At 41.2% G+C, this 144179-nt stretch overlaps 2 protein-coding genes and 1 long non-coding RNA gene across 6 annotated transcripts; all 3 read left to right on the top strand.

Moving 5' to 3' along the window:
- Positions 1 to 11781: 11781 nt before the first annotated feature.
- On the top strand, positions 11782 to 47425 carry MTMR12 (myotubularin related protein 12). Of its 2 annotated transcripts, XM_030469836.1 has the most exons (16): positions 11782 to 11955; positions 20629 to 20683; positions 21973 to 22109; positions 23850 to 23922; positions 25150 to 25280; positions 25911 to 26004; positions 28565 to 28688; positions 29833 to 29908; positions 33138 to 33244; positions 35420 to 35544; positions 38677 to 38755; positions 40374 to 40444; positions 41495 to 41667; positions 42436 to 42603; positions 43455 to 43616; positions 44630 to 47425. In XM_030469836.1, the coding sequence occupies exons 1-16, from the start codon at positions 11896 to 11898 to the stop codon at positions 45212 to 45214; spliced, it is 2220 nt and encodes a 739-aa protein (XP_030325696.1). In that variant the 5' UTR covers positions 11782 to 11895; the 3' UTR covers positions 45215 to 47425. The 2 variants fall into 2 exon arrangements, with proteins under 2 accessions (XP_030325696.1, XP_030325697.1); XM_030469837.1 differs by lacking the exon at positions 42436 to 42603.
- A 15894-nt stretch (positions 47426 to 63319) lies between these two features.
- On the top strand, positions 63320 to 95965 carry GOLPH3 (golgi phosphoprotein 3). The gene is made up of 4 exons (XM_030512768.1): positions 63320 to 63829; positions 82546 to 82677; positions 88742 to 88856; positions 92107 to 95965. The coding sequence occupies exons 1-4, from the start codon at positions 63617 to 63619 to the stop codon at positions 92529 to 92531; spliced, it is 885 nt and encodes a 294-aa protein (XP_030368628.1). The 5' UTR covers positions 63320 to 63616; the 3' UTR covers positions 92532 to 95965.
- LOC115619859 lies at positions 64485 to 70068 on the top strand. Of its 3 annotated transcripts, none has more exons than XR_003995139.1 (3): positions 64485 to 65007; positions 65181 to 65399; positions 68516 to 70068. It is a non-coding gene; the product is annotated as an uncharacterized LOC115619859 (long non-coding RNA). The 3 variants fall into 3 exon arrangements; XR_003995140.1 differs by having other exon boundaries at positions 65333 to 65399; XR_003995141.1 differs by lacking the exon at positions 65181 to 65399.
- Positions 95966 to 144179: the final 48214 nt, after the last annotated feature.

Raw genomic sequence — 144179 nt, forward strand, 5'->3', positions numbered from 1 at the left:
TCTTGATGCTGGTTGAATATCCACTGATCGTTAGTCTGTTAAGTATTCACACAAAGCCAAATTCATTTCTTTGTTAAAAAATTAAGACTTGTTTGGACTACCCAAGTGGATTTTAATAGCATAGCATTAATAATAGAAGGGGAAAATAAAGTAGCAGACACAATTTGCAATCTGGTTTTTTTCCAGTTATGTTGTAGGTTTACAAAGTACGGTGATACATACATTTGACAAAAACAGATGTTTTCCTCCTGTTTGTTGTGGTTTAGTTTTTTTTATTCTTTGACAGCTGTAGGCCAAAGAGCTTTCTAGCCAAAGGCTAGCAGATTAAATTTCTCCTGAGAAATTTCTCTTACAAATCTTCTCAAGAGCTCTTTTTCCCTTCACTGTAGTATTTCTCAGTCTTTTTAAAATGAAACGGATACCTGGTCTTTTGGGGAGGAAAAAGAATCCCAGGAGTGTCATCTACAGGATTGTCACAATGATTTTATGTCCAATTGAAAATCAGGTTTCATTCTGTAAATATATGTTAATTTGAATTCTCACACTTTGTTCCGCTTTCTCATATGGATTATGAAAATGGCCATAGATAGTACTGAGAGAAGTTTGATGTTCTTTATTGAACTGCTTCCTGATGTTTTACAATTTGCATTTTAAGAAATGCTGCCCTAATATTGCTTGGCAAGTGTAAAGCTCCCGGTAGGGTGAGGGTCATTGTCTGTCACGGGTGCACGATGCTGTTGCTGCGGATCTTTAGCCTGCACAGTGCACCCTTTAACATTTAACACAGCCTTAACACATCTGTGTTAGCAAGGGTCATTGTTAAGAGTCGTCTTCTTTAATTAATACATGTGTTTTCATGAACTGTTTTGCAAAGCCATGGCCATTAGTATTTATTCTGAGGCCAGTGATTCGTTTATTGCAGGGTAGTTGAAAGCCTATCATCTTTTAGAGGCTCAGCCTAGCTTAAATACTTACATGTATATTCTACATCAATCCTGTTTCAGGCTGATAACCTAAATCCAAAGAAACACAGAATGGATTTTTGAAGTTTCCTGTATTTAAAAATCTAAGATTGCAGAATTCAGTAGCTGACAAAGAGAAATCACCTTTTCTACAGTAAAAGGTTACTCTAGCATTTGAAGAGAGACAAAAAGCCTCTTGTTTCTACATGAGAGTGACAAACCTTGCACCTTACAGAAGCTTTTTTCTGCATGCTGCATCATGTTTGTATTAATTGTATGCATAAACGATTAGGAAGTTCTGTCCAGAGTATATAAGACATCCTTATAACAGACTTAACTTCTGGCACACATGTAAATTTGCCAGTAATTTGCTGGTTATACAAGTTAATGTTTTTTTACTGAGACATTAAGCTGAGCTGCATTGCTAACAATGCAAGTCAGAACACTGTGGAGAGATGCAAGTGCCTGAGGTGAAGGGGTTTATTGTCATTTTTCATGCTTCTAGGGTATGTGCTGCTCCAAAACAGAACGGTAACTTCAGTGTGTTTTGTAAGCGGAGAGGGAATAGAATAGAGCTCAGCACCTCCCTCTCCACTTCCCCTCCTCAGGAAGCTGTAGGAGATCAAGGAGGCCACCCCTCAGCCTCCTCTCCAAACTAGACAAGCCCAGAGCCCTCAGCCGCTCCTCACAGGATGTTCCTTCCATCCCTGTCACCAGCTCTGTTGCCTCCTCTGGGCACATGCAAGGACCTTCACATCCTTCTTAAATGGTGGGTCCCAGCACTGCCCACAGTGCTCCAGGTGAGGCTGCACCAACGCTGAACACAGCGGCAGAATCACCTCTGCTGACCGGCTGGTGATGCTGTGTCTGATGCACCCCAGGACGGGGTTTGCCCCCTTGGGGCGCGCTGCTGGCTCACACAGAGCACCCCAGATCCCGTTCTGCAGGGCTGCTCTCCAGACGCTCCTCTCCTAATCCATGCTTATGCCTGGCATTATTCCACCCTAGATGCAAAATCCAGCACTTGGACTTGTTAGATTTCATTCCATTAATGATTGCCCATTGCTCCAATCTATCTAGATCCCTCTGGAAGGCATCTTGTTCCTCAAGTCAACAGCACCTCCCCCATTTGGTATCTTCACCAAATTTGCTAATGGTGCGTTCAACTCATACATCCAGGTTGATGGCAAATATATTGAACAGCAAATGTGTATGTGACTTTCCCCTTATTTCTCATATTGAGGAACCATCTTTCTATGGTATTAAGAATGTCACCAAACACATTTTCATTTCCAAATGCAATGTTTCCAATAATGCATCCTGTTTGAAGTGCAAGGACACATATGTTTTAGCAGGACAGCATCTGCTCTTCCCAGCCTTTTCTCCTTTGATAGTCAATCACCTCAACAGCTGCATTTTTCCAGTGAAAATAAGTAGTCTTTCTTTGAGCAAATTATGACCTTGAGAAGATAGAAGAAATGCAAAAAAAAAAATAACAAAAACCAAGAATAATGGTATCAGAAGAACAGAACTGATTAAATGGGTCCAACTGAAAAAATAAAACGAGGAATGCCATTAGAGATCTAAAAACCAAAGCTAAATTAAAAATTGAAGAAAAGGTACATCATGTAGTAATACTGTCAACTACAAACTACAAGAACAGTGTGCGAAAATTAAGAGAAAGGCTCCAGTTGATGCAGAGAGAAGACCCATTCCACTACGTGCTTTGCCACACATGCAGCAACTGCAGTGCTCCACAAAAACATAGAAGAAATAAAGCAGTGATGGAGGGGGTTGGGACTGAAATGGTTAAAGGCAGATGGGCTGAGGTGTTAATAAATGTTACGTGAAATGTCACTGCAAAAGGGCTCAGAGGAAAGGTGAAGGGAAAGATTAAGAGAACAGACTAACCTTTCATGTGTCTATCCTACTTCACAGACAAAACTGTGCATCTAGTGTCCGTGCCTTGCTCCCGTACGTGTGCTCCATCCCTGGCAGTGTTCAAGGCCAGGCTGGGCAGAGTCTTGGGCGACATGGTTTAGTGTGACATGTCCCTGCCCATGGCAGGGGGTTGGAACTAGATAATCTTAAGGTCCTTTCCAACCCAAACCATTCTATGATTCTATGATTCTATGTGAATGAAGAGAAGGGTGTTGGACAGGGTGTGAGGGCACTTCTCCAAACACCTGGAAACCAAAATGAGTGCTTCACGGGCAATAAAATGTGCCATTTTATGCAGAAAATCAACAAGCCCATCTGGGCTGATACTTGTATCTCAGTGTGCTCACAGCAGAAGAGTGTGCTGTGTCATCAGCAGCAGCTCCCATTTGGAAAGGCAGAGTTCACTTTCACCTTGCTGTGACAAGCACGAAGCGAAAATTGTGATGTTTCAGCCACTCCAGCTTTCCTCTCTATTGCCAAAGAATGCATTTTAAGATAATTTTAAAATAAATAAATACATAAGATGCAGCAAAGTTGCCATGGCAGCAAAATCCAGTATAATATCTCTGCTACTGTATAAGAGAGCAGTGGTTAGAAACACAATCAGGACTATCTCATGAATAAATTAGAAGTAAATACTTCTGGGGGTAAAGAAATGGAATGTTTCAGAGTAGGCACAGGAGAAGGGCGAAGAGAGATTCAATTTGTCCCGAGCCACTGGGGGGCTGTAAAGAAGAAATGAGCTATGGAAGTTCTCTGAGATAAGGATTCCTGCTGAGGAAGGCAACTTGAGAAGGAGGTTGTAAAGGAAGACCTGGTAAGATGTGTGTCAGAAGAGTGTATGTGGGTAATCTTGAGAACAGGAGGAGAGGAACATTTCAGATGTGATTTTTGTGTGAGGAGATAGTGTGCCTTCTTGCTTTCTTGCATCCATTTCTTAGGAATCTTCTTGCAGCTGCTGCCAAGGGTGATTTCAGGACAACAGAATCAGGATAAGCATTCCTCATATGGCAGTGGTAAATCATAAACCAGGATTCTGGATGCTTGAAATAATGTCCCCAGCATGTTCTCCAGCGTATCCAAAAGCATAAGATGTGCCAATTTAAGAACAATGTGACCAGTTCAGAGCTCCTATTACCAGAGTAGCTAGGGCTCAAGAGTTTCCCAAGGAGCAGTGAAGCAGAGTGAGAGAAAACAGACCTGAAAGCCAAGGGCTTGGAACAAAGTCTGCACAAAAAACATCCACCAACCCCCTGCTGGTTTATATATTGCCCCTGAGGAATAATCCCTCTACAAATGTCACCCACGCACCAGAAAAGAATAGAAGATTTAAAATAACTTATTTCCTTGGAAAAGCCTCCTAGAGTTCTGGAAGTGTAGGCGAGTTCTGGAGCCCCCGAGATAAATGCTTCCAAATACCCATCCGACACCCAGGCATGCCAAATTCCCATGCACACATCAGCGTGAATACATTTTAATTCTAGAAAGTTTGGTCAAGAAACTTTTCAAAGGCCTGTAGCTGAAAACCACAGCAATTCTGGAGAAAACTGTTCTAGCAAATCAAAGGCAGTTGCTAACAGGGAAGAATATGTGGGTTTCTGAGATTTCCTTTACAAGAGCTGCTGCTTTCCTGAAGTTTGCTGCTTCAAAGATTCCTTTGTCTTAGCCAAATAAAGGTTTACCTTGCTTAGACAAAGGCCTTTTTGGAGTCATGTTTATGTTTTACTGTTAGTTTCTGCTAAAGACCATGTAGCTTTCCTTAAAGGGTAGTTCTGTGCCTGTTTCTTGAATTATCTGGGCTGGATTTTTTAGTTACAGCAGCTGTATGGGAGCTGGGGACAACAGCGTGAGCATTAAGCTGGATGGCTTCTCTCAACACCCGACATCCATGATCCGCGACTCACACATGCATTTTTCATTAGGAAATCAAAGCCAAGAGTATGTCAAGGCCTGGTAGGCAAAGTAAAACAAGCACATTTTTTACTGCAGTCATGTGCTAGATAAAATTTTCACTGCTAAAGCAAAGAATAAAAGCAACAGCACAACACTAAAAAAACCTTCAAGTCGCTATATGTACTTCACAAAGAGAAGAGGCTACTGTTTAGTCCTAGCACTGAGTGTTCCTCACTATGGATATGCTGGGACCTGCCTGTCCTGTACCCTGTGACTCGGATGCTGGATGGTTCTCCTAACTTCTCCCAGAGCAGGAGCCCTCATGCCCAGTAGGAAGGAACAGCTATCTAACCAGATGGACCAGATTCCCAGTTGGTGATGGATAGCCCAAGGACTTTCCAACTGCACTGTTTGTAGACGTTACTTGGGCAGAAAGAATCAGGGCTGCCCAGTAACTCCAGCAAGGACCCCTTGGCAGATTTTTCCACCATCAGCTTAGGGACTGGCACCCAAGCTGGGAGACAAATGTTGCTCTTTTCTTCCTGGGGGTTCATTCCCAGACAGAAGAGCCAACTCGAGCTCTTTAATATCAGGAGGACCATACAGCTATTCATTTTTTTTGTTTCGTAAGAGCTCATGACCCTTAGCACCCCCATTTGGACTGCAGGTTGAGAAGAATTGTGGCTGAGAGGTGAGCTGTGGTTTAATTTTGCCTCACATCCAGCCATGGTGTAAGCTTTATCCTGATAGTGATGGGCTTTGGCTCACACTTTGGGTACTGTTAAGGAGAAGTCTCCAGCCTGAAGTAATTTGGATTCACAGCCTTTTGGAGAATAAAAGAAAGAGGTTCACCACACAACAAAGAAGTCTGTGTGTGCCCATGAACAAGTAACTGTGTTTGCTTCAAGAGAGCTAAAAAAATGTGGGGAATTTCCTCATCTCTTGTGTTCTTTTTTCTGACACCTATGCTTCCTTGGGTGAGTAGTGTTAGTTACTCACTTCCTCTTCTCCCACTTGTAGCTAAGAAAAGGAGGTGCTATTATTTGCTGTTAGATGTGAGGTGCCTTGTTCCCTCAATTTTCACAGCTCTCCTAGCAATAGTTTGTTTTCCATCCTCAGGTTTAAAATATGTAATTTCCAACTGCACCTCTAAAGTAAACACCCTGTTTTGGGGTGTGTTCTCAGCAGTTAATGCCTCTGTCCTACTCATCATTATGTACTCGTTAATTTAGTCTTGAACTCTTCTGCATTCACGTTTTGGCACTATATGCCCCAAATGGCAGATGCACCTTCTTGATAAGTCGCGGGATGCCCCATGACCTCTCTCTACAGCCTTTTACTATCTACATTATCACTTGACCAAGATGTAAGATTTCAGTTCGCTCGTTTTAGCTCCAGAAGGCCCTTGTAGAACAAAATCATTTAGTACTTAGCAGGTGGAAACAAAATTGCAGGGGTCTGCATTGCTACCACTGAAGGAACTGCTGTTTGCCATCTGAGTCATTGAACTGGTCACGTGGGACCTCCCAGATGGCTTTATTTAAGAAATAAAATGCATCTCTTCATCCACCTTCAGGGAGGAATTGGGCGCATTGTGGCCCAGGACTGAGACACAGGATGGCGCAGGAGTCAAAGCCAGAGGTTTCAGCTAAGGACAGCTAGTATAGAGCTGCTTCCACTTTACCTGGGGAGATTCACACAAAACCTCCACAAAGAAACTAGGTTCTCACAATAATGAATTGAAAACTCTGCTTAAAAAACCCAAACACAATACAGTCAGTAAAGAAAGAATACTGCAACAAAGATAAAAGATAAAGAATTCAGACAGAATGGCATTACACAATCTCAGACCATATACTTAGTAAATGAGAATTAGAACAAATGGTTATGTTCCACAGCTCTGAATATTACCCTGTTGTTCACTATGAAGGTGCCACACTGTAAAGGATGAAATCCAAACGAGGTTTGGAAATTAACTCCCAAAAGGACACCTGAAAGTACTGACAGATGAAAATATCAATGTGAATCCAGTGCTAAAAGCATCATTTTAGAGCCCTTCTTTTATGTTCTCTTTTTTTTTTTTTTCTTAATAGAATAGTCTTAATTTGCATAAAGCTAACATACATGACTTTTAGTAAGAAACTACCTTCACCTGTGTAAACCAGAGATAGCCGCTGGCTGTTTATAGGCAGACTGATTTGCGAACCTTTCCCCAAAGGACACCACAGTACATTCCTAATTTCCAATGTTTTTCTTTAGTACATTTCAGTAACCTGACTTCCAGCTTCATCTTCAGTCTTCTACATTTCTTGCATGCTGATTTCAGCTACTTTAATGTGGTCCTGTGTTGTTTAATATACTAAGCCCCAAAGTCAACAGTAGAAATAGGGAGTATCAGACCCCGCATGTGTGGCCAATTTCTGTATACTTGGGCTAAATACAAGACTTTTGGGACACCTCCTACCTTTGGAGCATGCATGGCGAATTGTGATGCTCTAGGAAGTGTCAGACTAATTATGCATATGCTACAGAAATACTCAGATTTCTACACTTAAAGGCAATTGTTATGGTAATGCCCAGACAAGTGTATATGAAAAAGAATAATCTTCAAAATATGTCCAGGAAGCTTTTCTGAATAAAAGAAGAGGAAACCTTGACAAATGGTAACTTTGTGGGTTTCTCTTTCCAGCTGCCTCTTCAAAAGCTTTACCTGTGTCACCATTGGAAGTGCATTTACTAAAAGCAGCCCCCAAACCTAGATCCAGCCATGGTGAGAGGTTGAAGGAGGAGCACAGACACATTCCTGCCAGTGATTTTCCACCCTGGAATGGAAGCTCTGCACACATCAGTGCCTTCACAGGTCTACAGCATGTCAAAGACTCCCTTTATTTCCTTCAAAAAGAGGAAATAGGGAGTAGAAATTCAAATGTAGTCATGCAGGTTTGCTCAACACTCAGGAATGGCTTTTAATGCTTAACTCTTTACTCCTACCCAACCTACACCAAAGCTCCCACAACACACAGTGACCTGTGCCCACCCAAGCACCCCCAGGACTCTCCAAGGCACTAAGGTTTACAAAGCCCCAGGCTCAGAATAGCTGAAATGTGGTATAAAGCTGTGTTTAGTGACGTTTGCCAACCACGCTGCAGATATTGCCTGGGATAATGCCTTATCCAGGCTACTCGCTTCCCAGAGCCAAAGCAAGCCTGATGAGTAGGACTGCCACAAAGTAAAATATGAGGTACAACTTGTATTTAAGAGGATCCCTGAAAGAGAACTGATAGGAAAGCTGCAAGCAGCTCCTTTGTGGCTCCCCTGCACAGGTTCCCACAGAGCCTGGGCACAGCTGAGAATTCAGCCCAGAGAATTACTCAAATTAGTGGCATGTAGGTTTTTAAACAAAGCAATCTCTGTTCATGGGAACAGTAGAGCTGGTCTGTGAGTTCCCCTCCTGCGATGGCTTTAAAGGTAAAATACTGTAATTACATTTTTAGAAAAAAATGCAAAACATCAGGATAAAATGGGGGCAGTGAAACGCCATGTTCTTTACCCACCACAGACAAGCTAGAACTTAACTTTTAAAAAGTTTTACTTTTTTACATTTGCATGACTGTCATTGACATACATCTAAAACTGAAAAAATGAAATTACATTATTTTATAAGCTTGCTTTTTTTTTTTTCTTTTTAATGGGCACAAAGTCATTGACAGCAAGGAACAAGGCTTCCCATTTGAAGTAACATGGAAAGACAAATCCTGTTACTGCACCATCCCAGGAACTTCAGTTTGCTGCAGAAATGGTTTTTTAGATAGTTTTTATTAGTGAAGAGAACAATCCTGAATGATACAGCATTGAACCACCATATTTCCTCATGGGGATGGGACAATTCAAAGAACACGACAAAGTAAACATGCTGGAGAGAGGGAGCACATGAAAATGACAGAGAAGTTAATATATAGATTGAAAAATGGGAGGTAGTGAGTGGCCACATGGGAAGTGTAAAGAGAAGGGAGGGAAGTAGGACACTCAGAAAGGCCAACTCCAGCCCTGACAAGCCGATTTCCTGAGTGCCCTGAGCACTGGGCAGCCTCTTGAGGCTGTTTCTGAACATGGAGTTTATTTGGGTACCCTCTGACCTTCATCATATCCCTATTTCTGCAGGGGGATCCACATGGGTTGCGTGGCTGGGCTGAAGTTGGCTTTTGTGAGTACTCCTCGCAGGCACTCCAGATGTTAAAAGAGAAAGGGAGAAGGGTGTGCAGGGGTATTTCTGGGGAAAGGGCAGGTTACCAAAGCCCCCAGTGCTCTGTAATGTGTTGGGGCACAGTGTCTGGGTTGCAGCTGCCCTTTTCAGATGCAAATGTACTTTTCTGAGGTAACTTAACTTGCATGTGTGATAACTTTATTTCGTCCCTTCCAGGAAAGATGAACACACTGACAAAGTGAAGATCTGAATCCGGCCCTCAAATTCCAGGAAAAAGGCTTCAAATCCCTGCAGCAATGGGTTCAACCCAGCACATTTGGCAGCTTAGGGAGCAAACCCAGGAAGGAGCACTCCCTGTTCATTACATGGGACAGGACATGGGACTATGCAGACATTCTGCTGATGCAGAATAGCAGTTTCATTCCAATTTTTTTGGATTTAGAGCTTTTTTTTGATGAGATGTTGAAGAATGAATTCCCATGTGCTATGTGGGAATTAAAGCTCCTTTTGCACTTTCCACTGGAGTCAAGATTCTGGCTTGGAGCCAAAACATCCTTTCCTCTTTGACACATGCTGTGCCAGTAAGTAGCTGATTTTTGCTTTAGTCTGCTGTAAACTTCGGAGTGCGCTTAGAGGTAATGCTGCTATTGCCACTGTAAATTCAGACACTTAAAAAGGTGGGGTTTTTTAATAGTGCTATTCTCTTCTTCTGTGTATTTTTACTACACTAGAGCTCACAGCAATGCCGCCCCAGTTTCCCCCGCACCCTACATTTACCTTTGACCCATGCAGCTGAGGCCAGATGCTGTGTTAGGGGGATGATGAAGCAGCTGTGGGGTGAAACATGAGAGCTCTTCTGCGTGGGATCCCACACCAGGGCTGCCTTTGTTGTAAAACTACGGATGAAACCTAATCTCTGAGTTTTCCCTCAGGCTGAAGGTGGTTCGTTCTGCAAGACGTCTCTTTCCTTGAGTTTGAGACTGAAAATAGGGAAATCGATTTATTCCTGAATCAAAACAGTCACTCCATTTTACTTTTATAAATGCTGTCTTATGACTTCATACACCTCTTTTTCTTTGTCCTTTAGTTTTCCTCAGTCTGGGTTTGGAGCAAGGTAAATAAAGTGAAGTATTACAACAAAAAAGGGGGGAGGAGGGTAATATGAAATGTGCTTATCATTAATATTTGAAGGAGCTATTGATTTCCACCTCCTAGGGTGTACTGATGTTTGTAAAGTATGTGTTATTTTTGTAAAAGTATTTGCATAAGGTCTACCCTGTAAGCAAATTGTCTCCTGGGCTACCATTCGTCATTCAAATTGCTGGGTAGCCCTGCTGCAGTGCTGCAGGCAGTTCACAATATTTGCATTGTTCTGTATCCACATAAAAATTAAGCTTTCAAAAGTAACCTAGATACCTGGTAAACCTGGTGTTTATTTACAGCTCTGATTATACAGTGTCCAAAAACCACATTCCAGGGAGGTCACGTCTGTAACACTTTAATAGACATCAGGCAGAGGACTTCTTGGGGTGTACCAGCAGGCAGGTTTTAGAGAATTATTTCCCAAAGAGCTTGCTTTATGTCATTTTCCTCACACCTCTCCTAAGATAGGTATAACTCAGCATTTCAATGCTTTATGTGGATTTTACTTAACACTGAATTTTCGTATGAGCATGTGTGGGTACACAACAGGCATTTTGCAGATGAGTAAGAATCATCAGATCACAGAATGGTTTGGGTTGGAAAGGACCTTAAAGATCATTTGATTCCAACCCCCTGCCACGGGCAGGGACACCTTCCACTAGAGCAGGTTGCTCCAAGCCCCTGTGTCCAACCTGGCCTTGAACACTGCCAGGGATGGGGCAGCCACAGCTTCTCTGGCCACCCTGTGTCAGCGCCTCAGCACCCTCACAAGGAAGAACTTCTTCCTAAAATTTAACTTAAACTCTTTCAGCTTAATTCCCCTTTATTCTTTTCCTACACACCCATGCAAAAAGCCCCTCTCCAGGTTTCCTGTAGCCCCTTTAGGCACTGGAGCTGCTCTAAGGTCTCCCCTTAAGGAGCCTTCTCTTCTCCAGGTTGAACCAGCCCAGCTCTCTCAGCCTGGCTCCAGAGCAGAGCTGCTCCAGCCTTCGCAGCATCTCTGTGGCCTCCTCTGGACCCCCTCTCCTGTGCAGGGACATGAACCTCCTGTGTCCCAGAGCTGAACACAACACTCCAGATGGGGTCTTACAAGAGTAGAGCAGAGAGGCAGAATCCCATCCTCGACCTGCTGGTCATTCTCCTTTTGATGCAGCCCAGCACATAGTTGGTTTCCGGGCTGCACGTACCCACTGCAGGGTCATGTTCCAACCCCCTGACACGGACACGGGCACCTTCCCCTGGACCAGGTTGCCGGAAGCCCCAGGTGACAGGGGGACACCTCCTCAGGGGCTCCCTGGAGCGCACGGATCCACCGGGAACGCGGCGCAGGACACGGGAGGACAGGAAGGGACGGGACGGGACGGGACGGGACGGGACGGCACAGGACACCCCGCCACGGCGGGGGAACGGGGAACAGCGCCCCCCGACGGCTGGGGCCGCGCCCCTGCTGGCATCCCTCTCCTCCGGCCACCGCCCCGCCTCCTCCAGGCACGCCCTCTCTAGGCCAATAAGAGGAGAGCGCGCTTATGACTGACAGCTGCTCTGCCCAATGAGAATGGGCACGGAGGGGAGGCGGTGCCTAGAAATGGCCGGCGGCCGCGGTGGAGCGGGCAGGCACCGGGCTGTGGGCGGGGTCGGTTACGTGCGCCGGATACCGCCGCCCGCGCTGCTGCGGACCCCTGAGGAGGAGCCCCGGGAAGCGGTGCCGGTGCCGCCGCGGGCTCCAGAGGCGAACGTGAGGCGACCGGAGCCATGTTGGGCAGCGGTGCCAGGGCGGCCAAGCCCTCCTTCGTGTCCTACATCAGCCCGGAGGTGCGGGGTTGGCGGGGCGGGCGCGGCCGCCGCCTCTGAGGGGTGTCGAGAGCGAAGGGGCCGCGGGTGGAGGAGAGGCGGGCGCGGGGCTGTCAGGCTGCCGCAGCCCCGGGGGGCCCTCCGCGCCCCGGCGGGGGTTCCATCAGGGCCGCAGGAGCCGCCGTGAGCGGCCGGGCCGGGCGGGGGGGAGCTGCCGGGTGTGCAGCGGGAGTTTTCTCTGGGGAGTTGTGGCGCGCTTCGTGGGATGGGGCCGGGAATGTGGTTAGTGCGAGCGTTGTTCGGTGTGCTGCTTCCCCGGGAACCAGGGGGAAGCGTCTTGCTTGTTGCTTCTCCAGAAAGCTTTAAAGATGTAGTTGGCAAGTCATGTGTTAGCTGGTTGTTTTTGTGGTACTTCACTCGAATAGTTTTGGTAAGCAGCGACCGCATGTCATCGTGACTGTTCATCTTGTAAGGTGGCACTCTCCAACCTGTTTTTCTTAATGTCCCGTAACATCACTTCACGCCCAGTGTGTGCTCGCTCTGTGTAAAGTCTTCGTTTTCGCTAAAGCCCTGCGTGACTTTAACAGCTCGATGTTGGACTCTTGGCTGTTCATATCTTTCACACTGTTCTTCCTGTTGTCCTTTCACTTATTTATTGAAACTTACATTGGCAGTTTGACTAAAGTGGTTTTGGACTCGATTTACTGAGGTCATGTTGTTAGCAGATGGTATTAGATCAGTATTGTTACTCAGTATTCCTTCATCCTTATTCCTGACAAACAGCTGTTTTCTAGGAAGACAAATCTGCATGAAAACTTGCCATTTGTGGGGTTGTTTTATCCCTTTCCTAGTTCTTTGTAGTCTGTGTTAAACTGGTTCTTCTTAGTAGTTCAATTCCCTTGACAGCTTCTTAAGCAAGAGATTTTTGTCTATCTTGTTAATTGGTACAGTTTGTCACTGATAGGACCTTGGAGAACGTGAGACTTTTGTTTTTCACTGAGTCTGAAATAACAATGTAGAGTTGTTATGGCTGGAGTCAGCTATGTTGTTCAAAACTTATGTCCTTTGATAGCAACTCTGGTTTTATATGTTGTTCAGCCTTGGTGACGTGTTTCAGTAGTTTACTTTAAAAGTTCTCTATTCCTTGTATTTCCCAGTGAAAATGGACGTAAATGATAGGTATGAGTATTTCTGGAGTCAGCAAATATATTTCTGTGTGCAATCAGTCTTTCACCTTAAGAAAGTACATTGCACAAATATACAAAAACCTGTGTGCTCAAGGAACTGAATTTTGTGAAAGTAAGAACTTCTCTTGTTGGCCTTACTGAAAGAGACTTCACCGTTTAAACAGGCTGAATGATTAAAGCTTGCTGCAAAAAAATGGCCAGTGGGAAAAGTACAAGTCAAATACATATGTAGTGCAGTAAGATACTGAATAATGGAGTACCTTAACTTGATTGTAACTACTGTAATGTGTCTCTTCAAATATGATCCTAGTGGCTGCTGGAAGAATAACAAAGGTATTTAGTATTGGAAGATGAGGCTTTTAATGAAATATCCTGATGCACTGGAGCTTGTAGTCATTCACTCTATATGTATTCATGCTGCTTTTAACAGTCTCCTTTATACGCTTAAATTTAAGAATTTCATGGGCTCTTGCAGTAGAAGCTTTGAAATATAGACCTGACTTCTACCACAGAATTGGTGTCTGTCTCACTCCTTCAGAAGCTCTGAAACTGAGGTCTGATGCCAGTAGCAAGTAAAGCAAGTTTAACTCTTTCCTCTGTTGGGTGGTGTTCTCTTTTTGACAGCCTGTGACTGCCTTAATGGAGTGGTTACACGGGAAGCTGAAGGCTTTAGTGGTTTTTATGAGGATTAAAAATAAAGCTTTAAATGTATGATGAAACCTGTGAGGCTACTTGGGGATCTGGAAGAAGCATGTTTATTAGATATCCTAAAATAAACAGAAGTGAGCATCTCTCAAGGAACCGTATTCTGTAGGCGCCTGAGAAAAATAACTTTCTGAACACAAATTTCCTGTACATGTTAACTTTTGTGTAGTTAAGTATTAAAATTTCAGCTAGACTGATAGAACAGTGGAAATACTTTATGTCTCTTATGTGGAATATAGTTTGGTCAACCAGGAACTTTCCTTTCATCAAGATAGGGTAACTGCCAGGTACTTGTGGAAGATCATAGGTGACAGGTATGTTCAGTGCGATGCTTCCTCTTATTAGACCAGGTTAAAAGGTGGGAAACAGCAGTTCAGGGACTCCATGAACTCGAGGCTCGAGCATCTGAGTTAATGGTCAGTAAAATTATGGAGGCTTACGTCAAATCTGTTTATACTTCTGACTTAGAGCAAGTTTTTCTGCCAACCACTATGCAGTATGGGGCAGTATTCCACCGTTACACTGTAGTCCCCCTTGCTTGCAATTTCCAAATTCTTTGGGTTTGTCCTTGTTCACTTGGAAAGTTGTTTGAGACCTTAAACTGCTGCTTCTAGGTTAGAGGAGCCCTAGAATAAGAAGGTGTAAAGGCAGAGCTGAGTTTTGTTCTAGCCCCATCTTCAGTCCATCCTCTGGTACCTAAGGACACACTGGGTAATGCTTGTAAAAATAAAACCAAGTTAGCTTCAAGCTGCTGTTGGGGTTTATTTGAGTATGAGAAGAAACAGGAACTCTATTCATGTTAGTATAGGCAAGATGGAAGTAAGGAGTGAATGGAAAATGCTGTTTGTTAAAGGAACAGAAGTAATTTCTGCTGTGAAACACCAGAATGTCTGGAAAAGCAGTGTTTTTGACATCTCACTAAATATAACGTAGTTATGCTCTGCTGTATGGAACCACAGATCAATCAGTGGTCTGTTGAGAGCAAGACCGTAGGATGTTGATATTAATGACACACTTCCGCTCAGGACAGACTTGGCTACCCTGCAGGAAGTGGGGTGAATGCTAGGGTATAAAGTCAATGTTTTGACATGTCTGATCACAGACTAGGAATATTTGTCTGTGGAGACATAGAAACAAGAACCAGTAAATTACTTCATGATTTCTAACTCTTAATATTTCAAAACTGAAAGCATTTACAAGGTTCATATTTTCTTTAAAAATTTTGATTTGAATAAAATACAGATATTAAACTTGGTTTGAAAAGTAATGCTACTTTGTACATGCATTCTTAAAAGTTAGATCCTTCATGTTACTTACAGGATATTAGTTCTTGTATTAGCCCTTAATAAGCTTGTTCTGCTTCATGCTGCTTCTCCTTGAAATTTGGAGTATACCTCAGGCTGCTGAGTTGTGAGGGTAACCCTCATACCTCTTGCGCTTTGTCTCTTAAACTAGGCATTGCTGTTGGCTCATAACCACTGTAAATTCTGCTTGCTTATAAATCTTGGTATTGGGTGTTGTGTGTTCTGTAGTGATCACTTTTAAAATGGGATGATGCCCCTCCTAAACTGGAGTGGTGGAACTGAAGGGTGATGTAAGGAATAGGAGTTACCAGAGCAGACAGCTGGGCTCAGGACTGGCATGGGGGAAGCTGGGCATTGATGTCAGGGGAGATGGACAGTACAATGTAAGGAAAGAGGAAAAGGTAAAAGATGAAACAAACATGGAAAACATGCTCTATGATCTTTTGGGCTGTTGGATAATGGAGCTGTGAAAGGAAGGAAAACAAGCAGTTAGAGATTATTTTTAGTACTTTAATAAAAGTGTAGTAAGTATATCCTCTGGATTGTATGACACACAGCATGGAATTAGGCTTGTTTAACCAAGACATAATCCTTCAGAAAATAGGAAGAACATATCGTGGTTCATTTCTGAATACAAACTATATGCTAGGCATACACACAGGTATTTCCTCTTTTGCATGAAATTTCAGTGAGTGGAACTGTTAGCAGAAGTTTGATTTATTTTACTCAGCAATACTTTATTTGCTTGTAGGAGCAACCAACTTGCAGATACTTCAGTCTACAGTTTTACTTTTACAAAAGATGGAGATAAATGGATGATGATAAATGGATTTAAGAAAAAATGGATGTTCACAGCAAGCCTCACCATGGTGTAGAGCTTCCCAGTGGAGAAATCACTTGTGGAAAACTGTATAACAACATTAAAATAGCCTGTGTTCTCATAGCACTGCTGTTTGCTGTCAGCCTTGAAAGAATGTGTTTCAGACAGTGCTCTTGATATGAAGAAGAGATAACTTGTTCCTTCATTACTTGAATTTAATAAATAATGGGTTTTGGTTTTTTTTCCCAGTATGTTTACTAAAAATCTGGTTTTTATTGTTGGAATTACCTCTAGCACAAATGTCCAGCTATGACTAAATGGTGAGGTGGGTTCAGAGTTTACAGCATATAATTTGCTGCAGCAGACTGTATGCACGGTCTCCCTGATGGGAGTGGTGAGCAACATCCAGCATCAGTAGACCTATATACATATTCTGCAATACTGATTTAAAAAAAAAAAAATCCTCTGGAAAGATCTGGATTCTGGCATCTGGGGAATGTTTTTCACTTTTTATTTATTTTCTGGCCACAGTTGTTTACCTCTCTGTAGAGTGGGAGGTAAGAAATTGCTCTCAATTGTGGTAAGGCTTTAGGACTAAAAGCAGGAATCATTTGGGATCCCTCTCCTGCCCTAACTTTCAGGACCCTATCAATATAGCATAACTGCTACTTGACTTTGCTGCATTTAACTTGATGATGTCTCACACATGGTGGCTCTCTAAGGCTTCAGCACTTGCGGAAGACAAGTCTCCCTAGATAGACTTGGGGAATATATTTTAGCCACTTTAAATATATTTTTGGGGCAGAGCTGAATGTAGTCGCTGGGTATTGCAAACTCTGTAGTTCCCTATACTCAGGTAAAAGCCAAGAAGAAGAGGTTTTCCTTTAGAAAAACAGTGTCTTTATTGTTTTGTCTCCCCTTTATTGAACCAGAGATCTGTAAGAAGCATGGTGTCTCCTTTCCCTGGCAATTGCAGGTTTCATAGTGCTATCAGCTGACGTTTAAAGAATCATAGAATGGTTTGGGTTGGAAGGGACCTTAAAGCTCATCCAGTTCCAACCCCCTGCCATGGGCAGGGACACCTTCCACTAGACCAGGTTGTTCAAAGCCCTGTCCAGCCTGACTTTGAACACTGCAGGGATGGGGCAGCCACAGCTTCTCTGGGCACCCTGTGCCAGTGCCTCAGCACCCTTCACAGTAAAGGACTTCCTAATATTTAACCTGAATCTCCCCTCTTTCAGTTCAAAGCCGTCCTCTTCCTACATGCCCTTGTAAAAAGCCTCTCTCCAGATTTCTTGTAGCCCTTTTAGGCGCTGGAGCTGCTCTAAGGTCTCCCCAGAGCCTTCTCTTCTCCAGGCTGAAGAGAGCCCAGTTCTCTGTCTGTCTCCGTAGCAGAAGTGCTCCAGCCCTCACAGCATCTTCATGGCCTCTTCTGGACTCACTTGAGCAGGTCCACATCTTTCTTGTCTTGGGTCCCCAGAGCTGAATGTAGTATTCCGGATGAGGTGTCATGAGAGCAGAGTAGAGCTGGTTTGAACTAACAAGAAGGATGATGCATTATGAAATAGTATGGTGTGACATCTCGTCAGCCTGCAGTTTTGGTATGATTTGGTACTCTGTACTGTTACAATTGATAATGATGGGGTGTTGCTGTATCGCCTACCACTGTTTGATAGCCTGGAAAAAGGAATGTAGAATAAGTGCACAGCTGAGAATCATTTCTGAGAGAGAAGTTTTATAAAACCTTCAGCAAAGGTGAGGTCTTTCTTTCTGTAACTTCTAAGGCAATCCAAATTTTCCTCATTTGTGTCATGTCATATTGGTATTTGCTTTTAGCTGTTGCTGGTAGTGGTGCTTCCTGTGTTGTATCTTCAGTAAGAAGTGCCAAGATGCTGCTTGAGGCATTCAGAACAGGGAAACTACAGATGAAGAAGTATCTAGAGGTGTGTGTGGATTTCAGTGGTCATATATGGAAAGTGTTTGCATGCTTAACTTCAACAAATGGTCAGAGGGTGAAGTTTCTTGAGGTCTGAGTAGATTTAATAGCTTGTGAAAAGGGACAGACTTGCTTCTGCTGCTTCCCTTTCTTTTGTTCCTGTGCTCATCTGACCTGTTGATGAGCCAGTTCTGCTAACAATAGGCAGTAACAACAAAACCAAATGTGGCACAAGGACAGACTTTCCAGCTGATCTTACAAACGGAATTACCTCACCATGTAGTCAGACAAACCCAGGGATCAAAGGGGTGGGTGAGTATGAACTGTGTGGCTGAGTTGTTGAGGAGGATGCATTTTAGTGTCTGCAGGCTCTTAAATTAATCCTAAAATCTGTGTTGCCCCCAAACTGAAATCTATTAGAACAATAAGGTTGAAACACGGGTGGAGATGTTAGCTAAGCTTATGGGTTTCCACACAGCTTGCACTGACTCAGGGTGAGTTAACAACTTTTCTTCATAAAGATCTGTGCCTTCTTTTTTAAAAGAACAAATGCAAAATGTGACATTAGTGACATTAGTAGAATTTAATGTATTGCAATATCTTCCTTTGGAAAATGAGCAGCATGGATTCTTTAGCAATATTCATGGCTCACATTCTAGCTATTCAAAGTGCATATTTATGAATCATATTTAAAATATGGTTTCATTACAGGAACATAAATTCTGACTTTCAAACAGAAGTATTCTGGAGTCTTGGCTTTTGGAAGCTGTTGTATGTTATAGGAATTATGCCTATAGTAAGCACTTCAAGGTCTGTGGGGTTTTGTCAACAAAGAGTGAAACTGGATATTACAAGCTGATCTCAGTGTTTGACTGAGGTCTCTATTCTGCTGCTATGCTATTTAATTAAACTTCTAATTCCTTTCAGTAGATAACCAGTTTAACTTGTAACCAAAACCCAAACCACTTGTTCAGAATTATTTGCCTCTGTGATATCTGCTATAAAAGGTTCATTGTATTTTAACAAATACACCATGTAAGCTCAAAGAACTTACTTGGGGTCAATTTTTTTTCCTTAGGTCTTATCTACCAACACTGCATAAACTCGTGCTCATGGCAATAAGTACAAGCATTCAGGCAGTATGTACACATAAGCAGTAGTTATTACATGCCTTGTGGTATCTTCCAAAGTAAAAGTTACTGGGAAAATACCTACTTAGTGTACTGCTTTACTGTTCTATAGCAGTGATTGTTGGCATACAGTTTTTGAGCAGATAGTGTTGCATTTAGTTGCACAGAAATAGTCTTACAAGAATAGAAGGCATAGTCATAAAGGCGCTAGTAAACCCGAAGTTTAGTTTAGAGCTTTGGTTTTACTTTGAGCTACCGGTGGTGAAGAGGCACATTGGTAAACCTGTATGTATTTCTTTGAAGGCAGCAGTGTTCAGCTTGAGCCATGTTTGCATAGTAAATTATTTAGCTAACAAGCATGAACTTTGATTAAAATTTACAACATCCACACTTAGAAGTCCAAGGCAGCAAACTGTGTTGGTTTCTGCACTAGCTGCCAGCTGTAGTTACAGATTTCTTTCTTCACACCACTCCCTCTTTAATTTTATAATCTTTGCCTGTTTTCAACCTGTCTTGAATGTTTCTACTGTTCTCATAGCATGGTTTCCTGGTGGTTTCAGTTTTGCTGTGCAGCCTGCAAGCTTTGTTTTGGGTCTTCTGAGTGATGAGAGCAAGTGTTTATATGAATGGGAAAGGGGGATTATTTTTATGCTCAGAAGAGCCTTTGTTTCTTTGTATATAATCCAGCAAACCTGTTATTGCTTATGTCTCCTTTCTTGCCTTGATTTGCAATATTTGACTGTCAATGTTGATGACAAACTAAAATTACTGTGCTTACTGCTGTGGCCCCAGGGGGGCTTCCAGTTAACTAATAGTTTTCCAGAAAGACTTCAATGCATGTAAAGTCATCTGGTCTTGGAGAAGGAAGTTCTGAACTGGCTGAGCAGGAAAGGTGTAGCATGTCCTCTAGTTTAATAATCTTTCAGCTGGAGATTTTAGCTCAACTATCAGTGCTTTAAGACTAGAATAAGTGGTGCTGAGAACTTAAGTTTGTTTTGTGGAATTAGTGTCCGAACTAAAGGATATCCTGTGGCTGGTTTTTACCTCTTGACTCTGAGATTCTGAAATACCTTTTCCTATAATCTTGGTAACTTCCCTATAATCTAGTAACTTTTGTACTTTGGCTGCAATAATACGTGTCAGAAAATAAAAAAATAGATAATGAAAGATGAAGCTTGAAAAACTGTGAAGGGTACCTTAGAAACAAATAGTAAGTGTGGAAAAGCTTATGAATGAACTCTGGGAGATGGTGTTGTAATACTAAGTTTATGCTTATTTACATGTACTGAGAGAACTTAAGAATTATTGGAAATGCTTTATTTCTGTCAGTTAGTTACACACATAATGCATTTCCTTTTTTTTATGTTCGCAGCTGCATGTAACTGACACTGTGGGTGTCAAACCACTGACTTAATTATTTAGCTAGCAGTCTACTGACCTGTAGTCGAAGGAGCACATTGCAAAATTATTTCCTTAAATTAGGAAGTTTTTCCTTTGTTTTAGTTTGCTTATTTGCTACAATGTGAGGAATTTAAGCGGGAAGGTGCTTTATTTACAGCATGTGTTGAAGGTACAATCTTCGCAAAGTAATAATTACTTTTTCTCTCTTTAGGAAATACACATAAAGGAACCCATAGAAAAAGAAGTAAATCCTCACTTATTACCAGGTAACTGCTGTATATTGTATTATTAGAATTAAAGAATAAAATTAATCATGTAAACAGTATTTAAATATTTCAATGTCTGTAACAAACACCTAAGTGACATCAGTGTCTCAAGCAGTAAAATAGAAGGTTTGGTGTAACATAGGTTACACCATGGGGTGGTGTTTCAACATGGGTTGAAACACGTGGATTGAAATGTTTTAAATGTCTGTATCTACATGGATGTTGAAAAACTCCATAGATTTGAATTTTTGAGTACAGTATTTTCAAGTAAGCTGCATGTGGAGAACTGTCTATACTTCAGTTAGCCTTATTTCTGAGAAGGTTAATTTGGGTGGTTTTGTGTTTTGTTTTTGTTGGGGTTTTTTGGGGAACCAAAGGCCAATAACTAGCAGAAACTTACTTTCTAGTTGCTTTGCTTCTACGAGTTACTTAGGCTTTTTGATGCCTCATTCACTGTTCAGTTTTTTTGTATTTTTGGTTTTTTGGTTGGTTTTTTTTTTTCTAATTTACAATTCTTTCTTTTAAAAAATGTTTTCCAAGATCAGGAAAGATGATCTTACTAAGATAAATATGAGTAAAAGTTTAGAACAAGCTAGTATTGTTCTGTTTGGTTTTGGTGGTTTTTTGGTTTTTTTGGTTGTTTGTTTTTTTTTTTTAATAGAAAAGACCGAGAAAATCTGTCTGATTATATCTACTAAAATCTGGTTTTAATTTCTTAAAATTGAAGTTCACTTCCTGTTAACTTGAAGATTAGAACTGTAAACTTGTGTTTAAGAAATTTAAAATAGCCGTGGGACCTGTAAAATACGCAGTATCTCCAGTCAAAGCTATGGAAAATTAACTATGATAAAGTTGTAATAATCAAATCAAATGTTTCAGCATTCTTAGAGTTTAACAGTAAGGAAAATTGGAACAGTTCTAGATTTGTTTGACTGTATAAACTACTTTTGGTGGGGTTTGGGTTTTTTTTGAGTACACACTCATATGGTTGGTCTTTGCAACTCCACATGTTGGTCTCCTACCACTTAGAGCAGACCACGGTAGGGGTATTTCTGGTTACAGAACTAAGTGTGTGCAGTTGAACAGTGTTCAGTCCATCTCGTGTAATACTAATAACCTGGAAGGCTTTCAATGTACGGATTCCAAGAGCTGTCTCTTTGTGTAACAGTGATGAAATATCTCCTCATATGAGAAGCTGTGAGGAAGTTAGTGCTGAATTTAGGATAACAGTTTAAATAATTCAATTATAAATGTCAGTTATGTTTCAAATCAGTGTTTCTTTTGTACAGGTGAACTGCTGCTTTGCGAGGCAAGCACAGTATACAAATACATACAAGAAGATGGCTCAAACCGTGGCACTTATGGGAAACTTGTGTGCACAAACTTCAAGATTGCTTTCCTTGATGATTCCGCTTCAGATGATAATGTAGGAAGACAAGTCTTCTAATTATGACAAAACAGGCTCTGAAGACATGTAGTATCTCTGACTATCCCTTATATAAGGATACAGAATGCATATAGCTTTCTAAAACAGTCTTAATTGGTGCAGATTAATTTTAACAGTCTGTATCTGCTTGGTCTGTGCAGATCCTTCCTCAAACTATAATGACTATCTAAGTAAAAACAGTGGAAGCCTGTATTAGAGATAGCTTATATAACTCTTTATATCTTATGCTTTGGTAATTTTGTGAAGATTAAGTTAAAAGAGTGACTTGTTTTGAAGAGTAACAGTTTGTTTAAACCTGATTTCTGACTGCTTGTCTAGTACAAATTGCAGAAGTGTGACTGTCAATGTTGTACAGTTGTGTCTGACTTTAGGCTACATGTGCAGAACCATCTCAGGGCTACACAAGACTCAGTGAACTCTTACTCAGTGGAAATGCTCTATTTAACTGTTAGTGTGGCTCAGTAAAGCTCTGAATTATTCCATCCAAAGTCAGATGCTGACTGCAAAGATTTAAAAATCTGATACTATTGAGCTGTCAAACATTACAAAAGCTAAAAAGTTGCCAAATCTTAGAAGTGAGTTGAATGTTGTTTGGTTTGGGTGCTCAGAGAGAGCTGTCAAAGGGGGCTGGTAATGCCACACCTTTTTTTGATGTACTTAAGTATCTGAAACAGTCTGGTCCATTTAGGTGATAAAAGTGAAGGAGAGCCTAGTGTATGGCTCTCAAGTGCAAGGTGATCTTGACAGTGAAGAAGAATGTGATTTGATTGTAGTCGGTAGTTTCTTGAGGTAAAGTTTCAGGGAGATAAAATGTTACACTAACGCTTCTGCAGCCAAATACAGATTTTTTGGACCTGCAGAGCCCTTTGCACAGATCACATGAGATTTGTGCTAAAGTCAGTAGTGACCGTGGTAATTTCTGTTCTATCACTAACTTTAAATCTTGGGTTTATAGCATGTGAAGTCAACTATATTTCACTTAACAGAAGTTCAGTATTAGTCACCAGATTCAGAGTACTATGGGTGTGGAAATATCTTGAATGAGGTTAACTCTGCTCACAGCTGTCTTCATGTAAAATGTAATTTGCTGATGTAGTGTACATCAGCCTTCTGGTAATAATGCATACATAACAATAATAGATAACAACAATGTTTAATTGTGGCATCACGCAAGTACAATTTTTACACTCTGAACTCATGGAATTCTAAGAGTGAATGGAGCCCCAAATCACTTAGTTTGCCAAAATAGTAGATAAAATAATTTACCCAGTCATAAATCTGGCTGTTGTGGTATAATATTCTTGGGATACTTGTTCTTTGAAGAGATTTTCTATTTTCTGCCAGGTTCCCATATCAGGAAACTTGTCATAAAAGGGCTTGGATTACATTAAGTTACTGTATTTCCTGTTTACTGCAGTGATTCTAGTTTGAAAAGTGACTCTCAGTAGAAATTCATGCTTTGAAGCTATTTGAAAAATAAAAACTCCATCTATGTTTCAGCATGGCTGAGACAAATAAAACTGGATCTGCGGTTTATAAACTATGCCTATGTAACCTGCATCTGTCAGTATTTTAATAACTGTTCTTCAGTATTCTGCCTTAAACAGCTTATAAAATAAGTAGTTCTGACATTAAAATACATTCTGAACACATCATTCACTTGTGTTAAGGTGCTACTGCTTAGTATGATATTTCTAATAACTTTTTTTCATGTTCTAGGAGCCACAATTTAAGAATAAGATTGTAGGAGAAAATGACATAACCCTGCAATGTGTAGATCAAATCTATGGAGGTAAGTCAGCTTTCCCATCCTGTTTTACCATGCCTCCAACTTCTAAGTGTCTTGTAGTCTTGTGCTCTTTGTGCATGTACGTCCTTATTGGAAAACTGATAGAGTGGACACTGTGGAGACCAGGAATGGGTAGTCTAGTAAAAACAGATGCAGATATATTTAATGACAAAATGACAGATAAGAGATATAGAAGAACTGAGTCTTATCCCTAAAGCTTGTTAAAGCTACATTTTTGTCTTGTTGGGATAGACAAAACAATTCCTTCAAAATCCCATGCTTCAAAGAAGAGTGTACCTTGAAAAGTCTCTGATTAAGATTGGTACACAAGGATCTTCCAGTGTGTTGACTACTCCTATAAGTATGGAGATGTTCACTTCATTTGAGCAATAGCACTGCAGAGCAGTGCAGATAGCAAATTCCCAAACAATGTTTTGTTTGTCTAAGGGAGCTTTGTTTTATGAGATTCATGGTGTCTTCAAAATAGCAAATAAGGTAGAAAATGAGGTTTTAATTTACAATTAAATCAGTGAGTGTTCTGCAGCAGGGCTTACAGGTATGCCTGTATTGCTAAAAAAGCTAAATAAGAATGGGGCTGGTCACTTGTAAATAGTAGGAAAGGCTTTATTGAGAAGCCTGATCTTGGACAGGTGTTAGAGTATTTAGAGTGTGTATGAATGGTGGTGTGGATTTGTGAAGGAGCGGACTAGGGGGAGACTAGTGAAAGCTGGTTATAAGACACTGTTTAGTCTCATATACAACGGCCTAGCTGGCAGCACTTGAAGTACTGAAAATATATATCCTCAAACAGAAGTGAACAAAGGGCTCTCCTGGGGACTTTGTGGTGGTTTAAAAGAAATAAGTAGTTTTTAGGAACATGGAATTATCTCAGTTTGACTTTCCTTTGGGCAAAACTACTAAAATATGCTCTTTGAGCATCTTAGAACTTTGAACTTACTATGCAGTCAGAATGCGAACAGAAATAATCACTCAGCAGCTGGCTTTCTGCAAGTTTGTTTTCTACCTTGCAGGAAGTACCTTGAGTTGGTTTAAGAAAAATGAATTTGAGTATATTAGCACAGGAGCTTGCCAGTCTGTGTTATGACTTGTGTTTTGACTTGTTAAAACTTGGGCTTGAATTAGTTTCTTTCAGATTTTGAAGAGTCAAGCAGGGGTAGCTTTATCAACAGACATCTTTCTGATATTTACTTAGACTTTTTAATTTTGCAGTTTATGATGAGAAAAAGAAACTTCTAACTGGACAACTGAGAAAATACCCAGAAAAGTTAATTATCTACTGTAAAGACCTTAGGGTATTTAATTTCTGTCTGAGATACACAAAAGAAGAGGAAGTGAAAAGAGTAAGTGTAGTAACTTTATTTTTCTTTATTAAGCTTAGTGTCGAGTGTTTAGTTGTGGGGGTGAGGGAGGGATGAAATTCACTGAGAGATTCCTTAAACTTGAAGTGTTTTCTGATCATTCCCAATTGAGAGAGAAAATAAAAGTCTGGTTTGTAGCTCACCTTCTTCATTAAACATGGTTATGTATAGCAGTTGAAGATCGGATGCACTGGCTTTTTGAAGAAAATGGGAGTACTATATGAAATCAGCTCAGGCAAACTTGTGAAGCTGTTCTGTTTGTGATATATAACCTTATTATTTTAGACTTCAGCCTTTTCCATGTGAAAACAGTTAGTTTCCTGATAACTAAAGTTCTTTTGACAGATTAATTTGAACTCCAAACTAGGAGTCTACTGCCTGTATTTAAATAATAAGGATCATTTTGGAAGTTGAACATGTGTAATACTTGTTGTTAAGCCAAGTAGAAACAGTATCTTGCAGACAACGGAGAAAGCTTTCTAACAATCAGTTTTCAGCTGTTGGGGATGGAACCCATTGAACAGTTTTGTTTAAAACTGGGCTGGTAAAAATGTTTTTTTGTGTTGACAGTCTTGCTCTGTGTTGGGGTGTTAACTTTTGGTCCTTTCCTAGATCGTCAGTGGTATACTTCACCATAGCCAGACTCCTAAGCTGCTTAAACGCTTGTTTCTGTTCTCTTATGCATCAGCTGCCCCAAACAACACAGGTAAATAGTTTTTCTGTTTTTGATTTGTCTTTGTTGCATACTGTTAGTTCCTTAAGCAGTCTGGGATGCTTGGTAGCTGAGTTTGTGCTTGGGTTATGACTCTGCTCTGCTGGCAGATGGCCTCAGAAGATTAATTTTTCTGTTGCTATACATTGTTAGACTTGTTGCTAAAAAATTTCTAAATTTCTACTGTTGCTTTCTGTGTCCTTCAACATAGTTACATAGGAACTTTCCAAGCAAGAGTAGCATCACTGGATTGAAAGCTTACATATGTGCAAATACTTTTCATGTGCCTCTGACTAGAGTCAGAGCTTCTTTCTCATCTCGAAAATATTTTGCTTATTTTATCAGTGTGTTTTTTCCATACTGCTGAAGTGAACCAAATATCTTGCTCTTAATTCTTAAATTGTTACATTTTCAGTGACATCTCACAAAGTATTTCCCTTTCTGCTCTTATTTGCAAGTGATCTGCTTCTCCTAGGCAACTGCAAAAAAAGCACATAGGTTTGCATAGCAAGATTTCAGTAGACATTTGACTTCCTCTTATAGCTAACTTATTACATAATCTTCCCACTTGATCAAACTTGGCTGAGTTATATAGTAAGCTGCAAAATTCAAGATAAAAAGTTGTCAGTGCACTTTTTAGCATTTCAAAGTTCAGACTTCAACTGAAGTAATAGCAATATGTTGAATTAAGAACCCGATCCTTAGTGCACTAGGAACACCTATTCCTTTCACAAGGGGAAGTTTTGATGTACCCAAGTTATTAATCAGACACTTATCAAAATATATCAAGAAATTACAGAACCTTTGAGGTTAAAATAAATCTATGGAGATCATCTAGTCATGTTCCTGTTCATCTGCCCCTCTTTAGAGTAGGCTTAACTACAGCAAGCTTACCAAGTCATTTCAGTTGGGTTTTGAATGCCTCCAAGGACAGAGTCCACAACCTCTCTGGACAGCCTGTTTCATTATTTGGCTGTCCTCATAGTGAAAAAGCTTATTATCATGTTTAAATGGGATTTGCTGTGCTTCAGGTTGTGCACAATGCCTTGTGTCATGTCACTGAATGCAACTGAGTCTAAATCCATCTTCTTTACTCTCCTCCCCTGCTTACACCCCCAGTCAGGTGTTTATCACACTGGAAAGATTTCTTGCCCCTCTGTGCCCTTGCTCTGCCTTCTCTTCTCCAGGCTGAATGATCCTAGGTCTCAATCTTTCCTCATATCAGGTCCTTCCAGCCCTTTAATGATGTTAGTAGGCCTTCTCTGGACTTGGTCGAGCAAGCCTGTGCTTGTCTTGTACTGGGGAGCCCAGCCCTGGACAACAGCACTTCAGGCAAGGTCCCACCAGTGCTAAGCTGAGAACAACATTCACCTCATTCAACCTATAGGCAATGGTTTTCCTAATGCAGCCCCTGAATTCATTGTCTGCCTTTGCATGGGCATATTGCTGGCTCAGGTAGTTCCTTCAGGCTCCCTCTGTGGCTGGTGTTCAGTTTGAACTATAGACATCAGAAAGACTATCAGCTTTTCCAGGTATAGATGAAGTAAATGTGGGAATGGCCTAGTTTTTATAGCATTGAAGAGTTGTGCCAGAATTCTTTCATATTTTAGTAACTATTTTCAATAATGCCTAGGTTTTGCTCTTTATGAAGTTGTTACGGGACAAACCAAGTAGAATTTAGAAATAGGGGTTTATTATTAGGCCTCTTAAGGTCTGATACTCTTAAAAATCTTAAGTTGTCCCTTAGAGCTCATTAGTAATACTCTGTTTCCAGCTATAAATTTTTCATCTACTGTATCTTCTTAAGGTGGAAAGTTTCAACTTGCCATTGTACCTTCCATGGAAATTCTAGCTGTGTTTGGTATTTCAGTGTTAGCTGATGTTGCAGGAAACTTAATTATGATGGATGTCTAAAACAATTGGATTTACTCCATAAATTATATGGTTATTATACAAGATCTGAGGCTAAATCAACCTGCTGTTGTAACTCTTGCTGAGGTCGCTAAATAGAAATACAAAAGTTCTCAGCTGAAATGATTGAGACTGAATTGCTGTAATCAATTTTCTTCTCTTACCAAGTGCCTAAAATTTTCTATTCCGTGCAAAATTCCTATCTGTGATGAAAGAATAAACTTTAAATGAAATGCAATGCCTGAATTGCAGAAAGGCTTTTGGTATGATTACTAATTCTACATTTAAGTCTATATTGTTAGATGCCAGTCAGCTGCGCTAGTATACAGTGGCATTTGCTGCTCGGCATCCTGGGTTTTGGCCTGGAAGTGAGGACAACCTCAACTGTATCAAAGTTCTGTAAGAACTGTAGGAGAAACTATTCCTGAATTGTTTAGTTAAAGCAGTATTTGACAGAAAGATGTGCTGTTAAAGATCAGACAGGAGCAGTGTGTTATACAAAGGCATTTTATCTTTGACTTGGATTTCTGTGCGTAAGAGTTCTTCCTTGCTTACCTTAATGAAAACTAACTACTTGATTTAGGAATGCTTTCATGTTAGAGTTCATGATGGTCTGCAAAGTTAACATTATTATGTCTGATAGATGGAAGAAACCAAACTGTGATGTTTGATACTCTTGAGGACTGGCGTGATGAATTGGAGCGGACCAAAGGGAATGTGAAATACAAAGCAGTGACTACCAATGAAGGCTACAAAGTCTCTGAAAAGTAAGCTTGCCCTGGTTAATAGTGAGCTTTGGATATAAGTGTCATTAAGATTTGCAAAAATCAGTGCTACCTTTGAGCATTATACGATTGTTTAGGGGTCTTTGGGTGGTTTTTTGGGGTGGTTTTTTTTGGTTTTTTTTAAGATCTGGTTTCCATTTTGATTTATGGGATACTTTTGATTTGGGACCTCAGGAGATGATCTTACACAACCCCTCCTCTGGCAGGGTTAACTTCAACATCAGGTCAGGCTACTCAGGAATAGAAAATATGTAGGTCTGGTACCTACACTTCTGTCATACTTACTGGTTAGGATGGCATTTTCTCAGTCATGTACCTTTACTCAGCTAAAATTTTAAGTTACATGCATGAGATTTTCTGTTTAGCTGTGGGACTGAGTGGGGAAAAAATAACTGGTTTAAAGCATGTCTGCAGAATGTGCTGATGGAAGTTAAGTTGTGTTGTCTTTAGTAGAAGGTTAGAGATGTGTGCTTCTACCAGTTTAGCTAAGTAGCATCTGTTGGTGAACGTCTTAGGATGTATACAAGGCTTTGTGTACTCCTGCTTAATAGTCAGATCCTGAAAGGCTACAAAGACCTTGGATATAAAGATCAATTTTCAATGGAGTCCAAAATATTTATTCTAGAACTGTCTTGAGAGACCCAAGCTGAGGTTACGTACTTATCTTTGTTTCTTCTTTGGGCCTTGAACATTGACAGTGTTGGCTGATACTGGAAATTCATAATAAAATTACATTCTTTAATTGTGATGTGAATGGCTTAGAAGGCATGGAAACAGAACTAGTTCTCTAATAGTAAAAAGGAATCTTTTGAAACAAGAAGTGAGAGAACCGAGGTGGTAGTAACAAGTGATGTTACAATTAAATGTAGGACTTAATTGCAGCCTTGGAAAGACAGGGTAATGTAGCAGTGAAAATAATGAAGAGCTCCAGATTGGAAGAAACCTTATTCAGCTGAAAGTAAAGGGAGGGTGTTGAGGACAGTATAATTATACTGTAGGAAAGATTATTGTAGCAGTAAGGTGAATATATAATTAACATGTGGGCTAGAACACTCATCAGTGAAATGAACTTGGAGGTTGTTCTTTGTTCAGTTCTTAAGTGCAAAAATCTTCTCTCTTATCTTAGGCTACCTTTGTATTTTGTTGTTCCCATATGTGTTTCTGAAGAGAGTATCTTGAAGTATGAAGGCAGAGGCATTCCTGTAAGTATATATGTGTGGCTGAGGGTAAGAAATCTTATTGAGAAGGCAAAATTCCAACTAGCATTTTGGATATTAGTGCATATTATTTTCAAAACTTTTTTTTTATAGCTCACACATATACCTAGTCATCTATAGAAGGGGGAACAGATGTTGAAAGAAGTGCTCAAAGTAGTCTATATTCTCTTAAACAGTACAAAGCAAAATATATATGTATGGTTGACAGCATCCATTTACTTGTCAGATCTCTAATGTCCTATAGTCTACTTATAATACTAGTCTGTGTAGCCATCAGCCTGCTTTTCATTAGACTGATTACTGATTGGCATCTGTCTGGAGCAGGATGTAGGGCTTCAAATGCTATTTGGATACTGAGGTGAAGACCATGCATGTACAGGTAGAGCTGAATAGTTCTAGTTACCTAGCTTGGGTAGTGGTAAGTACTGTGGCTTTGATGATGCATCACTTTTACAAAGCCAGGTAGCCTAATTGAAAAACTAGCTCTACCAGTTTCAACAGAAAATGAAGTTGAATGTATTTGCACCTCATAGCAAACTGGCTTTGCCTTTCTGCCTTATACCAGAGTTTAAGAACCAGTAAAGCAGAGTAGATAGCAACAAGGAGCAAAGTAACTTCATTTATGAAGGCTTACATTAGTTGTGGTATGTCTGTCAAATTTGCCAAGGAAAATGATGTTCACTTCATGCTTTTAAATTAATTGGTTGGTGGAGAAGATAGTGCTGTGCTGTTCTGCCTAAGTTGTCCTTTCAGATAGTGAAACTCAAAATAGCTTGGTTCACTTGTTCTCAGTAGTTGACCAGGCAAATTATAGTGGCTGTTACACAGAAATGGAAGTGAGTTTTGAATGCATCTTGCGTTCCTAGAATCATAGAACAGTTTGGTTGGAAGGGACCTTTAAAGGATGTCTAGTAATACCTGTAACTATGCAATCTTATTCAGTTGTGAAAAGTTCAATATCTTATTTCCTGTGCCTGGATGACCCTTTATGTGTGAGTCATGTGGAAAAGCACGACAGTGTAGCTGTTATGAGTTATCTCAAGGCTGAACTGTAAGAAAAATACAACTATATCTATGTGGAGAAACTGATCGCTAATATGAGTTTCTTCCAAAAGCCATCTTGCTGTGGCGTATCTTTCAAAGTAATTTGGCCATAGATGTTTTGGGGTTTTTTTTGGTTTTTTTGGTTTTTTTGTTTAATGAGAGCAGTAGTGGAATCATAGAATCACAGCATGGTTTGGGTTGGAAAGGACCTTAAGATCATCTAGTTCCAACCCCCCTGCCATGGGCAGGGACACCTCACACTAAACCATGTCGCCCAATACTCTGTCCAACCTGGCCTTGAACACTGCCAGGGATGGAGCATTTACCACTTCTCTGGGCAACCTGTTCCAGTGCCTCACCACCCTCACAGTAAAGAACTTCTTCCTTGTATCTAATCTGAACTTCCCCTGTTTAAGTTTGAAGCCATTACCCCCTTGTCCTGCCACTACAGTCTCTAATGAAGAGTCCCTCCCCAGTATCCTTATAGGCCCCCTTCAGATACTGGAAGGCTGCTCTGATGTCTCCACGCAGCTTCTCTTCTCCAGGCTGAAAAGCCCCAACTCTCTCAGCCTGTCTTCATATGGGAGGTGCTCCAACCCCCTGATCATCCTCATGGCCCTCCTCTAGACAGCTCCAAGAGCTCCATGTCCTTCTTATGTTGAGGACATCAGAACTGCAGACAGTGCTCCAAGTGGGGTCTCACAAGAGCAGAGTAGAGGGGCAGGATCACCTCCTGCTGGTCATGCTTCTTTTGATGCAGCCCAGGATACGGTTGGTTTCTGGGCTGCAAGCACACACTGAAGCTGGCTCATGTTGGGTTTCTCATCAACCAACACCCCCAAGTCCTTTTCTGCATGGCTGCTCTGAATCTCTTCTCTGCCCAGCCTGAGGCTGTGCCTGGGATTGCCCCGACCCAGGTGTAGGACCTTGCACTTGACTTGGTTGAACTTCATGAGGTTGGCATCGGCCCATCTCATAAGCGTGTCAAGGTCCCTCTGGATGGCATCCCTTCCCTCCAGTGTATCAACCGAACCACACAGCTCGGTGTCGTCGGCAAACTTGCTGAGGGCGCATCAATCCCACTGTCCATGTCGCCGACAAAGATGTTGAACAGGACCGGTCCCAACACCGATCCCTGAGGGACACCACTCGTTACTGGTCTCCAACTGGACTTTGAGCCGTGGACCACAACTCCTTGTGTGCGGCCATCAAGCCAGTTCTTTATCCACTGAGTGGTCCATCTGTCAAATTGATGTCTCTCCAATTTAGAGACAAGGATGTCGTGCGGGACAGTGTTGAACGCTTTGCACAAGTCCAGGTAGATGATGCCAACTGCTCTGCCCCTGTCCATCAGTTCCATGGCTCCATCATAGAAGGCCACTAAATTGGTCAGGCAGGATTTCCCCTTAGTGAAGCCATGTTGGCTGTCACCAACCACCTCATTGTTTTTCATGCGCCTTAGCATGCTTTCCAGGAGAATCTGCCCCAAGATTTTGCCCGGCACAGAGGTGAGGCTGACTGGTCTGTAGTTCCCTGGGTCTTCCACCTTCCCCTTCTTGAAAATGGGGGTTATATTATCCTTTTTCCAGTCATCAGGAACTTCACCTGACTGCCAGGATTTTTCAAATATGATGGGCAGTGGCTTAGCAACTTCATTCACCAGCTCCTTCAGGACCCGCAGGTGGATTTCATCAGGTCCCATGGACTTGTGCACGTTCAGGTTCTTAAGATGATCTCGGACCTGATCCTCTCCTACAGTGGGCCTAAGGTCTTCATTCTCGCAATCCCTGCATCTGCCTTCCAAGACTTAGGTGGTGTGGTCAGAGCATTTGCCAGTGAAGACTGGGGCAAAGAAGTCATTTGAGAACCTCAGCCTTCTCCAAATCTAGGGTAGAAGTAATGTTCTGCTATAATCTGACATTTTATATTTCCCTGTGCCTGTATAAAGCTTAACTTAAAACTTGCAAGTGATAACACTGTGTTGAGGCATGCCTGTATTGAGGCATGCTGCAGATGTAAAAGTTTGCTTCTATTGATGAGTTCACTGAATATACCAAAAATTCAATGAAGCACAGCATAGAGAAATTTCTTGTAATCACTTGTTACTTAAGAAATACTTTGTACTGAACAGTTTACCAATTTATATCACCTGGTCAATGTTTTTGTGCAGATTTGGTGTTGGTCTTGCCATAATGGTGCTGCTCTTCTCAAAATGTCTGCATTTCCCAAAGAACAGGATGACATCGCTTCACAAACACAAAAAGCCTTCTTGGATGGGTCAGTAATAGCTATTCTGTCCACAACACTTTGCTTGGTATGGACCTTGCTTCTCTTTTTCCATATATGCTTTATCTTTAAGCTTGCACGCATCAGGAAACAAGTTCTAGATCTAAAAGTAGTTTTCTGTAGTGGAATGGGTTTAATCCCTTGGCCTAACAGCATCTATCAATTGTGCGGGACTGTAACATCACTGAAGGCTTTGTGGAAATACACGCACGTGTCGGATGAACGTGTACAAACTGTGGTGTATTATTAGGTAAAGCAGCACCAAAGCCTGTATTTAAGTACAGCTAGTGTAACATTAGCTGGTGGGCTTAATTGTGTTTGCAAGTAAGAGAAGTGTGGACTCCATCTCTAAACATGGATTTTTCAAGCTGAGATTTAAGTTTCTCTGAACTCTGCTGTCTTATGAGAACTAGATTCATGTTCTTAAATAACTTTAAAGTGACCTAAAATGACTGAGACAATCTAGCAGTTCACTACTGCTACTTTCATATGTGATGACAGACAGCAATTTGACTCAGCTGAGGTAGTGAGCTGAATTAACTCAGCAGTTTGAGAAATGACAAAGTTAACATAAGGGCAGGAGCAAAGCTGCCTGGCTGAGAGTTACTGCAAGAACAAAAGATGGCTCTTTTTCTCCTCCGCTTTCGCTAACCTGTTGGGTGTCCTTGAGAAAACTTCTCTCCTTGCAGCAAGCTATTAGATCAGGCTGGTATGTATGGTTTTTATTGCTTCACTGCTAGCTCCTTTATCTTCATAGGTGAAGAACCCATGAATTACATAGAACTAACAGAAAATAGCTTGATTAGCCTCTTAAAACCTTTCATTTATAAAATTAATCATACTTGGATGGGAAACCTTTTGACCCTTCCTGCATTTGCTCTTACGTTTCTCCCCTGAAATGGAGAAGTTTACATGAGTTATAACTCTTCTTAATGCTATTTCATAATGTGAAAGTAAGTAAAACTAGCAGTAAGCTGTAACAAGGCATCAGTTGGTATTTTGATCCCTTGTCTGGGGTCATCTGAACTTGAGATAGTATTGGTGGTTTTCTTTGCTATGCAGTACTGGTGGTTAACCACTAATGCTTAAAAATGTATCTACAAATTGTCTGTAAGGGTGTGTTAACATGCCATTGTAATAGTGGTCTGAACTCAAGCACACAGCAGATGTTTACAATTAATGGCTTTTTATTGAAAAAGCTGTTCAGAGCCAGATCTTCCAGCACAAATTGTTTACTTCATCTTGGAACAAGTATTGTAATTGACAAATGATTGCTTTCCCTCCATTATCTTATCTGATGCAACTTCCAGTAGGTCTAGTAACCTGCATTTCTGATGTGGAACATGTAGTTCTCACTTAAAGCAGGTTACTGTGCTACAACGTACAGGAAACAAAGTACTCTGTCCTGTCATAGCAATGCCTGCAAGGCGTTCCTTCTGAACTATGAGTTAGAGCAGCTTCTCCCAAATCTTGACAATAGAAAGCCAGCATGACAACAGAGGTATTTACTAAGCTGATGTTCATCTGAGCTCTGGAGAGTGAATGGGAGATGTTCTGGGTCCAAACCAAAGCTTCATCTAGCCTGGTATTTTTTCATCTCCTTCCAGGGGAAAAAAAATAGCAGCTATGTAGGAAAGTACAAGGCAGGTATGCCATCTTGTTTGAGTCCAAATTGTTTCTTCTTTCTTTTACTCCTGTGTTTCGGTAGCAGACCTAGCAGCTAGGTATCATAATGTAAGTGGTCGGTAATAGTCTAGAAAAATAGTGTCTGCTAGATGGTTTGGGTTTTTCTTTCCATCTCTTCTTTCTGAATTCATCTCTAAATCTGTTAGTAAAGTAATTTTTGTGTTGTTTAGTGAAGACAATACTAAAGAAGCAGTAGTAAAAAACAAGTAATGTTCGTAATATTCATAACTGCACAAATATACACAAATACCATTTTATCGGTGGAACAGTTAAGAGCAGCAACACTTGTCAAAAGCTTGTAGACAAGCTTCCAGTCAGTATTTAAAAGTGCTCGAAGGCCATTAGCATTCCAGGTGTATATCCTTTGTTATTCAGCTTTTTCCCAAACCATGCCTATTAACTTTGTCTTCAGTAATAATAGTTGGTGCATTATTTGGCTTGTGAAGCAGGTGGCTTTAATCTCTTGATGATTTGATTTAGAATCTATAAGACAATTAGCAAACCTCCCTATGAACTCCTGAAGATGGATGACTTGTCAAGCAGCCTTCCCTCTCTGCAAGATATCCAGACAGCATACACAAGATTTAAACAACTGTTTTTGATAGGTAAGTCAAACTTTGAAGTAGTCTTTTGTCTCTAAAGTGACTTAGCTGCAAAGCATAACAATCATGTTTTATGTCTCATGAATGCAGTCCTTGTCTTGATTGGTGTCTTGATTTTAATGGTGGTTAAAAGCAGATTTTTAAATATAGCTGAAGTCTATTTTTAAATATAGCTGAAGTCACAACATGCTTGTGACTGGCATGTTAAAAGAGATTTGTAGTTCTTAGACTCACTACCTCTGGCTAAGCAGTCACAGTATCTGCAAGAGTGACTGGAGTTTAAATGGTAGTTGTAATATACCAGCTGGATCAAAATTTGTGGGAGAGCTTTTTCAGTCTTGTGGGATGCATTGAAATTGAATGTTAAGTGTTAACCTTTTAAGCCTTTGTGCCATGTCAAGAGATGAGTCTAAATACCAATTTATTTTTGCACTAGCTTTTGTTACAAACTAGTCACATCACAAAACATGTGAAGCAGAGCTTGCTTAAAATTGTCACTGGCTGTAGGACTAAAACATGGCTACTGTAAATAGTAAGTCTACTTGAAAGAAGTAAAAGTGAGAGTTATGTGAAAGTATAAGCTAGGCTTTTGGACATTATGAGATTAACTATATACTGCTGTCATGAAACAGTGCTTTGACTTCACGTCTTGGCATGAAAAAAGCTCCATGCCACATTGCAACTGTGCAGTGTGCCACTGGGCTATTTTGGGCAGTGGGCCCTCTACAAGATAATGAGGGTCAATATTGCAATAGCCTCTAGTGGCATGCAGAACACTGGGGCAGTTCACCTGCGGCTGTTGATGTGGGATGTAACTGAAGATCATTGAGAAATTGAGTATTTGTAGCATAGCCTATAGACAGTAACTAAGTCCTACTGGTTTTATACATGGAATTTAGCTGGTAAGTTGATATTGATTGCAAATGAATGGTTTCTGGCAAATATGTATTGAAGCTCTGGGTGTTCAGCTCTGGGCACCCCAATATAAGAAGGACGTGGAGCTGTTGGAGCGAGTCCAGAGGAGGCCACGAAGATGCTTTGAGGGCTGGAGCACCTCTCCTATGAAGATATGCTGGGAGAGTTGGGCTTCTTCAACATGGAGAAGGGGTGGCTCTGCAGAGACCTTTGAGCAGCTTCCAGTACCTAAAAGGGGTCACCAAGAAATCTGGAGAGGGGCTTTTTACAAGGGCATGTAGTGATAGGACACGGGGGGATGACTTTAAACTGAAACAGGGTAGATTTAGATTAGATACTAGGAAGATTAGGAAAAAGTTCTTTACAGTGAGGCACTGGCACAGGTTGCCCAGAGAAGCTGTGGCTGCCCCATCCCTGGCAGTGTTCAAGGCCAGGTTGGACACAGGGGCTTGGAGCAACCTGCTCTAGTGGAAGGTGTCCCTGCCTGTGACACGGGGAGTTGGAACTAGATGATACGCTCAAAGTCCCTTCCAACCCAAACCATTCTATTTCTCTGTGAACTTCCAGTATAGCTTAACTTTCCTAAACACATGTCTAAACTGAAGTTTCAGTTATAAAAATTCTCATTAAGCAAAGCAGAAACCACAGTAGTGTAGCTGCTTTCAAGAGGATTTTGATGGGAACAGCTTGGATCCTCTTAAATTGATCCTTTTATTTGAAATGTGGTAAAAGCAGATGCTGGCTTTGCTAGAGTGCTCAGAAGTCTCAGTGTATGCCACTTGCCCACATACTTAGAGACTTTGAACACTTCAATTCTCAAATCCTTGTGAAGTATTTCTTTATTATCCTACAAGATAGGAAGGAAGGGAAAGCTTGCTCTCTATTGTGATCTTATTAAGCAATATACCTTGAGTAAGAGGTAAAACAAGCTGCAAGTATTTTGTTGTGTCTTTAAAAAGAAGTTCCTGTTTTGTCTTAGAGATAACTTTGTCGGAGGGAGAATTGCCAGACCAAGCAGTTGTTTCTACAGGCCTGCATGCATGTTGTTGAGTCTAGTTGTGGTTGAATGTGACAGAACAAAATGAACAGCCAGCCACACCTAATCTGATGCTATTGTGGAGAGCTAGTTTCTATGGTCAGGGTGAAATGAATCAGGGAAAGAGATTTTATTTTTTTTTTTTCTCCTTTAAATGCATAATGAGCAGAAGCATGAGCAGGCATGGGGGCAGAACAGCTACAGGAACAAAATAGATATATGCCTGTGCACTTGAGGATCAAAGATGCAAGTTGCAGAAACAGCAGAAATGAGTGTGTGTTGGAATTAAACATTGAAAGGATACAGAGACACTGGGAAGTGAAAAGTTATACAGAAACATGCAGAACTGAAACTATCAGGAAGAGGATAGGGAAGGAGGGGAGTGTGGTGTACCTCAATTGTTCCTCAATAGCAGAACTGTCTTGACCTTGGGCTTCAGGGTTTGTGCCTTATGCAGGAAAGGTAATCTGTTCTGGTTTTAATTGACCATATCAGTTTGAGAGCTTTCCAGTTTCTGCATACTGGCTTTGATTCAGGGGAGGAGGGGAAGGCAATAGAGATTTAGGTTGCATTTAAAAAGCTACAAAAAAGCTATTTAAGTTCATAAGAGTTTAATGATTTTGTGGTATTGTATTTGGCCTCCTGGTTTATTTTAGCTATTCCCTTTTTGATGCATTTCAATGCCTCTTCAGCTGTAGTGAAAACTGTTTAAAACCTTTTACGGATAGTCTTGCATGCTGTAAATTTGTGTAACCGAAAACACATTTGTGTTTCTGACTCTAATGGTAATGACTTTCAAAATCCAGCCTCCTTATGTTAAGCTTTACACAGATCATGCTTGATTGAGAGTCAATGCAACTGGAACGTGGAAGAACCATCACTTCCTATTAAACTTCTTTTCCTTTCCGATTTTGTCAGCAGATTTATTTACTTGGTTTGGTTGCTGTGAGCCTACAGCATACTTTTCCTAAAAGTCTATGGTGCTATAAAAACTTTACTGGTGTTTGTAGGACTACTTCACTTCCTCATTTAGTTATAAGGTGTTTACTTACCAGTGATCAGAATTTACTGACTCCTTAGTATTGATTGGTTTATAGCAGTTCATAATGGAAGAGTAATGGATGGCTGTTAATTAGCACTACACATGTGAACAAGCCAATTTTTTTTGTGGGTTTTTCTTTCAGATAACAGTACAGACTTCTGGGCAACTGATGTGAAATGGTTTTCGTTACTGGAGAGCACAAACTGGCTAGAGATAATCAGGTTTGCTATATCTCTAACTTTCTGTGTTTCAAATTAAGTACACTTCTGGGTTTTCTAGCTAATTTCTTGAAATATGATGACACTCTTCACCTCCAGTAGGAATGAAATTTAGGACAGGTTTATAATCCCATTTACGTACCTTATTTTTACAATTTGAGACAGTATTTTTACAGTGCAGGCTTGTGTTAAGCCTCCACACTAAAATAACTTGAAGCAGCAGATCATTCCAATTACAACTCTTCCAGCATACCCATTAAAACTATAGGTCCAGTAATTTCCCTCCTGCATTTAGTCACCTTCTTTTCAAACTGAAGAATACTACTTGTTTCTTGCATGAAACCTAATCTGTGTCTCTGACTAGCCTTGCCATTCTGCTCTGTACTCTCTACTTCTGTAATATCCTTTAGGACAGGATGAACTGCAGTATTCAAGATGTTAGCCCACCAAATATTTATAAAATGACAGTTGTTCTCACTTTTGTCCCCTTCCTCTTCTAATCATTCCTCAAGTTCTTTTTTAATTCTCTCAGCAGTCCACAGTGAGTAAGTATTGGAATGGTGTTGGCTAACTTACAGCTTGTTATAGTGGAATGTTGAGGGGCTTTGTTTTCAGTGTTATTTTGTGCTAGCTCTATTGTCTGCCAGTTTATTCTGTGGTAGGCTTGTTAGCATGAAGTGCTTCTGCAGTCAGCTTCAGTTCTTTCTAGTCTTAATAACAGTCAATACTGATAGTTATTCATTCCTTTATCCAAAATTTAAATGTATGTTGAATGAGAGGTTCCAGTGAAGATCTTAGGTGGAGAAATGCATTGACATAACCAAGATTAAAAGTAGTTTAAAGTGAATACCAGCACAAGTTCCTATCCTTACATTGTTTTGGAACTGGTCATTTTCATACTTAGACCCAGTTGCTTCCTGGATCAGGCTGTTCTTGGCTCTTGTAGTTAGTAGGAATGCCTTCTCAGCTATTCTGGATGCTAGAATAAGGAATCTGACAACTCCACACTCAGGAAATAAACTGTCCCCTTCTACTAGTGACCTAAGCAGTTGCAAGAATCCTAACTTGTGTGCAAACTTTTGCTGAAAATAACCAATTTTATGAAGAATTAGGTCTAGAAACCTAGACCTATTATATCTGGTGATCTTTAACTCCACTTGGTCTTCCATGTGTAATGGTAATCTCTGAACAAATTCTTTCTGCATGTTTACAAGATCTGATTGCTGATACTTCCCTCTGCATCTTAAAACCATACTGTGGGAGAAATGTAGTATGTAGTAGATTACAACATAAGTGTGGTGATGTTGACTCTTTCTAGGATAGAGATTTGGCTCTTGGCAATGGTAGTACTTTAGTGTGTGTGTAATGGCTGCTATTGATCCAGAAGAAAGTATTGTATTACAAACGTGCAATTGGAAATGCATGACCAATGGCCAAACAAAGATACTTCTTGAACTGTTAAGTCTCAAGAGCAAACTTTCTTCATTTGCAGAAGTTGAGAATGGTCTTGTTGTTTTAAAGTCAAGTTTCAGTAGTATGACATTCTAACTCCTTTTAGGAGAAACTAATGTAAGAAACCTAAAATGCCATGAAAATATTCACTTTATCTGTACCACAACAGGCGAGTTTTGAAGAAAGCAATAGAAGTTGCGGAATGTCTGGAAAGACAGCAGACAAATGTTCTCCTTATAGGTAAGAATTCACTAAGATTATCCTATATATATATTTTAATTTCTTTTGAATTTCTTTAGATACAGCTTAAGCTGTAAGCTTACAATTATGGTAAAGGCTGGTAAAATTCATAGAGTACTCAAAGTATTAGACACTTAAATCTTTCACCCTCCTGGAAATGCTTTCTGTAGTTAAAAAAAGCATGGTAAGCTTAGTTACAGGCTAAGAGAAATATACTGTGAACAAGAAGGCTGCTGATAAACTGGTAGTAGAGTCACACTACCTCTTTTTTATGCATTCCTGTTTCCTAACTTCTGTTAAATGTCTCCTAGACCCTTTTGCTGTACACTAAGGTAGGGGGGACACACATACACGAAGAACATGGAGCATGAAAACGTTCTAAAAGGATTTTTTTATGTTCTAGATACACACTGAATACTATGTAGTTTCTTTATTAAAAAATCATGGAAGAATACACTTATTGTAGACATCTTGAGCAGTTTGTTTTCTTAGATTGAGTAATCACATGGAAAAACAAAGTCAATGTTTAACCATTAAGCGGGTTTTGGATTAGTAACATAGTAATTTTTTTCCCCACACACTGCCATTTGAGAAACCTAGCATGGGGAAGAGATATTTCTGGAAGACATCAGAAGGGTGAAGAATGCATGATGCATGAGGAGGCAGTTTCACACCTTGTGCAAAGATGCATGCAGGGTAGGAAGGGTAAGGGCAGATAGCTGGCCTGGTAGCATAGAAGGGGCAGTATGTGCTTTATGGCAGACTGGAGGGTGTAGGCATCAAAGTTATAGTAGTAAACCCTTGGGTTTGCAAGTTTTATTGTTGAAGTATTACCCTAGTGTAAATGTACAAGAAACCTTACACTTCTGCAAAGGGGAGTATTAGAAACATGGATTAACTTCTCTCTGATGATGTAACACTTGCAATAAATTGTGTGTTTCTCTGATCTTGAAATACAATTGTGTTTATGTGAAGCTAGCAATACTTGCTTTCTTACCCTAGTTTTAGGAATGGCTTAGTAGACAATGTGGTTTCTGTTGTCTTCTGTAGAAGAGAGCGCTACTGATCTGTGCTGTGTAATCTCTAGTCTGGTTCAAGTGATGATGGATTCATACAGCAGAACAAAGTCAGGGTTTCAGAGCCTTATTCAGAAGGAGTGGGTAATTGGAGGACATGGCTTTTTGGATCGTTGTAACCACTTACATAAAAGTGACAAAGAGGAGGTATGATTTTTTTATTATTCTCCTTACTATTTAAACATTTACTCAGAATAAGGAGGTATTTAGATGTCAGTCCAGAACTTCCAGTTACACTGAGGATCTTTAATTTTGTTTTGGTTTATGGGTTGATATTTTGTACAGTGTCACTATTTTTGCCTTTTAGAGTTCAGCAATGTCTCTGTATCTAACGAGAACAAATGTAAGAATTCCCATTCAATCTTGGAGTCTTTTGAAAGACATGTATCTCATGTCCTTTTAAACCATTAAATGATACTGGTGTCCATAGAAATAACTCAAAAGTGTTTTGCCTATTCCTGTCACATCTAGAGTTTAACATTACACTGTCTTGCTAAATGTTGCAGTCTCACATCTCCATTTTTGTTTATGTTTTGGGAATACATCAGATTGCTATATGGAATGGACATCTTAAGTGTAAACTGGCTGATAGTTCTGATCAAGAATTGCTATAAACTAGTTTTGCTTTGCCAACTTTAAAAGGCTGCATAGCAGCAGCTTTCATAGCAATTTAGTGTGTGCAAATTCAGGTTAGAAAGTGTCTTTTCTGTCAACAATTGGCCAAGTGTAGCTCAGATGATACTTCTGCACAGTTCAGCCAAAGTTATATGCAGCAGTTCTGTAGTTAACCAGATTGCTTCCCCTAAGATTTGTGTTTGGAGACACTGAATACTATAAAATAAATAGTCTGTGTGGTGGAACATAGGGTTGGTTGATTATTTTTTCTGAAACTGATGTACCATTTGCTTTATTTAGGCTCCTGTTTTTCTACTCCTGCTAAATTGTGTTTGGCAGTTGGTACAACAGTATCCTCCAGCATTTGAGTTCACGGAAACTTACTTAACTGTCTTGTCAGACAGCCTCTATGTGCCTATTTTTAGCACTTTCTTCTTCAACTCACAACATCAAAAAGACGCTAGTATGGTAAGAGTTTGTTATTTTATGGATGCAGTGTGTTGGAGAACAGGTTTAACCCAACAAGCAGGGAACACTCAAAATCCCTAGTAGCATGTTTTTCCATCCTTTCCTTTCTTTGAAAGGTAAGGAGTCAGGTTTGGGACTTGCGAGTTTACGATGACAAAAGGAAAATAACTCAGGGATATATTACTTCTAATGTGTAGGTATATTTATTTATTGCTATTCAGTGAAAATGGAGCTCCCTAACCTAAGAGGAATATCTTGTCCTGCAGAGTAAGTTATCTACAAAATTCTTGTATAGTACATTCTGTTGTATTCCAGAATCAGCATTTCTGAAATGTTGATATACATTTGGTCCATGTCTGTCTTTAGCCTAAGAAGCTGGAAGCAATAGGAGTATTCTCTAAAAAAAAAAAAAAAACAGTGCTGGCTTGCATATAAATAAATCGTTGATCATAAAATTTTAACTGGTAGCACTGCATAACTGCAGTTAACTTGTGAAGTTTGGGGAGGTTTATTCCACAATCAAGTTTCTGTCCTCTGCCCAGTTTTCAAAACTTCTTTTTTCCCTTAAGATTATTTATTCTTTCTTTCAACTGTGAAAGGTGTTCTTGGTGCTGTCTAATTGCACCGTTGAAATGAAATACCATCTAAAGTTAGAGAATAATATATAGATAAACTCTGTGTCTGTATTCACTTCCATCCTCTAATGTTGTTCAGCTATTGAATATATAGAAATCATGAGTGGTGTTGCAACTCTGCAACCTCTTCTGTAAAAAGCCTGTTTCTTAATTTCACCTTGACTTGGTCAGAATTCCTCTCCAGCAGTGTTAATTGTGACCTGTTTGTTTTGGCAGAGTGGTGAAAGCTTCAAGACACAAAGCGGTCCTTTCAGATTTCTTACTGTGTGGGACTGGTCTGTGCAGTTTGACCCTAAGGCCCAGGCTTTCCTGAACAACCCTTTTTATGCAGAGAAGCCAAAACCAGATAAAAGTCAACGGAAAACTGCACGATTCAAAGTAAGATATGTGCTGCTTAACTATTTTTTAAAATTATAAAAATATTTTGCACAACTAGTACTTTAAATGTACTCATAGTGGAAGTATTGGTGCAAAGTTCTTCTTAATTGGCAAAATACATGTACACCTCACTCACCTGGATCTTAAGAATACAGTTTGCACCCACCTCAGTTATAAATCACTGCTTTACAGTTAGTGCACATAGCTGTGAAGTCGGGGGTTCTTCATCCTTTTGTGCAAGTGTAGTGATAACTCATGGGACTTAACAGCCAGTTGCACTGACACGTTTGAAGTGAGTTTATTTTGTTCCATGGAGTACCTAACTGAATTACATAGCAGGTCTGTAACTGCCTCCCTGATTTTTTGAGTCTAACTGGAGCATGTGTGCACTTGAAGGGGGACCACCACCACCAACAAAACTGTCCAGGGTATGGATGATTATGGGTGAGCCACCTCATTGCTGGAAACTAGCACAAATTCAGTAAGAAAAGTTTGTTCAGAGTGGCCTCTTCTGATTGTAATATCCCTGTTGGTTAAATTCTGTTCTGTAACAGCATTCTCAAGTGAGACACTGTCAGTATTAATCAGAGAACAGTGTTAATCAGAACTCTTACACTGTGGGATGCAATGAGGAACCACTGGATAAAACCTAAATCAAGTGCTCTTTCATTTGCGTGGCTAGCTTAAACTAAATATGGAAGCCTGTAATACTTGAATGTATGCAAAGAATTCTTCTTTTTCACAGAAAAACACTTTATTCAGTGTTAGTTCATTGCCATAGTTGCAATGCAGGGAAAGTATCTGGGAATACTAAGTATGCTCTGAGGTATTTGGCATACCAGCCATTGAAGAGTATGAGTTTTAGACTATATAGCAAAGCAGTGGCTCTGTTTAAGTGACTTTGCTGCTTGTAACTATTTTTGAATACAAGTTATGCTTTCCTTCCTCTTAAGATGTTTTCTAAAGTCCCATCAGTATTTATTTCAGTATACTTTTTTTCTTTCCTCTTAAAGCATCAGCGACAACTTTCTTTGCCATTAACGCAAGCAAAATCTTCCATGAAGAGAGGATTTTTCAGGGAGGAAACGGATCATTTAATTAAAAACATTCTGGGTAAAAGAATTGGCAAGTTCATAAATTCTTCAGATGAACTTCCTAATAGTTTCAGGGAATTTTATGATAGCTGGCATAGCAAACCTGTTGACTATCATGGTCTTCTGTTACCTCGCATCGATGGCCCTGAAATCAAAGTCTGGGCACAACGGTATTTGCGATGGATTCCTGAAGCCCAGCTTCATGGTGGTGGTACAATAGCTACAGCTGCCAAGATTTTGGACTTGATGGAGGAAGTGCAAAGCTTGCAGGAGAAAATGGATGAAGAACGTAGTCAAGCTGTTTCTGGAGATGTACATTCTGTACCAATGCTGAGAAATTCTGCCCGTCTGTCATCCTTGTTTCCATTTGCTTTACTTCAGAGACAGTCTATCAAACCAGCTCTACCCACCAGCACCTGGAAAGACTTGGAAGATGAAGATGACTTGGTCAAGAGGGATGATGAATTTGTTGATCTAAGCAGTGATATGTCATCAAGTGCATAGAAATTGAAGCTGAATTTATGTGGCTAAGCTCTAAATTTTAAATGTTGTGCTGTATCTTCCTATAAGGAACTCACTCAAGCGTCTGCAGCCTGGTTTTGGGGTTAAAAAAAACATCTGGGTTGGAAAGAACTAGTTGCCGTAATTAGCTGAGCATATTTTGGACTTCCATTTCACTCCAACAGTATTTATTGCAGAAACACATTTTTAGAGTTAAGTGTGATAAAACCAGAAGTCTAGGGTGAAGTAGCCATATGGCCACTTGGTTTAAAAACAAAAAACAAACAAAACCCCATTATTCTCTGATGTAAAGGTGGAATACTAAATACATACAGCAACAATCGCTATCTTAACATAAAACCTCTTCCCTTATGCCAAGAGTACTAGGGCTGGAAGTACTGTGACTAGGAATGTAACGCATCTGCATTTCCCCACATGTAGAATAAATGGGGAAAGTGCAGCTAAAAGTGCATTCACAAATAAGGTTTTTACAGCTGAGGTTTTTACATAAACTTGTGGTCACCTGGGGTTTTTCATCTATTGTGGCATCAGCTGAAGTCCTGTGCCTGCCAACATCACCTTTTCTGACAGCATTCATCTTTGGCTTGCAGCACTTCGCCTTGTGTGGTATTATAACAGCAGCTTGGCTGCTCTAAGCCTGTGCATGCACTTAGCTTAAGGATCAAATGCAAGAGTTTAACTACTCATTTCAAGTCTTACTGTGTGGCTGCTGAGCTATATGCCCTTGCTGCCTTGGAATATTATGTCCCAAATGTTTGCTGTTAATTGTTAGAAGTGGCCTGACTGTGAGAATCTAATTTGCTATGAGTATTTTTCCCTCCTTCTAATAGAGTGAGACTTCCATTTTGATTTTCCCCGTTTATGCCAGTTGCCTTTGAGGCTTTCTGTAGCTTGCACTGAGACCCTTCACGTAGCAGGGAAGACTCTTTTTTTTTTTCCTGTGATCCTGCAGTGAAGCTGGATTTGCAGCCTGTTGCCACTTGTCATGAGTTGGTGGCATTATGAATGTGGTGTTCATACCATATGAACACTTGTATCCTGTTGCTGGATGTTATAACAGTACCTCAGTGAAAAAAGCCATAAAGAAATGCCTGTTGACTTCTTTCTACTGTGTATATGTCTATAGATAAAGTATTTTTACTGCAAATAATCATCCTTTGTAAAGCTGAATATTAGTTGACTGTTGTTTCTATTTTGAACCCTTAAAGTCTAGAATACCCCAAGAATGGATGCAAGTCATAAAATCAGTTACACTGAGAAGCTAGTCATTGAATACTTTTAGAATCTATGCTGGAAAACTTAGCTGGTAGAGAAACTTGCTTAAGTTGGATCAGCTCAGTGTGATTGGGGATATTAAACTATGTTACTGCTTAATCATTTCACACTGAGTTGTATCAATATGTACAGCAAAAATGTATCAGCAGGCCTGTAAAAGTGAATTTTAAAGTGTTAAAATAAATGTATTAATGGGGAAAGGGGGAGAGCTTAATGCAACTATGCCAAACTGAAGCTTCTGAACTCTTGATTGCCTTAAGTCTTAGTAGAGTGAGGACAATACTTGAGTTTGTAGCATTTTATTTAAACATACACTAGTACTTACTCTTTGTTCTGTGATACACATGATCTTACAGCTAGCATTTGCTAGAATGGGCTGTCCAGCACATGTCCTTCAGACTTTATTATTGTAGTTCCACTGACTCATGTATGCAATAACACTTTGCATGTTGAATGAGCAATGCATTTTTATGGTGAAGAAATACTTATCATTCTAAGTTCATTTGGGTTCAAGGTTTAAACACTGCCATTAGAAAAAAAAATTAAATGGATTTTTCTATACTTTTGATCAAACTGTTGTAATGTTTCAGTCATGAAGATTACATATTTATATTAAAAAGCAGATGTTGGACATCTTATTTGTACATAAGTTATCAGAATTTTATATAGAAGAGAAACATATATGTGGAACTAAACATGGGAACCGTTCTAATGTAGAGTAAATACCATTGTTACTGTTTTTATGCACTGTGGGATTGGAAATGTACTTAATATTTTTACTCCAGGCTTCTGTTTATACCTCCAAGTTTTCACACTGAATGCAAGCTAGAAGCTTTACAGTTTTGGTTTTTTCAATACTGTCATTTCTCTCTTACAGGCTGTTTGGAGAGTATCAATAAAATATACTTTGTCCTGAAATGATAATGTGTCTAAGGTCATATTTTGCAAATGATGATTTAAACCATAGCAAACTGGATAATCTGCAGTGACAAGGCTTTTCTAATTAGGTGCTGGGTTTTTGCAGACTGCTACAGGGAGGAAACTGTGTAGTTTTGACCTGGTCATGCTACTGTAGAAGTGCTGTTAGCTCAGGAAAGAGGAAAGTACGGTGTAGTAGGATGAAGGTTACTAAGGTTGTCTAGAAAGTGCCTGTGGAATGTCAGTAATTGAGACTTTATTAAACTCTATATCAGTTTTCTCAGTGTACATCTTCCCCATTTCAGGGGGAACATTGTGCTGCCTTGGGTTCTTTTCTAAAGAGAATGTTACAAAACACTCACACATTTGTTCTTGAAGACTCGCGCAGCAACAGTCTGTGCAGTGGCTGCAAAGTGCTGTAACACAAGGTGTGCCTCTGCCTCACCCACGTCTGGAGATCAGAGTGTACTTTGGCCACTTGGCTTTGATTTAAGACTGCATTCACTAGTGAAAATGCTCAGCTATTGATTTACACCATATTGCGGAGCAAATATGTACTTTATAGAGGTACTCAGAGCCGACTTGGCCTCCTGATTTCTTGCTGCAGTTAAAACTTTTTCCATTCTTCTCAAAGGACACAAGTGTAACTTCAGGAGGTGGTAAAATACTTTCTGCTGTGTATGTCTACTGATGGATTTAGTTTTATCACAGCAGAGGTTACCTTCATTCTGATCTTTAGCTGTAAACTTCATATGCAGTACTTACTGCCTGGTACTGTCTTGAGAAGAGCTAGGCTTTACATAAAACTATTTGGAAATTATGTGGGATGGACTCTGTTTTCTGGGACAGAGAGGAGATGGATTAGTGAACTCTTAAGTCTGAAAAAAGCATTCTATATACAGACCCTTGTGCTCTTCCAGGACTAATTTACTGGTGTGGGGTGGGAGGGGCAAACCCCTTATTCTGATGGACTCAGGTCCTTTATCTTGGTTTATAGTAAAGTTAACTTGTGACAGGCTTTTTGGCAGGATTGGCAGAAGTCTTAGCTGGTGGAGTTATCTTGGAAAAGAGTGGACAGAGAAGGTGAGGATAGCTGATATTTCAGCTGGATAAACATTTTTGTGGGGAGAGCACTTCCACATTGAATACAAAGGGAGTTGAAGTTGGGTTGTCCACGCTGTGTTAGAAGAAAGTAGTAGAGACTGCAAATAGTTGTGAGTCCTGGGGATGCTGGCTTGAGATGTAAGTTTGACTTAAAGAGTATTAGCTTTAACTTCTTACAAAGGCTGAGAAGAGGCTAATAGGATGGATAACATCTGGACAAGCACATGTATATGCTTGATGCTGCCACATTTTGGACTACTGTGAAGCCTTGTTCTCACATGGAAACCCTATGGAGCAGTAAACGCTGCTGCTCTATTGCAGCACAGTGCTCCACTGTCAGCAAGCATTTGGTTTCTCAGGTTTTTTATTTTATCACTGCAGTAAAATGAAATAGGTACTTGCCTTAATGTTACGCCTGGATGCTCAAAGCAGGCAGATAACACGTACCTATGAAGTGCATCTGTTAGTTTGTGAACAGCAGAACTGGGATTTCCCACAGCATTGCCCTGTCTGGCCATACCACATTTCCCTCAACTTCATCCTTTCTTCTGGCATTTCCTGCCCTTACTCATACCATAGCATCTTCCATTCTTGCTCCATCCACCTCCTCTCTGTCCTTAAATCATATGCCCTATCAGCAGTTAATAGGTTTGTCATTGCTACTAACTTGCTGGACAAGCCAAATTCAGTATCTTGGTTCCTGGGGGACCAAGTAAATGGAGGTGACTTGGTGTGGCCAAGCCATATCATCTCCAGACTTCCTGTTGGAATTGAGTAACTTTCCAAATCTGTCAGATACAATCAGAATTATCTCTTGGTTTCCAAGGCTTTGGTGGAAGCTGTGTGGTTACTAAAGAAATCAGGGTGGGACAATGAGACTAAAATGCCTGTACCTGCAGCTCAGGCATAATTCTTATCTGCAGTTTCCAGGCTAAAAGCAATGCTACTCCCAAACAGGGAAATCTGCTGCTTTACAGTCAGATCAGGTATTCCAGTTTTCTCTTAATGCAACAGTTTTCTTCATCTTGGATAATGTCTCATTTTGAATTTTGAAATAAACTTTTCATTTTACTATAGGGAACTGATGAGTTTCCTGGAAATCAACTGACATTTCAATGACTTCTAAAAGGTCACTTATAATCCTTATTGTTATTATTTTTTTCCCATCAGAAGAAAATTCCCAATTAAGAACAGCTAACACAGCTGGAATTAATCTAGTTTTGCTAATTAAGTGTAAATCTTCAAATATTTTATAAATACTAGTAAGCTTTTAAATGTCAGAGCATTGTGGGCTTGCTAGCTAGCTCAATTTGCAGTCAGTGGGATTCACTTCCTTTTGTGTATCTACAGGCATTGATTTACAGTATGTTTATACATGAAGGTGATGACAGAGAAGCAAATTTTATGCAGAGGGTGTAAGTGTCATTGCTTCATGTTTTGGTGATGATGCAAGAATATATTTCAACTTCCACTATGACTCCAATTCAGAAATTAGAACAGCATGCTCCTCGCCAAGCTCCTTAAGCTCCCAACACAGATAAACCCAGTTTGTTTCCTATGAGTCACTTGGTGCATTTTCCACCCAGTTTCCCATCCCAAAATTTCCACCGTGGGTTCACTCGTAAGAAATCTTTCTTGACATGTTTTTGTGATGGCTGTTCATTTACCTTTGGAAAAGATTGGTTTTATACCTGCCATCTATACTTAGTTTTTTCCTGTCGTGTTCTTCTGAGATGGTGGGAATAGCTGAAAGCCAAAAAGTAAGTACTGCAGGTGACTTAACCAGTCTTTTCCAAGTATAGGGTCCTTTGCTTCCCTGCCAATAAAGAGCATGGCATTTCTGGAAGTTGTCGTGTATTAATAATTATTTGGAATAAGTAAAATCCTACCGCGTAGCACTTCTCACAAACAAAACCTGCATCAGGGAAAAAGCAGGGTGATAATCCCAAGCTATGTTTTCTACTATAGCATGTCTCTTATGGCTTTCAGTAGTTTGCTGTGCTGCTGCCTGCAGTGGAGCGTCATGAGCAACCAAAGAACAATGATGGTCTGTTCTCCCAGCAGGGTTTGGGTTTGGGTTACACCAGACGAGGAGCACCCGCAGACGGCTGCCAACGGGGGTCAGTCCTGCTGTGCACTGCTCTCACCACCTTTGCTGTTAGTGTCATGCCGCTGCCAGCTGATTTGATGGAAATACATATTTTGCTTTCATGGATTGGTTTTCAGATCGCTTCATTGATCCAAATCACAGCATGTTCCCCCTGCAAGGGGACACAACAATAGCAGATTGTTTGAGGGTGCCCTTTTCAATAGACAACCCCCAGCTAGAGCAGACGAGGTGGAAGGTGGAACCACAAAGTGCAGTAAATCCAGCTCTCACGCTGCTGTGTTGTTGAAAGAGGTAAATCCTGGGAACCACATCTAATGCGCAGCTAGCTGAAACGTAAATTACATGCACGGCTAACTCCAGCTATTTAACACTTGTGAGAAAAGAAAAAAACAAACCAAAAACCACAACCAAGACCAGCTTTGCTTTGTTTGAGGCTGGCTGTAGAAACCTGAAAGTGATTTAAAGTGTAGCTGCAGTGGATCTGACCTGTTTCCTGCAGAAGGAAGGTAATGTAAACAAAACCAGGTAATTCAATCTATAGCTGCACTGTGAAGCTCTTCAGGCCTACAGGTCCTTAGGCTGTGCTTTGGCTTGGACTGGCAGAGTTTTCAAACACCATCATGCTGCCTGAGCTGTGATGAAGCAGTGATGGAGTACAGATGTTGAAAAGCAAAAATCATGTTCTGACTTGTAATCTGAAAACAACCATTGCTCAGAGAGTGATTTTGGATTCCTGATGCATTCCTAATTTTCTAAGCTTCAGACATGCATAGCTGAGCTGATTGGTTACTCCGCCCCCTTTTTAGCATCTTTTACTTACCTACTTCTTGGTTTTATTTAGGTTTGATGCAGGTGATGTGCTTTGCCCATATGCAGCCCATTGTCTCAAGTGTAGGATGGAGCTCTCTCCATTCTGATTGAGAGACTCTTCATTTCCCAGTGAAAATTACCTGCCTGGCATCATTACTAAGTGACCCTTTTTATGATTCAAATTGGGCCTGAATAGCTATCTGGCAGAGATGATGATAAAAATGGCTAGTTACTGAAATACAGTAATAGTAAACCCATTACTTAAGTAATGGTGTTGAGTAGAGGCTGCATGAATATGTAAAGCCTCTGGAGTTCTGCAGGTAATAATGGATGCTGGAAGCAGCTGAAATACAATTACCAGGGACCCAGACTCATTTAGGCAGCAGGAAATGACAGAACATAAATGTTTCTTCATCATCTTTGGATCTTATTAAAGTAATAATGGCTCAACTGGTGCTGGCTGCTGACAATGTTCCATCTAGACTGGTAGACTATTTTCCCCTCTCAATTATCAATATACAACCTGCTGCCTACCAGCTCCACTCTCACAAGGCAAACATCTCCCTGCTGCAATGCACACTTAGAGGGAAAAGTTGACTTAAATCTTTGCATCTGTATGAGGAACATCGCATATGGTGGTTCCCCCACCAAGAAATTACTTTTGAAAAGTTACATTCAGTTAGTTAAATAATATCTGAGTGTACCAAAGAGGAGCTGAAAAGGTAAACTTAATCACAGGAGTGACTGAAAAGGAATTCAATCCAGCTGAACTCTTGTAAGTGAGTAAAGAAGAATTAGCTCATCTTTCCATGAATGTGGGGAGAAAAGAAAACACTGTATTGGGTCTGGCAGGTCCAAAGGAGGCTGTGACCCATGTAAGCCCAGGTTGGAGCAGGCTCCTGCCGGGACCTGTGGCCCCTGGAAAGAGGAGCCCACGCTGGAGAAGGTTTGCTGCAGGAGCTGTGACCCATGGGGGACCCACACTGGAGCTGCCTGTTCCTGAAGGATGTACTCCATGAAAAGGACCCACACTGGAGCAGCCTGTTCCTGAAGGATGCACCCCATGAAGGGACCCACACTGGAGCAGCGTGTTCCTGAAGGATGCACTCCATGGAAGGGACCCACACTGGAGCAGTCTGTAGAGAACTGCAGCCCATGGGAAGGGCTCACAGTGAAAAAGTTCTTGGAGGACTGTCTCCTGTGGGAAGGACCCCACAGGAGAGCAGGGGATGAGAGTGAGGAGGACAGAGCAGCAGAACGTGTGTGATGTGATGGACTGACCACAGTCCCCATTCCTCATCCCTTGTGCTGCTCAGGGGGGAGGAGGTAGAGAAATGTGAGTGAAGTCGAGCCCGGGGAAGAAGTGAGGGGTGGGAGGAAGGTGTTTTTTAAGATTTGCTCTTATTTCTCATTATCCTACTCTGATGCTAACTGGCAATAAATTAAATTGTCCCAAGCTGAGCCTGTTTTTCCTATGACAGTAATTAGTGAGTGAACTATCCCTGTCCTTTTCTTGACCTGTGAGTCTTTTATCTTATTCTCGCCCCCCCCCCTTGAGGAGGAGCAGTGATAGAGCAGTTTGGTGGGCACCTGACATCCAGACAAGGCCAACCCACCACAAACAAGTAGTTGCACCCTTTAACAGCATCTGTTCGGCCATGTGAATTTTTGAAAAGCTTTTACAGTGGGATTTTGAGTCCCTTTAAGTATGGCTGATTTTAAAGGTGTAGAAAATGTATTTTATGCATCTATATTAGCTTTCGTTTACTTCGTTTAACTGTTGGTTTGCAAGTAGGTACCACCCAGACACTAAACCTGCAGGAAGATCTTGCTCAGTTAAAATCACCCACTGAAGGCCCCCTTGGGCCTGCTGTGAGACGGTACAAATTGCATTAATAAACGAGTAATCTCAGCGAAGCTATCACTGAGTTGTCACTGCTGAGTTATGGAAGTCTACGCAGCCTGTCCCACACTGGGGCAGGCCATAGATGTGCCACTGCTCATCAGTAAGCTTGGTGTGTCAATTTTCAGATGTATCTGGTGGTGGTGAGAAGCAAGAAATGCATTGCTCTACGGAAAACTGTTAGGAGAAGTCTTGCAAAAGGACTCTTGGGTGAGGTGCAGGCTTCAAGAGCTGTGTTTAAAGAAACTGTCTCCAGCTGTTTGATTTATACTGTGCTCAGAGGTAGGGCTGTATATTTTTGTAAATAACCAAACTGCATCAAAGATGCTTTATTCCTAACTGGGGTAACCTATTGGGCTCTGAGCTGGCCAACCGCCCAGGTCAAGAAGGGTCCCTTCCTGTGGAAGGGAAACTGGCAGATGGAGCAGAATTAGGAATCTTGATTGTTTTTTAATTTTTGTCAGCTGTGCTGAAGAGACATAGTAAAAAGTCTACTTTGAAGCAGCTTTATCTATGTATTTTCAAATTTCAGAATTATTTCTGTGCAACAGTATCTTTCCAGTATAGTCTTGCCAATGGAAAGTGGTAAAAATGGCATCTTCTTCAAACAGTTTTGGTCCTCCTACTTATTCCAATCCACATTTCTTGATGTTAATGGCAAAAATAAAGTCCCTGCTACTGCCAGCTTGTAGTACACCTTCATAAAAATTATTTGCTGAAGTTTTTGGCTCCATTGCAGTAACATAGCTGAGAGCAACGTGGCCTTGTGCAGTGCCAAAACTAGTTCCTGTTGTGGACCAGGATGTTAGAAACACTTAGCACCTTGTATTAACCTTATATTAACAATGGCTAGTGAACACGTATTCAAACATGACACTTGTATCTGAGGCCAATTTACAGTCCTGGGATTGTGCAGATATAAGTAACGCTTTGGTTTTGGCTGCAAGATGTTTATCACTGACGGCAAAGTGCCAAGCTGGTTCCCCAGTTCCAGGCTGAGTTTACAGCCAGGAAAGCAGAGCCCATTTGATTTAAAGAAGAGGGAAAGTCCTGAATTTGCTTGTCAGAGTGGGACCATGCTTCCAGGATAGGGAGTGCTTTCTTTGCTTTGGCAGAATGCCTGGTCCTACTACCCTGCTGTAACCAGTGAGAAATCATCTCACTGGATTTCAGCCACAGATGCATTATGATGCTTAAGGCCAGTAAAAGGTTCTTCAGCTCATGCATTCATGCGTTCGTTCTGGAGAAACACAAGAGTTGCATTTGCTGCTCCACTTCTAAGGCTATGAACAATGAGGTTAGTTTTAGTTTGGGGGGATTTTTAAAGGATTTTTTTTTTCTCCTCTCTGAAGGACTTAACTGTGTAACAAATAGTTGCTAAGTAAAATCATTGGTTTACCCTTTGGCAAATTAAGCTGGTGCATAGATAAACCTTAGGCAAAATATTTGGTGAGAGAAGACCATGCATACCAAAGCTGGACACCTCGATACAGATGGCTGACTCATCAGTGTGACCTGGAGGTATTTAGAAGACATACGGAAGTGGCATTTAGGGACATGGTTTAGTGGTGGACTTGGTGGTGTTGGGTGAACAGTCGGACTCGATAATCCTAAAGGTCTTTTCCAACCTACATGATTCCATGAAACCTAAACTGAATCTATGAAATATGGAAAGCTCAGACATCATTTGTTGTATCTCTGCAAGAGCAGAAAGACATTTATTTTTGCTTCCAAAGATGATTTATACTTGACTCACTGTCTGTGAAGGTGAAAGTACTGATACACTGAGCAGCTTCTCTCACTCCCCACTGCACTAAGGTGCATCTGTGGTGTTTGGAGATTCCTGGACATACGAGGGCCAAGCTCTTAGGCTGCTGGATGTATTCCTATTACCAGTCATCAGATGGGGTTCTCCACTAAGATTTAGTTTCAAACTTCTGTCTTAATTTGTAACCAGGATAATTTAGCTGCTGATCCATTTTATTCTCTCCTCTCTGGGGAAGCTACTGGAGCCCTGAAGGTCTAATCCTGGCTTTGGTGACATAGCTTATTGCTCTGAGCATCACACCATCTCCCGCAGCTGTGGGAGGCAGATTCTGGGGAGGCCCAAAAGGTAGGGTATGTTTTGTAGCTATTCCTGCAACTGGCTGCATCAGCATGGGAAAGTGACCTGACGGCCACTTGCCGCACACTGCTGTCATTTCTAGCATGAGGCTTTGAGGCAGACAGGTATCAATGTCCCAGCTTGAAGCTTTAATTTAATGGTAACTGGATTCAGGAGAAAAGGAAAGCTTCTTCTGCCCTGTTACAAGCTAAACTTTCAACAACTTAGTGCCTTTAAAAAAACAAAAATATGATAATGCAAAACTAAGTGGCCATCGGCAAGACAGCAGTTCATAAATCTGAATAAGCTATGCAAGCACTTTTTGAAACTTTATTTCCTTTTCCTCCCAGGTATAGAAAAGTATTCTGGAGAACTTTTCTCATGCCAAGTTTTTTGACTCTATTCTTGTCAGGCTCATTGGCTCTCTAATGGTGCTGCTACATGTCTGGGCATGCAGAGGAATGTACTCAGCTGCTGGTTCACTCTGGAGTCAGTGAGGCATTTGTCGAGCCCCGCTTCCCCATTCAGGGTCCCTAGGAAAAAAAAACCACATAACTCTTCCAGCTATACTGTGTATTTCTGGTGCTGTTTTAGCTGTTTTTAGTTTCAACAGTGAATCCCCAAATTCCAAATCCTCTATCTACTTTTTAGGGAGAAAAAAATCCACCAAAAGGCAGAAACATGAGCATGCTATAGATGTACAAAGCTGATTGTAAAATTATTGCTTTATCATGAGTTTTCTGATATTTCCTGACTACTTGTCAGTTTTCCGCTCTGTTTGCACCCACTGTGATTGCTACAAATACTAGTATTAAAAACCAGGAGACATTCTAGAATCACCCCCCCTGTGTCTCATGGTTAGATATTGTATATCATCTTTACTTAAGTCATGTGCAGTTAGTCCTGTGTTTGGTGCTACAGGAGTACATAGCAGGAGTTCTTACATATTTATAAATCATTAATGAACTCTTAAATGCAATCAGTACTTACAAAAATGTACTTATTCCACTGAAGAGCAACAAGTTTATGTTTGAATAATAGCACTTTTGCACCAAATCTGTTAATAAATGTTTGCATGGATGGAAAAGTATTAGCCAGTGAAATCTCTTTAAAAGCCATCACATAGAAATAATCTAGCAATAATATTATTTTATAATTCCTAAGGTAGATGTTGTTGCACAGATATAATCCAGTGCAGAATTAACCCCCCCAAAATCAGTCCACACATTTGGCTTGTCTTAACCCTATGGAAAAATGGGGATAATACTCTCAAGCTTTCTGTCTTGCAGTAATGGAGGCAGCCAGAATGCAGGTTAAAACAAAAGCAGCAGTGCTGGTGGAGTGCTGTGCTGCTGAGTGAGCAGTCTTGCTTCTGAACTTACCCAGTTAAAAGCAAGTGTGTCCCCTACAAAAAACATCTTCTGGAATTTTCTCCCTCTGTCATAATCAAATCCATATTTGGTCTCTAGCGGCTCGTGATGGCAACAACTGTGCAAGGAAGTTTACAGCAGGATAGTAAGACATAATGCTAAGACTTGCACAAGGTTTTATTGTTCTGTATTTTCAAAACCAACTTTAAATGTAACATACTAATTAGACATGCTTCCATTCTCGTTTGATTCATGAATTAATTTGCCTAACCCAGAGATGTCTGCATGTTTAATCTAAAAATGTTTATCAGTGGTTTTGCACCCTGGATAGAAGGTATTATGGAAGGTATTATGATCTGTCAGACTTAAAAACCTTCTGGCCCTCACTGCGATGACCACCTCCTGGCTGCCACCAGAAGTACAAGCCATCCAGCACGAGCAGGGTGTGCAATCTCTGCCAGAGCAGAACAGACATTGCAATGTGCTTAGCTGATTTCTTGGGAACAAGGTGAGACAAAAATGCAGCTTTATCTCCTTTACCACAGTCCTTATAAAGGTTCAGAGATGGCTGCTGCTATCCCAGCTGCTCACACACCTTTGCTGAGTTGATATGACCGCTAGTTCCTGGAATCCTTATTCTTCCTGATTGACCCTGTGGCTCTGTCTCACAATTACTGTTCTAAAATTACAACTCGTTACTGGATTCTCTTTGTGTGGGTCTTTGGTCATAACAAGAGTGTGTAAACCTACCAAAAGTTAATTGACATTTATTCTACACACATTTCTGCATGACACAAGCACTCTCTATTTATACAAGAATACTGTCCTAATCACTATTTATCTTGTAAATTACAACTCTATGGAACAATTTTCTTTGCACCATCTGGCTTCATGTACTTTTTTAATGAGTTGATGAGTATTTATACACTTTACAAGGAACAGATAGTAAAGCATTTATTACATTAGGAGGTGAAATAAAGATTTTTCAAAACTGAATTTGTATAAAATTCACTGCATTAAACATTGTTAATTTTGCCCAAATACCAATGATGGTTTTGGTGGAGGCATCATGGGACTCAGTTTTATTCAATGAAAGGTAAGAAATGTGTGTGCACATTTTTCCTAGTGATGCTGGTTGAACTGCTTCAGTGTAGAAATGAAAGCACATCTTCATTACAAATAGCACCTTCACTAATACTTTTGCCCTTATGATTTCAGTACTATAATTGTAATATTAAAACACCAGTACAGATTCCTGATACTGAACAGTATCGCTCAGATACAAGGAGGAAGATGCTATTACAATACACAGATTTCAGGAAGTAGCAATCATTTGAACTCCACAGCAGATGAGAAAATGAAAGCATCTGGAAATCCCTGAAGTAAAAAACCCCTTTCTGAAATAGACAAATGTGAATAACACCTTTGCATGTCCGCCTTTGGTTTTTCTAAGATATCTGCCACTCTGTCTCTAAAAACCACAATTTACTGGTTTTGTACATACAAAAACTAAAAGCAGCATTAAATTTTTAACTCAAAGTCCCTTGAAGTTAAATCTTATTACTGACTTAATGACTGCATCTAATTTTATATGAGCTAGGCGTTAACAGCTGGTGCTATGCCACTAAAAGTAATAATGCTTAATATTTTTGAGAAGCCTAAAACATCCTTAAATCACCCCAAGAGGGAAGCTTAAAGGGTCTCACGGGAAAAAGATATATTGGCAAATTTTGATTTTGTAAACTTATAATTTAAATGATGTCTAACTATTGGGCATTAAAAGCTGTCAAAGCAAGGGTTTGTTGTATGGATAGAAAAAGCCGTATCAGTAAGTGCTTAGAAAAATTTGCTGCTAGTGTTGAAAATTTCATTCCTAAAACCAACAAGAAAATCCCAGCTGGTCTGCACAGGCTAGTGAAGGACTTATTTAGCAACCAGAACAACAGTACTAGTGAAACAGGTTAAGCTGAAACCAAAAGAAAGAATAGTGAGAATAAACAAATTTTTAAAAAGAGGGAAAAGCCATTCCCCTTCTCCTATCACTTCATGCCCTTTTTACAAAGGCATGTAGTGATAGGATAAGGGAAATTACTTTTTTACTGGAAGAGATTACATTAGACATCAGGAAGAAGCTCTTCCCTGTGAGGGTGCTGAGGCGCTGGCACAGGGTGCCCAGAGGAGCTGTGGCTGCCCCATCCCTGGCAGTGTTCAAGGCCAGGTTGGACACAGGGGCTTGGAGCAACCTGCTCTAGTGGAAGGTGTCCCTGGCCATGGCAGGGGGTTGGACCTGGATGAGCTTTAAGGTCTCTTCCAACCCAAACCATTCTGTGACTCTGTATTACAAGACCCCTGTGTACTATGCACAATTTCCACAATCAGTTGATCATTGACTCTAGTTTCTTTCCACTTACACTGCCACACATTCTCCTCCCCCATTTCTTCGAGCTCCTCCTTCTGTCGTCACTCTGTAACTTTCAGCATCTGGATTCTTACTGGAAGTGAAAATCCTGTCCTTGGAGATAATATTGGATAGAACAAATCTCAAGATAGTTTGTTCCTTACAGTTGCTTTCTGGCATTAATGCCTACTGTAGCTGTCAAGCAGCATGTTTTTAATCAGTATGGTTTTAAAGACACTTTGACCTTAGGGAATCATGTTTCCCTTTGCTTCTGGCCATTGGGTTTCCATATTTTGCGCTCCAGCGCAGTGCTCCTTCAGTAATGATACAGTGCCCACTTGTGAGGCTGCCCTGCCAATAGATCCCTGAAATGATATAGGTAGATATGACCTTTTTTTGACTGTTGTTTTTATGTCAGATCCTTAGTCAGATTTTCGGCCACAGCTCCACCTGACACTTGTTTTTTGTGGCATAACTGGGAGTGTTGAACTTTCACTGGGAGGGAATGGAAGACACAAGCAGGAATGTGAACAAGCTTGACTGGTGAAACCACTGGAAGGTGAAGCCGTACGAGAGTCAGCAGCTGTCTTCTAGAAAACAACTGCTGCCTTCTTGCTGTCAACTTCAAAACATGCATGTGCTATTAAGCTAATCACCCTGCAAGACCAAAGTCTGCCTAGCAGTATCTTGTTATGATGCTGCGACAGTAGTACTACGATTTGCCCTCTACATCTTACATTTCAGAGCCTTGCACACCTGTTAGCTTAAGAATTGGTACAACTACTTGCTTTAACCAGCTGTGTGTCATGCTTGGGATGTTCAAGTCGCAAAACAATTGTGGCTAGTTAATAGCATGTGACCTCCTGTTCAATAAAGTTATTCTTTGCTTGACTCGCTGTCCCGACAGGCATTTGCAACCAGTTTGTCAATCACTTTTTCTGCTGACATCACTGAGGTAAGCCCTGCTCCCATGGTGAAGTAAATCATGGCAACTGCACCTAGCACAATATAAAATAAGAGCCCAGAATTCACACCTTTCCTATTTTCCTTTTCATTTCAACTTCCCAGTGGGCTAGCAATAGTTCAAAAAACCTAACTACTTTGAAGACTACTGCATTTAGTAAAGATAACCTAGATTCATCAGCAACTGTTAGTAGAAATTCTGCCAGATACGGGCTTAAGAATAAACAAGGATGTGTTACAAGCTGAATTTACTGCAAGCCAAACAAAATTATTTACAGATTACAGCCTATGCTTCTGCAACATTACTTCTCCACAGAATGTTTAAAGAATTTAGTGCCTCAGCTCTCAGGCCGGATGCCACTGGCACTGGGATGGAGGGAGGAAAGGGAGTCTGTACCCAGTGACAACCCAAATGACATGACCCACATGCTGCACTGGCCAGTGCCAAACACAGTGTGGGGGTTACAGCCTTCTGAACTCCTGATAGAGCCACATCTGACTCTGTAATACTTTTCAAGTACAGCTTGGTACTGTAAAATAAATTGCAGCGAAGAAGGTTGTGATATGGTATATTAGGATCTCCTAGGTGGAGATCCAACAAGCTGAGCGGTCCCTGCTAACATACCAGCTCTCAGTCGTGTAGAAGGGATCAATGCAAATGAAATCACATGCTGAAATGTGTCTTTTTTTGTGATCCTCTTCATTCAAATTTTGATTTTGTGTATCAGCATTGTATGGGTGTTAAAAAAATATTTAATTGGCTAAAAATTCAATTATATGCATTCTTAATTCGATTCACACTGAACTTAGTTTACGTTCATTAGACTAAGAATCAGAACTGAAATCAATAATGAAAAAATATATTAGTTTGAAATAACACCATTTAATTTGTGCAAACAGCTGAATTTCTAAGCCAGAAAAGTGACTGTCAAATACAAGGAACTTCATAGTGCACCTTATCCTGATAAAAATTAAATCGATCAACAAAACTAAGAATTCTTATTAACCAACAAGTGATTACATTTTGGTCACTTTAGTAGTGAAACCCAGAAAAGCAGGCAAATAGGTAACTTAATCAGCTACTTTTAAAAAAGTGATTTTCAAAAAATGAAAATAATGATGAGTATTTTGTGGCCCTTGAGGAAAGGACCCAAACAAAGAAAGTAGAAAAGAGGAGTTCCTAATGAACATTCCATGAGTTAAGCCTTAAATTGCAATCAGGAAAAAAGCCAAATGTAGTTAAAATGCCATACTTGTGTGGTGGGAACGTGAAAATAATAGTAACAGCCCAAATTAGTAAATCTATTGGTAACAAAGGTGAAGATAATATTGCTTTGTTAAATAACCTAGGAATTAAAGAAAATATAAGTGGTGATGTGAAATTTTTGCCAACAAAAAGAAACAGGGAATTGAATGTAGATACAAGGCAAATTCTAACAATGATATTATTAGAGTGAAATGTAAGAATTTTTAACAGTGCTTTAAAAATGTGTTTGATAAATAGACTTGTATTCTTGGATAATAGGTAAATATTACAATAGAGGACAATGATTAAACACTTTTGTCTAACAGTATAATTGAAGAAAAAATTAAACAGCAGTAGTGAAGCTAGGTAATTTGCATCATTAAGCCAGGATAACTTGTATATGGGTTTTGAAAAGAGCTTTCTAGAACCTCTTTCTGATCTCAATTGTGATTATGATTCTCAGTAAATCTGGGAGTCCTAAAGAACAGAAGAAAGCTAATATGTGCTAGGAGAAGATAAAAGGGATGACCCAGGTTAATTACATGCCTATCATCTTAATTGTGATCCTCAGCAAAATATCCAAGTGGCTCATACAGGACTAAATTAATGAATATTTGAGCATAATTACTACTCAGAAAAGATATTTCCAGAAAACAGATCTTGTAATGCAATTTCAGTACCTCTTCTTTAGGCAAATGTTCATCTGATGAAAGAAACAGTGACGTTATATCCCTAAGCTTCAGACTGGCATTTGACTTGGTACAGCAAATCAGTTTAATTAAAAATTCTAGGAATATAAAACCCCCAGATTGTCATACAGTAAATTGAACTGTGAATAATTAGCAGGTCTCAAAACACAGAAGAGGAACAATCAGTGAACACTTGTGTGAGTGATTCAGTTCCTCTGGGGATCAATTTTGTCCATCTGCTATGCTTTCTCACCAGCGATCTTGAAGAAGGTACACTGAATTATCACGAAGCCACAATGGCTTGGTGACAGAATTGAGGATGTGGGAAACAATGGAAGCTAAAGTCACTCACAAAGTGACTTGGAGCTCTTGCTAAACAGGGTGCGCCTAAAAAACCCCCTAAAGATAATTCTGTATTTATATACATATTTTATTTGTATCTTAGATATACAGAATCACAGACTGGTTTGGTTGGAAGGGACCTTGAAGCTCACCCACTTCCAACCCCCTGCCACGGGCAGGGACACCTTCCACTAGAGCAGGTTGCTCCAAGCCCCTGTGTCCAACCTGGCCTTGAACACTGCCAGGGATGGGGCAGCCACAGCTTCTCTGGGCACCCTGGCCAGTGCCTCAGCACCCTCAAAATAAAGTACACTATATGGAAACATATACAGGATCTACCCTTGCTAAGTAGTTCTTTTGAGCTTTTGGTGTGCCACATTCAAAAGAGCTAAAGGTTTGAACAGATGCTCATTGACAGCAGAGCAGGGGGAGCCAAATCTCCACAGTTTGAAGTCAAGACTGTTGAGAGCTCACCTTAGCTTAGCCAGGAAGTATATGTACACACACACATATATATACACACACATATATATATATACATGGAGATTCCTGCGGGGCATTGTGCTAGCAATCGGACACGGTCTTGTGGCTAAAAATTATATCAAGCAGGCTTAAGGCTGTAAATAAGGCACTTTTTAAAGAAGAAACCCCGCTAATTTAAGAGAGAGCAGTAGCCCGCTCCCGGCTTATGGCACCGGCCGGTCCCTCTCCCGGAGCGTTGGAACGGCCGTTCTCCACAGCCCCGAGTAACCGTCACTAACGGTCAGAAACGGTCAGAAAAGGACCCTCCAGCCCCCGCTTCACGGCCCCTTGCGCCCCGCCCCCGCCACGCGGAGCTCCTCCCGCCCGCGGCCTTTTCCGGTGCCCCCCCCGCCGCTCCGCCTGGCGCTGCCACATCCTCCGCTGACATCAGCCCGCGGCGCCATATTGGAGGAGAAGCCGCCTCCGCCACCTCGGCCGCCGCAGGGGGGGACGCCGGCCCCCGCTGCCTCCGCCTCCCCCCTACGCCGCTCCCCATGACTCTCCGCGGCCAGCCGCTGTCCCGGTGCGGATAGGGCGGAGGCGGCTGCGGCTCCCGTCTCTTCTCCTCTCCCGTTCCCGAGCTGTCGCCTCTCCCCGCCGCGGGCCTCTGCCCTCCCGCAGCCTCCAGCCATGACTTCCCTGACCCAGCGGAGCTCCGGCCTGGTGCAGCGCCGGACCGAGGCCTCCCGCAGCGCCGCCGCCGACAAGGAGCGAGGAGCGGGGGGCGGTTCGGAGGATGAAGGCCGCCGGGACGAGTCCGGCGACGACGAGAAGGGCGACTCCAAGGAAACGCGGCTCACCCTCATGGAGGAGGTGCTGCTTCTGGGCCTCAAGGACCGTGAGGTGCGGCTGGGGCCGTGGCGGCGGAGCTGGGGCGGGACGAGGTGCGGGACGCTGGGCAGTCGCTGGCTGAGGAGGCCCGGTGGTGCTGTGGGGAAGGGGACGGGAACGGAGTGCCTGAGGGGACACCGGTAATTTGGGCGCTTATGGAGAGCGTTGATAAGAAAGGGGAGCCCAAGAGGTGCGAGGGTATGGGTGGGATGGCGGCAAGGGGGCTGGTAGGTGGGTGCTGCTGCGGGTTTGGGGCAGAGGCGTGGTGTTGCTGGGGGTAGGGGTGGATACTGGAACAGGCTCAGTGTTTTGGGGGAGATGTGGAAGGTGCTTGGATTTTGAGGGAGGAGGACCCTGGCCAAGAGTTTGGATCGCCCTTTGGATGCAGGGTTTGCAGAGGAGTTCTCGTATTTGTAATGTCTCAGGGAAGGCAGCAGAGGGGTTGGGGCAGGAGAGGACGCTGGAGGTGAGGGCCAGGGCCTCTTGTCAGCGTTGGGGGGGAGGCCTGGGTAGATCTGTGATGTTTACACTCCTTCTCCTACAACTTACCCATGGCTCTAATGTCTTGTCTTCTCCTGTCTATTCTGTCAGACACAATTCTGTGGTAGTTATGGGGTTCGCAGGTGCTTTAGGATGCGTAGGAGCCCTTTCTACTGAGGGCTCTAACGCTGCATTCTACTAAGACTTTCTAGTCTAATGCATGTGAACAGTGCCTGAAAATTGAGGGAGATGTATATGGCAAAAATGGGTCTTGAGTAATGAGAAGTGTGTCAAAATGGGGAAATGGCATTATTATATAATTCTGTGGTTTTACTGAATTTATAGGTTAATTGTTATGATACTGTGAATAACAGTAATTGAGGAAGGCTTACTTCTGCCAGTGTGTTGGATTTTTGTTTCCTTTGAAAAGGTAATCAATATAAAAAGCATGCACACTGACCTGTTGGGGGAACAGTTTAATCTGAAGTGGTGTATTGTGAAGCATAATATGTCTCTATTTTAGTTGCGAGTTACAATGAATTTGATTAGCAACCTATTTGCCTGCCTTTTTTTTTTTTTTTTTTTTTTTTGTGTGTGTGTGTGTGTGTGTGTGTGGTAAGTACATTAATGAAGCCAGTTCATTGATTTGGGTGGAAGTCTCTTAAAACTGTGCATGTTCATGAGGACAGAATACTGGAGGAGGGAAGCTGGTAAATTATATGTTCTCTGGCAGTGTGTTGCATCTAAAATAAATTTGCTGGTTTGATAGTGAATAAAGAGTAGTCCTGGCAACATTTGGTTTTTTTTAATGTGTGTGGTTGTATCTGTATACGTACCTGCTGCAGTAGCATATATTATTTCTCTCACTGATCATGTATTTTAGGCCATATTCTTGTAATCTCATTTTTTCGCATGGACCTTGCCATGACATCCTGATAAACTCTGTAGGTGTTCAGTGATGTGTACTTTCAGCAGTTGAATTGAGGACTTGTGCATATGCATGTTTCTCTTTTCTACGCACCTGAATAGTTGCAGGAAAGTAAGTTAAACGTGACAAGACAGATACCTGGCAGATTGCCTAGGTGGTCTTGCCTTGAGGAAGGTGGAATAAACTCGGTGATCTTTCGGCTATTTTTTTTTTTCATGGATTGAGTGCTAAATCTGCTGAATTTGTGGGCCTTAGGCTCTAAAGATTTCCAGGTAGGGAGCATTCTGTCTGCCTAGAAAGACTATATGGTGCAAGTCTTCATCATATGTCAAAAGTTAATATTGGGCCTAAAAATCCAGATTTGCACTGGTGTGCATCAAAATTACAAATTACAAAATTACAAATCATCTAACTTTGGCGCACACTGCAGATGATCAAGTACTTGTTTGTATGGCAAAAGAAACGGAGAGGTTACAGTGGCACAGACACCCCTAAATCCATTGGGATTTTGCAGTTGAAACATCAGACAAAAAGAATGATAATATCATCTCTAGGTTAGGGAGCTTATATGCAGAAACTGTAGCATGCACTGTTTTGGAATGCATCATGAATGCATTCATAATCATTAGGGTTTGTATTTTTTGGGTCTGCTTGTACCGCTGTGTACAAGCTGCACTATGTAAAAACACTTTGTTCCAGTTTTTTCGTTTTAAAACTGGAAATAAGACTATAGACTTATTTTAAAAGGTGATTTTTTTGTTGTTATTGTTCTTTATTGTTCTAATGATAAGTAAGCAAAATTTACTTACTTTATGCATCTGGAAATGCTTTTTACAGAATTTTTACTTCCAATAGGATTGATTTCCTGTGACATCTGTGCGAGACTTTCTCATGGCAGCCAGCAGAGAAAAGCAGTATAGAGTCTGTAAAGTAAAACACTAAAACTATACAAAAGTCTAAGGGAAAGGCGAAGGCAAGTGTGTGAGCTATAAGCTCAACTGAAAGCCAGTAGATTTAAAGCTGATCACATCCTTCCTGTTCATTCCAACAAGGTACAATAATTTAATGTTGAGTTTAAAATAAATAAAAAATAGATAAGAAAAAAGTCAGAGTTAGTCAAAGAACATATTTCCCTAAAAATATCTTCTCTCAGAAGTCACTGGTATAGGCGTTGAACTTAGCTTTCAGGGTTTGATGTATTTTTTTTCTGAAGTTAAACACTGGTGAATATGGCTTAGCATCATGTAAATCGTATACAAAATGCCTCGTGTATGGAGTGACCACTTATAATTTGTTAGTGTAGGTGGCAGAGTCTTTACTCTTAGGAGAGAGTGTTTCAGGCAGTGACGGACTGACGTGTTCAATGTTTCTAGGAGTTTGTCAGGTATTTATGTGAAACCTGCTTTCAGGATTGCAGACAACCACAGCAAAACTTGTGAGTTGTTGCCTGATTGCTGCTGCAGTATGAGCTTGGTGGTGAGAATGTCTGGCTGCCCTAAAACACAGCACACCTCAGTTCCGTTCCATTCAGTGCTTGAACACAATTAACTGTGTTTGCACATGGTTCTGGACATGGCCTTTTTTGTTGTTGTTTTCCTTTTCTTTTTGTTTGTTGCTGGTGGGTTGTTTTTTTGGGGGTTTTTTTTTGTTTGTTTGTTTGGGTTTTTTTGTTTGGGTTTTTTTTGTTGTTCTTTTGTTTTCCCTGTTTGGCCTAATTAAATTGTACTTGATATATGTGTACTGGTTGCACTTTTCCACCAATGATTTCTCGTCCGTTTGTATATTCTGTGTATGCATAACTACATCTGTATTCCAAGGTCAAGATAGGTTATAAGGGATATGTGCTGAAATATGCGCATGCTTGCATAACATGACAGATGCGGTGTCCTTGGAGGAGCAGGTAATATAGTGGAACAAAATACATTGCTAGAATTCCTCAGGGAGCATCACAAGAACACCTACACTTATTTGGAAACCCTTCGGAAACATGTCTGGGAAAGGGAGTTGTGTTCATCCATTTAGAGTAGAGCAATAGCCGGTTGCTATAAGAATAAAAAATACTCACTGAAATAAAATACTTTGCTGTATAAAGTATTGTGGTAGGATAGGTCAAAGCCACAACAGGTTATTCTGTAGAAATACTCAAGCATCTGAGGTCATCCTTCCCAAAAGAAGGGAGTAATAAATGTTAAAAGTTAGCTTATTTAAAAATGACAAATGAGAGATGAATACAGGCCAGTTTGTTCATTACAGCTCTTTCAGACATCTCGTAACTCAGTCCCGTAGTAAACTGAGAGGTTTCTAAGTGGCTGTGCTCTCTTAACTGTTTTTCCATTTAAGTTCTTTGTACTTGTAAGGTTTTTTTTTGCTTGGGGTTTGGGTTTGGTTTTTTTTCCCCCCCACTCCTTTTTGGAGTTCTCTCTTGGTACATGTTAGGAATCTGTTCAAATCCAGCAATGTACACAGCTGCTTCTACAGTCTGTACAATGTGCCTCAATGAAACGAATTGAAGCAGCTGTTGAGACCTGGTACCTAGTAAGATAAAATATTTATTTGGTCTGTAACTAATTCCTTACTTGCTGAAAGAAAACCTAGTTATAGTGTGCTGAAATAATCATCATGTACTATGGTCTACTGCTATAGTAAATATTTCTGGGCTTATTTACCCTTTCTTTGGTGAAGACTAAAATGTCATTTGTGAGAGTGAAGTAATGTTAAATCACCTTTTAGGGTGCATGAATTATCTTGTATCTTTGCTACTTATCTTTGGCCTTCAGAAACTTCCATTTATTGTTGAAGATGTAGTGTTACTGCATAGCTTTTTGTCCAAATAGGTATTGTGAAGGTGTCCAGTTTATATTTTTTGTCGTATTGACATAAGATGTTAGGGAGCTAGTTTGCCTGCTTCAGATGTGCTGTTTTGTGTGGATCAGATTAGTCCTGAAATGTAGTTTCTTTATTCTTATTAGAAATACGAGTGTCTGGATTTGTTACTGAACCCTGTATTTTAATCCTAAAGAGATTTTTCTGAAAGGTGAAATAAGAATTTTGAAAACATTCAGGGTGTGTGGCATTTTCGCTGATCTGAAGATTAGGGAAATTGATATTATGAGGAAGTTGTTGGAGCTTTTTTTGCCTGTGTAACAAATAAGTTTTGAAAAGTCTTCAAAGTATCTTTTTAGGTTTTGGTGGTTGGTTTTTTTTTGTTTTGTTGTTTTTTTTTTTTTTTTTTTTTTTGTCTGGTTTGTTTTTTGTTTGGGTTTTTTTCTCTTTTTTTCTTATTAAAAAAGTTTCAGCAACAGCCTGAATGTCAACTCAAAAGCTCCCAAGTTTTGCTGGAAAATGAGACAAATGAGTGAAACATGAAGAGGCGTCTGCTGGGAATTTGCATTTCAGTTGGAAGAATGATGTATGAATGTGTTGAAACCTTGACAAAGACATGCTCTTTCTCAAATGTTCAGGGACTAATAACAACAAAGTGTGTAATGTCTGTGGTGAAAAATTATTTCTTTCACAGTTTTCTGTCTTTTTGGTCTTGTTTTTTATTTTAATTTCATATCCATACATAAATTACAGGGTAGGAGAAGATAGGAGATGTGGGAGAAGGAGTATACCCCAGTTCTGTGCGCTGCACGATGCAGTGCCTCTTTGCTGCAGAGTAAATCCTGCTTTTGGGCTCTTTGGAGGACATGCTGATTTGAAAGCAGCATTTTGGATGCAAGTTGGCTTTGTGTAAAAATGGTGTTTGTATTTCCTGGTTTTGCATGCAGCTAGTGTGGTTATCCCCACTCTATAGCATGGCTAATCTGTAATGTGTTTAATAAATAATTCATAATTATTTATTCACGGATAACTTCCAGAGCAGTGTAGTCCCTTCTTTCATGTCAAGCTGTCTAGAGCAGGGCAAAGACAAACGTTGTCAGAGCCCTTCTAGTGATGCATCTCAGTTTTTTCAGAGTGCTCTTAAAAACCCAAAGCTGTAGCTCACCTTCGTCTCCCTATAGCAAGCTGCTTTTATTAAAAAAAAAAAAAAAAAAAAAAAAAGTATGAATTGTATATACAAAAGTATTGCTGCTAATTGCTGGAATGGAAGTAATCATGGAACTGAAGACTAACTGGTGTTATTTCAGGTGTTCTTTGATCCTCAAGTAGTGCAGGTACTGCATCATTTATCTCAATTAGTTAAGCTACATGTAGTGAGTCGTCTTTGCAAGGCTGAATTGAACAGGCTAAGTGTTGCAGCCAGTATATTCAAGAACGACTCCTACTCCCAGAGTAAATTATTACTACAACACATAGTCATCCTGTGTTGCATTACTGAGAGAAAAGGAAGGTAGTCTGGGGTACATGTGTGGCTTTGTTTCCTCTTCTTAGACAACATTCTCAATTTGTTTTCTCATAACTTTAAGTAAAGAAAGAAAAAAATAATGGTCAACGTATGTGTCACTTTTAACTGGGTTTTTATCGGCTTGCAGACAGGTTTTAGATCAATTTCAGTAATCGATTTTTCTTCCAGAAATATTCATAACACATTATTGCAGAATGATTTCCCATACGCTTTTCAGATATAAAAATTAAAGGTTACACATAACATAGTGCACTACTGTTGTCTTCCTCTAAATGCACTGTATATAAGCCTGGAAGCACACAGGTGTGTGGTACTATGACTGAGCTGTTAGTCTGCGTGCAAACCAGTATTATGCATGCCAAGTCTTTCCCACCTCCCCCCTATATGCTGTACTAAGCTATTGAATTTCAACCCTTTTTTATTTCTTTTTTTCTTCTGTCTTACCCTCCCATCCCCCTTATTTGTGATGGACCATTAAGATAGTAACATAGTATGCCCTATAAGCTGGATCTCTGTAATTGGAGAGGTGTTACACTCATAGCTGCATAGCTGTTTTATTATTTGTGGATGTTACAGGATTCATTCATCACACTGGGAAACTAGTCTGTTGAGCTTTTTGCATATCTTTCTGTTGCTGATATTCTTCTGAGCACTTGTAAGCTGGTTACTGCTATATTCTTCATAGTCATCTGCCTTTATGGTCTTACTAGATAGTATCATGTGATTGTATTATTTACAAAGTCCTTAACTGCTAGGTGAGGTTTCTATTTAGCCAGTCATTCTTGTACAACACAGCATATCGCACTCCAGTTTTTACTTCAGTAGGTGCTTGATTTCACATGGGCACTTCCACATTCAACCACGTCGAGTCTCTATCGCAAGAGGAGCATTCCATATGTATTGTGTTGCCATTTCAGTATGTCTTCTGCGTTGAACACTGGAGAAGGCTGGGTTGAGGTAAATGCCAGGTAGATATTCAATCCTAATCAATACCGATCACTTAGCCTTAATTAAACTACTTTGTGGCTGCTGGATATTTGAATGGGACTTCCGCTTTAGCAGCACCTGCAGTCTGTGGCTGACATTTTCAGTTTACATATTAAGTAATAAATGGAAGAACTTATACCTTTTAATGTGAGAACAGTGCAATGAGTGGATTTTTTTTTTTTTTTATCTCACTGAAAACGTTGACGTGGCATTATTACAAGATAGTCTGTTTCTTGAAAGTTGTTTGCACCTGTATAAGTGAAACAAGTGAGAGGCCTGTTCTGAAAAGAACAAACTGAAAGAAAACTAGGGGAAGTTTAAACACCTAAAACATGACCCTGGAAATCCATCCACATTAATGACCAGATGCAAATCCCTCAAAATGAAACATTGTACAGCTCCGCAGTTTGAAATGACAGAGTGCTTTACATAGTGTTTTAGATTGCGGCTGCTCTAGAATTAAAAGTAGAAGAGAAGGATAGCTGTTGTGTTTGGGGCGGATACAGTATTTTTATAAGCCTAGAGGAGGGAATTGTAGTCTTAGTGTTGCCTGGTTAAACTTCCACCTATTGTTTAGTCAGCCATTGTACCTGCTTTGTCTGTATTAGAAGGGCATACCAGATTTAGTTTTTTCTTACTGTTTTTGAAAGAAGTGTACTGAACCTGGCTGGGATAGAGTTAATTTTCTTCATAGCAGCTAGTATAGTACTATGTCTTCAATTTTTGACCAGAATAGTGTTGATAACACACCCTTGTTTTATGTCTTGCTGAACAGTGTTTGTGCAGCATCAGGACCATGTTTGTTTCTCACTCTGCGAGTGGGTTGATGTGCGCAAGAGGGTGGCAGGGGGACAGCCAGGACAGCTGACCCCGACTGGCCAGAGGGATATCCCATGCTGTACAGTGTCATGGTCAGCATTAAAAAGGGAGAGGAAGGCTGGCATGGGTAGCCGGTCATTGCTTGTGGACTGGCTGGGCACCAGTTTGCTTGTGGGAGGTGGTGAGTCAGTGTTTTGCATCATTTAGTTTTGTTTTGGCTATTTCACTTTTCCTAGTCTTTCCTCCCATCCTGCTGGGGGGAGATTGGAGGAGCAGTTATGTGGGACTCAGCTGCCAGTCAGGGTCAGCCCACCATTAGGAGATGCTAAATACGTGCATGGCTTGTGTTGTAAGCTTCTGGTTGTTAGATCTAGGCAGGATGCAAGCTATATTTGCTTACTGCTGTGGGAAGACTTGGGAGTTTTTAAACTGAAATATCTGATGTGGAGGATTTAAGCTCTGGTTCTAATTAAACACTTTCAAATAAATGTCAGATTCTATACTCGGAGACAATAGCTGGTAGTGTGTAAATCAATTTGCAGGTTATGGAATAAATGAATTTCATCTTTATTTTGCACCAAGTATGGAGAATAGAGAATGGACACTGGTGGAAGGTGGCTTTGCAAGAGCCATGCAAATATTTGAAGTCATTATCTGCATGTGTGGACACTTAATCATGCTGAAAGTTAGGCTCCTAAGTTTGTCTTTTCATTCCTAAACGAACAGTCAGACTCTCAAGTGTTGATTTGTTCAGGGGTCTTATAAGGGTTCAGCAGTGTGCCTGTGTTAGTTCCTCCTCTTCAGCAAAGTTATGTTTTTTAATTATCTTCATTTTAGTAAAGAGATGTGTCTACGTAATATATACCTATGCATATGCTTGAAAAGCTGGGTAATAGCATTTGGCTTTAGTGTTTCCAGTAGTCAACAGCAGTTGCTGTTTGTTATTTATTCTTAAGTGCAGTGGCAGGTTAATCAAATACCTGACAAGTTTCTTATCAACAGTACTGCACTTTGTAGAATATGTATGCTTGCTTTCCTAAAGTATTTCTAGTGCTTGGAGGTTAGACACTTCAGAGATTTTCCTCACTAACTTATCTTCTGTTTAAAACTAGACTGCAGCTTATGTTCCAGTAAAATGGCTAATGATTTCGGTTGCATCAAAAGAGGAAATCAAGAGGGACTGCAGTCAGACATCAAAGTATTCCAATTAGAAACACTTCCGCACTCTGCTTTGCCTTTCCTTCTTAAACAGATACTAATTTTCAAAAGTTGTGTACATTAGGATGTTACAATGATTACAATTAGATATTACAACCTTTTGGGTTGAGAAGGTGATGACTTACTTTAAAGGTGAGATTTGCAGCAAAGAGCTACCTAGGTATAAGTTGGCATGGACCCTTAATCTAGTGTGAAGAGGAGGAAGAGGGGTCCAGTTTGTTTTCATTGCAAATGACTTGAAAAAAGGGAAACCTTTGACAGGTGAGATAATCCAGGGTACTCCTCTAGCAACTGTTGTACTTGACTATTTTGAATATTGACAATTTCTGGGCATATTGTTTTTATCTTTTTATTACTATTTTTGAGGGGCTAACTGGTAAAAGGGATGAAGTCTCCTAAAAAAAAGTCTTCTAAAATTTTGTCTTCAGAAATTCATTTTTATTTTTTCCAATTATATAGGTAGACAGAACTGTTATTTCTTGACTGGATCTCAAATTCCTTTGTAGCTATTTAAGGGGTACCTGAAAAAACCAAATCTCTTAGTTTTGATTATTACAAATATGCCTATATAATATATACAACATATACATTCTCTGAATGCATTCCTGTCAGGTGAAGTTGGGTCTTGTCTTTAAGCAGATATGTCTTGAAACAGGTTGGTCTACAGAAGCATTGAAAATCTTTTGTAATCTGGCAGATAGTAGATGTGAAAACCATTCTATAAGAAAAGTGGAGGGTTTGTCTTTTTATAATTTTCTAGATAATAATAAATTTTACTGAATCTTATTGCCATCATACCAAAAATCAGTTTTGCATTTTGAGGTTCCTTGTTGTCTTAGAACCTAAACATGAGAAAAAACTTTTTGAGAGAGTTCTCAGCATCGTTTTTGTATTCCAGAATTGTGGAGGCTTTTCTTCTTCTCTCTTCTCTTATAGGTCCATACTGGAGGGAAGAGATTGAAACTATTATTGAAGACTTACTTAAGCAAGACCCTAACCTTGAACATTATATTTTCAGCTGAGTATGAATAGGTTAGGGTAAGACCATGCAGTTCCTCGCCAAAGGAAATTGATTTGTGTCTTGACAGAGGATGCTGCCAGAGTAGCCGAATGTGGTTTGCTTGGTTTTATATTGAGAAGTTTCTCGCAACAGTATGCTGGAAGAAAAAAACTGAGATAAACTTTTTCTGAAGTGTACTGTATTTCTGATATAAGAATTTCCTGCTCTGAAAAAGGATGTGATTGAAGTTTTTAGGTTTGATTGAAAAAGTCAGGTATCAGATTTATTGGGCAAATACTTTATGAAATATGCTTAATATTAAATTAGGCATATGTGGCATCAATCTTACTGACTTCCACACCTTTCAAGAGATTCGGAAGTTGCATTAGTTGTTCCTTATAGAGAGATGTTCCTAAATAAAATTCTGATTTTTAAGAGCTTTTCATATCTAAAGAATCCACAAACTTGTTACAGTAACTCAGTTACTGACTTTGATCTGCCTGAGATTTCTGCTAATATTTACATTATCACAAAGAAGAGATTTACTTACCCTTAACAATAGCAGGTAATTTTTCTTTCTTTCTAATTAGCAATTTTACTTCCAGCTAAAGGGATAGAAACCGCAGAATCACGTACAGATGCCAGAAGCTGACGTTCACTTACTCTTCTTCGTCCTCTCCTATCACTGTCTGCTGGTATCTCCATTTAATTATGTGACTTTACATGACTATCCAAGAGAATTTAGTATTTCTGTTGCAGAAGAATACTGATGATACATTTGGAATTCATAAAATAAAGCTTTTGGGTCAACAGAAAGGATTGAAATTCGATGCTAAAACATAATTTATAATAAACTTTCATTATCCTTTCTATATAAACACTGCTTATATTTTATGTTTTCCCTCTTTGCATTTGGGAACAGTTTTAAGGACGTGTCTTAGAAGTTCTTCAGGTGATTCCAATTGCTTTCAAAAAGTCAAAGTAGTATTAGTAATTGTAGAGAGAGACCACATAAAGGAAACAGTCTGTTAAGCTGGTTCTTGTCTTTGTGTGGAATATGATAGTCTTATGCTTCTCAGTGTGCTACTACTCTTCATTAAAATCAAAATACTTATAACAGTGTTTGTCATCAACAGTCATAGCTGTGAAGCAGATTAAAGGTGTAAAGTTGCTTGCAGCAGATTCTTATGTTGGAAATAGGGTGCAAGAAAGAAGCAGCCATCTTTAAAATGAAAACTGGTGGATCAAAATTCCTATTAACTTTAAAACCTGCTGCAGTGCACCTGGACACCGTATGCTATTATTTCTTTCCCCCCTGCCCCTCTCTAGCTGTCTGTCTATAGATCCCAAAATGACTACTTCAGAGAGGAACTCCTTGACTAAAAAAGTGAGAGTTTTGCCGCAATTGTCATTAAGTCCATTATGAAATACAACTCACCACAGCCCATATTTCAAGATGAATTGTCTCTGCCGGCCTTTTTCTGTAGGTTTCAAATGGGTGACAGATGGTAATTTTGGATTATTATGTCCTGTCTGTGCTTTGTGTTGGCTAATAATAGGCTAGTAGGCACCTCTGAAAAAATTTGCTATTGCCTCAGAGGATTGGAAAGGGACACTATTGATGTCTTGTCATATTTGAAAAGTATACTTCACATTCATGATGATCAGGGTAATCATTGCTGAGGTCCAAAATGGGGACCTGAAGGTAGAGATGAATATAATACCTGATACCTTAAGCTGTAGGCATTTTATATTTTCTGAGCAGACTGTGCTCATGAGTAGTTTTAGTACAGGTAGCCCAACAATGTGTGAATGTGTGAGATTTTTTTTTTTTTTTCCCCATCTCTTTATCCCAAAGTCTAAATGGGATAGTTCTAGCTGTAACTATTAAGCTTGTGAAACTATTCAGGTTTTGAGAGCAGTTTGTCCCTTGAAGTGTGGGTTGTCACTAAAGAGAATGCTCTTGCCTTTTGCTGTTTGTCCTAACCATGTACCTTCTCTTTCTGGTGGTGTCTCTGAACACCTGCTTGGTGAATTATATGAGGAGAGTGACCATTAGCTTTCAGACAGACCACTTTCTCATCTAGCTGGCTGCTGTGGGCTCAAGAGAAAGAACAGCAATGGGATGGAAAAAACAGTTTTGTCTTCAGAAGTTCAGGCTTTGTTCGACTGCATTCTTGGGTTTCTTGCATTCAAGTGGCTAAAAATTAAGACGGGGGGAGGATGTACCTTCTCCAGTTACATGGTCTTGTTCGAGGTTAAAGCGGAGTGCTGTAACACTGATTTGAAAGTTAAGTAAAACTGAAATGAATCTCTCAAAGGAAAAATAATTGGAATGGTGTGCATAAAGTAGTGGTTTGAAAAAGATGCATATGCTGGGAAAGTAATTAAACACTGTGATTTCATTTTTTCCTCAGGTTCTTTTCCTGTGTTTTCCTCCAGCTTTTCTCTCTGCCACTTTTGTTACCTCTAACAAAAAAAACCCACCTGAATTTATGTTTATACAAAACATGGGTCTCTTTCTCAGTATTGAGGTGCCTACTCAAAGTGAGCATGCAGATGTATGCTTTGTGACATATGCTGTGTAAATATTAGAAATAGGATCTTTGCTAATTGTGTTAAGCAACATGAAAATCAGTCCCACATATTACATTTATACCAGCAGACTACTCATTTGTTTTGCCCAATGCTTCAAATGACCTAAACTGACTTTCAAAGTTGTTTGTGTGGGTTTGTATTGTTTTGCTTTCTTCTCCCAAGTTCTACATTTGCTTTAGTTAGTCCATCTCAGGCTGTACATCTGTTGACAAGTGTTTCTTCTTATTCCCATCTTATTAGTAGAACTGAACTTTGTATTTTCTATAGGTCTCCAAAATGTATTTTTATTATGCTGGCAGGTAAATTTGATGAGGGTGACTAAATGGACCTGGGTATAATTGCCCTGCGTAACTTTCTGTGATGCCAGCAAGCACAGAATATTTTCCAGCATGTTTGTCATCTGTGATTTCTGAGAACATAATGTAAAAATAGTCTGCCACATATTGGAAAGTATAGATGGCAAGGAAGAAACCTGTGTTTGGGAAAGCGAGACACTTGTTTGTTTATAAACAAAACAGTAGTTTTATGCCTCAGAACTTTTATACTTGTTGCTACTACCAACACAGTATTTGTATGCCATCCCTGCAGAAGTAATAAAAGTAATACCAAACTCCCATCAGAATTCAGGAAGTATATTTTTTTATATCTTTCACCATCCAAGTAGATCTGGTTGAATTTTTTTCCTCTGAAATATTCTTCTAATGGAAAACAGCCTACCTGTAAATTCAGAATTTACTGTTTGCTAAAATGAAAGCTTTCTTTAACCTATATTGTGCCTTCTGGTTGAGAAACCCTGAAGTTAGGGGTTTTATGTCTTCTTGATAGACTATTAGATCAAAGCTAATACTTTCAAAACCTGGAGAAGCTGTAATTGGTGTTGATCTTGGCTGTTACTTCCCAAGTTGGCCATCTCCCCTTCTGATGGGGCTACCCATCAGAAAGGGATTAAACCAACATTTTCTCTCTGCTGTCTCTACATGAAGTTTCAGAAATTGCGTTCTTTAATAAATTTTGAAGTCTTTTTGTTAGTGTCTTTTGTAAATGAAGAACTTGGAATTTCCTGAGAACAGGAATTAGGGGTTTGGGTAGCTTTAGTGATTTTTCTCTTTCAGAAGGTTTAGTTTATTTCCATTTGGTTACCATAGATCTTTTATTTTGCTTCTAAGTAGAGGGTGCTAGGTGAGGGTTTAAGGGGTATTATTAAGTCTGAATGTAAAATGAAAAGGCTTTTAGTAAGAGAAGTATAGACTGGGTAGTGTTACATCCATTATCCCAGGGAAACTCTGCTGTTATGGTTCTTCATAAGTGTAAATTGAGTCTGAGTCAGGGCCAAAACTTTGACCTAACACTGACCTCTAATACTCAATATGAGTCTGTGTGAATCTCAGGATAGGCCTGAGGGGCTTGTTGTTACTAAAATAAAGACATACTTTATTTTTTGGTGAGCAGACTGTTGTAACCCTCAGTTATCTATTATGCCTTCATAATGTTTTTTTAAAAGACTTAAAAAGCTCATTTCCATTAGCTATGGCTCTGTGGTCTACAAAGTAATCTGTAATAGCTTGAGACTCGCTGGGTTATATCAGGGAGTGCATTGGCAGCTACAGCCTGCAGAATGTTGTACAGCACAATGTAAACAGGTGGCCTTAACCAAGTAAGTTAAACACAGAATTTTTATTTCTCTTATGTGTGTATCTTGAAGACTCAGGCTTGGAACTCTGCAAGTGCTTCTTTTATTTTCCTTTCTTTTGAATCTGAGAGATTCTAATGGATTTTTCACACTTTCTTTTCTAGTCTGTGCCAGGTATAGTGCAGCTGGCACTCACCTGTTCTGAGTTAACTGAAGAATCAGAGAGAATGTATATTTCTGTAGTGGGGAGAGATTTTTAGTAACTCTTACATTGTAAAACAAAGTATTCTAACTAAGATTACCTGGTCTTGTGTGAGTCTTTTTTTAGTCACTCTAATCCATTAAAGATTTGTTCTTCAATAATATTTTGAGGTAATGTCCATAAATGTAAAATGGCATCAGTTATATAGAGCGCTTCAATAAAATATTTGAATATCCACCAAATTCTGAATGCTTTTGTATTATGTATGTGTTTTCTCTCTGTAGTTTGCCCATCTACCTATGGCTTTATTATAGCATACACAGATGATACCAGTAGGTTTTTCATAGGGGGGTGGTAATTTTTGAGTTGCTGAATGGCATTATGTATTTGTCTGTGTAGGAGTTTTCATAGTTTTCAGCAGTCCTTAGACACACTTTTTGCAAGTCCTAGGACCCCATTCCATTATAATTATAGCTTTGTGAAGTTTGAGAATCAGGGACCTGGAGGCAAACTGGGAAAGGATGTTGTTAGGGAATAATGTGAATTAAAGTTTACACTGTTTTGTATGCAGATATGAGCTGGGGTCTTCCTACAGTAAGTAGAAAGAAGCTGTAAGAGCTTGTGCTTTGCTTAGCAGAGCTAGAGCCAGCGTATCGGTAAGGTTTATTTGTTTGTGCATCTGTATATCATACGCCTTTGTCCCTCTTGGAGCAGAGACAAGAGTAAGATGGCTGCTCACTGTATGTAGTATAAATACTTTGCTATCTTGTCTGCACCATCTGTGTGAACAGATCTAAGAAAATCCATGAGGGTCACAAATTCAAGTCCTTATAAATCTGGAAATGATAAGTTACTGTATTGCATGTCACAGTAAGATGAGGTGGGGAAGGGGGCTGCTGTAGGAGGGAGGGTGTCACAGTTTGACAGAGAAGTGCAGCTAAAGAGGCAAGGAAAAAGCAGGGAGTGGAAGATAAGGTAGGTTGGGTAACACCGAGGTACAGGGCCATCATTAGGAGATGGACTATATAGTAAGTGAGAATTTCAAGTGAATAATGGCTAACTGAACAGGAAGACCTGTGTGAGCTGGAAATAAGAAAAAGGGGATGGGAAGAGGAGAAAGCAAGTAAATGCTGCTGGAGGTGGTGGGAGAGAAATGGGCTAATGAACATAGATTTTGGATAACTTAGTCTAAGCAGAAAGAGGATCTTAGTCGTAGCTCTGTGCTTTGCCATACCTGGGTGGAAAGTCTGAGCTTTCAAAGTTAATATGGTAACAAGTTTCTGTTACAAACTTTATTCTCATTTCCCTTTATGCTTGTCTAGCAAATTAGTTTTTACCTGAAAATTTCTAGGTCAGCTCTGACATAAAATGCTTTTGTGCTGTGTTAGTGTGAATAAATATGTCAGTTGTAAATATTCTTTTGATCTTTGAATCAATGTACTGGTAAAATTCTGTCTTGCAAGCTATTCATAGCTTGAAGTGCTATTGTAGTGCGATCGCTATCAGATAAAAATAATTCCCTGCCTTGTGAGATCTTTTTTTTCTTTTCCGGCTTTGATGTATTTCATTGAGGTAGGATGTTTATATAATTATAAAAGATTTGTAGGAAGGGGAGTAAAGTAAAATTATTTGCTGTTGTATTTGTGAGAAAACTAGTGCTGTTTGAGAGCATTAAATAGTGGAATGACTTGCATCTATAAATAGTGTTCTTTGATCTTTGGTCTTCAATCTAAGTGTTCTGAGGCTGTTAGGTATTTGGAATAACAGTGAGAACAGTGTTAAAAGGTCAAGCTAAATCCCTATCTTGTTCCATAACCTGTAATGAGCAATGAGGTAACCTGTTCAGGGAATGGTGTGCACAGAATGACAAATCCTCCATCAGTGTACACTGACTTCAGCTGTATGGGAACTTCCAAAGCCATGTGTGGTTTACAGATCCATTGCTGTCTGTCAGACTTTGTTATCAATCTCCTATGAGGTTAACTTTTTTTTAACAGATATTTTAAAACACTTTTGCCTACATGTTAAAACAGTTGAATAGAAACAGAGAAAAGAAGTTGGCCTCTTACTTTTCTAACCTGTGAGCTAGGTTCATTTAGCACACTTTATTCCTTGTCTGTGGGAAAAGAAAAAGTGTTTCCTCTTCAGATAGTATGTTATTTATGCTTCCTCTCTGTGTAGTATTATTCTCTCTACTCCTTTCACTCATTTTCTGCACTATCTATAACCTCCTTAATAGGCATATATATATACTAATATATATATAGTATATAGTACTATATACTATATAGTATATATACTATAATGCTGAGTGTTACTGTTTCTCTTGTGCACTTTTTTATAGTTACACTGTACGCCATTAAAATTGGGTGTCAAGAAGCTGTTTGCAGTGTTGAAGATAGATAAATGTCTGCTGCTACTCATTTTCAGTCACACCAAGAAGTTTGAGTTAATTTAAAGGATGATTTACTTAGACTGTTGTGTGCTTAACTGGCCTTCTGTGAAGGTTCCTTCAGTTGTCTGAAGTCTTTGCAGTAAGTGCCAAAAACAATTGGTCCATCTGCCTGAATTATCTGGAAAGATCAGTTTAATGGATTGAAAAATGTTCAGGATGACACCAACTGCTCTAAAGTATCTCCTTTCTCACTGTGTTTATAGTAGTATAATTGAAATACGATGTTCTTTCTCTAATGGATCACCTGCAAACTCCTTACCTGCTGGGGGGGAAAAACATATACATTCTCATGACTTTAATGTCATCTAACCCACTAGAACAAGCAGTTCCATTTATGAAAAATATAATCATTTTGAGCTGCCTTTCAGGATCACTTAATTAAAAACTGTTGGTTGGCTGTGCAGTCTCCATCGCTGGAAGTTTTCAAGACTACTTGAACAGAACCCTGAGCAACTTGACCTGACTTAATAGCTGAACCTACTTGCAGCAGGAGGTTGGACTAGAGATCTCCTGTGGTCCTTTCCAACCTGAATTATTCTGTCATCCTCTATTTGGACTAGAGATCTCCTGTGGTCCTTTCCAACCTGAATTATTCTGTCATTCTCTATTTGGACTAGAGATCTCCTGTGGTCCTTTCCAACCTGAATTATTCTGTCATCCTCTATTTCTCTGCAACTCACTTGAAAAATAAATTCAGTTTTCATTACCAAAGGGAAAAAATAGCACTTTGTTTGCATAATTCTAAAACATTTTTTGTGAATAGAAAGAACAGAAAGAAGTGGATATTGTGCCACAGCTGTAACTTTGTGCAGTAGATTTTTAGTTTGTATGTTTTGTCTGGTTTTAAAAATTATTACTTAAATAGACCATTTGGTTAGAAATAGTGGGATGTAGGAGTCATCTTTTTGTTGTTGTTTTTGGCTTTTTCCTTTCCCCTCCCCATCAAGCAAATACTGCCTCCTTATCTTGCATGGATTTTGGCAAAGAAATGTCTGGTGCTAACCGAAATCTTAATTTACAGGAGGGCTTACTTACGAGAGTAGCTGGTACTTGCAAAGTATCAGCTCTGATTAGAAGGCTGATTAGTTAACTTCTCAAATGTCTTTCCAACCTTTTATTTATGGCCTTTTAAGTAAATACCTGTGGCATATTTCAGTAGTTACTTTCAAGATTCAGAACTTTTTTGTAGACTTTTCAGAAGTATTGGTCATCTATGTAATACAGCTCTTGAAAATAGCTAAGTAAGTGCTATATAGAAATAAGTATTTTCATGTTCCTGGAAATCTGTATTTAATGGCATGCATTAGTTAGGGACTGATTTGTAAGTTCAGTGGACTTCAGATGTGTGCGTCTTGTGTATCTATATTGGCAGAATAGAATAAAACTGAATTGCTGGATGTCGTATGGTTCATAGCATAAATGTGCTTTACATTTTTGTGGTCTGTATAAGAACAGTGGATATTAAGCTTTAAAAATGCACGTTTGCAAAGGATTTAAATAACAAAATAGCTTTTCCAAATACTTGCTTGAAGACTTTTGTCTTTGGTTTACTATATTCAAGCTAAAAAATATGTTCTCTGGTTTGTACTGTTTGCCACATTTGTGTTTCCAGTATACTCCACTTACTTAATAGCAATTTTCAGCTGCTTATTACTGTATCAAAGCCATATTTTTTGTGGATGTGATATCATATTAATATCTCTCAGGAAACTCAGGTAAGCGTGTGTGATGTAGATAATGCCGAATGCTTGATGTCTTAAAGGTAGTAAGGTTAGTTTGTCTATGTGTAAACTACACTTTGTATGCCACAGTTCTTCATGTTTTGCTGTTTCATTTTGTATCGCTTCCCTGAGGTTTCCCTGTTTTTTCAAAGAGCAGAAAACTTAAGTGTCAAAACTAACAGGGAGTTAAGTCTATATTTCTCTTTCAGGAGCGGTGGTTGACTAGTGATGCTACTTCAAACCTGTATAAAGGCAGGAAAACTGCTTAGAGAATGCAGTAAACCTCGTTTTCTGTTTGCGTTGTGGAGATGGAGGTATCTTACTGTCTTTCATTCTTCACAGGGTTACACATCATTCTGGAATGACTGTATCTCCTCAGGATTGCGTGGTTGTATGTTAATTGAATTGGCACTGCGAGGGCGTCTTCAGCTAGAGGCTTGTGGGATGAGGCGCAAAAGTCTACTAACAAGAAAAGTAAGTGGAAGAAAATGATCACAATTACTTTTGTATCATGCTCCAGGCAGTATAGGACCTGTAAATTACACTGGTTATAAGAAAAAGACTTCTTATTTTCTTTACGTGGGCATAGGGATCCTGAAGTGACGTAAGTTAGAGGCACAGAGTTAAGTGTCTCAGTGGTGAGCAGTGGTGAGCTGACGTGCCTTCAGTACTTGTTCTCTGCTTCCGTTTGTTCTCTTGACGTGTTCCTGCTACTGTTGGGAATCTTGCACAAATATTTGGCATTGGCTTCGGCCAGGGTGCGGTGGCAGCCATTACTGCTGAGAGCCAGTACCACTGGTTGTAACCTGCTGAAGGAACTGGCATGTGCAAGGTTGGTGAGATGTGGGCTGGAGCTGAAAAGAATGGCTGACAGCCTGCCAGGTATATCCTGCAAGCCACCAATTTACACGATGTTGCAGTTTGTGCATGGGAACAGAAGGAAACCATCCTTGTACCTTGGGCCCCCAGAACATTAAATTCTATCTAGTTTGAGCATGAGTGGTGTGTTAAATTTATTGTACCACTCACTGACCTTTTAAGATAGCCAAATTTTTAAGGTCCTTTATTAAATTAAGCTGAAGATTTGAGGCCTTAATTTATTTCTTTTGCTGCTGGATTTTTGCTTTGTACAAAATGTGCAAAGTCACAGTGTCAGAAGAATTTTTACTTCTTCAGTGTTAAAGGATACTTCCTTTACAAGATCATTGAAAACGTGGTCAAATGTTGTCTATCCACCACAGATAAATTCTCTTCTATGGCACTTTTCCCTGTCAATATTATCTTTTGCTAGTTTTTTTAAAGTAAAGCTTACAAATTCCCCAACCTTCTCCCAGCTTCATCCTCTTGAAGAGTCAAGCCTCTGTTCAGACAAACAGCTCCTACTTCTTTTAGCTCCGTTTAAAGCATACTTAGCATTGATTAGTTTGCGTATTTTTTTTTTCCTCCAAAACTTTTGGCTCCTTAGGCATTTAGGAATGTTTCTAGTAGTTAGTTTCTTTCTTTGTAAACACTGTCAGCTCTATCTACCTGAAATTTTAATTATGAGGTGTTTTTTGCTTGTTTGTTTCGAAAATGGGAAATTAACCTGTGCCTATCTAAAGGAAAGAATACAAGCAAGTTATTGTCCTTTTTTGTTTTTTTTTTTTTTTTTTCAAGTTTTATTTTGTGTGTTTTTGTTGGTTTGGAGGTGGGTGGTGTGGTTTGGGGTTTTTTTCTTCCTTTTTTTTTTTCCTTTGTCGGTTTTGGTTTTTTTTTTTTTTTTTTTTTGGTGAGTTTTTTGTTTTGTTTTTGTTTTAATTTTAATTTTTGTTAAATTTTATCATGTTGTTTTGGGGTGGGTGAGTGTGTTTGTTTCCTCCTCCCCTTTCCTTACCTAAGCTACCCAATATTAACGGTTTTGTTATTTCTTCTGCTGTAAGGCAATTGAGATTTCTTTTTGCAGGCAGGAAGATTCTGTGAAAAATACTTCAGTTTAAAATTTAAATGAAGATTGGTTTCTGCTTAAGTAATTTCTTGCAAATAAAATCCCTAACTGGTGATATATTTGAGATTTCTTCTCCTCCTGCACAAGCTCTCAGTTTAGAAATTATTCTCATGAATTACTTGTGTTGTTTTGTACCTTATTTTAAGTTTTGTTTGAACATAAAATTTCAGTCTTGTTTCTGTGTTGGCTAGATCTAAATGTCTCAACTCTATCAAGTGTCTTCCTTGCCTCCCTTTTGCAGGCTTTGCTCCCCTTGCCCTCAGCTTAGGCTGCGGATTAAACACTGTGCTTAGTGAGTGGAATGAGCTGTCTAGTTGCATCCAAGGTTGTGATTCATGGCAATACCATTTTCTATACCTTGTGTCTTCCAGATTAGCCCTTCTTCCTCCTCACACCAGGTCCATCTTTCAATTTTGTGGGAAGGTAAAACCTCCTAAAAACTCAAAACTTTGATTTGTGAATTAAAACCCTATAACTTCAAGCCATGATCTGAAGAGAGGAGTTTAGGCTTCAATCACTTTAGCCTGTGTTGCAGATGAGAATGGTAGTCCTGTCTTTGCAAAGAGGCTTATTGGAGTCTCTCTTTGGTTGTTACTAGCATTTGTGCAGCCTTGTCATGTAACCCCTCTGGCTGAAAACTAATTCACTTCTTCTATCAGCTTATTTTTACTTGAGTCACTTTCTCGATCTTGTTGTCAGGTGTGGCACAAGTGAGACTGCTGGCACAAGCAATAAGGTGAGAACAAGAAGAGGGCAGAACTAGTTCTTTGGGCAGTAGTATGGATTTATGACCAGCTAACTGTGGCCTTGTTCATACAGCTGACTTAAAAGATTGCTAGCTACAATGACTTCCACTTCAAGCCCTAAATCAGGTGGATCTTTGATAATTTTTTTGCAGTTTCTAAGACACAACTTCAGAATGGATCAGGCTGAATTAAATTCATGCTTTAATGCCATAGAGAGATAAATGAGACTTGAAAAACTGGCAGACAATACGACATACCTCATGTTACAGCATTCTCTTAAATTTGGGTTAAGAGTATGTAATCACTGTATCATTTTGGAGTTCTCTCTACTGGTATCAATTTTAGAAATATTTCAATATTGAGGTTTATGTATAAATAAAGTAATTTCTAGGACTAGTGATTATTGAAGATAGAAAATAGTACTCTGTGCTGCCCTACAACCTTAGAAAGCAAACCAAGCCATTAGAGTTCTTAAAAACAAATCCTTGGCAGATTAACTTCAGTATTTTACAGCTAACAATTCTGAGTTATTAATTTATGAGTGAATTCTTGTATTTAAATTATGAAGTTTACTTAAAAATCAACACAAGAAGTGCTTAATCTTTAACATTGCTTAATTGTAAAGCTGCATTGGGGAAAATGCAAATTAAATATTCTGTATAATTGAAATTTCTGCAGCAGTTGGATACAAGGCAAATCTAGTACCAAATACATCACTGAGAAAATGGAATAAAGACTTTTTGCAGTAAGGCTAAGACCACCATCTCTGAAGAGCCAGGATCTTAGGTTCTTTCTCTACCTTACCTCTTCTGTTAGAGATAGAAGAACATCCACAAGGGGGGATGTTTAAAACTTCTCTGGTGATTCAATTCACAAGATCCCTAACTCACTTGATTTCCCACTGCTCTTGTACTGTTATGACTCTGAAGAGTTAGCCAAGAAGAATTCAGCAATAAATCCCTCAAGAAAGAGCAGATCCATGAAGACAGGACAGATGTGACTGATTTTCCATGGTTGCTTGACTCCATGTGTTGGGAAGGGGAGGGGAAGAGAAATACATGGAAGCGTGAACCAAAATACTTCTGTTGGAGGAAAAAGAATTTGTGCTGTGAATAGTCAATGTAACAGAGAAGTGAGAAGAATCATTGAATCACAGACTGGTTTGGATTGGAATGGATCTTAAAGCTCATCTACTTCCAACCCCCTGCCATGGGCAGGGGCACCTTCCACTAGAGCAGGTTGCTCCAAGCCCTGTCCAACCTGGCCTTGAACGGTGCCAGGGATGGGGCAGCCACAGCTTCTCTGAGCAACCTGTGCCAGTGTCTCATCACCCTCACAGGGAAGAACTTCTGCCTAATGTCTAATCTAAATCTCCCCTCTGTCACGTTAAAGCCATTCCCCCTTGTCCTGTCCCTATAGGCTCTTGTAAAAAGCCCCTCTCCAGATTTCTTGTAGCCCCCTTTAGGCACTGGAAGCTGCTCTAACGTTTCCCTGGAGCCTTCTCTTCTCCAGGCTGAGCAACCCCAGTTCTCTCAGACTGTGTTCAGAGGAGAGGTGCTCCAACCCTCAGAGCATCTTCATGGCCTCCTCTGGACTTGCTTAAGCAGGGAAGAAACAGTGCCATATGCCTGGCTGCAGAGAACTGTAAACTTGGAAACAAAATTGATGTGCGTTGTAGCTTCTCAAGAGCTAATGGAGTCCTGGCTGAGTTTTGCTCCTTACAGCTCTTTCCTTTAAATGTCTATATGTTTTGGCTCGTATTGTTGCAGAGCATTATATTCAGGCTAGCTTTTTAAACTTCTTTGCAGTGGTAGCAAAAAGTATCTTAACCCCAAATAAGGCTGTTTTCTAAACTTTTTTTAAAAAAACCTTATGTATATTCTAAACTTAAAAGCATTTTTTTCTTTCTTTAGTGAGGTTTGTTTTGGGTGGGTGGGTGATTTTGTTTTTTGGGGGTTTGTTTTGGTTTATTTTTTGTTTTTAATAATGAAGGAGGTAAAAAAGATGATTTCACATCTTGCCTGTTAGTGTGAGATGGTGAGTAGTAGGTTACCAGCTACTTGAAAAACTGGCAGACTGGAGCAATCCAGTGTAATGAAGACTACTTTGAAACTAATTGTATAAGACACTTCAAAGAAACTAAAATACTGCTGCAAAGTCAGTTTTATAAAGAAGAAATGATAAATAAGTTGGGTGGGTTTAGGCTAATTTTTTAGGCTAATTATTGAAGGAATATCTGAAAGGTGGCTATTAATAGCCACAATCTAGCAGCTCAGAACCTCAACTTGAAGTATACTCCTGTATAATTAAAACCCAGACACGTAAAAAAAAAAAAAAAAAAAAAAAAAAAATCAGAATCATGATATACAACTGCAAGACATGTGATACCATTATATGTACTTAATAGAGGTTTTGAGTGATGTTGTGGTGCAAGCTTGTAAATCAGAAAGACAAACATGCATTGTTTTGTGTTTTTTAAAAAAGGAGTTGCCTGAATTAAAATGTAGTTGTGTTCTTAAAACCAAACATCCAAGGTTTATGGTTTAAGTGATCTCAAGCTCCCCAAAATGGAGGCCTGGACAGTATCTCAGGAGGCCATTTAATCTTGATGCAGTAAGAGATAATAAGGTTTCTCTGCTTCCTCCCTGGCAGATGTTTAGTCTTAAAATTCTCCATTGAATGCAATTGAGCAGCTCCCTGGCTGTTTAATTTGCCTGTTGAAGCTTTTGACAGTACATTTTGCTCTTCTGTATTTCCAGAAAAAGCTGGTGTCTTCTATTTTTTTCCCAAAGTAGGCATCATAAAATACTCTGATACCCTTTTTGTAAAAATATCTTACGTGTTTTTGTTTTAGATCTAAACAAACTTTGCCCTTTGTTGCCATCATTGTGGACTGGTTCGTTCTTGCTGACTTTTAATAAAAATCTTAGTTTCTCTGCTTTATATATACCATCTACATTGGAAATAATTTTCCAGCTATGACCTCTTAGGTATTCACAAAGATCTCTCCAGCAATTTTCATTTCATCTCTGTGACTTTTCACACCTCTCAGTTTGGGATCATCTTGCCAGTATTAAAGCTGTCTTGGTATTGTAGCTCATTTCAGCGTCATCTCAGACCATATGAGAATGTACTGTACTCTACTGTTTGTAGTAAGGATGACTAGAACTACAGAACAGAACTAATGGGATGTGTTTCTAAAGGACACTTCAAGCTTTTCCAGGACACCTGACACTGTGAAGTGTTTAAAAAAAAAAAAAAAGGCAAAAGCTTTCTCTTGCTTCTTCTCTTATATATTGTTATTTTTTCTGTCAGTTGCCTGTTACCTTTTTACCTTATGCTTGTAATTGTTTAAATGCTAACTTGTAATTGTTTAACTGCAGTATTTTGAATAAATTGACTTGAAGCAGTAAAATAGACTGCTATCAGAGAGTAATTTAACACTATAGTAACTTTGTTTTGGGGAGGAAGTGAAGGACCTGTCTGTGTTAGTGGAGTAACTTGCTTAAGAATAAGGCATCAGGCATGCTATTAATGCTATAAGGTTAGGGTTAATTTAAGTTATAGATAACCTATAAATAAAGCTGTGTTAAGACATAGCTTTCTAAGTAAATTCCTAGGTAGGTTTGGGGTTCTTTTTTTCAACAAATGGGGTTTTTATTTTTTTGAAGTTGCTTATCCTTAGATATGGTTCCTTATTTTTTTAATATTTCTTTAGTTTTGATGGCAGGGAGATTTTTTCCAGGTTTTATTGGTGAATGTTTGTAGTATATGAGTGAAGTCAAAATACTGTTTTATTCTATCCTAGGTGATTTGCAAGTCAGATGCTCCTACAGGGGATGTTCTGCTTGACGAAGCTCTGAAACACATAAAAGAGACGCAACCTCCTGAAACAGTACAAAATTGGATTGAACTGCTTAGTGGTAAGCCTTGGACATAATGTATTTGCTTTTTTCCCCCCAATAAAGGTAATTATCTAGCATCACTAGAGATTATACTATAAGGTTTTGGGGGAGAAAGTATGCAAAAAAGTTAATTAGTCTGTTCTCTAGGGTAGTCTCTTGTTGATTGTAGCCTGTAATCAAATATAAGTAACTGTTGCTTTTGACTTGGTACAGAAAGGATCTATATGGAAGTGTCAGAGGACATATCAACTCTATGGAAGAGGTGCCTTCTGCTGTTTCTGAAGTAAATCGGGACTGCACCCTGGAGATATAACTGCCTTTCTCTATAATTGGAAATCAGGGTTAGTGGAAGTTTGGAGTATAGGTGTATGGATTTGGTATTCAGATCTTTTTGATAAAGAAAGGAGATAAGGAGCTTGCCACTCAGATGTGAAAACTGATGATTATTTGGCCAGTAATCATGAAGAAACAAAGAGTCAGGAGCTCTATTTTTTCATTAAGCGGACAAATTTAATAAATATTTTCAAGTGTTAGATGTTTCCTGTTGTTCAAAACAAAGTCTTCAAGATGAGTACTTCACAGGCAGCTCTTCCTGCACAGCTAGCAAGTTGTGGAAAAAACCCAACAAAACAGATGAAATGTCAATTAGATTTAATTTTTACTATTACAGTTAACATTTTTTTCATATATGTTGCCAACAGCTGAATCCTCAGGATGCATAAATTAAAGCATAAATTAATGATGACCATCTTCTAACATGCAGTGCTTTTACTTGGTTCTGAGGGGTTTTCTTGTTTCTGTAGCCTGAATTCGTCACCAGGGTTTGTCTGTTTTTACAAAATACAGCAGCTTCCTTGGAGTACATCAGAACTGCACTTCAGTTGTGCCAACACTGCAGGAGAAAAACATGCTGTTTTGTCAACATCATGACTCTGGGAGGTTGGGGTGGGGTGTGGGTAATGACACTTGAAGTTGTCTGTCTGAATCTGTTACTTGCAACAACTGATAAGAGTTTCAAAAATGAACAAATTTCTCCACCTTTCTCTGCTTGCTTGTTTTCATCCTGTACCACCTTAAACAGCCTTCCTTGCACATCATCCACTTCATACTCCTGTCCTTGTCATCCCTCCCCTCTTGCTCACTGACTGTCAGGCAGAGAGGGGAGACAGGAGAACAAAGCAGCCCTTGTCAGTAGGGGGCATGGCTGCTGCACAGCCTGGCAGTTCAGTTCTTGCTCAGCTCTCTCACTTTAACAGCCTGCAAAACCAATTCATTTTTCTTGTCCCAAATACATAATTTGTGCTGACATTTCACCTTCTCTTCCAGTGCAGAGCACATCAAGTTAGTAGTGATTTAAAAAAGGTCAACTAATGAATGAACAATGTTGTATGTTTTCTTTGAGCTAAGCTGTTTCCCTGACCCTGCTGAGCATTGGCTCTGGGAAAATAGTTATTTTCAGTGCAGTGACCAAGACTTGGATCAATCATTTTTACTTACATACAGTTATTAATTACTAGTTCTTGGATGGCATTAGAGTTCTTTGTATTTCCTATGGTTTAGAGGACTGCCCTTTGAAGAAAAGTATTTTTGTGTTTTGTTAGGGTTTATTTTATTATGAACTCTTTGCTTTAGGGCCTGATCCTAGAAAATAGCTACTCCTGTGGTAATTACCAGCAATGTGAAGAATGCAGCTTGAAGTTACAGTACATATGAGTTCAAAGCCGTCATGGAAATATTGATGTGGACGTGTAAGGTCATGTTTGCCAGGCTGATGTTGTTTTTAAGGTATCCTCTAAGGGAAGGAAGTGTAGAGCATACAGAAGCCTGGATCAAAATGTCGGGTCTTCTCTAGATGTAACAAACATCTGCCTGGACAGGCAAGTGTCGGTGTAATTGAGGAGATTAGTCACAAGATGTCAGCACAGTACTGTTTTTTGTTGCTGTACAGCCACATCCACCTAAGAAATGTAGAAAAGTCTAGGAAATAGCCTTTGCCCTGTGAAACGCTATAAGGAAACTACTGTTTAGTGCGTGTGTGATAGTTTAATTCATGGTCAAGCTGGAGAATCACATTCAATGAGTGTGGGACCTACAGGGACTTGTATAGTTCAGGTGTGGGTGGGTTTTCTGCCTTTCACTATGCAGTTGGTATCACCTCATTTGTTTACTTAACTGGTTGTTACTTGGATACAGCATATGTCACCCTCCATCACAGCAGGAGAAACCTTAAAGTAATCTGTGGGTAGTATTATTATTATACCAATGAATTTTTTAAAAGCTTTCTGATACAGAAACAAGTTGATACAGAAATTCTTATCTCATTTATGGAAAACTCCCATTTGTGTAAGAAATGCATACTGCTGTTTCTTCTCTCACCACTTTATATGCATAGACTCTTTTATATCAGGAAGAGATTTTAATACTTATGATGAATACTTTATTAGGCTGGACTTAAATTTTTTAGCTTGTTAAGTAAACTCTTAAGCAAAGGTGAATTTCTCAGTGCTTAACAGTTCTAGCTTTATCGGAAGCTGTTGGTGCTGATTTTGTGCTTTTTAAATTCCCTGCTCTATCCACACACAGTCATGCACTCTGAAGGACCCAGTTCGCCTGAACAAAAAGCATTAGAAATAATTTTTATAGAAATATTAAATTTCCTGCCTAACATGTGCTTGTATGTACAAACCCCTCACACACACACAGTGCATGGTTACCATTTCACCTGGTGGGGGCAGGAACTGAGAGAATGAAACCCTGAAGAAATAGAGAAATGCACCGGGTAGGTATGTATTAGCTTGCCTCTGTGGCAGTAAGAAAGGCAATGATACTTTCTCCAGTCTCTGAAATGGTAAAGGGGTCGAAGCAGACAAATGTAAAAGATTGGAGAAACCATTTATTTTTATTATTAAACTCTTTCTTCATGTCTGGTTTGAGTTTTGTTTTGGGGTTGTTTCTTTTCTTCGGTACAAGACCTCTTATTTGTCATATTTTTAATCAAGAAGTGGCTTAGCTAGCATTTCATCCAAACTTTAAATGTACACTGAAGTTCTTTCAAGGAGGCTCTTACATTTTCTGTCTCTGTGTCCGTAGCTGGGTAGGTCAGATACTGGAGAAATGCTGACATTAGCAGAGTATTTTAGTGTAATAGTCAGCTATATAAATTTAACAGCTCAGTGTGCACCACGGTGAGGGGGGGAGGTGGGGAATTCACTGTAACAGTACAGCTTAGACTTTGCCTGACCATTGTGTATTTTGCTTGTCTTTTCAGGTGAAACATGGAACCCACTGAAGTTGCACTACCAACTACGAAATGTCCGTGAACGGTTAGCTAAAAATCTAGTGGAAAAAGGTGTACTGACAACAGAGAAACAGAACTTCCTTCTTTTTGACATGACTACGCACCCTCTCACCAACAACAATATCAAACAGCGCCTCATCAAGAAGGTTCAAGAAGCAGTTCTTGACAAATGGGTGAATGACCCTCACCGCATGGACAAGCGCTTGCTGGCACTTGTTTACTTAGCCCATGCTTCAGATGTTCTGGAGAACGCTTTTGCCCCCCTTTTGGATGAGCAGTATGATTTAGCCACAAAGAGAGTGCGACAGCTTCTGGATTTAGACCCTGAGGTTGAATGTATGAAAGCCAACACGAATGAGGTTCTCTGGGCTGTTGTAGCAGCTTTCACTAAGTAACTGCATTCAGACTGAAGTGTTCTCTCTCCTTTCATGTAAACCAGTTGTTTAGTCTTCTATTGACTATTCATGTTTTCTGTAATTTGTACCTTCTCACATGATGAATCGGCTTTTGTTTAATGGGAATTTTAAGTGGTGTATTCCCTCTTTCTCTCTGTATCTGTATGCAGGATTCTGCTGGTACAAGAGAATCTCCTGTTTAAAAACAACAGAAAAAGGTTCTACTGCCATATTGGCATTCCATTTCCTATTCAGTTTGAGTTATCTGAAATACTTTGCTTAATCTATTTTTCATCTTATTGTTACTGAAGTGGTTTAAATCACCAAAGCTCCATGTTGAAGTGTCTTTCAGGACATTTTCTACACAGATGTCGTTTCAATTATATCTAACAAAATTACTTTAAAAGCAGAAATGCCATTAAGCAGCTTTGTCAATAGTTCCTGTAAAATGCCCCATTAATTTTACTTTTTATGTAAGTCTCTTGTGTGCTTTTATTTTAATTAGAACGATAGCTGAGTCATAAGGCTAGTATGGAAAGGTCCAGCTGTTTCATAAACCAGTTTTGGGATGGTATACATTCCATTATATTGTATATATAGTTCAAATTGTATATTAACAACTCCCCATCTTAGTATTTTGCAAGATCTACTTAGTTGTACACCTGGTGCCCCTTATTTGCTGTCAGCCACTGCCATGCGATGGAAAGAGAGGCCTCCTGTAAAGAGCATGTATGTGAAAGCTGTTTGTTTCCAATGTCTGCAGAGTTTGCCATCCAGGTATTCTCAGTCTATGCATTGTCTTTGATAACTGGTGTGTGGAAAGAGACTGCTTTCTATCATTTTTGTACTTTGTTTTGGTTTTTTTTTTCTTCTCCCTCCTGTATGGAAGAGGTGACCAGTACAATTCTTGAGTGCAGTTTTTTATTTCATACACAAATTAATGTTTGTCTGTTAAACTTCATAATCTATTTTACACTTTAAAAGCAAAAATTCAGTCCTAGCAGGTCTTGCATGTAAACGGTTAGCAAATAATGACTGCAGTTCAGACAATTAAGATTTCTGTAATGGGACGCTCTGCTATACTTTGATTTTTATTTTTCTTTTATATACAATTATGCTGATTAGCACACTATTGTAAAAAAAAATATAAAACTCTGGCTTTTTAAAATTTATTGCCTCTTTGCTACTCCTTGTTATCTTCCATTGGTTTTACAGTGTAAATATTGCGCATTGAAAAAAATTAAGCAACAATTTACATTTTTTTCTCTCATAACAATGCAGATTTATAGTGGGGCTTACAGGTGTTTAGAAACTTTTTTGCTTAATATTCAGAGCAAGAATACTAGATGGTGTATAACTGTAGAGTAGAAATTTAAGGGTTCCCTTAATCTGTATACTAGCTTTTTACCAACAGTAAATAAACTATGATCTTGAAAGTGCCTGAAACAGAGCAAGCATGTCACTTTTATTTTTTTGTTGCTAATTAGAAAGGTTTTATTGCTTAACTGAAAGCTTTAGTTAATATCCTTCTTATTAGAAAGGGAGAGTTTATATTAAGTAGATCAAGCTGACCTAATCGGTGGTGTCACTCGGATCTGCAGGATTCATGGCTGAGGCAGACCGAGTTAGCTTGTGAGTGTGCAGCTGTGCCTGCCATAGGTAGACCTCATCTGTCTTAAGCACAACTCTACAGCCTCACCTGTGACTGGAATTCCAATTTTGCACTTCATTTTCAATCATTTAGATGCTTAAGTAGTTGACTTTAAAATACAACTTAAATTCATCATACCATTAAATTCATATATAACCTTTTTTAATAAAGGTTTTTAAAATATGGTCCTTAACATTTAATGGCACACTGTTCTTTCAGTTCTTAAATGCTGTTTCCTTAGAAAAATGAAGTTAAAAATACATTGTAAGATATTTCAAACTCTGGTTTACAAATAAAAAGACAAGTGTTCTCTCAGTTGTAAGATGCTGTGTTTAACTTTGAGGAGCTTGGGCATGAACTTTGGTTGTTTTCTTTTAAACATTTTAAAATGCGATTGCTTTAAGTGGAGGAGAAAGTTGCCATGTTGCTCTTACATTTGACAGCATAGAGAATACTTTCTGTACTTGATAGTATATGCTAACTCACTGCTTTCATTGTCTCTCCTGTGATCTGTTTTCTCATTTTCTGTTGCTCTTTGAAAGGAGAGAAAAATAATTAGGTGGAAAGGTCAGAAAAATAGTGGAGTTTTCAGGAGCAAGTTAAGTGCACAGAACTTCTAAAATGACTTTGAAAATCTAAGCTAATTGAAACATGCTTCAGAGTGAAACTATCTTTTTCATAGTCCCTTTTCTGTCTTCTCATCTTCATTCTGTGAGTCTTTTCCATATTCTGTCTGTTTCATGTTAGGTTGTAGAGGATGTTAGTGTTTTGTCACTCTTACAACCAACGTGGTTTAAAATAAGTTACCTTTTAATGCCCCCCATAAAGAAGATTCGGGGATTTTTATTTTTTTCATGTAGAAGATAACTGCCTACAGTATTTATCAGCTTTATTTTACTTTAAGACAGAACCTCTGTCTGTGATGGGGATAGTTTGTACTGGGTGTTATCAAATAACTGATGTAAGTAATAAAGATTTTTGTGAACAGCAACAGTGTCTTTTGCTAGACCACCTGGTATAAGCCTGGTTGTGCAGGGGGGATAGATGAGCTTTTCCAGTCTGAAGTCCTATGATGTACTTCAAAAAACCCAAAGCCTCACGAGCATTACCAGACCATATGTCTAACAAGGAAGGTAAGTTTGGTAGGTTAACAGGAAATGGTTTAGCTACCATCCTTGCCTTCATTGGTATTTCAGGTTCTAATTACGTGGTTAAACATGCAAGACTGCTTTGTTCTGCTGAGATTCAGGTACCCTTCTTCCTATTAGCTGCTATTGCAGCTCACTGAGAGCTGGTTTTAAGACAGTTTTGTCTGCTCAGTCCTCAGCTCTCAAAGGCTGCTTGAAATGAAGACTGCTATCCAAAGCCTGAACTTGAACGTGTGCCTCGAGGAAGAACATACATTATTCAGGGACACATTCTTTTAAAACAAACTTTCAAGTTAATGTCAAGAACAGGATTTTGAAAGTTAAATCCCCAAGCAGTGTGTGTGTGTATATATATATATATGCAGTTTTACGGTCCTTGAGATTTACATCCTGCTCTCCTGTGTTTTTAGGGTGATGTTACAGTGGTCCTATATGGGATGCTGGTGAAACCTGTGTGCCATACATGATGCTTGTGAGGCAAAAATGGCGTAAATTGGCTATCAAAGGCTGGTGACTGAGTGCTCGTGTGTTGATGTCCATTTCTCCTACAAACTGAAGATATGTATAAACTAACGTGTTCTCTGTGAACTGGACTGAATCTGTACTGAAACAAAATAAAGCACCCTTTGAAGCTATGAAGGTGGTTACTGCGTATCGCATGTGTGCAATCCCTAAAGGATAGGGTTTTTTTCTTTTTTAATTTGCTAAGTAATTTCCAGTTTTTCATGAGGCTTTGGTGTTCACCAGTTTGGGAAATGGAACTTCAAGATTTCCACCAAAGCATCAGTTCTGCCTCAGCTGGGCTTTAGGCACTTCAGGTAGTCAAAGCCTGTTGTGTCCTACTTTCCCCTATTGTCCATCTATCTATTTATATGGAAGAGGGTTTCCAGCTTCAGAGAAATACAAATTTATTAAGAAAGTAATTAATTCTATGGCAATTCTTAATGTATAAAACAGTTTAATTAGTAATGAGACACTGTCCAGTGCTTTGTGTTAAATACAAAGTGTGATTTCAGGTGTGTGTAGGAGGTGGCCTTGGGTAAGAGGATCTTTGGATGGGGAAGAAACATGGTCAGAGCTGCTGCCCATGCTAATCTCTGAATAAGGTCTGGAGTTTCCTCCCATTGGCTCTTGTTTTCTCCTGCCTACAAAGCAGCAGCATGAAGCCCGTGGAAAGCTTACAGTAAGAAATGCCTTCTGACTCTGGAGGAGAGCTTCTGTAGAAACAGTGAGAAGAAAAGCTAGTTTGTAAGCTGGCAGAAAAGAACGGAATGGAATCCTGATGACTGGCCTTTGGCTTTCCCCCCCCCCTTCTGTGCTTCCAAACAATTTGCTTTTCAGCTTTTTTTCGTTCTTTCTTGACTTTGGCCCTTGGACTTCTCTGTTTCTTCTCTTTTCCCTGTTGCTTGGTGACTTCCTCCTTCATGCTTGTGAATGAGTTGTACAGATTTCCAATCTTAGATGTTTCCACTTTTGCCTTTTTTATTACTAACCTTTTTTTGCTCTCAGTTTTACTGTCAACTCGAGCTTGACTCTCCATTACTCTGTCCTTGGAGTCGCTTTCCCGTCTGCTTTCATTCCCTGCTGATGCCTCAAGGAACCTTCCCTTCTTCAACAAATAGGTTTGTCAATACTATCTGCCTTGGTGGCTGAACTGAAACAGCTGGCCACTGCTACAGCTTTTAACAGATGGTTTGTTAAGGTGAGCAAAATGTGATGCTAATTTACCTTGAAGCTGCTTTTTGCTTGCTTCAAAAACAAGCTGTTGTCCATGCAGCAGCAAGACTTGTAGCTGAGGATCATGATGTTACCAGTTCTCTCATGTAAGTAGATCTTGTTCCTGAGACAGCGCTCTAAGGACTTGCTACCACTTACTCAAGCTCTTCCTAGAGGGAGAGCGTTGTGTACAAGAGTAATTTCCCCTTTTGGGCTCTCTGCTGCTTAAGAAAGAGTTGAGTTTGTGTTGCAGCTCAAAAAGGCATCTTCTCTATTTGGCTATTTATTTTTATGGAAGTTGTAAATTAAATTCTTTGGAAGGTTACTTCCATTTAATTTGATTAAAAGTGACACCTGGGGGGAGAAAGAGGCATGGATATACTTACGATGTGATCATATAAGCTGTTTTTCCTGGCAAAATAGACTGAAATATTTCAGGTTTTTGTTTTTGCTTTCTTGACTCCCAATACATCAGGCAGTGCCTTCCCATCTAGTGCATCTGATGTCTGTTCAGAAAGGATTTACCATCGCCTAATGCACTAGTCTTTCAGGATTTATCATCTGTTGCCCCTTCCTTTTGTATGTTTATTCAAATCTTGGATTTTTTTCTTCCCTTTTCCCTGGAATTGATCTTGAAGTGAGGTGCTGGGAGAATACTTTGGTGGTTGTAAAGTGAAATGACAGGCGGTTCATAAGGTTTTTTTTGCCACTGCCAAGGTGTCTTTGTAGGTCCTTCTTTGTTTCCTGTCCAAATGAAACCAGATCATGTCTCAACCAGCTTTTAAAATCCTGTCCTGACTCCTTAAGCTCCTGAGGACCTCAGTAACTTCTGAAAATAAGATTTAGCTAAGTCATGTGTAAGTTTTGCAATGCTAAACAGAACAACGCCTACAGACCATTAAACATCTCAGACCTTGTATTCAGAGGACTTGCAGAAGGGATTTAGCAAAAATAGATTGTTTCTCCAAACAGCAGTATCACAGTAACCCACCTCAGCTGTGACTGTAAGCAGAGCCCTTGATGGAGAAGTCACAATGGTGCCTGAACAAAAGATGGATACAAGGGAGCTTCCTCTCCTGGAAAGGTCTGGGCCTCCTAAGGCCGTTCATCTTACGCAATGTTCTTAATGATATTTTGAAAAGATCTTGTATGGCACATACTTCATTACCCTTTCCCCTGCCTGGTGAAATGAGTTGGCCATGTGGCAGAGGCTAGGAGGGCTTGCTGCCTCTCAGGCATGGTAGGAGCTGCTTTCCACCCAGGCAAGCCGTGAACCGTCACAGCCATGACAGACCTGAGCACCTTCCCCTGGATGTTCCTCTCCCAGTTGGTCTCACCCTGTGTGTGCCAAGGAGACCTTTGGGATCTACAGCTTTCCTTGAGCACAGGAGAGGAGACTGGAGAGCTGTGTGCTGAGGGGTCTGGCTCAAGCCCACCAGTCAATATGCTGCAGATGTGTCTGGGGCTGTGTGGGAGAGCAACAGCCGGCTGTTCACAAAGGTTTCAGTCATCCAGGAAAACACCACGTCATGCGGGTGAGCGGTTGTACTCGAAACAAGGGAGTGCGTGTGACCTTCCTTAGGCTGGAATAAGTACAAATAAAACAGGCCTGAAATAAGATGCAATTATAAACACATTTGGAATAACAACTGAGGTCTGTTAGTTGGATATACTGCAAACAGGAAATGGAGCTACATTCACTACATTAATAAATGCCTTGCTGCAAATACATTTCCTGATGCTAGGCCCTAGCTCTTGAGAGCTTCCTTCTGAGATCCAGCTGAAGATTTACATGCATTTTAATATATCCAAATCTGAGACGCTTAGCCAAAGGCATACAGAGTCCCTTCTGTACCAGCAGCACTGACATGCAGGGGAATTTGTACACAGTATTTACAGACATTTAAACAAAGGTCTTACATTTTCCTTTAAGAGGAAGCAAAGTTGTCTTTTGATTGTACTAAAGTATCCTCTTTCTTTTCTTCTTTCCTCTGCAGAGAATGGACAAGACCTGCTGCCAAGATCGCATATGGCTGACAGTCAGCACAAGGGTTAAGGATTTGTGAGCCACGAACAGCAGAAATGTCTGGCACATTTTCATCTACTCTGCATTGGAATAGAGTGAAGCGACCATTACTGCAGCCTTAATTGAAGTGTATCTTCAGAAGGTAATTGCTTAGATGATAACTAGAGGCATGAGCAGGTTGGTGACTATCCTGTTCTTAGCATGTCTTGCAGGTTATGTTCATCAATGGCACAGAAAGGAGTTCAGAAAGCTGAGAGTTCACCCTGTGGGTTTTCAGTAATGAACAGGGCTTGAGCCTGCTTGGTTCTCAGCTCTTTGGTTGTACAGTCAAATGAACCCCAGCTCTCCCACACTGATGTCTCTGAGCTGCTCAAGGCTTTGCAGATTTGCCACTGGCTGGTTTCAGATGTGCAGCCAGCTGTCAAGGCTGCTCTCTCTTCCCAGGCTTGTCTCTTCTCCAAAGGCTAGGAGCCCTGCGCCTGTAGGCTTCCCACGCTCAGTGCTGGAGCTCTAGAGGGTTCTCAGGGGAGCTCCAAGTATACTGTTTCCAGATGAGGCAGCCCACAGTGAACACTGTGGGTCCACCAATAAGTGAAGGATACAACCAAGTGACATGAAATATGGGAAAAGGCTGATGTACTCTTCTCTGCATGCACCAGAGCTCCATGTGTGTCCCAACAGCTTGGGATGGAAGGGGGTGCCCAGTAGCAGGGACTGCTCAAAGAGGGTGGATGTACAGAGATCCATGGAGCTGGATGGGATTCACCCCAATGGGCTGAGACTGACAGTGAGCTTCAGCCAGGAAAAATCACAGTGACTCGGGGAAGTCCTTGGGGACTGGGCCAGTGTTGTGCCTGTCTTTGAGATGAAGTAACGAGTGGTGTCCTTCAGGGATCGATGTTGGGACCGGTCCTGTTCAACATCTTTGTCAGCGACATGGAGAGGGGGATTGATGCGCCCTCAGCAAGTTTGCCGACAACACTGAGCTGTGTGGTTCGGTTGGTACGCTGGAGGGAAGGGATGCCATCCAGAGGGACCTTGACATGCTTGTGAGGTGGGCCGATGCCAACCTTATGAAGTTTAACCAAGCCAAGTGTAAGGTCCTACACCTGGGTCGGGGCAATCCCAGGCACTGCTACAGGTTGGGCGGAGAAGAGATTCAGAGCAGCCCTGCAGAGAAGGACTTGGGGGTGTTGGTTGATGAGAAGCTTAACATGAGCCAGCAGCGTGTGCTTGCAGCCCAGAAAGCCAACCGTATCCTGGGCTGCATCAAAAGAAGCGTGACCAGCAGGTCGAAGGAGGTGATCCTGCCCCTCTACTCTGCTCTTGTGAGACCTCACTTGGAGTACTGTGTACAGTTCTGGTGTCCTCAACATAAAAAGGACATGGAGCTGTTGGAGCGAGTCCAGAGGAGGGCCATGAGGATGGTAAGAGGGCTGGAGCACCTCCCGTATGAAGACAGGCTGAGAGAGTTGGGGCTGTTCAGCCTGGAGAAGAGAAGGCTGCGTGGAGACCTCATAGCAGCCTTCCAGTATCTGAAGGGGGTCTACAAGGATGCTGGGGAGGGACTCTTCCTTAGGGACTGTAGTGGTAGGACAAGGGGTAATGGGTTCAAACTTAAACAGGGGAAGTTTAGATTAGATATAAGGAAGAAGTTCTTTACAGTGAGGGTGGTGAAGCACTGGAATGGGTTGCCCAGGGAGGTTGTGGACGCTCCATCCCTGGCGGTGTTCAAGGCCAGGTTGGACAGAGCCTTGGACCACATGGTTTAGTGCAAGGTGTCCCTGCCCATGGCAGGGGGGTTGGAACTAGATGATCTTAAGGTCCTTTCCAACCCTTACGATTCTATGATTCTATGAAGGACATGCTGCTGTCAGCCTTGTCTCAAGCCCCGCCAAATGCAGGAAGCACGACCTCTTGAGTCCACTTCCAAACATGGAACAGGGCAAAGATTTATGAAGTGCAAATTGGGCCTGACCAACAGAATTGCCTTCTGTGATGAAATGCGTGGCTATGGGGATGGTGGGGAGGCAGTGGATATAAGACTACTTGGCTTCAGGAAGGCTTTCAATACCATCTCTAAAGCACTCTTGGAAAGAAGCTGTGGAAGTACAGGCTGGAAGACTGGATTGTTAGGTGAGGTGAAAACTGGCTGGACCACTGGGCTCCAGTAGTCAACCAGGGCTAATATTGTTCAGTAGCATCATCGGTCACCTACATGAAGAGAAAAGATGCATCCTCATTGTGGATGATAATAGAGGAGAGTGGTTGACATGCCACATGGAAGAATTTTGACTACGAGGGACACAGAGAAGCTTGACACTGGGACAAGAGATAGCTGAGGAAGTTCAGCAAGGAGAAGTGCAGAGCCTGGGGTAGGAAAAAACCCAATGCACTGGTGCCGGCTTGGAGCCAAATGTGAGTGGTGCTGCTCGAAAGGACATGGACCATGTTGAATATGAGCCACCAGGGCACTCTCATCACAATGCAAAGAAGGAGGGCAGCACTTTGAGGGAAGTTATTAACCCGCTCTTCTCCACACACTGGAGATCTCATCCACATCATCAACACCATGTCCAGCTTCAGGTCTCCTAGTTCAAAAAAGATGTTGTCAGGATGGTCACAGGCTAGGGGACATGGCCTACAAGAAGAGGTAGAGTGAGCTGGGGTGGTTTAATCCAGAGAAGAGAAGGCCTAGGCACCCACTATTGTGGGGGAGTTGCAAAAGTAACAGCTGATCTCAGTAGCAGCAGATAATACACCAGTGGGTGATAGCATCAAACCGCACCTTTGAAATTTCCAATCGGACTTTAGGAAAATTTATTCACTGGGAGGGCAGTGCATCCCTGGGACCAGAGGCTTTGTAGTGTCTCCATCCTTGGAGGTCTTACACACTTGTCTAGACAAAGCCGCAGCTGACTGGATCCAGCGCTGGCAAAAGCCCCGCTCCAAGTGGGAGGTTGAGTTGGGTGACCTCCAGAGGTCCTTCTCAGCTATTATTTCTGTACTCCTGTGATCAGCTTCATTACTTTGACTGTGACTGCTAACTTTGATACTCCAGGAAGCTTCCTGCTCAACAGGCTGGTCAAATAGCAAAGGGAGAGACTGGGAAGTAGAGGGTGGTCTGTTCTTGTTTTATTTGAACAGAAGAAAAGCAGTCCTCACAATATTACTCATTTTTGTCCTGAATGTCCGAAAATTTTACATGTGCTAGAAACATTATTCAGTTCTTTCATGGGACTTGATTTAGGCGCAGATTTTTGATGCCTAATTTGACTGACAGATTGGAGATGCTGCCAGCCAAACTGCCAGAATCGACATTTCTTTTGCAAGATGATGTCAACATCAGGCACATAATGCACCATCGTGGTCTCATCCAGGCAGCAAACCCCAAGCAAGTTTTGCCTACAGCATGGTATGGAGGATGTGGGGAGGCAGAGAAGCTCTGCACTCCTGCCCACTACTATCAGAGTACTGGGGCCTGAGAAGTTGTTTTGGCTTTTGCGAAGTCACACAAGTCCATGGGTGTTATCTATAAAGTTGTTTCGCTACTTCAAGCATTAAGGACAAGATCCTATTGTGGATACTTCCATTAAACAAAGAAGGTGAGAAACTATTTTGCAAAACCATGGATTTCCAGGATATTTTCAGCAAATACATAAACCTGTTACTTTCCTTAAAAAGCAGGATTATGTGTCTGCCTCAGTGAAATACTTGCCTTTCCTAATTAATATCCATCCATATTTATGAATGAGTATCAAGGAATTTAGCGGTGCAGAAGGAACTTGTATTCCCTGCAGGGATCTCTCCCACTGTACCAGTCTGCACAGTAAGACACACCGTGGTGTTCAGCATAGGTTCTTGTCATCTCTTATTTTTCAATTCAAGCTCATTTAAGTCCCATAAGCAGATTGCCACATTCATCCAGCCTCCCTCAGGAAGAGAAAAAGGCTAATGTCACTCCAGCAATGAACAGGCAGAGCACCTACCGCAAACTGCCTTTTGTTATTTCACCATAAGGAGAAGCACGAGCCAGTGTCATCTACAAAGAAAAGGAGTCAAGAAGCAAACTCAGCTGCAATCCCTGTTTGCTAAAGAGTTGGATACATATCATAAATTGTGGTAATTGTTTTTTAATTTAATTAAGTGTGCACATAGCCATGTAATTAAAAAGCACGTAGGCAATCTGGATTTCTTTAGAAATTACCCACCACTTTCAGTCTCTCTGTCTGTTTGCTGTGAGTCACAGGGGATGTGAAGCAACCTTTCTGCAGAGCATTAAACCTTTGGAAAAAGAAAGGGGAAGTTTTAAAACAGGTGTCTGTGGTCATGTAAAGAATGATTTAGAGCTGCTACCAGAAACTGTGTCTCTGAGCACACGGTGGGATGCACCGGGGATAGAATGGAGCAGAAAGGAAGGGATGGAGCTGCTAGCTGAACACACTGAAAGCACAGGCCAACTCCAGTGCCCAGGGAAATCAACAGCTCAGCAAGCGCTTGTTGCTTTTGGAAGTCAATTTGTTCTTTTGCTGCCTTCATTTATGTGGGTGTGAGGTCTCTTAAAAGTGACTAGCTTTTATCATGGGGCAGATTGTGTGTGTGTTTCAGTAAGCACCTAACACTTCAGTTGCCGAGTCTCCAATGCGTGAGCTGGATCTCTTAAGTATTTACATAACATAAATCTTACTTTGGTGCCTCTTCTAGGACTGAAGGGACAATTCTTGGTCTACCTGTTTTCTCTCAGTAAGTGACTCCGCTTTCTTGTTAGCTTTCCTTCATGACCTATTATATTGCACAGTTCTTAAAAACAAACATACAAAGCTAAAATGCAGAGTATACCATACAAATAAAATATTCCAAGATATTGGGACACACCTACATTTTCATTTTTCTTGCTCTGAAATGGCTAAGTTTCTTCTTGAAGCTACAAGAGCTTGTGAAGTGGCTGTTAATAAAGGTGACTTTAAAGGTGAGAAGAGACTGCTCATAAATCTAGTCCAGCCTCCTGACCAAAAGCTGCATCTGTTTCCCACTGGGCATCACAGGTTTTGGCTAAATCAGATTTTCTGGTAAGACTTCTTGCCTTGATGTGAGGGTAACAAGCGACTGGGAGCCTTATGCTTCTTTTTCATGCTTTGCTAGCTTTATATGGACAAGGTTAACCTTGCACTGTGCAAGTGTCCTTCATTTCTAAGACTGGTATCCTGACTGTACCTCCCAGCCATTATATTGTGATATTTTCCCTCTGAAGATGCATTTACATTGTGATTAACCCACATCACAACGTCTTCAAAGACAGACCGAACTGCTTAAACTCCTTAAGGGCTTATTAGTGCAGAAGAGCACACACGTTCTCCTGGCACACTTTTACCAGTAAAATAAAGTGCCAGGCACCAACAGAACTCCCCACAAGGGTACTGTTGTTTTCGGGTAGAAGTAGGTCTTCTTTTCCTTTTCTTTTAAACTCCTTCCAAAGCGATCTTGGAAAGTCTCCCAGTGCTCTCTCCTGCCCAGGGGAGGATTTGGAAGTGGGCGAGGAGCACCTGAGCTTTTGCAGCAGCTTCACCCCAAATGCCATGTGTACATCAGGAGATGCCCTGGCTCCATGACCCTTTTGGATGTGGGTCACAAGGTTTCATGAGGGTTAAACTAAAGCTCATGACAGTCCCTCGCACTTATCCTTATAGGCAAGCCCAGCACCCTGAGCCCTGCTGAGGCCCCACTTGACTCTCATAGCTCACAAGTCTCATGAATTGAACTGATATAACATTATTACATTTTTACATTTTTACAGAATAGCAGTTTCTGATTTAAAATTCAAGCATAGAGCTGCCCCAGAGGTTTTTTTCTTCCTTCAGTAAGTTAAGAGCAACCTGAATATAAAGGCATGAAAGTTCACTGGAGCCTGTTACAGCCTGTAAGTGGGTCACAAGACACCGAAGTGCTGAGTGAAATAACACCCACACAAATCAAATAAAAGAGTAGCTAACCTGTATTTAAAAAGAATAATCTTTCTGGATGCCTTAGTCATAGATGTCTTAGGCATGAAAAACTCAAGACACCAAGCACTTAATGAAGAAATGGCTGCAGAGGATGCCTCCAAACCTAGACACAGAATTATCAGACTGACATTAGCAGTTAAACCACCTCCCCTTGATGCTCCAGGAACTTGGGATGCATGCAATTTCCATTGGAAACAAATTCATGAGTACGAAGCGGTGTCTAGTGAGGGCTCTAGGGGAGAAAATCTTACCTAAATACCTCATACAGAAGTTCGCCTTAAAGAAAGAAACAAACAAAAAAGCCCAAACAAACCCTTAAACAAACAAAACCCTTTGAGGAAGTGGCAAGCAAGTAAAACTGCGTGAAGCCCTGCACAGTGACCAGCTGATGGATGCTGCTGCGGAGAACACTGCTAAGCTGAGTGGAGTTCTAATCTAAAAGGCTTGAGAGCCTGCTCAGAGGTTTTATCTTTGCTGCTGGTAATTACAGCACAGCCCCAACCAGCACCGCAGTTTGCCTGTAATTACCGTGGGCCTACAGGGTTCCTGTAAGAAGTTTTACATATTCTGGTGACTGGGTCTTACTGCTAAGAGGCTGCAGGCAGGCAGACAACCACGGGGGTGCCAGGCTGAGTGGCATGGAAGGACGTGGATTCATCCCTTGAGGGTCTGCTTGAAGGAGTAAGGCACAAAGGAGGAGGCTGGTGGGGAAGGAAGAGATGGGGTGCTGCAAGCCCCATCCTAAATGCCCAGAGGGGTTAGCCAATATACGAACAGACCCTTCAGCCTTCTCCTTGCTGGGGATGGCGGCTGGTAACCCCTTGGCATGTCTGGCCCAGCCTTGCGCTCTTTGCTTGTGCTGCCCTGCTATGGGTGTGCCCTGCAGATGCCTGTGGTCTCCCCATCAGTATTTTCCCCAGCCACACTGCCCGGGGCAATGGGCGCTGGCTGCATCCAGCTGTGATGTTGCAGTACAGCTGTTGGGTTGGGTCTTCAGTGTTACTGCTCTTAGTTTTGAGCAAGAGTTGGGATTGTGCTGCTGCAGTCAATCTCAGCTCTGCCTGCCAGATCAGCCTCTGGAGTGAGCTCCCCTGCTTGAGCAGAGTTTGGCTTTCTCTTAGACCTGCTAAACCCTTGTTTACTCGTGCAGCAGTGGGATGAAGGATAACAGCAGTGGGATGTGAATCAGAGCTGGAAGTTGCTCAGTTTTAATTCCCTTGGCTTCTCTGCTGGGAAATAGAGATAACTGGAGGTAATGCAGCTACTGTTCTACTCCAGGCTTGCCCTGTTGCCATCCTGTGGTTTCCCAGCAAAAGAGAAGAGAGAAGGGTATCTCTCCTCCTGTACCAATGCATTGTACCTGGACATGTCTATGGGCTTCTGGGTGTTTGACAGAAAGGAATAATGTCTTCCCATCAGCACCACCTTTGATATTTTATTTTATTTTATTTTATTTTATTTTATTTTATTTTATTTTATTTTCCGAAAAAACAGAATAGAATAATTTCACAGTGAAGATGTTAACAACCCACATATAAGACAGTAAAAGTGTAAGGTTATTTGCACCTATTGCTATGTTCCACACACAATGTCCTGGCAACAGAAGGAGACATTCCTCAAAGAGTTGGTTTCTCACCATCTGTTTGAGCTTCAATGTACCCTGATGCAGTACCCCATGAGCAAACCAAGGGTGAGGGCCCCCCATCTGCACCATCTAATCCAAACCCCTGCATGCTGATGGTATAAATGTTCAGGGTACAAACTGGCAAAAGAGGAGGAGGCTTTGTATCTAAAATTTGGGACACCAAAAGGATAACCAACACCAGATTACAGAAATGTTTCCTGTGTTTCTCAAAATAGCCTCGTGTTTGGCATCAGCTTAGGGTCAATGCTTTCATGGTCCCACAACGCATGAAGGATGGGTGACTACGGAAGCGCAATTAGTGGGGCTTTTCTCATCAAGCTGTGGCTCAGCTCTGTTTTTGGTTGCTGATGAGAGCACAAAATACCTTTATTGCCTATAAATACACTGAAATCTGTAGGAAGCCCGCTTTACCAGCTGAAAAAACTCTTGACCTTGAAATAGGTTCCAAATTCTAAATGCAGCACATCTAGCTAGCTAGCTGCCTTAGTTACAGACATTAATCACTGCCGTATTTTACAGAGCATGTAAAATTTAAGTAATAGAATCACTGTCCCCATCACCATATTTGCAACTAAAAGCTGATAAATAGAAGCACTGACCTCAGCTGTTCGATTTAACCCGATGAGTCATGGTCTTGGGGCCGCATATGCTTCCTCTGCTAATATTCTTGTTCCTATTTATTTTTTAAAGTGCACTGCCATGCTTCTCTAATGGGCAATTCCAGAAATAGAAATATCCCATTTGTTCCCTCTCCTTTGTCAGGTTTTTTCAGAGTCACCACTTACTCTATACAGAGCCGCAGCATCTCAAAGAGATGAGAGCAGGAGTGCTGCTGGGAGAGACGGAGGACGGGCAGACTTCAGCTGTTGAGCAGTGAATTCCTCTTGAAGTTCTCTGTCTGAGAAGCGCTCTGGTATCTTCTTTCTTTTTTCATTACAGGGAGTTAATCTGTAGAGAAAGATGCTGCAGATGCAGGCTCCTCAACTTCAGCTGCCCTGGGTAGCTACATGTGTGCTGCAACAGAGGGATCTGCCCACAGCAATAGCTTTGTTATTGCTCTGGATGAGATTTTCTCAGCAAAAAGCTGGCTTTTTCATCACAGCTGAACCAGAGAAAGGACTAATTCACAGTCAGCATGGTGTTTCAGTCAGAGTGGTGGTCAATAGCAGACCACTTGCCTTGGACTGGGGTCCCCCAGCAGTGGATGCTGTGCAGAAATAGGGTGGAAAAGCCCTCTTCATTCCCCAACCAGATGCTGTTTGCAACTCAGCTTAGTAACTTTGCTTTTATTAATATCACATGTATAATACCTAAATGAAAGCCAGCTGACCTCATCACCATATCTGTGTTGGTCTAAGATGGTGAATCATGGTCTTGGGGCCCTGTGTGCTTTCTCCACCACTGTTTTGATGGTACAGGCAGGAGTGACTGTACAGGGAAAGAATGAGACAAGGCTCAGCAGAGATGGGTGCTCAGCACCCTCGGCCACACAAATGCCTCGCAGCAGACAGGATGCCAGGGTAAGAAGGGATGTGAAGGAGGACTAAGGCACTTTGTTGATCACTCTGCGTTAAAGAGCATCAAGGGGAGATGTACCAAAGTGACTGATGGAAGGTGTCAGAAGCGGGTGTACTAGTACGTAATCTGGCTCTATCAGAGATAGCATTTGCTCAATGATCTTCCACCAATCCTGTAATTACCTCAAAAAAAATGCAGTCAATATTGTTACCAAATGTTATATCTGTACCCAGACAGGGACCACGGTCCAGTGTCCTCCATGCAGGCAGGAACCTGTCTGATTTGCAAGACAAAGACTTTGCAGAGTCTGTGACACAAGGCCCCAAAGGCCATGGCTTTCACCAGCCTGTAGATGCTCCCATACAGATTTGCCCCCTTGCACTGAAGACCTGATGGGGACTGTTTCTCTGTCTCCAGGTGAGAAATCAAGTGAGAGGCAGGTAGCTACTGTGCCTCTGCTCCATTTCCAGCTCACAAAGTGGGTAGGTGGGACAGCCCGGGAGCGTACATCACTGCATTCTCTTTTCCTCTGCTGTGGGCAGACCCGTGGTGCCACAGCTCCCTAAAGGAATGAAGCAAAAGCAGCTGCTTGCTGAGCACCATGGAACCCAGTGGGGAGCAGTGGGTTTGCACTTGGGTGCCCCTGCAGCCTTTGGGTCCCAGGCACCTGTTCAGATTGCAAACTGGCAATGAAATATTAAAAAATAAATAAATAAAACAATGCAAAATGCTTTGGCTGCCTGCATAACAGTCCCTTGTATTACTCAAGTATCACTTAGACCCCTTTGATATTCATGGTGTTTATGGCACTTAAACTTCTTTTCTCCAAGCAAATTAAATCAAAATCAGGCTAGGCCTTCCATTAAACCTGACAGATTCATGATAAGGAGAAGGCTTATTCATTTACCACTCTGGAAAGAAATAGGAGTATAAACAGCTATTGTGCTGACTCACTTCCATGTGTAAATTCACCAAGCTGGAGAGCGTAACAGGATGCTAATTCTGGCCCTTAGCTAGATCCTCATCTCTTCAGGCATATACTCCATCCCTTCCCTGTGGTGCTCAGCTCCCTGTGATGCTCAGCTCCCTGTATGGTAATTCTCTGGCTTCTGACTCTCTAATGTCACTGAAATGGGATTTATATGGGGGATATTTAGCAGAATTGCATTTGTATTTGACATTTCAGGTCTTGGAAATTTTCAATGATGTTATTTGCAAGGACATTTTTTATCGTTGTAAATTGCAATTCTTCAGGAGCAGTGCAGCGGCCTAATTTCCTAGGCCTGTCTCTTTGTCTCTTCCTCTCTATCAGGATTTCTGATGATTTATTTGATTTCTTATGCTTGTCACAACACACCTATGTCTCAATGACACAGAAAAATGTTCATTTGAAGTAACAGCTCAGGCTTGCAGTGCTTTGGATTCAACAGAAAAATAGAACTGTGTAGAAAACTTTTTTATTAGCTTTTTCAGATTTCTAGACCCCAGGTAGTTCAAGCTGAATAACAGCATGTTTTACTTAAAAAAAGGAAGCCAGATATTGGTTGCTTGAAACGGCCAGTGAAGGAAGGTCTGGGAGCACTTATGAGAGACTTTTGCTGCTTCACAAGTCTTTACATCACATGCTGTGAGGACTACAGAAATTCAAGTGTGCAGCTTTTTCCATTAGCCAGTTTGCACTTTGTTAGCCTTGGATCTCTCTCTCTCTTTAATTTATGAGTAAGCACAAGAAACACAAAAGGGAATATTACAGGGCAAAAGCCTAATGAAAAGATGTTCAGAAGAGGCTGCAGTGGCTGTGCAATGAGAGTGTGATAAAGAGATACTAACTGGGTACTGGATGTACTATTACAGAGACTTCACGATCCACAAAGATGTTCTGACAGTGCACGTAATTTCTGCCTTGCCCTCATTTAACAAGACTATTTTGCCTTTCCTTAGCACTTTACATCTGAGATTCCAAGTGTCTTGGAAAGCACCTGCCATATGGACGCTGGCTAGATAAAGATGTATTTTTTGGTCCTTATTTGACATGGTAGAATATTAATATATTGAGTTACAGAGAATTCACAAACCTGTTGAGTGAGTGCTTGCCTTTGGAAATGGTACATCCCACTCAAAGCTGCTTGAATTTCCAGAGAAATCACTGCTGTTGTGAGCAAAAAGATTAAAATATCCCTTCCTTTATCTTTTTCCAAGTTTGGAAATACAGCTACTAGCAGATGGCCTGTTGTGCTCAGTGCTTATTCAAACAGAACTGAAATATTAGGTATTTTTTTGTCTATGTGTCCAAGCACACACAGACCCACGTGCACACACAGAAACAATTCCAAGCAGAGTTTTAATGTAATTTTCAAATCAAAGCATACTTCAAGGCAGATGCCAGACCAGATTCAAGCTAAATTTGTAGGCTGAGCTCATCAGATGAATGGTACTATCTGACTGCAAAAGATTATAATGATTAGCATGTGTGACAAGTATTTTATTGAACAACGAGTAGACTGTTTAAGGGCTTTGTCCAAAGCAAGTGCTTCCCACTCCCGTGAGGACAGCACATCATTCTGGTGGTTCACGTTATGAAATCAGGCTGATTCCCTTGGTTCTGAAGGGCCAGGAAATTGGCCGTGCTGTGGAAAGCAGGAGCAATACCCGGGAACAGGGTAGTGCTGGCAGCTGTGGGGCACTGCTTCTCCAAAATTTGGCTAATCTCTTAAAACACTTCCCTTTGCACAGCCCTTGATTAATGCAATACTGATTAGGCACTGACTCTGCTATTTGTGTACTGAAGATGTGGACATTTCCCTGGCAACAGATTGCACTGGCAATGTTTAAGCAGTACTTGGTGTCTATTGCAGTTATTTTATAACTCCTTGGTGCCAGTTTGTGCAAGAAAGGGTTTCATCAGTGCTTTTCTTATCATCTTGTCAAGACAGTACACACCCAACAACTATTGTGAATAAAACATTCTGGTTTCTCTCTCAGGTATGTGCAGATGCAGATTTTTGTGCAATGATGTTCAAATTGAAGAAGGTGCTTTGAAACAGTAAATGACTCTGTATATGCCCACATATGAATCTAGTGAAATCTAATGAATCTAACATCCACCATGAAATCTAATAAATCCTGAAACACACAGGACCACTGCTGTAAACAAAAGGAGGATATGGTCACCTAATAATAGAAATCAAAGAAATCCAAACTTTATTACTTCAAAGGAAAACCAACATAGCCTCAGAGCAGGCTTGATAAACACTGCACAGTATAAAGAGGATGACTAATTTGTTAATTAGTGAAAAATCTTATCTTGATGAGAAGCTCTAAGATGATCTTTAGTGACTGATTTTTTTTTTTGTTAACCTTAGACTATTTGTATCTATTTCTCTGCTCTCTGCAAATGCTCTATCTACAGCCAAGTTCATCCAGTGGATGAGTCTGACCTCTGATATACCACTAAAATCGAAACAAGTGTTGATCTTGGAATTACAGGGAAGAGAGTCTTTAAAGAACTGTACCATATATATATAGCAAATAATCTTAGAGAGGCTTTTACCCTCAGGAGCTTGGAAAATGAATGTTTCTATGAAGATCTGCAGCTGAGTGTTTGAATCTGAGACACTTTGACCCTTACTACTGGCCTGTTTTGTGCTTCTATAGTACTTATATGGAGTACATATCTTAGATTTCTCCAGCAAGTGAATAACTTAATGGGTGGTATGCACAAACAACTTATAATAACTGTATCTAAGCATATATTTTCTCACTTTAAAGTTTAGATCTTGTGGATAGTGGCATTTTTGCTCCCTGCCTTCACTCCCCTGTACGTGGAGGCAGAAAGGCGTCTATGTTTCATGCTAATTTAAAAATTCTTAAGGGTTGCCCACTTTTGTGCTCTGATGAAAACCCATTGCATCTGGAAAACTTTACATCCTAGTAAGGCTTGCAGTTCATGTATAAAAATGCAGGAGGAAAGACAAGTGGAGAGAAATCCCTGCTGATGGATCCTCAGCTATTAGCTTATTCTTCTTATTAGCTTTCTGCAAAAATGTAGTAGGACTTCAAAAGACAGCAAAAAGAGTGTAGGACCAGGATAATTATTTTGTTGTTGTTATTCCCTTTTTATGCGGTGATCCAAATTAAAGCTGGAACAAAGTAGACTGTCATTGTTATGGATGACACAAATCTATGCAGAGCCAAATTGTGACTCTGGCTCTGAGCCTGGCATGACTGTTCATTTTCTCTGTGCGGCTCCATCCAACTTACAAGATTTCTCTTATTCAGCCCTTTTAGTCTCATATTTACTGCAGCATGTTATGGAGGAGCCATATGTAATGTGTTCCCTCTCTTGGGCTTTGCTTATGCAAAGAAAATCACTGTCACTGCTGCTGCAGTGGAAGCCATGCGAATACACTCTTTTAGAATAAGACACTGTCCTGGAAAAATTGCTCTGCTTTTGAAGTAATTATTTCCAAATAAAACTGGAGCAGTGTGCCCACCTGAGGACCACAATAACTCTAGGTTATTACAGTAATCATGCTGCTTAATTTTTCCACATAGACAAGGAAATCAACAGAATAGTTCATTTTAGTCTCCTTGTGAATGGAAATTATAATAGCACAGTCAGTGGTGGCTTGTCCTTGGTCTATTTTATGCCAGCTATATACATGGGAGAGTGCGTGTCTGTAAAGGGCAGAGATAAGAAGATAGAGGAACAATATTAAAGATGAAGGATCCCAGTTTTGTTCCATAAACAGAGGAAAACACAAGTCTTGCTAGTGGATTCACACTGTGTTTTTTAAATCATAGCCTGGATTTTGGAAGCTGCTGGGGGAAAGTCATCATTCAGGTTAATCAGCCCCAGATACACTTACTGCTCCACTTTTTACTGTCAGTGGTGGCAGCATTACATGCAACTTACCTCAATATGAAGATGTTCTTTTTCATTTGCACTTTCTTCTCTACCTACATCCAGACAGTCTCTCCCCAAGCCCTAAACTAGAGCCAAGCAGCACCAAATCAGCTGAAGAAAAACCTCAGAATAATGTGAACCCTGACATCTTGATAGGCTCAGCAGATCTGCAGGATCTCTGGATGTTGTCCAGCCATCCCCAGAGTGCAGCAGAAGATGGACACTGTCATGGTGGCACAGGTCAGAGCAGAAAATCCTGCTTGCACTCGGTGAATGTGACAAGATTACAGATTGCTAAAGCTGGCACTGGATAAAATGTTGTTAGGGTGACTAAAATCTGCTGTGCAGCTACTCTGAAAGTACTCCAGGCTTCTGCAAATACAACTACTAAAATTCAGCCCTGCTGATGCAGCCACACCAGGTTATACGATCCAAGCAGCATCTGAATCCTGAAAGCTGAGTATTACTCCACTAGCTTAATTTGATCTTTCTTTCTGCTTTCTGGTTTCTCTCTTTTTCCTTGGGCTTCAGCTCCTCTTCTGGGTTCCTCTGGGGTCCAGATAGCTGTTTCACTTTCAGCATCCTTCCTTTACCTAAAGCAAAATAAGATGAGATTTTGGGCACACTCTGGGAGGTGAAGTGTGGAAAACACTAAGGAATGTACTTAATTTCTACTCAGCTGGTGTCTGAAAAAAGCACAGAATGCTGCTGATGTTATCTATCATCATCTGACCAGGTTGCAAAATACAAGTATTGCAAACTCTGAGTAACAGTGTTGGGAGATCAATACTCATGAAATGACATTTAATTAGGATTTTGATGTTCACACGGCTCTTTAGGAAGAGCAGCAGAAAAATAGTCTTTCTCAGATGAGTAAGAAGAGAATGTAAAACACTGCTGGCAGCCTCCAGAATTACTGATTCCAGTCATGGATAAAGTTGTCCTTCTTATAGAGATCAGCAGAATAAACCCAAACATATAGAGCACAGTATCTTTTCCACCTTTTGGCCTGAAATCAGAAAATACAAGCAGTGATTGATTTACACTACAAAAGTGAATGCCAAGAGCTGCCTAAAAAAGTACTTAGCAAAAGACATTGTTTATGAGCATTAGCTTTGCTTCCATGGTATAATCCTGCCAGAAGCCAAACGCTGTGCAGCAGGAGCACCAAACCTTCAGTGCTTTATACCGTTACTTTACAATTGATGCAGAGAATGGAGGAAATGCATATGACTGACTTTAGAGAGATTTAAGAGATACTGTTATGTGGGTGGATATGAAAGATAAAGCAAAGTCCCTTTGTCCCTTTTCATGCCACTTCTATATTAGTGTAACCCCTGAAATGAATAGAACTGCTCTGATCTGAATGAGAAGTGGTTCAGGCATAATCTGGTCGCTGGTCTTAGCAATGAGCCGTACAGATAGGCTGGACTTGTGGACATTTAAAAATTAAGATAATGGATAATTGGAAAATAGTGCATGTATATATTGGTGATTCTGATCCATACACTGCTGCTGAAGTTAAGCATCATGTTTGCATGCCCACTGGTTATTATTTCCTGCCAGTATTCATTGCAGGGGACAGCCATGCTCTGAAATAAGGGCTCAGCACTCTGTGCTGCTATCCTGAGGTGCTGTGGGACCTCTGGGGTTTTTTCATGGTCTACAGGGAAATAATCACATTTTTGAACTTGGGAGTCAAAGGGAATAATTCTCCGTGTTTCTCCTGCTTTGCCCCATCATCCATCTTGCTGTTGTGAGCCAGCACCATTTCCAGTGAGATACCTGGCAGCACAGAGGAATCATTTGCAAGCATGGCTGTTCTCATGCGGATAAATAATGAACAGAACATTGTTCAAAGGCGCGTCCCTAGAAACAGTGGAAAAAGTCACGGGTGGAGACTGAGCTGGTCTGATATGGCAGTGCTTTTAGAGGGGCCCAGTCCCCTGGTGTTGGCAGAGACACAGGGCAGCATTAGCCACACAGTGTCTTGAGTGGTGGCAGAACTTCATACATCCCCCAATCTGTTTTCACTGAAATTCCGTTGAATGGTGGGCTGGATTGACCCCAGCCCCGCAGGGAGCTACCAAACAGGCTTGCACTTCACACACCTATTTTGTTGTGCCTCATCCCAGAGTTCAGCAGCTATGGACTGGCTGACGGTACTGAAAACCTCCCTGCTCTGCACAGAGGGTGGTCCAGAGTGTCCTCTGTGGTACTATTTGTACTGTTTTGTTTGCATGGAAGTATTCTGCATTTGCAGAACAATTCAGCTCAACCAACAGCATCCTTAGAGTCCTAAGGCACTGCCTGTCACTGCAACAAGTGCCTCTAGACTCCCCTCCGCTTTAAATGCTGTGCTTGATTTAGTTATCAGGCCAGACATTGCCATCATAAGCAATCATCTTCAAAGGAGTGATAGGCAGAGCATCTGGGCCAAATTGTAACGTGATTACCTGACAGAGTCTTTAATAAAGACAATACTTTAGAGACACTTCGGTTGATCTGAATTTTTTTTTTATTTTTTTTTTTTTAGATTTAATTTTAGAACAGCAGTACTGCAAACGCACTCTGTGAGCTCTGAGCAGGGGCATGAGTCAGGAAGGGGCTCTGGCTTGAAAGAAAACAGAGCTGCTGACCATTTCCTTTCGCAGAGCCTAGGAAAAGTGAACCTGAAAAACCAACCAAACATTTTAGCATGTACTTTCATTTTAATAAATTTAAGTTTTCAGTAAAAGGAAGAAAAAAAAAAGGCACTTTCTTTTTTTAAATTAAAGAAAGATTCTTTTAGATCTTAAAAAAAAAAAAGGGTAATTCACTGTTCGTTTAAATCCGCTTTGAAACTAGCACTGCCTGCTGAGCGAGAACAGAAGATAAAAGCGATACAAGGAAAGCATTTAGAGGACTTAAAAAAGATCCTGACGTGCCCGAAAACATTAAAAACCTGCACGGAACAACGCCTGCCCCTCGCGGGCCGGAGATTCCAAACAACTCTTCCAGCGCCAGCCGACCCCCGCCCCGGCCCCCCGCCTCGCCCGCAGCCCTGGGTACGACCGGGAGCTGCCGCTGCCTCCCGAAGGGTCCCGGCCGGGTCCCGGGGAGAGTCGTGGCACCCGCCCGGGCGCCGCCCCGCGAAGGGGCCGCCGCGCCGTCCGCCCCGTCGGGCCGCCCCTCTCGGGATCCCCGCGCCGCCCGCCCCGTCGGGGCCGCCCCCGCCGCTCCCGGGGCCGGGCCGGGCCGTGCCGGGCCAGGCGGGCAGCGCGGCGGCGCGGCAGGAGGCGAGGGAGCGGCGCCGGGCCGGGGCCGCCCTGCCCCGGGACGCCGGGCAGGTGTCGGGGAGCCGGGTCCCCCCGTCCCGCCGAGGTGAGTGCGGGGCGCGGCGGCAGCGCGGGGCTGGGGCGGAGGGCGGCGGGGCTGGGTTGGGTTCTGCCCCCTCCCATCCGCGTTGCCGCAGGGGGCCGGGGAACTCCGTTCCCCGGCGGTCGCTGGGAGTCGTACCCCCCGCCACCGGCACCAGGGAGCTATATTACCCGGCGGCCGGTGAGGTGCAGCCCGCACCCCGTGCCAGCGAGGCTACGTCTCCCGGGAGTCGGTGGATGCTTCCCACACTACCCTGGGGGCTCCATCTGCATCTTCCCACTGTGGGGCTGGGGCGCTTCATCTTCCCCCGAGGGGGTTGGTGAGGTGCTACTTCCCCCTGCCCTAGGTGTCAGTGGGGTGCCTTCCCCATCACCCATGGGACTCCATCCCCAGCGAACCAGAGGGTGGCATCCCCCCTGCAGGGGGTCAGTGGGATGTGTACCGCATATATCCTGGGGGCTCCGTCTGCAGGGAGTTGGTGGGGTGCATCCCCTAGGGACCAGCAAGACTCCATGCCCAGGGGCCAGATGGGTGCATCCTTTTGTAGGTCAGTGGGCAGGTGACAGTAGGGCGTATTCCCCAGCGTCGGTGGGCTTTAATTTCCCTGGTGCTTGCTCTGCCCTCTCCTTCCTCTGCTGACCCTGCTGCGCCTGTCTGGAGGGCAAGGGGCAGCTCCATTGCCTGCTGTGACACTTTGTGCTATCTCCCTGGATTAGGTCATGTCGTGACAGTGCGTGTTACTGTCTAGTAGTGCAGCAGGGCCAGGGCGTATGAGGAAAAGGGGTGGCAGTCACAGAAAAACAGCAACCACCCCCCTTCACTGCACACAGCAGTTTAATAAAATCAGACAGCATGAAACATCTGGCTGGTTTTTTTTCCCCCTAATCATCAGAAGGTAGTTCTCAGTGTCATTAAATACTCTTGTCCGCACACAGCGGGCTGTGATATGTGCAGTGTTGTAAGCCTGGGAGCGGTTGTGGATGAGATGTGTAAGAGGAAAACATCAAGAGCTGACCTCAAACTCTGAAGTTAACTGTGCTGCCTCTCCTTCGGGTGGCCTGGGATACTCTCTTAAACCCGTCTCAGTTTGTAACTATCTGACCATTACGGTTGGCTGCAGAAAGCTCTGATGCCCCTTTGAAGGGCCATAAAGCTATAAATGGGCTTAATATAGCCCATCCCACTAACCTCAGTGCTTTCCCTCTGTGGCCCTTTAATGAACAGCAATGCTCATGAATTCCTCTCAGCGAGCTGTCAGATCTTCTCTGCTTCTGTCTGGAGAGAGTGTGACTGCATGAGAGGAGACGTGCCCGAGCCACCCTCTTCCCTGGGGGCTGTTGGTGTGGGATTGACACAAGGGGTTGGTGTGCTCTGGCCAGTGCAGTGGCAACGGGTTCAAGAACCATCCCCAGCATCCCTGTATTAGCCTCTCCTCTTTAGTGGAGCCATAAGGGCTTGGGCTTCGTTTTGCTCCTGGCAAAGGCGCAACAGGAATGGCTGTGAGCAAATCTTGTCAAAGCACTCAACCACTTTGGTCTAAGCCCCTCTGCCTTCATTTTAAGGCAAACTATGATGCATGTACGCCATCTGCCACCCTCACTTTCATGTCCATGGTGCACGTCCTTGCAAATATTGCTGTAATACCTCAACATGACTCACAAACTTTGCCATCTGTGGAGCGGCTTCTCCCTTTCTTGCATGGGTCTTGCACTGGACAAATTATCTTCTGGGTAGCCAAAGCTCACAGTGTGTGGAAGAATAGCCTGCAATATTACTGAGGTAATAATTTTCTGAAAAACAAAATGCCTGAATGCAAATAGAATGTAAAAACATGTATTTGAAGTCTTTTTTCTTTAAAATTATTCAGTGCTTAGCCTGGAGGAAACCTTTTTTTTTTTTTTTTTTACTTTTGTAAAACTCACGAACATTTTGGAAGAGCGGGATGTGATTTTTTTTTTTCCTTTTATTTAAAAGAAGAGCTAAAAGTCTTTCCATTTTCATGACACGAGGACTTTTTTATGCTCCCTTCACAATGTTAACAGGGGTTTGCTAGTCTAGAACACTTTATGTGTGAGTAGATGTTTAGTCTGGTTTACCAGCTCCTGAGCAGGTAAAGGCAGCGCCATCAGCTCTGCCAGGGGCAAAGCAGGGCTGCGTCCAGGCAGGGATGCTCAGGAGCCTGAGGGCAGAAATCAAGACTCTGGTTCCCTCAACTGAGACAAAATAGGGAGAGAAGGTCAAAGTACAAGTGACATTGTAAAGGCTTTCTTAGGAATGCAGAGAGCTGCAGCTTTCTTGGGTGGCAGGGATTTACTGCAGGGATCATTTGGCAATACCGGGGACATCAAACCTCCATTTCATAAGGGCCAGATTTAATAGATGTTGCATGTCTCCATGATATTGCCATGAGTATCTTGCTAGCTTTTCAGTGGCTTTATGAAATAAAGAAATGGCTCTGGGCAAGAGTCCAGCTGGGTGCAGGAGAACACAGTGTGCATTGGGAGGGAGGAAGAGGAGTAAGGTCCACCTGCCTTAGCTCATCTGCACAAGCATTGTGAAATGTTTTGTCTAACTTAAGTAAAACCCTTCTGCACTTCCTGTCTTTAAAATCCAGTCGTGACATCTGTAAAAAAATAACTTGTTTTTTTTTTGTATAGTTCTTGTACACAGCATGCTTTGTCTCTCAAAAAGTCAGCTGAGTTGCCCTATATGAAGAGCTGTGGATTTTACCTGAGTGATGTATGAAAATGTCTTACAATGTAGGCGCATTTCTAAATTGTTTCTGAATGTTGTTATTAAAAGTACCTTTCTTTGCTACATTTGTACACATTTCTATACCAAATATTTCTGAATGTTGTCGCTGTCTTCAGCACAGGGCTGCTTGTTTTGCTGGGCTTCCTGCAGGTGTTAATAGGCACTCTATGTAGCATTCTTACCTTAAACGGGTTCAAACTACTAATAAACTCCATTAGACAAATGAAGAATTAAAAAAAAGTTGTAACTGGGCAACGCTAACTCAGGAAACAGAGAGGCTGACGCTCCAACAGCAATATTAACTTGGCTGCAGTACACATCCTGTAAGTTCTTTTATGGCATACATCTCATAATGTAAACAGGAATAAGCATACAGATTAATGTATGCAGAGAAAGAGTAGAAAAGGTTATTTTCCTGAATTTGATCCCCTTGTCTGTGTGACAGCTGGCTCTTCTGTAGAGCTGGGGAAAGCCTGGCACTGCCTTATACTGTGTGTCCAGCACTGACTGAGACGTACTCAATTGCTGATGGAGTAAAACCAACAGCAGCGAATGAGTAATTCGGGTTTTGTTTCTGTCGAAACAATGCCATTGTAATGAAATACATTTTGTTCCCTAAGGTCTGTGAGTTGTGCTGGTTGAGTTGTGATATATGATCCTTAAGCATTCTCTCTTTTGTTATTCCCAACTGGCGTGTCTGGCCCTGCTGAGGTTGTAATGGAGTGCAGTAACTTCGCTTTGGTGAGTCGCAGCTTTCTGCTTGCATTCCCATGCGTTACAGTAACAGCTCTCCTGGCTAATTTTAACTAGATCATGTACAAAAGTGATTACATGAATACTGTATTTGAACACAGTTCTGCAATGGACCAAGCAGTATTGCTCTTTGTATTATGTTGTCTTAATTAAAACGGTGCTATTAATATATTTCACTAAATTGATAAATTTAGCCTGAAGGTCAAATAGTCTAATCTGACCTTCGCCGTGTCACAAGACATTATGTCTCGTGCAGCCACCACTGTACTGAGCCAGAGGTTTGCATGCAATGTGGTATCATCTAGGGCAGAGCCTGTGGTCCTTCAGCAGCAGCTTCCAGCAATAACAAATGCTGTTCGGGTGAATAAAATTAATTTCTGGTTACTCTGCAGAAGAAAATAATTATCCTTTTCTGTTCAAATGGGCTCCTAATCTAATATCAATGCACTGATACTGCTTCCTTGTTTTGACATTGTAAAGCTTTGCGAGGGAGATGGGAGCAGCTCTAATTCCGCAATCTAACACTTCTCCTGTTATACCTGCCTAATTGCAATGGCTCCTCTTCAGTGCAGCCTCCCAAAGATGCTGCTAGAGCATTGTGGTAAGCCATGCCAATTGTGCTTTAATTTCATTACTGTTTGATTTGGCCAGCATTTTATCCACCTTCTCTGCAGTATTAGACAGTTTGCAAAGGGATTAGTACCTGGGTGGGTTACAGCATTTATTGTGTGCACTTAATCTAAATTCCTCTTGAAATGGAATTGTATTAAACTAATTTGGCAAAACTTTGAAATTACAGTAAGGGAGCTTTCGATAATTGATTTTTTTTTCTTTCTCAAGTAACTGTGCTTATTAAAGTTATCATGATTACCACAGCCAGAATGGTTCAAATCAGACAGAGCGTCTGAATCCCACTGGGTTTAGGTCTGGGCCATTTTTGCTTTGTGAGAAGTGAAGGTAGGTACCGCTTTGGGGTCCTGCCATGGTGAACGGCTGGCTGTCCTCTGTCAGCTCTCAGAAATGGAGTGGTACCTGTCAGGATTTGTGCTGGGTGAATTATCAGAAAGAACAGCATTGAAAAATGAGAAGAGCATAGAAAATTGTCTCTAACTACATTAAAGACTTGTGAAACTTCTGCCATTCTGCAAAAAACCCCTGTAATTTTACAGAGTAGAGCCATCCTCCCTGACTCAGACTGGGAAAAAGACCTATTCAATGTTACATTTTAATCATATACAACACAAAGACTTTTGCTCTGCTGTTTAAAATCCAGCCTTCTTTCAGCCTGTGTTCTGCCAGGATGTTTTTATCCAAGACGGACTGCTGAGGCTGACGGGAGCAGACTGAAAAAGCAGTTCTAACCTTCCTTCCTGACACTTCAATAGTGACATCCACTGTGGGAAACTAGGGCAGAAATGTGTTAACACTTGTCACTGGGAAGAAAATCCTCTCCGTGATGGGGACCAGAAGAGAGTGATTCTTAGATTCATGATACGAATTGGTTCATTATTTATTTCAATCAAAGTCTGTAGGTACTGTTATAATGAAAAATTAAAGTGCACTTTGCAGAATACGTAAGAGCTGACACTGCGCCAACCCCAAAGTCTTCCTGACCTACAAAACGAAGGAGAGCTTTGATGCTTGCTTCTCTCTTCGCAAAGTCTCAGACAGACAGGCTTTGCACAGAAGTTTGATAGAGGTGGGATCTATTAAAACAGATTCCAGACCCACTCTGTTCACTGTTGCCTTCCATAGAAAACATCCTGCTGTTGCCTCCTGGCTGTTACACATCTGCACAAGAGCAGCCTAGCTTTGGACTTCACTAGATAGCATATTAGTGCCACCATCGCACTGCATGTTGTCTTTAAGTTTAGCTGTTCTCTTGTCTTCCCAAGATCCTAAGATTGGATAGACTGTTTCCTGCTGGAGCAGGGGTTTTCCATGTCTCCAGCTGTGTGCAAATATAGCAGTTGTATAAATCAGTAATGGTGATCTGACCAAAGGAAGGGGTTAACACACTGCTGCTTCTCTCTACTCCCAGAACAAAAGCAATTGTCCAGCAGTTTGGGGAAAGTCTAGCTTTAATAATGAGCTGGGTATTTTACTGGTTGCGCTGGTTGGATGACCAAGATCTGTTGGAGTATTTATGTATTTCTCAATACAGTCAAACATCAAAAAGAGGCTCCAAAATGGTATGGGGTTTGACAGAGCCTCTGTACAAAGTCTGTACAGAAACACAAACCCCAAAGGCTGTGCTCACTTAATGCAACCCTGATGCTCTGATGCAAACAGTGCAGCCTTAGCAGCCCCAGCAGCTCTATGGTGCAGCTCCTCCACTGCGCTAGTGGAGGAGCATGGAGGGGACCCATGGCAGCCACCTCTGCTTGTTGTAGTGCCGTGCTGTCAGCACATCAGCTTTAATCGGGGCTGGCAGGAGCTCTGATGGCAAATGACCTCATGTTAAAGATTAAGGTCCCTGTCTCATCTGAACACGTTTCCCATCATGAAGGATGTCAGATGACAAATGGGACAGGTATTAAGCATTAAGCATTAAACAGCTGTTTGTCTTTAAAATATTAATCCTGGTTTTATGCAGTTACCAGTTTTCCCAGCATACCTGGATTTGAAGGACCTGAGACATGATCATGAGTGATGACTATCTATCTCATGGTCATCCGTATCCCAGATCTGCAGTGCCATTTTCCAGCTTTTGAGCCCTCCTTGCAGGTATTTCTTCTGGGAGTACGCTCACCATGTTTATCTGGGAATACAAACATGTGGGTGAGATGATTTCAGGCCAGCTTTCAGTTTGCCTTCTAGGCTCTTGGCACCATAGATTATACTCCGCTTCCCTTAATAATGTTCCCCCCGTTTGCTCTTCTAGTCTTTGCAACAGAAAAGCAAAGCACCTCATCCATACCACTGAGCAACCTTCCTCCATGGGGGTTGTGTTTTGTGAGGAGTTGAGCAGAGAAATGTCTTCATTGGTATGACGGGCTTGGGCTGCAGGATGAAATGTGGCATGTCCTATTACAGCAGCAATCCATCTCCCCTCTTGTAAGGAGTAGCAGACATCCCTCTCTTCTGAAAAAAAAACCCCAAAAAGCATTTCTATATGGGAAATCTGTCCCATAGCTCAGCTGGAAATAAATAAATGCAACAACCAAGTGGGTTTCACTGCTCCAAAATCCATAGTTATTTCGGCTGGCACACTGTCACTGCTGTTAGGTGTGGGGCTGTGGGGAGCTGGGTGTGATGAGCTGGCTTGTCTTGGCCTGCAGACTTGTCTTTCAGTCCACGTCCTCATGGTCATCAAAGGACTTAAAACCTCTATACAGTTAGCAGTCTGAAGTGCAGTGAATCACAGCTCCTGGAAGGGACTTGCTGGGTCACTGCTTTGCTTTCAGAAGGATCTTACCTAATTAAAGCCCGACTGGTGATTGCAAGACGCTTTGTTTGGGTGGTTTAGTAAATTGCCGTCCTCTTGGTGAGAAATGAAAGTGTATTTACTAATGTGCCTGTAAATGTCTCAGCTGTGGGGTGGTTATTTACTGCTCTATTCTTATGCAAATGTTTGTGGTTATGTTTACATTGATCATACAAACATTGCACACAAATTTTATTTCTTGGAGTATTTAGGCTTGTTTTTTTAATCCTTCCTGCTGTATCTGTTTCACTATACACTACATAATAGAAATTGCTTAATGTTTAATTGCCTGTCACTCAAGTGCCATTCTGAAATACCGAGCTTTATCAATTAAAATATTCTTCTTCCTCCAATTAGTTTTGGTTCTTGAGGTTGAGATATTAGTGTTTGTCTGGAAAACATTCCACTAAATCATTTGGTACTTTATGCATTTATTTACGTCTAAATGTATTCTAAGTGAAAGGTAATGGCCTGTAGTTAGAACTGCAGAAAAGAGCATTCACTGTCAGAGCCTTATGGCTAGCTGTGGTGCTCCTGGCATGGACGTAGCTTGAGTGCTCCAGCCTGATGGATATGAAATCACTGGTTGTACACTGCCAAAGAGGCGACGTGTAGTTTTGGGTGTGAGGTAGGGAAAAGTTTTGATATCACAGTTGCAAGTTTCCCAGGTGAAGGTTTGTTTGTTAGTCCTTAGCTCCGTATCTTCTACATGGTACTTCTGTGAATGTGGGCAAACATCAAAAATGGTAGGTCAGCTTGAGAAACACAGGGAAACTCTTCAAAATTGGCATTTCTCATTTGGACTGGTCTTCTAATACAATAGTGGCTGTTTCGGTGTGTGCAGAGACTTTGGAAAAATGGAGTCTGAGTAGCAAGTCTTGCCTTGAAACAGCCTGCTTTGTGATTAATGATTTTATCTGTAGCATTTTAATACTGCCTGTAGACGGGATGATAGCTTAGAGGTAAGCGCACTGATGGAATGCAGGAAGCATTGCTGGTTGGAAGGCATGACGTGGCCTTCTTTTAATGTTTCTCCTCAATTTCACTGGAGCTAATCCTACCTCGGGGTGGGGATGGCCTTACATCAGCTGGAGCTTGGATTAGATGCCGACTGATGCAGGTACCTGATCTATACTGAGTAAAACTATTAGCTTGCATCTTGTAAGCACACAAAGATAGATAGAAAAAAAGGAGACTTTTTGAACTTCATGTGCTATTGGATAGTGAAGACAGTGGACATTTTTTGCTGCTGGCAATGATACCATCATGGGCTCATACTTACAGGGCTCTGCATGGATCCACTGATTTCTGTTGTGGGTGAGAGGGAGGGGACTACAGCTTGTTCTAAAAACTGCTGTATGCTGCTAAGGCAAATTACATTGATTTTTGTTTTCGATTGAAATGACTGTAGTCTGTTAAAACTGAACTTGAGCTTTTCTATGGAAGATCTAATATTTGCCTTAAAACACACAGTTTCATTTCAGTCTGTAACTGCCTGGACATTGCCTGTCTGCACAGACCACTGAAAGTGGCTGGTACATCAAGTTCGTTGCTGAGTGTCAGTGCTTGTACAGGTTAAGTGTCAACGTCACTTATTTGTGGAAGAAAATTATCTAGTGGGGCCCATTTCTGCTAGAGCCAGAGCAAACCTGGAACAAAAACCTATGGCGTTTACAGTCATCTTTTTCTTTCAGCTCCCACTTCTATTTATTTTATGAAGCTGCTGGCACTGTAGGGACAGTTCAGGTTCACTCTTCCTCTGCTGTACACGGAAATGTTCTGTTTGCAGGGAAGTACAGCTGCAACCTGTATTTGGCAGACTATATTGAGGATCAAACAGCAATTCCAGTTGAAATGAATACTGTTTTTCTTAAATAAGAACTTGTTTAAATGGAATCACGTTAGAAACCAGCTAAGAGTCGTTATGGAAGAGCCTCCAGTTTATGCACGGCCTGGCAGGGATGTGCACAAGCTTGCCAGCGTTTTGGAGAGGCGACCCTTCACAACAGCCTCCCTGTCTCCTTCCCAAACCTGCCCAGGAAAGAAGGGCTTCTCAGTTCCCCTTAAATCTGGGTAAATTTTGAAACAAGGGTGAGAAAAGTGGTCTTGATACAAAGTGAATGAAGATTTTTTCTGAGACCTCTTTGTTTCAATGAAGAATGTATAGGGATAGTCTGATCTGGTGTGACAGGAAAGGCTTATAACTGCATTCAGGTCAATAAGCAGCTGCTTCTTCTGGGTGCTGGCATGCTTTCTTCTGGCTGCCTGGTGGGTTGGGTATAAGCTGCTGCTTAGTCTGGACCACCGTCTGAACTGATGTGCTAAAGGACTTGTGTGTCCATGGGTGATGGGCACAAACCTGGAAGAAGGAGCCCTCTCCCTGTGATATCAGTTCACTTACGACGTAGTGCTTTGCAGGAGCCCAAATTGATATCCAAAATATGAGTTTAAAGGTGGTCTTAGGAGCTCTACCTGCCTCTTGGTTTTTCTGATCATCCTGGTATTTGTAATCACCCTCTTACTGTCCTGTTGCTACGAAGAAAAGCAAAACAGAGAGGAGACGCTGATTACGTGCTTTAGAAACAGTGAAAGTTTATGGTATTGGAAATGCTGCCAAAACATGAAAAGGAAATGGAAAGGGTGAATCTGGGGGATTGGGAGGGGGGAATATTTTTCCGTTTCTTACATGTGTGTATCAGTAATGGATGGAAAATTATTTCAGACAAAGCTGTGAATTTTGTTTGTCCTTACAAAAACACTGTAATATTTTTTTAAAGCTTCCCTTTGAGTATTATGGCCAACCTCATTTCACAGCTAGATATATTCATCTCAGTTAAATGCAATAGACAAAATCTACACAAAACAACTGCTTAACATTATAAGCAGCTTGCATAAACATGAATTATTAAGGTCACAAAAGCTCCTAGAATCCAGCAGAAATGAGTGCACAGTTGCATTTCTTTTTTCAAAACATGCATTAATTAATAAGGGGCTTAGTGCCCAGCCTGTTTATCCCCCTCCATGCCTCCATCAGATTTTGCTGTCATCAAGTGGAGGGAAAAGTGTCACTTCTCTTCCTCCCTCCCCCCTTTTCTTTGGCTGAAGCACATAAAGGTGCCAGACTTCATTCTACGCAAGTCCATTATTCACAGCTAAAATGCTCAGGCGGATTGTGTTGGGGGTGTCACGACAGCAGTGCACCCTCCGAAATGGCCAGAGGTTTTATTTCATGCCTGTGTGGACTGCCTGCATGCCTGCTGGTGTAGGAGCAGCAGGCTGAGTCAAGTTGCCAGGAGCTAAAGAGTAGGCATGTTCGCGTATTTGGGCAGTGCAGAGAGGACAGGGTGCTCGCAGGAGAAGCGTGAAGAGAAGACAGTGAGGGGAATGTGGTAGTAGCTGAGGGTCCTGTCCTCCCTCTGGAAGCACCACACATCCCTGTTTGTGAAGGAGTGGACATGATGCCTGTTGCTGGTCTCCTCCACATGATGTGGGCATAGGTGGCCACCACATGATGCTCCTGGGCATCGGAGCTGCAGAAGTGTTTGGAAAGAGCTCCTCTCCATGCCCTTCCAGCATGGGAAAGAATAGAGGGGGCTTGATTGTGAAATGGGACCTGTGGACTGTAGTGATTGAGGGGCTGAGTCCTGCTTGCATGCAGACTAAAGTCAGAATGCACATAAGTATATGTCAGGGTCAATGCTGGGAGATGCTTGGGAGAGAGGATGTCTTCAGAGGTGGTCCTAAATGTCAAAAATATTAAGATGCAGGAAGGGAACTTGTTTATAGGGGTTTGGCTATTGGGATCCTGGAGATAGCAAACAGCTCGAGGTTTTCTTGCCTGTTTTGTACTGTCAGTAAAGCCTCTGAAGCAGACACCTCTCTGTTTGTCATGAGTCCATGTGGAGAGGATGAGGATGGAGGCTGATGGTTGATAACTCTCCTGTCTGGGGTTGTGGCATCTGCAGAAGAAACTCAGATATCCAAAATCTGGGTTACTGAGCTGCAGAAAGACAAAATCTGTGTTTTTGGCCTTTCTAGGTTTTAGTGATTCCACTTTTGCTTTGTGCCATAATGAAATATAATGTAAATGTGAAGACATCAAATGTGGTCTTTTAAAAACGTTCCTAGGTGCCACGCCTACTCTTTATCTGCAAGGAATCTAATTTCTGCAGCCACCAGAGAAACAGTTCAAGGAGAGACAAATGTTAAAGCCATTATTCAAATGTGTCTGGTAACTAGTTTTAACTTATCAAACAGCAAAGGGATGAGTTTGGAGGGAGGACCTGCACTCACTGTGCTGCAAGATAGGACACAAAGGCCATGGTGCAAACCTTTATCCTGTAGGATAACACTTGTGGGGCAGCATTTTTAAGCAGCAGGAAAGATGTTTGTCCCATGCTTTATTCCAGCATGGCTTTTAAAAATAACTAGTCAGGGGCTGCTTTTGATATATAATAAAAAAACTCTAAGCAACAAAGGGGCTTTAAAAGAAGCAAAGACTTGACATATTTGTTAATATGCAGAGTAGCAGTGCATTAATTTTAAGACTTTTTTTTTTTTAATGAAATGAGGACACTAATTAAAATTAATCCATTTATGAATCTTTCCACATCCAATTTTAAAACATAAATAAAACATTTGCCTTGTCCGTCTCTTATCTCATCGTGAGACAATATAGACCATGTAACCTTTAACTCTTTAAGGTAATGAGCAGAGAAAGCTGTCTTAAATGATTTACTAAAAGATACAAAAAATCACTTGCACAGTGGAGGTGGCTTTTAAAGAGTGGGGAAGATGGCAGAAGGAATGTTGGGAGTGCCTCAAAATGGTTTTTAATGCTTGCCTTTGGGAGCAAAATTTAAGTTAATTCATCCCTGTGTATTTTCTAATGCAAATTATCACTCTGAGAAATGCACATCAAGGAAGGCAGCCAACAGACAGCTCGTTTTCATGAGGAGTGGGAATGGAGGGCAGGAACGCAGCTGGGGCGAGAAACGGCTCAGGTTTGCAGTTTCCAAAACCAGTAAAGGTTTGCACTGGCCAAGTTGGGAAACAAGAGGTGGCCAAGTGGATTGGATAGACCACTCCATGAGGATGCCAAATTCGATTAATACCTGTGATTTAAAAAAAAAGACAAAAAAAAGGAGAGGGGGGATGACTTATGGAAAAGAAACTCTTTGAAGTTTTAGTTCTGTGACACTTGAGACTGCAGCGTTGTCAATGCTGAAGGTATTGTTCTGTGCCTTGTTTAAAAAGGAAGCTAAGCACGACCTTGGGTCTGCGATTGTTGATGCCTCTTCAATGTATGTTAATTAGTAAAGACTGCGAGAAAAGTAGTACAGCTGCTGAGGGAACTATATATTCTAATTTTTTAATGTGTTCCAGATATTATCAATTGTGCCTACAGATCTTTTGTGCAGTTATGGCTGTATAGATATTGGCAGCATCTGTGCAGTTCTGCACCATGTTAAGGCATGTGCACATACAGTGGTGGCAAAACTGTTAAAAGAACCCCAAAACCCCCAAACAACAAAAAAAACCTGTAGGTGATATTTAAAACTATAACATAAGCTGTGTATCTCTGCTCTGTCTCAGGCCACAGACAAGGGAAGAGAGAGCACAGGGCAGGTCTGGTGTGTGTGACGATGCTCCCCTCTGCTTTCATATGCAGATTTTTAATAAGAAAAGTATGCATCTCTGCTTCTTGTCACTCCCATCCCTGGGATGTTTTGTATCCCTTGCTATCTTCTATCGAATTCCTGCTCTTTGGTCTTGATGTCTGTTCTTTATAAACCTTCCAGCCTGAAATCTGCCCAACACTGGCCTCACCCTGGCTCACCTCCCTCTTTTCCAGGGCTAAAGCTCAGCAACTGCACACAGAGTGAAGGTAGAAGGGAAGGAATTGCGCATCCCCAGAGCAAAAATGTGCAAAGTTGTCCTGCCTTGGAAATGAGCGGCTTGCTATGGCTCTCCTACAGACACAGATGGGCAAAGAGTAAATGCCATTTTGCATTCAGTTTGGTGAATTAGCAGATTGAGAGTTTAGATAGAGAGCTGTGTTTGTACTCCAAATATTTATCCATACTGAGTAGGCACATTTTTCCATCTCTCCCAGACAAGTCATACCCAGGTAGGAGATTTGAGCCTGCTTTCCCCCCAAGGCTAATGGGGTTTAGCTTCATGATAGCAAGCTTGCAGCTCTTAAACCAAGTTGCTGGGACCTGCTGCTTTAAGCTGTGCTTTTGGTAATCAGTCTCCCTTTGGGAAGGCATAAAGAGACAAATGTTGCAATTGCAGGAGTTAAGGCTTCATTGAGTGTTTGCTCAGGGCCTTCTTTCTCATTGTGTGCTGCCATGTGATGTGAGGGAGTGCAGGAAGACATGATTGGGGACTCACCCTCCACCTCACCAGCAAATGTGAGAATTTCTTCTTGTGGAAAGCAACTTCTGCATGGGACTATGATGGAGTTTTTATTCTGTGTTTTCTGTTTTAAAGTGCTGTGCAAAATGACTTTTTTGCTTCCAACTGCATATTCAAAACCACTAACCACCCACCGTACAGCTGCTAATGCACAGATTATCTCCACAGCCAACAGCTTTAAGTAATCAGAGATAATTTTACTGTGACCCAACAAATAAACACCAGAATCAGGAAAAATCCTCTCGCCCACACAACCCTACCCATGATTTCAAGGACAGAATAAAGGGTCCCATCAAAACCGGCTTTGGTTTGTCACCAGGTTTGTTCCATCTTGGGTTGATGGTGGGATACAGAAGTGCAGTGGTGTAGGGCGCTGTCAGGACGTCACGTAACTTGATGAGACCATCTCTTGCTGCTTCTGTAGAAGACATTAAATGAGCAGACCATACACTGGAAGTTGTGTATGCAGCCCTGCTTTTACAGGAAAAATTGTGGCTTGGAATGGCTCTCACTAATGACTTCAGCCTTTAACTTTCTGTTCTTCTGAAGAACAGACATTTCTCACAGCTATCAGGGATTCTGTCTCGTTCTGAAAATACAACTGTTACATATCCTAACATTGCATTTCTGGCTTCTTCCTCACTGACTGATCTCCATCAGCATCAAGAAAGGAAAAAATTCTAGCCCAGAAGTTATATCAGAAAACGTATCTTTTTATACATTAGATGTCTGTTTCTTTTTGCTTTTATTTCCCAAGTCAGCTGATGATGACTATTTTATTAAAAACGAAGTCTCAACTTTTGTGTTAGTAAATTCTAGCTGCTTGGAGCTTCTCTCATTTTCCCTGCCCTTTTCCCGTGTGTTCTAGGAAGCTCATTTCCTTATTCCTGCTATTAAGGATACTTAGCTTGTTGTCATTGGGAAGCAGCACTCATTTCTTCATAGAAAGAAGCTGCTTAATGTTTCATGCATTACAGTGAATAATTAAAGAAAGAAAAATACCTAAGCCCACAAAACTAGCTGGCAACTGAAAGGAAGAAAGCATTTGCAGTCTTTTGGGGAAAAGTGACACTCCTGGCCTGGTGTCTTAAACCACAAGGGTAAGGTTTAAAAATGAATATGTCTGGCGTGACATTAAAAAAAAATCTGGATTTTTCAACTTTCCATGCATTTATAACATCAGTCTTTAATTGTCATATTCTTGAGCTATTGGCCAAAGAGAACAGAGCTGAAATTGATGGGGCTATGGAAAACCAGGCTAGTAAGTGGAATGAAGTGTCTGCAGGGACCACGACCTTGTGAACTGCCAGGGAAAGGCTGTCAGCACTCAGGCAGCACGAGCTTGGCAGCCCGATGGGGTATGGCACTAGCGGTGTTCATGTAAGATGTCTAAATAAGGAGTTTTATTGGCCTTTATAGTTCCTTTCACCTTTTCTGGCTGCTACAGTCGTTGCCCTTTTCTTCTAATTTTGTAACAGATCTTAAAACTCAACTATTGGGCTTGGCAGAAATGGGATGAAAAACTGGGAAGGTTGGAACTTCTGTGCTGGGAGAGAGGTGACTGCTCCCAAAATGATCTAAATGGACCATGTAATTTTTTCCTTTTCAAATAAAACCAGAAATGAGCTGTAATTTTGCAGTGACCTTTTCTATTTTACAGAATGAGATCAGACACCTGCTATCCTTGTGGCAGATTGAGCATCATTCTAACAGTAATTCAGGGCCCAATTACAAACGGGGATGTGTGTTGCATGTTTGGTGTCCGTCCTCTCTCCCATTTAGTTTTTTCCTTTGCTGCCCAGATCATCTCAAACTGATGACATGCTTTAACAAAATTCGCTGAGACAGATGGAGGCTTGTGCAGAGCAATAGCTGCCTGTGCTGTTGCACATCCCTTTGAATTTGGTTAGTGTTAGTCCCATGAGCTGGGTTAGGGTTATTTTTGTTCCCCTTTTTCTACCTTTGTGCACTGAAATATGTAGACTGGATAACATAGTTTGTGTCTACATCTTTTCACTGCCTTTTTCATTCTCCTATCAACATGTGATCTGCAGCTCTGGCTGCGGTGGGGACACAGTGAGCAGGACTGCAGTCATGCCCTGTACCTGTAAGAATTACTGATGTGGATCTGGAGTGCTTCATACACACCAAAGTGATTGCTCTAATAACCAGAGGACATCTCACAGCCCTACAGCTTTCACGTGCTTCACTGCTTTGCCAGCATGACTCTGACCTCTGGTCAGAGTGAGAGATTAGGTCCAATTTGTCTTGTAGCAAAGCGGGGTGAGGTTCAGGGAGCTGTTGAGTATCCAAAACGAGGAGAAAGGGGACTTTCTGATTCCAAAAAGACTGTTACAAATTCTTGCTGAGGGTTGGGCTGCATCCACAGTGTTAACTCTTCTGCTGGTTTATCTGTGTATTGCTGAAGTAGTGGCTGTTCAGATCATGTCCACCAATTCTTCCCTTCTTCTTCATTCCAGTGACAGAATCTGCACTGAATGGCTCATACTTGATAGGATAAATACAGAAAAGATGAGAAACAGTTTGAGAGGAAATGTGTACTTTTCCTCTAGACTTTTCCTGTAGGCTTGATTCAGCAAGGTATATAACCACACATCTAGTTTGAATTGCATGAGTGCTACTACTAAAATTAGTGACACTTCCTGCGGTTTGTTTGAGATATGTGGTTGCAGGGTGACCCAATTCCCATTGAAATAGGTGGAAGAATTTCCCATTATTCTGATAAACCCAGATCAGGCCCTAAATCAAATTAACTCCTCGGGCACCTGCACTGATGTCCGCTTATCACAGTACTGTGGTCTGGGAGTGGTGCAAATACTGGCATGCACTACACTGACCAAAATGCTTTCTGTATAGTGTAGTGAAAGAAGAGCTCTCCAGGGCCCCAAATGTTCTGCAGTTTATCTTCTGATGCTGCTCTGTGTTACTACCTGATTACTCCCCTGCCTCGATGAGTCTTGATTTTTTTTATGAGAAGCAGCATTTTCTCTGTGTATGAGTAAACGTAAGAGGAGCCACTGTGCTCAAGAGTTCTGGTGTCAGTAATGGCAGCCAGACCTGGAAATCAGTAACCCTGGTACCATTGGCCTGAAACGTGAGCCCAAATTGCCAAATTGCCTATGATAAGCTTTAAAGAGTTGGGAATGAAACCATGCATGCATCTGTTTCCTTTGCATCAACTTTTTAGCTGGAAGCTCTTAAATTGCTGCAGCAATGAATGGAGAGCCCTGGCGAGAGACCTGGCAGTGCGCAGCTGTGCTCTGGGATCCCATTCTTGGGGTTTTGTTTGTTTGTCGCCTGGATTAAAGGGATTAAAGACTTAACCTTTGTACAGTCTTTCAAATAATAACATGTTTGTACTCATACTGCATGTCAGGGAAACATTTTTTCCCCCCTCCTGATTTTCATGTTATAAGTGAAGATCTGAGAGTCGACAGGCTTATGTAAAGTCAGGTCTTGTGCTTTAAACCTCCATAAATTTAGTGCAGTGCCCTTGTTCTTCTCTGTCCGGCAGTGTTGCTGGGACCAGGGTAGGATACCTTCTTCAGGCACCCATCCTGAGTACCAGGAGAGGTCATGTTGGTGGGGGGATGCAGTCAGAGCTGCCAGCTCCTCATCCAGCCGCTGTGCCAATGGGCTGTGTTTTTCCTAATCAGAAATAAAATTTATGCTACCAGATGGAACCCAGCTGCATGTCAGTCTGTCACACACCAGCTGGCTGTGGCAGTTCTTCACCTCCTGCTCTGGAGTGGCATGTTTTCAAATAGGTGTCAGAGATCTGCATCTTGCAGCGTAGCCCTTTGACTGAGTGGCAGCGGCTGCTTTGGGATTCTTTTGGGATTATTCCAACAGTGACTAAAGTTTTCAAAAGCATCCGAATGATTGAACAGATTTATTGTCACCTGAAAAAGAAACAATAACATTATATTGGCTTTAAGATGGAGCTGAGAGCTGTCTTTAGCTTGAACATTTTATCTCATCCCTGTGCATGTTCCCCATGTGATTAAGGGAAGACCCAAGTCCACCTCTGGGACCAGCCGGTCCCACCTGCAGGTATGCCATCTGCAAGCATGGCCAGGTCTTGCTTCTCCTCAGCATGGTGCAATGTTTGCATGATCTGGGGGATGGCCAAGAGACAGGGGGGTCTGGGTGGCTCAGGTGTGAAGACATCCTCCTTGGAGCTGCTTCTCTAGAAATAGCACTGAGCCATGAGACACTGTATGTGGTCATGGGATTTCTTGGGGTTGAACTGCGTGGGGAAAAAGCTCCCCTCTGGCAGCTCACTCTCTGGCAGAGAAGAGGACCCCCCTGTTTGCCAGGATGAGTAAAAGCAGTCCATCAAGGGATGCATGGTTTTGTGAGCGCTGTTTTCAGACAGCCGGCAGTGCCATAGGATTGCAGTAGATGCAACTGTCAGCATCACGCTCTGCAAACAGTTGGTGAAAAAAAATTAAATAAATCCTTTTGACTCTTTATGTTCACAACTGACTGGATGTAACAAAGATGATATGACTTTATCATCTGGATTAGAAACAGCTTTGCCATCTGGACTGTCATCACATTCAGTAACTGTTACCCCCTCCGTCAAACTACGGTTATGTTCTCGATAAAGCAGCCAATGTAAATAGTAATTTAAAAACTAAAATACTTAGAAAACCCACAGATCTACAAATCTATAACCAAGAGGCTATAGGATCCAGCCGTACTCAGGGCCTGAGTGGCAACTGCTGTCCCTCCAAAGATAGCATATGCAGTGGCAGCCTCTAATGAAGGTTGTTACCATCAAGGACTTTCCTTTAGGGAAGTAATTTTTTAAAGAACTGTCTGAATGTTCCTTAAAAGTGTACTTTAAAGAGAATCCTTAATCAAAGTGATATAACAATAGGAGTATTGGGTGACATGCTTTACTGCGACGTGTCCCTGCCCATGGCAGGAGGGGTGGAACTAGATGATTTTAAGGTCCTTTCCAACCCCAACTATTCTATGATTCTATGATTTACTTTTCTACTCGATCCTGGAACTGGTAAGTCACAGATAGTCAACCATTCTCTGCATTTTAGAGAGGATTATATGTGGGAGAAATTTGGCCTACCCTTCCTAAATTTAGAAAGTGCAAGTGCCCTTGTGTCTCCTGCACACCAAAGGGAATACAGATTGAGCTTGAGCAATATGTTAAGATTTGCCAACAGTTCTCCACTGCAAGAAATACCTCTTGCAACATAACACTGAAATCTGTGGATTACAAGCCTGTGCTTTCTGGAGTATAATATACTCCACCAAATGCCCATAAGGAAATTGTAAGTGAAATTAAACCACTATATATGAGTGTGAACTTGCACAGACAGTTGATTGAGGACACAAGCACCTCATTCTGGCTCTTGACCATACAATTTCCTGAAGCAATTCACAGCAAGTATGTGATAGTCAAACAAGCTGGGTTGGACATCAGGCTATGTGGTGGGTAACATGGAGAAATAGATGGAAATAGTGTTACAAATTTGAAATCTTATCTTTGGAAACTCTTTGTAGCATTTCTGAGAGCTCCACTTGACCTACAGCTGCTAGATAAAGGCAGTAAAAGTGATGTAAAGGCAGTCAAAGTGAATTAATTTAAAAAGTCTGAGTGAATATTAACACGATCTGGTATATTCAACAATTTACAAGCATGTCTGGCATTTATAGATGAACTCTGCTGTTTGTTACATATTACATTAAAGAAGAATCCTGAACCAGCATATCAAAATGTCAAACTAATACAGCATTTTTCTTTGATCTCCTTTTTTGTTAAATGAATTATTGATAGCCTTTTTTATTGCTAGCAGGAGAGATCTCTGATTTTTATTTGTGTATTAGATCGAATCTCCTATTCTGTAGGCAGAGCTCTTTACAACAATATCTAGATGTGATACGTGCAATTACAGAGCTCATATTCTTTCTCGCGGGGAATGTTCTCCCCACCCATCCCTTGTTGCTATGATTTCTTAAGCTGATATTTTCATTGGAAGTCTTTAAGCAAATATATAGCCCACCCTGGAGCTGGTGGTCAGGAAGAGGTTGTGATGGTTTTGTGTGGGCCCAAAGACCACACCGGTGAGTATCCAGCTCCATAGAGGGATCAGAGCTGGTTTACCCAGGATCTGTGGAGAAAAACCTTCTCAGTTTCCAGCGATGTGGCTTGGGAAGGTGTTTTGCCAGAGCAAGGTCAGATTTGTGCTGGTTTTCAGAACGCCCAGGTGGGGAGAGGGTGTGTATGGTGCTTGGGTCTTTGGTGGCATCAGGGGATAACAAGGTCTCTGTTAGCCACTGTCACCTACTCTGGACATCAGGAAAGCCTTGGTCCCTGCAAGAACTCTCAGCTACTCTGTTTCATAGTTTGCAAAACTCTTAGTTTTCAAACATCACCCCAGTGATGGTTCTGGCAGTTGTGTTTTCTTGAGGGTTCACCTCACCTCTACAACTTGGCAGCCCCCAAACGCATTTGCTGGGCTTTGCCTACAAACACAGAAGTGGTTTTAGCTTGTTTTATTTTAAGGTTGAAAGTCTCCGTCAGAGTAACAGAGAAAATAAAGCTTCTTCCTCATGGTCTCCTGTTCATCCTGGTTAGCATTTTTAATTGCTTCCAAAAGATGTTGCTTGAGTTTGGCAGTTGTTGTTTGGGCTTTTCCTCCAGTTTGCTCAATTGCAAGGAAGGAGTGTGCAAGACATGGCCATCAGGCTGATGAAGGATTTTAAATTTGGATGGATTAGAATTGTCTCAGTTGAAGTCAGAATGGATGAGGTTGGCCCTAGCACACTGCCATATGGAGGACAGAGGTACACACTTGTCTTCTACTCCCCTCTCCCCGAATGTGCTTCTGTTACCTGCATCCCGTTACGGGATTTGGGGGGGGGCGCAGTTCCCTCCCTGCAATTCTGGGAGTGGGCACCAGCAGTCCTTGCCTTTATGTGCCTCCATGGAACTGCAGCGCCTGTGAGTGCCTTCCCTTGCCTTCTGCTGTCTCTCAGCCAGCAAGTCTGCCCGCTTTCTTCATGCTTTAATCAGGTTTTCTCTCTCCGTTCTGCTGACCCACTTTAGGCTCTTTGAAGGCACGGCGGTGCTCCCCGGCGGCTGCAGCTCTGCCTTCAGGGTACACGGTGGAACTGAGCAGATGAACCGCACCGGCACTCCCAAAACCCACGGGAGGAGGGTGGTTTTGGAGGTGCAGCCTCCCTTGGTTTGGTCCCCTGTATTTGGGCACACGTTTTTTTTTTTCTCGTAACGGGTGCCTGTGGTGGGGTTTTTTTTTTTTGAGAAAAGCTTTTTCTTTTTAAAGGAGGTTTTATTTCAAGGCTGCTTGAGCAGTCTGCAGCAGGGTTTCAGACACACGCGCTCACGCTTTGTGCCTTAATTGCACCTGACATAACCTGGTCATAGGCACGAGCAAGGCACAGATCATCCATCCCCCACTGCCGTTCTGTCCCCGCTCCCATCCCCTGTATGTAGGGCATCTTATATCCCAGGCAGCATCCTCTGCCTGAATCCCTTCAGGAGCCCAAGAGGACTCCTCCCAACCACCCCATCTTGTCCTCAGGTCTCAGTTTTACATTCAGCTGCTGAATTTGGGGCGAGAGTGGCTTTTTCTGTGGGTGTGGGTGGGGATGCTAGCTTTGACTGCTCAGGGATGGATGATTGCAGCTCTGCAGTAGTAATTACGTGAGCCTGGCCGAGGAGTGATGGTAGGGGAGAGGATCCGCGTGGTGAGATGACTCAGCGGTGGGATGACACAAGTCTGGGGTCTGACTTTCTATTTGCAGGCTGCAAAAACATTCCTCCAAAAAGTGGGCATTTAGGTGGGGGAATGATTTACCATGTGGCTGCAAATCTTCATTCTTTCTGGTTGGACCCTTCCCGCTGCAAAGGTCTTCAGAAAGTGTGACACTATTTGTTTTCACTTTTATTTGTTGGCATTTGGGGATTTCTCACCTAGCTGGAGGATCTCAAGGTGGTGTAGGGGGAAACTAAAGAACTGTCTTCATGACATGCGGTTCATGATGAATTCCCTGTCAGCTGGCCTTTGTGAACTTTTATTACAAATTGGTTTTATTTCCTTTCACATCCCTTTAACCAAGAACAACAATTTCGTTTTGCTTCCAAATTTACTGTAACCTGGATGACTCTTCCTGTGTAGACATGCTTTGGGGTGTCAGAGGTTCTGCAGCTGTATAAAGCTGGTCCAGTGCTGTGGCAGCAAAACCACCTTTGACTGACCCTCCCTGACCTTTCAGCACAGGAGACGATAGCTTGTGTTTCATTGCCATAATTAGGACTTTTGCATAGCTGGTAAATCCAACCATGTGGGCAGGAGGTCACCCAGATGGGGACTCCTTACAGCTGCCCTTTTGATAACACATGTCTCAGCCTACAACATGCCGTTGCTTGGTCTGTGGTTGTGATGCAGAGATTTTCATAGCCCATCCCATCTTCTCCTAAATGCTCCTTTAAAGCCAACCACTCAACCCTATCAGGAAGAGCACAGGAAGGTGGATTTATGGATTATCTGCCTGCTAGTTGACAGGTAGAGACCACCTTGTTCCAACCTGGGGGCATTTCCCATACATGTGCTGTTTTAGGCTCTGCGTAAGGGCAACTGTATGTACGTTTTGGCCTGTAGGAGATGCCATCACTGTGTATTAAAGTAAGAAGTGTTTCAGGATCTGTTCTGTAGGTAAGATGTATTTTGATTTGTGTAACCTCTCTTGTTGCCTGTCCCTTTTCTCCTTGTGCATCTTCACGGGGGCTACTTTTAGGACTGAATCTCTTTTTTCTAAATCCCATTGCTCATTTCCTCATGTTATTATTATTTACGTACTATGTCATTATTATTTACTGAAGAAAACAGCGAACTTCTGGAGATTAGTACAAATTGTATTTGGTAGTGTAAAAGTGGGTAGGTAATGGCTCTGGAAGTTTTCCCAGCGTGGTTATTTTGGTTCTGGCTGCCTGCAACACAGCTGCTGGTGGGGCTGAGCTGTGCCAGGGTGTCCGATGGTTTATGATGCACATACAGAGGCTCTGCAGCAGATCCCTAGTTATTTTTTTTCCTTAAGATCGCTCCAGGATCTCAGCTCTGCAGTGAAGACAAGCACAAAGACCCTTCTCCACACACGTGGTAGCAATACTTTATGTATATTTACATAAAGGGCTGGTATTTTTTCCTGTTGGTACTAAATTAGTGGAAGAAGGGTAGAAGAGTTACTAAAATGCAGTTCTTCCTCACCTCTGAGCATTTCTCCTCTGCCGTCTAATAACTCAGCGGGATGCTGAGATTGGACCGTCATGTTTTTGCATCGTCGTACTGTGTGCGTTAGGCACAGGTCCTGGAACCCCCTTTGCACCATCATGTTGCTGTGTTTGCAGGATTGTCAGTGGGGTTTCTGTGTTTCTTGGACACTGGTTTAAGAGTTTGTGTTTGCTGTGTGGGGCTGAGGCTGAACATCAGAGGTAAGACATTGCATCAGTTTTGGAATGATCCTGGACTAACTCCAGCAGAGCCAAGCCCTGAGACCGGACGCTTTGCACTGCTTCCACAGCAGGAAGAGAATAGTAGCAGCAGCTCAGCTTTTATGTCAGTAATACAGTGGTTTAATTTTTAGCAATTTCTCCAAGAATTAGCTGTGTATATCTTTTTTTCCCCTGTACAATAGCTGACTTGTTACAGGCAGAGTCTAGATTTCTTGCAGGGTGAGTTTTTTATGGGTTTATTAATTTAATCAGTATACAGGTGTCTAGATTTGTGCTCATCTGACAAAATACAAATTCTCTCACGACTTTTGCTCTTGCATTTAAAGTACTGGCAGTACTTTGGACAGTTCAGGTAGCTTTTAAGTAGATGTCTAGAAAAATCCAGTGAATTGTGGCTTAAAAAGCGCCAGATTTTCTCTGGTGGATAAAACGCACTTTCAGATATGTAATATAGGCAATGGAAGTGAGCTGAAATTAATCCAGTCTGCAGTTCTTATAGTGACAAAATATCTAGATAACTTAATACCAGGTTGCCCCAAGATGGCACTCTGTGTGCACATCATGATAAAGTAACATGATTCCAAAACTGTTTTATCTATCTGAATAGTGCATACTTCTCCTGGGGAGGTAAAGAAGGGGTAAGCCATTGATGATAGTCATGCATGTGGGTATTGCTACACAGCTGAGTAGCGAGATGATCAATGAGGCCAGCAAGACTGTTGTCAGAGGTGGCACAGGCAAAGCTAGGAGGTTCATAGCTGAAAGTGAACTAGTGGTTAGTGCCCAAAACATGACCTAATATGTTTTTATCCTTTTATATGTTGTCTGTGTATTGATAAGGTGGTGCAATTCCCAGATATTAATAATATTTTATGCAATTGTTTTGCTGTTCCTGTATCTCCTCCCAAAAAGCTGAGCTGTGCAGAGTATACTTCTCTGACAGGGAAAGAAGTATCACTCTTTGCAGAATCTGACAGCTGAGGAAGCAGAGTTTCCAAGGGGTAGGTCCAAAATAATAAAACCCTTCCTCTTCCTGTGTTGGAGGAAAAAATGCTGAAATGCTCGAAAAAGTGACAGGATAGGGGGAAAAATACGGTACCTTAACTTTACATTATGGAAGTTCTTAAGCCCAAGGGGATTAGCCAAATGTGTATTTTAATGAATAGAAGATTGTCAAATATGTGTTTAACTTCATTTGGTGTCTTAAGTTGCATGTGAGGGGCTTTTTTTCTCCTTGCAGGGTAATCTTTATGATTCTACTTTAATGATCTTTTTTGTCTGGCTGGAAAACTGAAGAAGAAAATTTTAAAATAATTGAAGTTTTCCCCTTATCCACTTTCTCTGCAGCTGTCATCTATAATTCTTTAACGATGTACATGCTTTGAATAAACCATATATTTTAAAATAGTTTGTAGAAGGCAAAAACCTTTCCTATTTTTGCATTGTATTTTTATATTAACTTTTATCAGCCTATGACTGAAAATTTTCCTCCATTTTTGAACTTTCTGTAATGGAATGAGATGAAAATCTGATTCTGTTCTTCACATACTCCATGGGCCAAATCTGTCCTTCATTTAATTCCATTAAGGGGGTTTTGCAGAGAAAACAGTAATTTACAGGAAGCACTTGCTCCCAAACCCTTTTCAAAGTGGCTGGCAAATTGGGTGTGGTACAGGCAAGTGAAGGTGGATCCTACTGTGGTCTTCTTCATGTGGGTGGAAGAACCTTGAATGGCGGAAGAAGGGGTGTTATCCAGAGCTGCTCCTGCTCTGTTGAGTGCTGTTGTTTTGCTCAGGATGCTCACCCACCTCTGCCTTCACATGCCACCCGAAGGACACTGGCTGCACTGATGCAGAGGCCGATTGCGTTGCTCCACAGCTTTGACAGGGTGCATTAACCTGAAACTTGAGGTAGTATGACAAGAAACCAACTTCTGCTCCAGCAGCGAGACAGTTCGTGTGCTATACAGTCTGCCCAAGTCTCCTAGGACAGTTGAGACGTATCCATGCATAATGGTCTTGTTAAGTAGAGCATGCTGTCTAAGATGAAAGTCAAATTTAAGAGCAGCCTTGTTTTCTTCCTCTTCCTCCACCATTGCTGCTTTCACAACTGCAACAGGATGTCTTCCTGCTTCCCCGTCGCTCTCCAAAACACACAAGCCCTCCTCCTCACGCAGTGTAACTAATCTGGTTTGCTGACTGAGCTCTGCTGGGGCCTTTAAAGTGACGCCAGCTACTACGTACTAAATGTAGCATGGCAGCATTTCAGAGTGAAGCTAAAAACCCAATCCAATAAGCAAGGAAATAACCATAAAGATGAAGCCCTGGTTTCCGTTCTGTCCATCAGCTCACTGCCTGATGGGGCAGCTTTGCACTAAAAGTTGGCTGTGGACCCATATGTTAGAAATATGAATCCTTCTTTTTCTCCTCTTTAAGCTCAAATCTATGAATAGATGCATTTTTTTTAATCTTATAGGAAAATCACATTATTTTCAGGGATGAGCTTTCAGGCAGTTTGGATCCCTTTTTCTCTCTGCTGGGATTAGCAAACAGCAGTAAAACTCACACTTCTCTTTCTAAATCCCTTTTCAAAATGGAAGGGAAGTTGCCCAAGCTCAGGTTTTGTTCTTTTGAGATTTAACTGAAAGAGAGTTTCAGTGAGGGTGTTCTGATCATGCAAGGTACTGGCTTTCACGAAAATCAGCAGTATTTTGTAAAAAATACTTACATTTCAAGTGAATGTAGATTAGTAAGACTTCTACAGTGAAAATGTTCTGTGAAGAAAACAGGTTAAATGATTTGTTACTTGTTCAGTTTGTGGGGAGAAGAGGACTTTTTGTAAAAAAAGCAAAAGAACCCTCAAAACACAGCTACTGAACATCATGTGGGGGCACATGATGGCCAAAGTATAAAGGCATGGGGGAATCCATCCACAGTGCTGGGAATGGGTGCTGGAAACAGGAAGAAGAGGGAATGAATGCTGGAAGCTTTGTAGTCATCTGAAATGGCAGAGTGATATTTCTCTTCTGCCAGGGCATCCAGAGGGAAAACTGTTCTTACAAGGTTTCATCAGGCCAATTTTCATTTTACTTTATTTTTATTGAACAAAAAAATCAGGAAATTCACCAGTGTGAGGAGGATTAAGTGTGGATAATCCATTTTTGCGACTCATTCTGATAAGAAAAGAGCTCATCCGCTCCCTGTAGCCTTGCATCTGAAGACAGTTGCTCACAGATTGCACAAAATATGTCTCTGCATTTTTAGGACTCCGAGACAGCATCTTGCAAGCAGATAAAACTAAATAAAACCTGACAAACAGTCTTTGTACTGGAGAGATGAGAAGGAAGATGCAGATAGTTTCTGTTGGAGGATTTGAATATGAAGCTATGAGAAAAGGCTTTGAGTTATAACTTGAACTCCTTAAATGTTCTCTAAAACATGAAGGATCTCAGTTAATTAAAAGTTATTGCATAACTGCTACTGGGAAGTAAAAAGTTTATTTTTAATTATACTGCCTTACATAATGGTTACACGATGATAGAGGCAGTGTGATGAAGTGATAGAGATTTAAGCATACCTTTTTTAATACACTGAATTTGCAAAGTGAAGTGTTGATGCATTCATTCATCCTTGACTCATATCACTGCCTGGATCTGTTCATGGCCTGTATTTCATCTCTCAGCTATTGAGGACAGTATCAGTTTATTCTGTACTTGTACAGCCCATGGTTGTGATGACAACTTCTTGAACGTGTTGTTCATCAAGATAATAAATACTCTTGTCCACTTTCAGTTTTTCTTTTGAAGTGTTTTGGCCAGCACACCAGTACACATGTGTCTGTAATGAACATGCTAACAAATCACTTCTATAATTTATCGTAATTGTGGAAAACCTGTGTAAGCTGGATGATTTCTTAAGTAATTTAAGAAATTAAGTAATTTAGCAGTGGTTATAAAACTCTTATTTTCTGCCTTGATACAATAAACTTTTGGCTTTAAAAGCTGAGCATGCAACATGACAATTAAGTCTAATGTTTTTAACCAGAGACAGCATCTTCAGAAAGTTGCGAACACAAAAAAGAAAGGTTAGATGGATGGGATGGGGATGGAAACTAAAGTTTTTGCTTACAATGTAAATAAAAGATAAACAGCTTTTTTTTTTTTTTCTTTTTTCTGGTCTCACTTCAAAATATCTCCTGTGAAATACTTCCTTCTCTCATTGATTTGAAATGTCTGTATTTGGAGGGGTGTCAGTGTGGTGCTTTGGGTCATTATTAAAACTTGTCCTTCTCCTGAACGCTTGAGGATGGACTCCTTATCCCCATCATCCAGCCCTTCGTGAGGTACATGCTGGGGCCCTGATGGCTGAAACAGTGTGTTCTGAAGTGTGATGTTCATTGTATCTAGCCAAAATACTCATCTGGAGGAGCCACCACCAGCTGATCAAGCTGAGCACAAAACCAGCCAGGAAAACAGCAGGTCATGGATTGGTCCTGGCTTGACTCTTTTTAGACTTAAAAAGGCTTGTTTCTAGCTGTGACCTAACTACTGCCCAGTTTCTCTCGCTTTGACGAGCGGCCTTCTTAAAAAAGGGCTGCTGCTGATGATGATTATTGTTGAGCTGGCCTATATTGTGAAGCGGTTTTAAGCTAAATGATGATAGACACTTGTAATAGCTCCGAGGAAATCTGGTGTGAGACTCCTCTGCTTTGTGGCCTTGGTCTGCCCTTCCCCCTCTTCATATTCTATACTTTCAGTAAGCACCCAAGACTTTCTTGAGTTACAGAGGAAAAGCTGGAAT

Source organism: Strigops habroptila, chromosome Z (assembly GCF_004027225.2).
Source record: "Strigops habroptila isolate Jane chromosome Z, bStrHab1.2.pri, whole genome shotgun sequence".
Classification (NCBI taxonomy): domain Eukaryota; kingdom Metazoa; phylum Chordata; class Aves; order Psittaciformes; family Psittacidae; genus Strigops; species Strigops habroptila.

Bases quoted from the DNA above. Each gene is read 5' to 3' on its own strand.
- MTMR12 (XM_030469836.1), top strand. From the start codon at position 11,896: ATGTTGGGCAGCGGTGCCAGGGCGGCCAAGCCCTCCTTCGTGTCCTAC. The intron at 29,909-33,137 runs GTAAGTATATAT...GTTTTTGTGCAG, and splicing joins ATGAAGGCAGAGGCATTCCT to ATTTGGTGTTGGTCTTGCCA. The intron at 40,445-41,494 runs GTAAGAATTCAC...TGTCTTCTGTAG, and splicing joins GACAAATGTTCTCCTTATAG to AAGAGAGCGCTACTGATCTG.
- GOLPH3 (XM_030512768.1), top strand. From the start codon at position 63,617: ATGACTTCCCTGACCCAGCGGAGCTCCGGCCTGGTGCAGCGCCGGACC. The intron at 63,830-82,545 runs GTGCGGCTGGGG...CATTCTTCACAG, and splicing joins TGGGCCTCAAGGACCGTGAG to GGTTACACATCATTCTGGAA. The intron at 82,678-88,741 runs GTAAGTGGAAGA...ATTCTATCCTAG, and splicing joins AAAGTCTACTAACAAGAAAA to GTGATTTGCAAGTCAGATGC.